Genomic DNA, 141203 nt, shown 5'->3' on the forward strand with positions numbered 1-141203 from the left:
TTTAGTTATTTATTAATATTTCTATTAAATTAAATAATTTTAATTTTACTTTTAATTTTAATTTATTAATTATTTATTAAATTAAAACTATATAAGCTTATTAATAACTTATTAATTAAAAAATTATTTAAATATTATATTATTCTAAAATGAAATTTTATAATTATATATTTAAATTAAATTATATTATATAATTAAATTTATAAGATAGCTGAATTTTAATTTAAATAAATAAATATTATAAGTTTTAATTATATATATTTAAAATAAACAATAATAATTAATTAATTTAATTTTATTATTTTATTTTATTTTAAAAAGTAATTATTTTTTAATTAATTATTATTTTTACTTTTTTATATATTACTTTTAAAACTCTATTAGATAAGTTTAATTTATATTTTAATTAAATTTATATTAAAAATATATTATCAAATTAATTTAATATAATACTATAATTTATATCTTAGTTTAAATATACTCTTAGATAAAATTTAAAAGTAAGTTAATTTTTTAAATTTTTAATTTTAATTAAAAAAATTTTACTTATATAAAAAGTAATAAAATCAAAAATATCAAAGTTTAATTTAATAATTTAATTATTAAAAAAATTTATAAATATAAAAGTATGAAAATTAGTAAAAGTAAAATATTTAAATTATTTTAAATATTTAATTTTTATATAATAAATTTTTTTATATATAAATTAAATAAACTTTTAAGATTAAATTTATATAATAAAAGTTTATTATAATATTTTACTCTTATATATTTATTTTATTTTCTTTTTACTCACTTTATAAATGAAGTATCTTTACTGATAGAAATATAATAAAAATAATTTATTATTTTATAAAAATTATAAATATAAAATGATTAAATATTTTATTTAGTCTATGATATTACAAGATATTTGAATTTTTTATCACTATTATTATTATAGAATTGAACAAGTTAATATTAATTAAGATAGTTAATCTATATTTCAATCAGATTTTTATTTCAATCACTTTATTCAAAGTAATCACTCTTTCTATTTGAGTAAATATTTAACTATAAATTCAATCTAATTATCATTTAAACATACAGGCTTTTAGACCTGCTATTAAAGCTGCTGCTACTGCTTTTTAATCTTAATTTCTGACTTCTGTAGTTATTTTCTAATTTCTCAAGCAGTAGCTTTCTTTTGAGCCTTCTTAATTCTTTCTATATTGATAAATCAAATATTTGAATTAAATTTCATCTTCTTTTCAGTTTTTAACTGATATAGAATCTCTAATTGATTATAAAGTTTAAAAATTATAGACTGATTGACTGTTTATAGAGCATTCAACTTATCAATCATCTTACTAGCTTTTCAAAGAAAAACTCACTGGTTTTTTGTAATAATTCTCTTATTATTCAACTGCTGCAGAGTCTTATATATATATCTAGAATCTCAAAGAGTTGTAAGTATAAAATCTTATAGTTTAGAAGATAGAAATATTGTAAATGTTATCAGTTTAGAGTTAGATTAACTCTAATCTTAAATTTGAAAGAAATCTAATCTCTTGAAAGAATTAAATAACACTAGACTAGCTATTTTCCACTCTTCATATATATTATAAAAATCTAAGATCTTTGAATGTGCTTGTTTATAGACTTGTATAAATCTTTTTTTATTCACAGAAGCTACATCATTCAAATAGTTTATGATAATAATCTCAGCTCTATAGTAGCTCTTTATGAATAAAATCACTTCAAAACTCAATGACTGAAGAACATAAGATGTATGAGCAGATAGAAACACTAAATGAATCAAATTTATATGATATTCTTATAGAAATTTGATAGTGATATGACTATTGTATAAGGGGTTGAACCCCTAGATTCGCTCTGGCTGGCTGACTCAGCCTAGCCATCGTTTGCACGTGCGCACGTGATCATGCTACGCGAGCTTGCTTAAGCTCGAGTTCTCGTCTCATTCTTTTCTTCCCTTTCTCAAGCAATTCGTCCTTGTTATATAGGAGGACTAGCCTCTAGTTCTTAGAGCTTAACCCTTTACATATTGTGATTATTCAGTACTAATAATCTATACTAATCTTTTTTAAACATTTGAGATAGAAAAATCATATATAATCAGTTGAGATATATATTATTCAATGTTTATTTATTATCTGATGTTGTATAGATTCAATTTAGTATATTCACATTTTCAAATCATTTAGATTGTGCATTTTGATTTTGAAAAATGACTAAAAAGTATATACAGCATTCATTAACACTAATAGCTTCAAGAATTGATACTTACTTATAATTGAAGGGAGATTTAACATAGATTTTGTCTTCTCTTTGCTCAGTAAGCACTCTGATATTTATATATACTTCTAAAGCAATGCTATGCTCATTTATATTTCATGTATTTTTAATAACTATCTCATAAGTCTGTTGTATCTTAGAAAAGTAGTTACAGAACTGCTGAAGTGTTTTCTGCTAAGTATTCTTTATTTTTTGAAACTCAATTCTTCAGTCAATCATAGATCTTATTATAGAATTTTGTTTTAAAAACTTTTTTATTCAATTCTTACCCAGCTAAGTGAGATCTCAATTCATTTATAAAATTTGAGTCACTATTTCTCATACACATGTGTGAGAGGGTGGAAATCCTTGTGAATCTTGCTCTTTTATCCATCAAACTAGAAAGATCTCTTGCTCTGAAGTCAATTTATGTTGACGCTGATGAGCAATTGCTTGTTGAATAATATCATTCTTTCTGCTCTTCAATGTGCTTTGTGAGATGTTATATGCTTTAGCAGCAGCTCATTCAGATTGAAAAAACACCATTTTTTAAATTCCCTATAGCAGCAGCTATAGCAGCTTCATTATTAGGCTTCATTTTAATAATGTGGTTGAGTAAACGCGTGGTAAAGGTGGTGAGTTAGGTTTGGATAGAGTGGTTGAAAAAGGGTCTGGTCAAAATATAGACCGGCTAGCTTACATGATATATGATAGTTAACCAACTAACCAATCAAGTAACTAGTTAATGCCAAGGCATCCATGACTTAGGTAATCATAACAGCTCCAAAAGTTAACTAGTTAGTTAATTACCTTAACTAGTTTGTAACTCAGTCAAACTTGTCCACTGAAGCTTGCTTCAACGTATACATTCATGTTGTCGGATATGGTCTGGTGAAAGAACCTCAACTGGCTAAACAGCTAAGCAGCTAATTGTGTAGCTGTCAGAGTTCCCCTTGACATTGCTACCCTTAAATTTCCATTCGTTCTCACCAGCGCCATGTTCTCCAGTAACGTGACTACGCACTCCATTCCAGCGTTGCGAAATCCCCGTCGGCGCCAGAGAAATAACTCAGATGAGTCTGTGAAGCCACCCAAAGCGAAACGACAGCGCTCGAATTTTCGGCAGGATGGCGGTGAGGCTGCTGCGGCTAAGCATAATGTCGATGAACGACAGCAACAACACGAGGAGCCTGTGCCAGAGGAGGTGATTGCAAATATATTGGGTGATCTTGCTCTCAGAGGACCTAGGAAACCAGAAAAGCGCAGAGACCATGCAGATGGGGCCATTACTCTTGTAAGAGACTGGTTTCTTCCCCCCCTCTCTCTTCTTTTTACATAAAGTTACATAAAGAACAACCTATTTGAAAACCGCAAATGCTGATGTTAAATCCTGCTCCCTAGTCAAGCAATGATTTCTACACGGTTGCCCATTTACCTTCGTTGCCTGAACATATCAGGGAAGACCCTGGTGGTGAGTTGGGAGTTTCAAAATAAAAGTAAAATCACATCGTGAACCACTATGTTCTGATGGAAATTTTTTCTAGCCCCATTAAGATATACAATCACCTCTTCAAATGGATACTGCCTTGCCCTTTCGCAACATGAAGCTATTGTCTGGCCATACGCCATCCCGCCGCAGTCACTTACTCCAAGCACGGTGCTTAAGTTCTCCATACCGACCCCATCGAAGTCCCCTGATGACCCTCTGCCTTTAGGGACATTCATATCCAAATCCGCAGAGGGCAATCCTGGCCTGATGGTCGTTGTTCCTTCAACTGGGAAAATTAGTCTTTGGGAAACAGTTTCAACTGCCGCTATACTTGGGCTGATGAAACAAAGGCAAAATGGAATTCAGGGTGAGATACCTGGAGTGTTATCGGGAGAAGTTGCCACGGAGATCATCAACGCTGAACCATCAGGAATCATTATTACTTTATCCACTGGTCGTCTTGCGCATGTGTCTATTCGTGATTCGCAAGGTAAACCGGGAATTTCAGTTCAATTACTTCGCGGGACATCTCGTGGAGGCGGAATTGGCTTTTTAAGTGGGATAAGGAGTGTGCTTTCAGGAAGCTCGTGGAAACGGAGAGTTGCAGCCACCAAAGCTGGCATGTCGTCTCAGCGTGGTCAGCGAGACATCATTATAGCTACCAGCGCGGGGGAATTTGAGCTGTGGGATATCCATTGGAATAACGGGAGCACTTTGAAATCGCAGGTGGATGCGAAACAATCCATAATAAACGCTCTGGGTAGTACGTCAAATATCTCTGAAGAGGAAGCCCAGAATACTTTCGAGGTTTTGGATTTCGTGTTCGCAAGTAGACACCCGATTGACTACGGTCCCGGCAATCTCGATGATGCTGCTACTGGTGCCATCTTGCTTTGGATTCTTGTCGCTGTCTCGCAAAACTCGTCCTTATCCTATTTTATTGTTGGTTTGAAGATAACCCATTCTGAGGTAACTGCTGATGCAGTTCACCCCATTAATCTCCGGAACCATTATGTGGAACCTAATTCTTCGTGGTCACCACATTTGTATGTCCCTAAGCCTGGAGACTCAGCCTTTGTGATATTCGACAAGGGAGTGGTTGTTTCATCTCTCGCACCGTTTGGGGACCCGACGTCAGTTCAACTTTTAGAAAACATTAACCCTCTCCCACCACCATTCCAAGATTATATCCGTTTCCGAGAAGGAAACGAATACATCGTACAGGGATGTGGTTCTGAGGATTGTGATGACGATTATATGTATCCGTCATGTGTTCTCATGATTCGCAACTTTGGTCTCATCCGTGTTTCTGCTCTGCCTCGACAATCTGCTGATGGTGTTGACGGGAACAAAATAACTGCCAAATCGCGGCTTGAACAGGCCGTCTTTTACGGTAGTATGAAAGTCAACCCCCTTGATTTTGTTGGCTATCACGAGCTTCGATCAGACCCAACCGAGCTTGAACACGCGGCTTTACAAATAAGCGACGAAATTCTCCGATGTCGCTCAAAATTCATTTCCACTACAACTCCATCAATAGGACAGCAATTGAAAATGCGAGCCATGGCACTTCATGATCTTGCGGTTTACCTAAAGCGGTTCCATGTGCATCTCTCTCCCTTGGCGCGGTGGGAGCTCCTGTGGGGAGCAGAGAAGATGGCTGCGCAGAGAGCCATTTGGAGGGTACAGCAAGGAAATGAGGAGAATCGCACCAGCAATCAGACGCATCTTGCCTTGATTCTTTCGAAAATGGGAGAAAATCATAGGACGAAAATTGAGTCTGGAAGTGGTGAAAGCGATGTTATTCGCCATTGGTTTATTTATGATACCTGGCGAATGGAATATATCATTCCATGGATTTTGAATGGCCTTAGAAAGGACGAGAGCCACATGGGTCGTACGGTTGATCGACAATTTGCGGAACAGGTTTGTGAAGCCTGTGACCTTTCGCTGGCCGCTCTGGAAACTGCCTTCCAATTCCGGGAAGATAATGCTACTCTATATGGAGTAGGTGACGAATTTGCCGATGATGATGCGGTCACCATGGTGCAGTATAGCGATTTGCCAGAATTTTGGACTTCGAAGCAGATTAATTACTCAGAAACGGAACAGCTTCTTGACCTGGAACTTAATATCTGTCGACGTCGTCCGGCAGCTACCGGATCCGATTCATCGAATACAAAAACTGCCAAAGTCCTCAACAAAATCAAAGAAAACATCCCTAGGCAATTCAGGGCATTTGCATTACTGCATAAGGAGCGAACTATGTGGTGCGCAGCGCAAGTTGACCCCCAGATACAAAAGAATGGGAAAATGCTTGAAAAATCGCACGTGGAAAATCGAAAGCCACAGTTGTTTAAACTGGCAGCAATCGGCTTGCTAGAAGAGTCAATTGCTCTCGCGGAAAATTTCCGAGACATGGACGCTTTGGTGGAACTGATGGTAGATCTGCACGAGCAGATAAAGGAACAAAGACCGCCCAGGCGACCAGAAGGTGATAGTTCAGGTCTTGATGAAGGGACGAAGTCCTGGAAACTCAGGATTGATAAATACTTCGAACGATTTGGCGAAGCCTGGGCAGATGCATTCTTCACTAGACATATCAATGTTGGTCAGCCGGAAACTTTACTCATTATGCATGAGTACCAGGAATACGTAACGAGATTCTTACGAAGTCATCCGGCCTATTCAAAGCTGAGCTGGATCAATGATATTGTCGGTGAGCATGATTATAGCGCCGCCTGTACGACCTTGAAGCAGATAGCTGTCGAACAGGAGTTCGACCTTTGGAGCAAACGGGTCGAAGTCGCTCTTGCAAAACTCACTAGGCTAGCTGTGTTTGAAGCGTCCGGTTCTTTTCCCTCAAATTTACAAACGCAATTACAGCCATTCGATGATTTGGTCCAGATTTGCAATATTCAAGACCTGACTTACGAACATATCCTCCCCGCTCTCCACGGTGCAATTGACGAAGGAGCCGCCCTCCAACTAGCAATGGAACAATTCGCTAATCACGGTGTCCGCGGCAAACCTGCGCACCGTGAACTTCTTCATCGCAGCTTTTCCAAACTCGTCGCCAGAACTCCGATGGGTGCTGAGGAACTCATCAACCTGCTGACACTTATGGATCCCGTCCAGTTCCTCGAAGGTGTAGAGTTTCAAGATAGTTTGGCAGGGCGTGAATTCTTCTTTGCATTCACTGCACTGAAGGCTGGCACTTTCCCGCATCCGGAGCAGCAGGGACATGAGTATCGCGAGGCGCTGCAAATGCTCATTTGGCGTCGGTGTATGCTTCGTGATAATTGGGAGATTATCAACCGGGCGGGGGAGAAGGGTGACAGGGAGGTTGAGTCTAACGTCTTTAATACAACGTTGGCGGAGACTGTGAGGCAGCTGGCTAATGGTATATGATCTTAATTATATTTTCGTTTCCTGGTGTATACCGCGTATATAGTGGTTAACTTATATCTCCCAAATAGGGCTTGATCGGAATGTCCGTCTATCGTTCCAATCATATACACCATCACGCATTCTCAAATCCAATATTTTGCCCTCATGGTCTCATGCCACACTGGCCCCAGACCAGCAAATTAGTCTCGTCCAGGAGCTGGATGCGGAAGCTGATTTGCTACGCACGTATATCGAGAAGGGCAGGCTTGACGATTGGTTCTCTTTGATTATTAACGAGACGAGGGGACGGCCTTCCACACCCGTTCGTGAAGAGTATAAAACGACTAGTGTTGGGGAAATATATTGATGGTAGTCCTTTTTTACAGTCCATCATTCACGTGGTTATGCTCCAATTTTTTTTTTTTTTTTTTTTTGCGCAGTCATTCTTTATCAACTCTTCATTTTGATATCTGGATGTTTGCTTATCGTTTATTAGCTGCAGCAAACTTCCTCTTTCTATTTCCTTTTTCATCGGTGGTATTTAAAATATCCACGGGATATGCTGGGAGTGTTGACGTAATACAATATTCTTGAACATATCATTCCCCTCTTTTTGCCTACCAATTTCTACATCGTAATGTTTTTGGAATGGCTGATAGTATTGATCTAAAGTAATAAATATATATGCTCTGTTAACTTGAATTTGTATTTCATCTAAGGTACTCATTGGTATCATGTATCATATCCTACATATGCATTTTCGTTCTACCTGCTTGTGAAAACAGTAGTAATGTAAAGAAATCTCAACAAGAATAGACATTATTTCATTAGATCAAGCCGATAGTTTGCTAATGGCAGCAAGAAGAAAATCTATCTGTCTAGGAATTCATCTCGAAGATTTGAATAGACGGAAAGAGCTATAATCGTCTAAAAATGTATACATATGCGAACTGCTTCATCTCCTCAACGTCGCTTGCCTCAACAACCTTCTCATCGTTGAAAAGAACCCACTGTGGCGTTTCCGATCCCGGAAGCAGCTTTCGTACAAAGGCAACATAGTGTCTGCGTTGTCTCGTTAGCAATCTGAACTATCGAATCAAAAAGCAGACAAACATGAAGTACTTACCCGGCATGAACTGAGGCTCCTTTATGGCAGATAATGGATTGTAACTGAAACTCAGCTGGCAAATATTTAGACCCCGGAGGTTCTTTGGAGGCTGCGTCACCAGGTGGGGTCTCAACCGCCCCAAAATCATCAGGGTGGCTGAAGACCCAATCGACAGCTCTCATAACATTCCCATCCGTTTCTCTAAGAGCCTTACGGGCCTTGGCAGAGTCAATTCCCATTTCATTTAGCTGAGCGATTTTGTCTGGGTCATCCATTGGGTGATCGACAGAGGTAGCATTGCCGGTGGTAAGTTCTACAGGAACATCAATATCTGGATCTTCCATATGGGCAAATAACCAAGTCATGGCGGCCTCTGCATCAGAGTTTCCCGTTGCATGAAGAGCCTTCTTGCACCGAACATCTGGGAAACCCATCGCTAGGAGCTGATTAAGTGCAGCTTGATTTGGAGCAAACGCCGTTGGCTCACTTGGAGGATTGTCTGGCAATTGTTCTTCACCTTCCTGAAACCCGGGGGACATGTACGGGCTTAAGTCAACCGGTTTATCATCAACCTCAACAGGGATATTAAGTTTTGTTGGCACCCAGTTAACTAGACTGAAACGGCGAACGTTAATAGCTAAATTCCTCGGAAAAGTCTTAAAGCGCGATCGTTTGAGGAAGCCATCATTGCTGCCACATGCCGGACATGTTAGTTCAACAATCTCTTCCCCTGTAAAAATGCCCAAGCACTCCTTCAGAGTAACCGTCTCGAACTCCGGTTTATCTGAGGAACTCCGATCTTCGGTTCCATCTACTGCACTATTGCTAGGTTTCACACGACGTGCGGGAACAGGGACTGATATATTATCCTGTTCATCTACTGTGTATCGGACCTTTTTGCATACTAGGCATTGTAAGCGCTGCTCAAGTGCAAATCGAAACGAGCCCACTGGATCTTGGAGGCCATCTGAGTGTTTTGAACGAGTAATGAGTTTGAAGAGATGCAGAAGAAATTCAAATGCATCTTGTTGGCGCATAGTTGAAAATTCCTCGTGATCACGGCCAACCAAATGTTTGAACATTGCAGGTGCAAGTCCTTTTTGATAGACAACGTCTGCAGAATGGGCCGAAATCGCAACATCTGGGTCGGGAAATGAATAGCGGCCAGAGTGAATACCATCACTGAGTTTTCGCAATTGAGTTTCTAGGTCTTCGGCAGGTGCAGCGGCAGGTGGTGGTTCTGTCATGGATTGGAAATACCGCTCCTTAAACTCAGGTAACGAGAAAAGACACTGAACAGCGCTGGAAATATAACAGCTGTTTCCTAAATTCTTGAGTCCAGTAAGTCCCTTTCCAAAAAGGGGTTTCGACTCATGCCCATCCTGACCAGTCATTGAAAAATCCCATTTAAGATTTTGTTCAATCTGCATTTCAACAAGGCTTTGCTCGGTTTTTTGTCGCTCAGCAATGTTTATCCCCCAGTGCGCAAGGTGTGTGGCAAGGTTTGGATCGATTATCTCGTCATTACATTTGTAACAGAAAACATCCGCAGAGCCTTCGGGTGTAATAGAACCAAGCTTTACAGCGACGCCATGGGAAGAACTATCCGCATGAGCAAGTCCGTGGGAATTACCACCCACACCGCCAAACTGGCTTCGGCCACATCCAAGATTACCACACTCGAGGCACAACCATAGGTTCTCTTTTAAGTTGCACGAGGCGCACTTAGAAAAATCTATCGCAGAAGGTTTTAGTCTAGTTCGTCCCCTTAATTAATATGCCACCTTTTTGAGATTACATACCATTGGAATTTTCCTGGATTGAGCCATGCTGCACCAGCGACAGCACATGCTGGCAAGGGGAATATTCCTGCTCCCACGCCTTCACTTCCTCCTGACGAGAAAATGTGAGTGCCTTCATTACACCGTCAACAACGGAAGGGAGATTTCCGGCAGACTTGTCAATATCACTAACTTGACAAGAATGACAGTTGACCGTTGTGGTGGTATCATAGCGATCTTCTTCTGTTTCCGCAGTGATCGCTAGCTTTGACATCTTAAGGGGAGGCTCATCTCGCTGAGTTTCGTATTAATACCATGTGAAGCAAAACGAGCTCTTGGTATATAAAGAAACGGCAAGAAATGAGGGCAATCAAGAAAAGCTAACCTGTACTATCTTCCTGGTTCTCTTTATATTCAATACCAATGGATGTCCGGACCGTTTATGGTGGATGCTAGAGTGATTTCTATCCCCAGTGCAACCCCCATTGAAACAGAAAAGACACACATCCAAGCCAGATGGGTCATCCTTCGTATGTTATTAGCATCTTCCGAAGGATGGGATATTTGGAACAGAGAGTGGCGTACAATTGAGTCAAAACACTGCGTGCAATCTTCTCGATAGACTGGTTGGTTGATCCGCGGGGCACGAAGCTCTAGAAGCATGTCAGCGCGGGAAGAGAAACAGAGGGCGGGCCAAGGCCGACATACCTGGGGAATCAAGATGAACGCAAGCCATGTGGTGCGTACTCAGAAAAATGACCCTCTTTAAACTGACTCCTGTATATCCGCGGACATGAGATACCTACCTACCACTTAGGTGCTAAGATAGCAGGGTAAAAGCTGAGCAGGATCTAGGCATAAATAAATACATAGGTTGTAACTTTAGAGGGGAGGTGAGGTCACCGTGCTTACGTAATTCCTTGTTCTCGCAGAAAGCATTCCCATCCAAACCTCTTTACGCGTGTTCAGCCTGACGCGACTTCGACGTCAAACTTATATTTCATTGTTCACCCCCGTCTGAACACCACAACGTCTATCCATCCTCCACACCAGCAGCCTGGCCGTTTGATACAGAACACCAGAGTAGTTTAGTTACTCTGTATTTTGCTACGTGAAGCTCTACTTTCAATCCAATCATGGCAGACCCTGCTTCTGAGATCACGATGGGGGCGCTCAGGTACTTATCATAAGCACCACATGCTTATCCTGCTTTTGAGAATCTATCAAGCTAATTGTATCCAGTGCAATTTTCGACGACTCAAAGCCCAAGGTAGCGGAACCTGTAGTTCAATGTGTTCAAGTTAAACCATTGCCTCCTCAGCCAAACAGCCCGGAAAGATTCAGGGCGGTTTTCAGTGACATCTCAAACTATGTGCAAACGATGCTTGCAACCCGTATGCCTGGCTCCTTTCTAGTGATAACGGAGCGCGTTGTTTTCTAACCTGGGTTTTTGATAGAGGCCAACCATTATGTCACAAGCGGACAATTAGTTCGCGGTTGCTTCGTTCGCTTGAAGTCATTTCAAGCTAATTTGGTTAAGGGGAAAAGGTCAGTTCTATATATTTGTCGAATAACTGCGATATCAGCACCAGAGCAACAACAAGCTGACTTTGAAAACCTGTTGTAGAATCTTGATTGTTCTTGACCTCGAAGTCTTGGACAGATTGGGTGTGTGTGAGAAAAAGATTGGTGAACCTCAGCCACTTGACATGAAGCAAGAGGAGCAGGATAAATCTCTTCCAACAACGATTTCCACCAACGGTTTCTATGGCTCCCGTGCGCCGCAGCAAGCACCACAACAGTCAGCACAGCGATCCTCAGCGAGCACCACCGCCTATGCCAATATATATCCCATTGAAGCACTGTCTCCCTATTCACATAAATGGACTATAAAAGCCCGCTGTACGAACAAATCAGAAATCAAAACCTGGCACAATAAAAATGGAGAGGGTAGACTTTTTAGCGTCAATCTATTAGATGATAGCGGAGAAATTCGTGCTACGGCTTTCAAGGACCAATGTGACGCACTCTATGGAGTTTTTGAGGAAGGCTCCGTATATTACATATCCAGCCCATGTCGTGTGCAAATAGCCAAGAAAGCGTTTACCAACCTCAATAACGAATATGAACTCACTTTTGAAAAGGATACGGTCGTTGAAAAGGTTAGTCTGACTAAGTTATGATTTGATATTAAACAATAGAAAACTCTAACAGACAAGGGACATCAGGCTGAAGAACAAAATGATGTTCCCCAAATTCGATTCAATTTCACCAATATTGCCAATTTACAGACGATTGAACCAGGCACCACTATCGATGTAATTGGCGTGCTGAAAGATGTTGGAGAAGCCTCTCAGATCCTTTCCAAGACAACTAGCAAGCCTTATGACAAGCGTGACCTTACCCTAGTTGATAACACGGGTTATTCAGTTCGCCTTACCGTGTGGGGCAACGCTGCAAAGGATTTTGACTCCATGCCTGAATCTGTGGTCGCATTCAAGGGTGTGAAAGTTTCCGATTTTGGTGGGAGATCTCTTAGTTTGCTGAGTTCCGGCTCCATGACAGTTGATCCCGACATTGAAGACGCTCATAAGTTAAAGGGCTGGTATGAGGCCCAAGGAAGGTCGGAAACCTTTGCATCCCATGAGTCAATAAGCGGCGCGGTCGGCGCCGGTGACCGACGGGCAAACTCATTCAAAACCATTGCGCAAGTTCAAGAAGAGAACTTGGGAATGTCAGAAAAGCCAGATTATTTCTCTTTGAAAGCCACCGTGGTTTATGTCAAGCAAGACACCATGGCTTACCCTGCTTGCCTCACTGACAAATGCAACAAGAAAGTCCTCCAGGATGAAACTGGCCGGTGGCGCTGTGAGCGATGCGACCAATCGTTCCCTCGGCCAGAATATCGTTATATCTTATCCGTGAATGTCTGCGATCATACAGGTGCCCTGTGGCTTAGTTGTTTCGACGAAGTTGGCAAAGCACTACTAGGAATATCTGCAAATGAAATCATGGAGCTTAAGGACAATGATGAGAGGGCTCATGAGGAACTTGTCCAGAAAGCCAACTGTCGCGCTTGGAATTTTAATTGCAGGGCCAAAATGGATAGCTTTCAGGAGCAGCAGCGGTAACTGAACCTTACTTTATCCAACCACAGAAGTGTATTATACGTTGTTACTAACAATATATAACTAGTGTCCGGTACCAAGTATCGTCTGTTAGTCCGATTGATTATACCACGGAATCTGTTCGCCTCGCAGAATTGATAAAATCATACCAGATTGGCTAAGGATTGACGTGAACAACGTTTGGGCCTTGTAAAATTGTTCCTTTACCCTTTGCAGAGTACATGTTTATTATTCATTATATATTATTGGGAAAACAGCGAAACGTATCTATCTTGACGTGACGATGCAAACCGGTGGTAATGCGAAAGCTATTGCACAGTCTCCACCGAGGGATTTATCGTCGGTTACTGAGCGGAGTGTTTTGCTGCTTAATAATTAGTTAGCTACCTAACTAGGTAGTTTCTCCGCCGCAGGCTTGCTAGGATCTGTGAATGTCTAAAAAGTCGCAAGATAAGCAAGACAACACAACTTCCAAGGTTCTACAACATATCTATTTACAAAAAACACGCTTTCTGTGATAATTGAGCTCCTGTAACAACCTTCTGTAAAAGAAGCTGCGTGTGATAAATCATACTTAATACATCTAAAATGGCCACGATGCGCGCAATAGGTTCGTTCTGCCACCTACAGTATGTTTGAGACCCTTATTAACACGAGTGCATCAGATATCAGGGGAGGAAAAGGCCCTGCCGCAAATCTTTTTGTTAATACAATCCCGAAGCCAGTACCAGCTGCTGGGGAAGCCCTAGTGAAAATAAAAGCGTTTGGTTTGAACCGGATGGATCTGCTTCAAAGAGAAGGGATGTATCCGGTCCCTCCTAAAGCCCCCAGCACACTTGGCGTGGAATTCTCCGGGGTTATTAAAAGCTTGGGTGGTGGGGATTGTCTCGACTTCAACGTCGGAGACGAGGTATTCGGATTAGCCTACGGCGGTGAGTTTATCACTCTTGGTTATGGGCATTTTAATGATTTCTATGTCATTTCTCACATATTATTGTTAAAAAGGGGCATATGCGGAGTATATTTCGTCATCAGTGCAGACGCTACTTCATAAGCCGGTTGAGCTCTCCTGGGTAGAAGCTGCAGGAATACCAGAGGTTCGCAACAATGACTCTTATCTACGGCAGCAAAAATACTAGTCCCTATGCTAATTGTCGATTTAACTATGATTTTACAGACATGGTTCACAGCAGCACAGGCCATGTATCTAGTGGCCCAGTTCGAACCTGGTAAATCAATTCTCTGGCATGCCGGGGCATCAGCCGTTTCCATATCTGGCATCCAGCTCTCAAAAGCAGATAACGCTAGTAGTATTTACATTACCGCTGGCTCCCAAGAAAAAATCGATTTCTGCGTCAGTACACTTGGTGCAACAGCTGGATTTAACTATAAGACTCAAGACTGGGCGGCGGAGGTAAAGAAGGCCACGGGTGGTCGCGGTGTCGATGTGATTATCGATTTCGTTGGCGCAAGCTATTTCCAAGGAAACCTCGACGCGGCCGCGCTGGATGGCCGCATTGCCAATCTTGCTTTCTTGGGGGGCACAAAATTGCCTGCCGGTGTCGATATCAGTGCATTTCTGAGGAAGAGGTTGAGGTACGAAGGCAGCTCTCTGCGAAGCAGGGACTCTGCCTACCAGAGACAGCTTCGCGATCTGTTGCTAAACCGCGCAATGCCTAAATTCAAAGATGGGACGTTCAAGGTATACATTGAGGAAGTTTTCCCTTTTGAGAAGGTTGTTGATGCCCATTTGCTTCTGGAAAGCAATCAGACCAAAGGGAAAATCATCTGTACCATCGGAGAGGATTGATGTCGGACTCTGGTTTCTGGGACACATGCGGACCTGAACAAGAATATGTGAGCAACGATTAAATAGTATAGTTTCTTGGAATTATTTTCCATCCACCTTGCACTAAAGTATACGAGGTCTGGAGTCCGGAGTACAGAGTAAATTTCATAAGAATTGCATCCGGCCCAGGATTAGAAAGGCGGTGACTGGGATGCGGCAGAAATCATCCCAAATAAATTTTTTATTTTCCTTTTTTTGTGAGAAAATATTTGACTGAATTCCACGAGCATTGTATTGTTTGAGAGAGATAGCCTCTCCTCCTCCCCAGCAATACCTGATTTTGGGGGCCTTGGTCTACTCTACTCTGAAGGTAGGTAGGTATTATTGCTTAGTTATTTTTTCGATGTGCACAACACCAAATTATCCGATCTCAAATCTGGTTCCACAGTCCGCTACAGCAAGTTTTTGCGAATTAGACAACACCCAGCTGACAATTAATCATGGCCAAACGGAATCGCAATACGGAATCCAATCCAGAACTCTCTTCTCGACCAACGAAAAGGTCTAAGGAGGATGCTAAGCCCAAAACACCTTCCTACATCCAATCTCCCGATCTGGATGCGGTCTCGCAATCCGAGATTGATGACTTCTTGAAATCCCACGCAATCCAGATTTTGGATCCCTTGACCAAAGCGACTTTGCGTCCTATTACTGAGTTTTCGTACCTGCCTTCAGATTCCAAGGAACTTTATGGCCCTCTAGAGAATTTTTCGAAGCCGACCTCAATCCAATCCGTTTCTTGGCCATTCTTATTCGCAGGCAGAGATGTCATCGGTGTCGCTGAGACTGGAAGCGGAAAAACATTAGCCTTTGGCGTCCCGTGTATTCGAAAAGTGCTGGAAATCAACGGTTCTCGTTCATCATCTCGAATTTCCGCTGTGATCATAACTCCTACAAGGGAGCTGGCTACGCAAATTTACGACCAGTTAATCAAGTTCACTCCAAACAACGTTGGCATCGCATGCATATACGGAGGCGCCTCGAAAGATGACCAGCGCCGTGCTCTGAAAAAGGCGTCTGTGGTTGTCGCAACAACGGGAAGGCTAAAGGATTTCCAAGGCGACGAGTCCTTGCGCTTGGATAAGGTGAAATATCTTGTCTTAGATGAAGCTGATAGGATGTTGGATAAAGGATTTGAACAGGATATCAAGGATATCGTGGACGCTATGCCTTCATCAAAAAAACGCCAGACTGTCATGTTCACTGCAACTTGGCCCATATCCGTACGGAAACTCGCCGCCACCTTTATGAAGGACCACGTGACGATTACTATAGGAGATCTTTCCTCCGATATCCGTGCCAACACAAGGATCAAGCAGATCGTGGAAGTTTTAAAACCAGAAGACAAGGAACATCGGCTTTTGTCGTTACTAAACCAATATCAGAGGGGAAAGAATGCCATGGATAAGGTTTTGGTGTTTTGTCTTTACAAAAAGGAGGCAACGCGTATTGAGCGCTTAATTCGCTCCAAGGGTTTCAAAGTGGCCGGTATTCATGGTGACATGAACCAGACCGAACGTTTCAAGAGTTTAGATGCATTCAAATCCGGTGCCGTACCGCTTCTGGTTGCTACCGATGTTGCCGCCCGTGGCCTTGACATTCCCGCCGTCAGGCTGGTCCTAAATGTTACATTTCCCTTGACGGTTGAGGACTACGTTCATCGGATTGGAAGGTAACAGCAGCACCCGTACAGCCAATAGCAAAGTCAACGAAGCTAACCTTAATATCAGAACGGGTCGTGCGGGTGCGGACGGGTTGGCGATTACGATGTTCACGGAAAATGACAAAGCACTATCTGGCGGGTGAGTTTGGTATCTTCTATATAACCCTCTAGTCACAGGCGAAAAAGCTAATGTCAAATAGATTGGTAAATATCCTGAAGAGAGCTAAACAGGAGGTTCCAGAGGCGCTCTTAAAATTTGGTACCACAGTGAAAAAGAAGCAACACGATTCTTATGGCGCCTTCTTCAGGGAGGCTAATACTATGAAGACGGCTACCAAAATAAAGTTTGATGACTAGATTTATAAATCTGGATTTGTCTTCGCTGTGCGATGTTTGGTATACAGCTCGATGAGGTACTTACTCTCAAGGAATAGGCTGTTTTTTGTGTTTCGTTGGTTAGTGTGAGAGAAGAATGGACGAATATTAAAATCAAGATGTTAGCATGGAACGTACATCAAAACTGAAAATATGCCTCCGACAACGATCATTTTTAATATGTCACTTAGCCCGGATTCGTAGGCAGGCTGCAAACCCCACAAGATAGCATGGGCCAAAACTCCAGTGGCAACGGATTCATACTTTGGCAGGGCTTCCGTAATGTTGAAACAATCTTTCCGATTTCGGAAATATTTCCTGATGAACCAGTAGCTCCAGACAATGCGTAGAATCAAGTTCATGAGATTCGCCCATATTATCCCGCTTGCGCCCAACTTCCATACCCTCAAAAATAAATACGCCGCAGCGACGAATCCGGCGGAGCATGCCCCCATCCAGCCCGCTTGTTGCCTCAACTCTGAATGCGTTGCCGTGGACGCAACAAATGCTTCCGTGATACCGTTGAATGCAAGCAACGGAATATAATAACAATAGTTTGAGAGAAGACCATGGATAGTAGGGGACGACCACTGAGAGCCTATTAGGATATTGAGAAGTTCCGGTACTATGGTGGGACCAAGAGCACAAATCATGATAGAAAGAATACCATAAGTGCGCAGAATATCATTGAGATATGACTTCGCCATTGCAACAGCCTCAGGTTTTGTCATTTCTGCTCCGTTACTTGCGAGGAGTTTTCCGAACATGTTGCGGGAACTCTCCTCAATGGGCTGGAGAAAAATTCTTGCAACAAGGCTGCCGTAATTAGAAGCCAGGGCGTAAAGGCCTTGATCTTCAAGAGTTGAGAATGCAGCGAGAGCCATTGAGTCGCCTTGCGTAAGGACATGCTTTACTACAGACTGGGCGTAGATATTGACGCTAAGGGATAGCAAAGGACGAGAGAAGAGGCTCAACAAATATTTCGTTTTATCTCTATAATATCGTTAGGACGCCATTACAGAAACAGGGGCAGAGGCACTAACTGGTAGCGGATGGGAAATGGAAAGACAGAAAAGCCATCACATTTTGCATGCGACCCGATAGTAATGAAGTAGGCGAAAAGAACAAGAACAGCATATGTTATTTGGCCCATGGCGAAAGGTAAAACTCCCACGTCGTTTGCGCTGCGAACTGCCCAGATACTGGTCCCACACGTAATCATGGCTTTCATCACTGCCGCAGATGTTTCAACCAACGCCCTCGTTTTATATAGCATTCTTTTTTGGACGATAGCAAAACAGGGTTCCCCCAACAATTCTAGAAAACATGCAAGCCCAAATAATTCGAGACTGCTGTTGAAGAAGGGTACATCGAGAACATCTCGGTTGGCAAATCTGACATAAAACTGACCAAGAATATATATCAGAGGACCACCTAATGCAGCCGCGAGGTAAGAAAAGTTCACAACGGCCTGAGAATCTTCCTGGTGGCTGGATGTTCCGGACCGTTCAGGGATATCCGGATGAAATTTGTCCATGACACTACCAGAGCTCACAATGTCATATCCAGCGGGCTGTCTTTGAAGAGCAACACGAATACTCTCGCGAGAGAAATAAAGCGCAGTGACGGCATAAAGTTCTAGCTGTGCTGCAACTCCCAAGATCCCTGGAGAGATATACCGGAGGAGGACCTGGTTTGCGAGAAATGTTAAGGCTCGAGAGACAACCTGGATTAATACTAGGTAGGTCGTCTCGCTCGCCGCAGAAGTCAGCCCCAAAGGAACAGAATCATTAGGTGCCATTGTTCAGGATATTGAACCCAGATTTATATAGAAAGTCTTAAGATCCGGTCGGGCGAAGCTGGGTATGCATGGCCTTTTTCAATTGAAGCAGACTGTTAGGGCTGTGATAGTGCACATTTTTTTTCCGTGCAGTTGGGATGTTTTTGGAGACCACGGGACCAGCACAGGTTGTTCAATAGCTCAACTATCTCAGTCAACTCTGGCATCTCTGTCAAATCAAGCCGGCTGTTGTTAAGTTACTGTTGGCACACGGATTAGCCGACCAGCACGTGACCAAGCGTGTAGCTAGAATAGCGAGTGGGATGGTAATCGTGCCGCTGCGCAACCTACACCTCGTGTGGGTGCGCCACACCAAAATGATAAAAACACTGAAATGATAAAAATCTTGCAATTTCATCATCTTCATCATCTTCATCAATTAATAACTCACCACAATGTCAAATAAGGATAAAAATATTGAAGACTGTATTCAAAAAGCTATCACTTATCATCAAAAAAACCTAAATTTCAAAATACTGCCTTTGTTATGAGAATTTAAGATTTCTTATTAATGTCTTTAAGTGTATATCAATGGAAGGAATCTGAATACTGCAAAGATTCCAGTTAACAAGAGATTAAATGAGAGTCAGAAGAATTTAATTAAACAATAAATCAAGCTGTTTGATAAAAAGAATTATCTTTCTATAGCTGAACATATTGAAGATTTTATAAATTTAATACTCAGACATCAGCACATAGATTCTACTACCTCTTCTTCAAAAGTCAGCAAGATGTAAACTTATAGATTCATTGAATGCCTACCTGACTATAAGCAAATGAAACAGAAGTCAATGAATTCAAAGAGAGTAGCAGTTGAATATATTAAATATATCAATACATGATTTAAATATCTTCAGATTCTATTTGAGCAGTATTAATTTCACATATGTGACATATACAACTTCAATGAGATTGAATTTCAAGAAGGATAAGAACATGAAGAATGAGTTATAACTGCTTTTAAAGAAGTTAATTTTATTATTTCTTCATTCTTTTCAAGAGATTTAATTATAGTCATTGAATATGTATTCATAAATAATCATGTCATTTCATCATTGATAATTTTAGCCTTTAAAATACACTTGAAGAATTAATATACATAGATAAATTTGTCCAGCAATTATATAAATGCTATATCAGATACTGAATTTACAAATGATGAGATTGAACTTGAATAACTCAAACATTTCAATACTACTACAGAAAAGAGATAGAAAGAAAGTCATTGATTGCTTTTAATGAATAATTATGAATCTCATATCACTGAGAAGTTCATATAATATACAGATGTTCATAAAATAATTCTATATGAATTTTCATCACATGTCACTCATTTGCTACAATCTCTAAATAGTCTATCATTTCAGCAATATAAGCATTATCATTCAAAAGCAGTCAACTATGCTGCATGTCATGATTTTATTAAGTATGAAAAACAGCAGTTTCTACAAGACCTCTTAGCTATGCAAAAGTAGATCTTTAAATCTGATATAATAGCTGCAGAATAGGCTCAACATGATATATATTCATGAAATTCTGACTGAGTTCTTGATACTTTTAAGCAGTGAATCTCATCACCTTCTCCACTGCAAATTTATAAAGATGAAAATGATTTAGATCACATATCTATCTCTTTCTCTCAGCTATTCTCATCAAAGACAATTCAAAAGTTGAAATACTATATTAATATTGCAGAAAATACCATATAAAGTATTAGAGATACTCTTGATTTGAAATCACTCATCTTGACATATCATTTGAACAAGATATTCAAAGCAAGTCTAATTAATATGAAACTTAATGAGCAATAGATTACTGAATTAGAGAACTTTCTCAACATCAGTAAATGCCACAGAGCTAAAACAATTCATCATTAGATTCAAGTAGAAGAAGTCCTCACTATTAAAGATGTCAATAGAAAAATCAAGTGGTGTAAGAATAATGAAGCTAAAAAAGAGCAGAATAAGAAGTGACAAAGACTTGGAGTTGATCTCATGAAAATTGACAATAACTCACTCACACCACTGACAAAAGAGGAATTAAATCAATTTAGAGATGATACACATACTGAGAGAATGATGTAGATAATCTTTTTATTATAGATTAGCTACTGGTTGTTGATATAGAGTGCAATAATGAGGATGTGATTCAAGATTTTTATCATTTTGATGTTTTTATCATTTTGGTGTGGCGCACCCACACGAGGTGTGGGTTGCGCAGCGGCACGATTACCAGCTAACTGATATACGCGAACGTCACGTGAGGTGGTGCGGCTACTGGGCGGTCATGCCCAACTGTGGGATGGTTGAATCTTGTGAGATACCTTCTATTCAGGGGAGCTAGCTAGGTTATTGCTATATTACATACAAGCGATCACGTGTGGGCGGGGCGGTCGCTAGGGCAACGCCACCCAGGTGGGCGCCGCTACACCCCCCCTCACATCGCCATGCGGGATCTTGAATGCCATATGTGAAAAAGAAAAACTAGCTATGCCATCCTCAAATCCATCCAAATCATGCTACATACATTAAGTTTTGGCATTCCTGCTTTTCCCACCTGTAAAATCAAGTAAATCAAGGAATTGTCAAAATGTCATTGTGCTCAGAGGTTTGGTCAATCTGTCTGCTGCTATTTCTTCAGTTGAGATGTATTCAATCAAGATGATGCCATTATTCAATTGGCTGCAGGCATAATGGAATCATGTGTTGATATGTTTGCTTCTAGCAGTGATTGCAGCTATAGTAGCAAGATTGATTGCATCTTTATTATCTGTCTTGATTGATAGAGGGTCTTTCACTTCAATAAAACTTAGATTCATCATTATACTTCTTAATCATGTTGCTTCATATACAGTGTCACTCAATGCCATGTATTCAGCCTCATTGAAGCTCAAAGATACACACAGTTGTTTGCTCAATCATCATGAAATAAATGCATCTATCAATTTGAAGATGTAATCTGATATAGATTTCTGATTATTATTCAACAGATCAGCTCAGTCAGAATCTGTGTATTCAACTGATGTATATGCCATGTTTGAGAACTCATTCTCAGATTTTTTATCATTCTTCACATAGAATATGCTGATATCATGTATTTCTTTTAAATATTAAATAATGTGTAACAGAGCTTTTCATGTCTTATAGATGGGAGCAGCATTCTTCTGAGTCAATAATAAGACTGTGCAAGTGATATTCAGTTATAGCTTAACTGTCAAATATTGCAAGCAATCAATGCTGTATTGAAATTATTGCTTAACTACTTTCTTTTTTGAAGCAGAGAACTTGTCTAAATGTAGACTTTCATTTATGAATGTTTGAACAGTAGTTGCATTATCTAGGTAGAAGTCTTCTATCAATCAATCAATATAACATCAGAGGGTCAATTTGGTGCTGCCATTTATACATTTTACTTTCATGTTTAGATATTTTGTGAGTTTATTCAAATCTTTGATCTTATGCTCTTGATGCAGAATATTTACTAGTCATTTAGCATTCTCAGAGGCATCCACAAAAATATAAAAATCATCAACATATATAGTCATATTTAGATGTTTCTGGGCTGAATGCTGTCAAAGAGTAAGGTTGTAAGAACTCAGAATAAAGTTGTTCTCTCACAGCAGAGCTGTAAGATAATCATATTATATTTTGATAGCTGAATTCAATCTGTATAGAAATTCTTCAACTGCACAGATGAGTGTACATTGATCTTCTTGTTCAAAGCTGATAGATTGTCTTATATAAACTGTTTTTTCTAATCTGTTATATAAGTACATCATCACTATATTCATCTGCTGTAAGGTTCAACTGTGTTTTGCAGTGATTGTAAACATTATTTGATTTGTGATATCTGTAACTACAGAGGTATAGATTTCTTGATATGTTCTCTTTTTAAGCTAGTTGTCATAAATCACTCATCTGAACTTTCACAATATACTATCTTCATCAGCATTGATGTCATTGAGGCAATTCTTTTCAATAAAGACCCAGCAGCTGGGTGCTACCAGCTCACTGTAGAGAATGTCAGAACATGAAATTAATATTCAAGTTTTCTGATGTTTAAGATTGTCAATTTCATATTGTATAGATTTCTTTCAATATGATCTCATCTGTAAACAGTTAATCATATTCTTAAAGTTTTTCAGCAAGCTGTGTGTAATTGAGGAAGATGTGTACATCATGAAGACTTTCACAGACCATATTCATGAAACATGTGGTTTTAAAAAATCAGAAATGTCAGAATCCTCCATCAAGTAGATGGTAGAGATTAAAGTGTTTTCATCTTCAATTGTCACAGTAGTGGTGAAATCCTTTGATGTTTCTTGCACTTTTGCAGGGAAAACTACATCATATGTATCAATAATCTTATCAGAGGTAGAACTCTACACATGATAGATTGACTGCTTATAGAATTCAATAAGTTTGCATAATTCAGTCTGAGTGAATAGCTTATCTGCTGGCTTCTGCAATTCATAAAAATGGACAAAAATATCAGATTCAAGCTCATAGAAATAAGTGATCTGCAGTAGCACATTCATTAATGCTGAAAAAAAAATTGTATGAGAACTGTGGACAAACTTCTTGCTGTTTGTAACTGCAGTAGATCAATACTTTTCATTATACAGAATTATAGATATAGATGTATTATTTGTGATTGATACAACTGTTTCTAGAACATCTGCTTAGAACTTCTTCAAAATTTTCTTTTCTATAAGAATTGCTCTGGTTTATGTCATTATGATGTGGATGCTACATTCAAATATGCTGTCTTGATGAGATGATTAAAAGATAGTTGATTCCTATATCATGCTGTCAGTAATTATTAATATTATTATTCTTTGCAATCAAAAAACTTCATCTACATCTATTCTTATATAGGCAGAGGTTGAAAAGGTGAGGTTCTTAATGAATTTAACTCAATAAGAATAATAATTAAATATTTAATTCTTACTACACAGGAAATAGATTCATCTGAATTGTATCATATCATCTGTAGTTAATATGAAGTATTTTGTGTCTTGGTGAGATTCTATAGAATAATTGTCTGTATTACTCAATGTATAGTCACCATCTACCAGATCAATATGAATTTATTCCATTGGCTTTATGGCCCGTAATATAGAGGTGATTGAGTATTTATGCATCATACTTATCTTAATGCAGGTATTGCAAAAGAAACTAGTTTTAAAACTCTTTATATAAATTTTTGATAGTGAATTCTTCATCAATGCAATAATAGCTTCAGTGTGTATATGCTTCAGGTCAACATGCTATTCAGTGAGCATTTTTGTGATTAATGATTCTTGAGATTGAGGTTGTTCCTCATTGGGATTGCTGTCACTAATTATGATCATGGTTTTGATATAATCTTTATCATATATGTATGATTTCACTGTAAAATAGATCACTTTTGATTCATGATGAATATCAACTTCCAACATTTGTTCAACTACTTTGTGAATTGAACTCTGAGATATGTGAATTGCAGAGAAACTAACACTATTTGAAGTCTTTGTGATAAAGTAGAATAGAGTATTTGAATTTAAAAGCTCATATTGAAAACTTTGATTCTTCAACTTAGCAAAAAATATTAAGTTGACAGTGAGATTTGAAATATAATGAACATCACAGATAGTTATATCTCCTTCATCAGATTCTAAAATGAGATTGTTAATCTTTTTGACATGATCATATTCATCATCTGCTGTATGAATCTTGAGATTGCTGTTATAGATTTTCTATTGAATAATAGGCTGCTTTTCCCCTATCATATGAAAACTTGCATATATGTTGAGAAATCAAGACTTGAAAATAGTGTCAGTGATTGCTGACAGAGTGATCACAGTATTGACAGCAGCAGATTGTGTTACTAGAAGATCAAAAGATTCATTTTTTTTTTTCATTCTTATTTTTCTTTTTATTCTTCTATTTATTGCAACTGCTGGTATTGCTATTTTTCATGAACTTGATAATTGTATTCTTATTTGTCTCCCTCCATCCTTCAGTGGCAAGTTCAGAGTATAACCACCAGCAAGTGTTCTTAATGTGTCAATTTGAGTGGCAGATCTTGCACTTAAAAACACTCAAATTCATGATGTCTGATGTGAAGGAGGTAGCCATATTGACTTGTGAAGATTTGAAACATTTATTGAACTTGCTTGTATAGTTCATTAACTGCTTCATAAGATCATCAATGTCAATATTTTCAATAGAGTCATGGCTGATTGTGTAGAAATCATTCAAATGCATCTTAACAAAGAACTTTTGATGTTCTTTCAAATCAATAAAAAAAAATCATGATAGAAGTCTTCTGAATCATTCATCAATTTCTTATGACATGCAACTAGATAGCAGAATCTTTTTTGAAATGTTAAATAATCATTATTGATGTGCAGGGTAATCAGCTCCTTCATGATATTGAGATGTTCTTTCATCAAAAACACAGCATATTTGACATTAATCTTTTCTCATAACACAGCAGCATTGTCAGATTTCAAGACTCCAATGATTGTACATACAGACCTCAATAAGAATTGCAACATATGTCAATAGAGAGCTTTGATTCAAATATTTCATTTTTCAGCATTCAACATATCTAATTCCTCTGAACAGACACATTGATTTTTCATAGAAATGTCAGAACCACTGATGACTTCAGCATTTACAAAAATTTCAATACATCAGATTCAATAGTTACTGTCATTGAATGTGATTACAGTCTTTGTGTTCATGACTTTTTGAGTATTCTTCTGATATTTGTGGATTTGCAATTTGATATCATCCACTGAGATATCATTAATAGGAGCATTATGACATGTCATTTGTTGACAAAAAGCCAACAAATCTGCTACACTCATTGAATATGATCATAAAGATTATTTTTTCTCTGTTAAAGGAGTAGGTAGTCCAGTCATTCAATCAAAGAGTGAACTCATCCAGACGTGTACGCAGCAGTTCTTAATGCGATTTTTATTAAAAACATGCTATCCGGGCTATAACCTGTGGGATGGTTGAACCTTCTATTCGGAGGAGCTAGGTTATTGCTATATTACATACAAGCGATCACGTGTGGGCGGGGCGGTCGCTAGGGCAACGGCTACAAATCTCTCATATTGGGAGGCCTAGCTAGCTATCTAATATACGCTATATCACGTGCAGCGTGGCGGCAGCCCGGGCCACATACGCCCAACACCCTCCACGCACCAACGTGCGAGATATTATATCCCCCACGATTCAAAATCTAGCTAGCTATACTATCCTAGATGTCAACTGAAACACACTACATACAAGTTTTTGCTAGAATGAACTAATTTCCTTGTGAAAGACCTAGTAAGCTGATAAAATGCTTAAATGTCACTGTGCTCAGAGGTTTTATAAGTCCATCAGCCGCCATATCTTCTATAGGAACATGGTTAATTGAAATCACCTCCTCATTCAATTGCATACAGGAATAGTGGAATCTAGTGTCAATATGCTTGCTATGTGCAGTAATTGCTGCCACAGTGGCAAGATCAATTGAGCCCTTATTATCTACCTTAATCTGCAGTGGGTTTTTTATAATAAATTCTATATTCAACATTATATTGTGAATCCACATAGCCTCATGTACAGCTTCACTAAGTGCCACATATTCAGCTTCATTAGAGCTCAAAGAGATGCAAGATTTCTTAGAGGATCATCATGAAATTGAGACTTCTGTCAGCAAGAAAATAAAATTTGATATAGATTTTTAATTGTCATTTAAAGATTCTGCCCAATCAGAATCTATATATTCATTGAGTATAAATGTAGTATTTGAGAACTGAGTGTGTTCACCATCAGGCCCTTCATATAAGATGCCTAGATTGCTCATTTCTTTTAAATATCATATGACATAAAGTAGAGCTTATCACACTTTAAGAGTAAGAGCAGCATTCTTCTGCACTAGAAAAAATGCTATATGAGTGATATCAGAACATAATTTGACTATAAGATATTGCAGGCAGTCAACACTATGTTGATAATGTTGCTTTGTAAAGCCAGCTTCTTTTTCAGAGACAGAGAAGTTATCAATTCAAAGTTCTTCTTTTATTGATGTACAGACAGTGACAGTGTCTTTCAGATGAAAATCTTGCATCAGATGATTAATATACTGTCTCAGTGTTAATTTGATTCCACCATTCTGTTGACATTTAATCTTCATACTCAAATACTTTGATGGCTCTTTGAGATCTTTGATATCTAGCTTGCTTGCTAACATATCTATCAATCAATTGATATTTGTGAGCTCTTTCACCATTATATGAAGATAATTAACATAGATTGTCATATAGAGATGTCTACAGATCATATATCATTATAGAGCAGAGTCATAAAGAGATAAAGCAAATTCATTCTCATGCAACAAAGCTGTCAAATAATCATATTAAATCTTTACTGCTGAACTTGATTTATATAAAAATTCTTCAACAGCATAAATTAATATCTGTGAAGCTTCTGCTTCAAATCTGATGAGTTGTCTCATATAAATTATTTGTTCAAGTCAGTCATGAAGATATATTATTACAATATCAATTTGACACAGTGTTTAATCTTTCTTTGCTAAGATCATAAATATTATTCAATTTATAGTTTCATTAATCACAAAGATATATATTTCTTTGTAAGATTTCTTCTTCAATCAATTACTGCAAGCTACTCAGTGAGATTTTTGTAATATTCCATCTGAAACAGCATTGAGATTATTCAGATAATTTTTTTCAACAAAGATTCAACAGTCTGATGTCATTGATTTATCTGTGAAAATATCAGATTTTGAAATCAGAGTTCAAGTTTTCTGCTGTTTAAGATCTATGATCTCATATTTCATTGATTTCTTTCAATAATCTTCTATCTTCTCAGATCTATTTATGATATTCTTGAATATCATCAGCAAAGATTCTGTGATAGAGAAAGAGATATATGTAGTAAATGATTTTGTGAGTTTGATTTATTCTGCATCTTCAATTTCAGAAACTTTGCCATTCTTAATCAAGTAGATTGTAGAATTAAAAAGTTCTTCTATCACAGAATTAGACATCAATTCTTCATTATTTATTTTATTTGTATACTTTTTTAAAAGGAAAATCACATCACTAGTGATCAATATTTTATCTATCACAGAACTTCACAATTGAAAGATTGACTTGTCATAAAACTAAATAAGTTTATACAATTCTACTCTAGCAGACAGCTTATCCACAGACTTCTGCAATTTGTGAAGATGAGTATAAATGTTTAATTCAAGCGTATAGAAGTGCAAAACTTCTAATAAAGTGTTTAAAAGTGCAGAGAATGAAATTGTATGAGAGTAGCATATAGATTATAATTTATCTATAGTAATTATAGATTAAAATTTTATATTGTATAGAACAGTGAATGTAGATATATTATTTGTGATCACTACTATTATCTTCAAGATATTCACTGAAAACTTTTTAGAGATATTCTTATCAATGAGGACTGCTCTAGCACACATCATAATTGTATGAATGTCATACTCTGATACATTATTTTAATAAAGAGATTGAAGAGTTATGAGCTTTCAAATCATTTTTTGACTGATCATTATTGTTGATATTTTATTGAAATAAAAAACACCGTTGATATTTATTTTAATATATATAAATGAGATGAAACTGAGATTTCTCATAAATTAAATTCAATGCTCATAAAAATCAATAACTTGATTCTTTATGTGCAAAAAATAGATTTATCTATAACAAATGACATCATCTATTATAAGCATATAATATTTTGTCCTCTGATGTGATTCAACAGAGTGGCCTTTCATCTCATTGAGTATTCTGCTGCCACTAGCAATATCAATATGAATATATTCTATCACTCTTAATATCTATGGCATTGAGATCTGTGAGAATCTCTGTATCATATCAGCTTTAATGCAGTTATCATAAAAGAAACCTGTTTTGAAACTCTTGATTTGTACATCAGATAGAAGATTTTTCATCAATGTGATTATTAATTCAATATGAATATGACTCAAATCAATATGTCATTTCATGAGAATTTTTGATATCTTATTTCTATTGTCAGATTCATCAACTATTGCCATCACATCTCTATATTCATAGAATTAAGTGGCAAAGTTGACTGCTTTAAACATATAATAAAAATCAACTTCTGATTCTCATTCAACAATTTTATATATGAAGCTCTGAGGCATTCAAATCACAGTAAAAATGATACTATTTGACACTCAAATAGTGAAATAAAATAAGATGAATAGAGATAACTTAAATTAAAAGTTCTGATCTTCTAGCTTTATGAATGACAACAGATTGACAGTTAGATTTGAGATTCAATGAACATCTCTTATCATGATATCTTTTTCATCTAATTCTAGAAGAATATTCTCTACTCTTTTAATCTATCTCTGATCTTCATTAGCTGTGCTAATCTTGAGATTATTTTCAAAGAACTTCATATGCATCATTGAATGCTTCTTGCCACTCATATTAAAGCTGAAACAGATGTCTAAATATCATGATTTAAATAATATCTCAGATGATACAGATAGTGTGATCATAGTATTGATATTAGATTATGAGGCAAGAAGATTCAGTGTCTTATTATTGTTTTTATCATTATTATTTATATTTTTACTTTTTTCTCTATTATTTTTTGATTTTCATCTGCCACTTTTCTCATCAGTATTCTCAGTGATTTTATTCTTATTCACTTCTCTTTATTGATTAGTTGTTAATTTCAGATATTAACACTAGCAGATCTTGTTTGTATGCTCTGCTCAGTTGCAGACATTGCACTTTGAGACAGAAGATGATATATTAAACTGTTTATTATCACCACTTGCAGTGACAGCATTTGTCTTAGAGACTTTCAAATAATTAGTCTTCTTTGTCTTGCTTGTACAATTGATTAGTTGTTTCATCAAATTATTTATCAATATTTATATTCACAATTGAATCTTGACTAGTTATGTAAAAGTTATTAAGATGAGTCTTTATAAATGCTTTCTGATAATTATATAAATCAATTAGGAAAAAATCATAATAAAAGTTATCATCCTGGGTAGCGCTAACTTCTTATGCTGTGCAACTGGATATTAAAATCTTCTTTGAAAGACAAGATAGTTATTTTTTGACAACAAGATTTGAGAGCTTCTTTATAACATTCATGTGTTCTTTCACTAAAGAAACAGCATATTCTTGACTAATCTTCTGTTACAAAGCAGCTGCATTATCCAGTTCTAAGATTTTAATTATTGTATATACAGATTCTAGTAGAGATTGTAACATTTAATAATATAAGATCTTTGTACATACTATTCAATGTTTCTTTTCCAACATGTCAGCATTCTAAGATGGTTTATACTGGTTTCTCATAAGGATATCAGTGGCTTCAATAACCTCTATGTCTGCCAGAATGTCAATTCTTCAGATCTGATAGTTGATTTCATCAAATGTTATCACAGTCTTTATATTCATCAAAGTTTGCACTTTCTTATGATATTTACATATCTTCTGTTTTAAAGTATACACAGAGATGGTTTCATTCATACAGTCATCATTTGTTGACAAAATGTGAGTAGATCAGCTGTAGTCATTGTGATTATATCATTGACATTGAGAGCAGAAATTGAAATAGAGCCAGGATTCAGACTAGAAGTTCTGTCATTCTCTAATAATTCATCATGTACAGATCTTTTCTCTATATCACAAATTGAACTGACTTCTTTCATTACTTCTTCTCTCAATGTGTATTCAATTTCTTCTTTGTCTGCAGAACTGAGCACTGTGTTCTCTACTTCTTCATAGAGTGTAAAAAATATTTCTAGAGTTTTTGAATGAAAATATAGAAATTTCTTCTATTCTGATTGAGAAGTAGATGGTAATCTACTCATCTAGTCACAAGACTTGAGTACTCTCAGATCAAAATTTTTTTAAAAAAAGAAAGAAAAATAGAAAAAAGAGAAAAATAATGTTTTTGTTTTGATTTCTTTGTAAATATGATAATCACTTTCTTATAGCAGACAGAATTCTCTTGAGAACTTCTGATTTTTAGTATAAAAAGAAGTGTTTTTAAAGAAAATCTAGTTGAACTCATTCAATATCGTGTTGATTGCAGCATATTCTAGTTAAAACATCTTGTTTTGCTTAAAAAACTGCTATCCAGGCCATAATCTGTGGGATGGTTGAATCTCTCATATTGGGAGGCCTAGCTAGCTATCTAATATACGCTATATCACGTGCGGCTGGGCGGTAGCCCGGGCCACATACGCCCAACACCCCCCACGCACCAACTTGCGAGATGACTAGCTATCCTATCCTAGAACCTATGCTATTTATAAAATGATTAAACACTCCTGTGCCTATCATCTCTTTCATGAATGCAGACATCATCAGCATTGAACTTTCAGAAAAGAAGAATATTGCTGAACACATTTTCTCTTTAAATAAGATGACAATCTCACTTGAGCCTCTGCAGCAGTAGGTAGGAGAGGAGAATAGCTTCTATACAATGAAAGATAATATGATACTTTACAATCCTGTTCGCCGCCATTTCCTCTGTGGGAATGCAGCTTGTTTGTTAAATTGAACATTAGATTCATTGACTATTGCTCATTACATCTCCATAATCATGGAATTAGATGATATGATTGATTACTTTGAATGTATGATAAATATTATTTTTCAAATCTCATTCAACAATCTTATAGATGGAGCTTTGTGATGTATGAATCATAGTAAATATGCCATCATTCAGAGCATAAATAATGAATATAATGAGATGAATGAGAATAGTTTAAATCTGAAGTTTTGATCTTCTAGCTTTGTGAATGAAATAAACTGACAATGAGATTCAGAATTCAATATATATTTTAGATCATGATATCTCTCTTTTCTGATTTAAAAGACTATTTTCTATCTTCTTAATCTATCTCTGATTTTTATCAGTCATACTTATTTTAATATTATTTTAAGTAACTTTAAATGTATCATTAAATGTCTTTTATTATTTTTATAAAAACTGATAATAGTGTTAATATATCATTAAGACTTTGATGATATTTCAGATGATGCAAATGAAACAACTGCTGAGTTGATACAAAATTGAGAAGTAAGAAGATTTATCAATATATTATTAGCTTTGTTTTTTATATTTTTATTATATGTAAAATAATATAAAGTCTTTTTTAAAACCTAGTCAATTTTTTTTATTTTGATTCAAGAAGAGTTCATTTAAAAGCTCTTAATGAAATTGATTAGTTTCTCAATTTTTATAATATTCAGATAAAATTTGAAAGATTGATTATTTAAAATATACTCTTCTTTAAAGAAGTGAACATTCATCAATAATTTTTATCATTAACTCACAACACTTGATTTAAAGAGTGTGAAAAATTGAATGACTAAGAGATTGATTAGGTCAAAACAATTCAGACAATTTTTAAAAGTTTTCATCAAGTCATTATTGAGAAAAGTGTTACAGTGCTATAATAGCACTGATAATATAAGATAAGATTGATCTACTTCAATTCTTAATAATATTCAGTTGCTTAGATTGATTTACTCTGATTCTTAATTATCTATATATATTTAGCTCCTTATCTTATTTCTATATTTTTAAATCTCTGTTTAATATACTCATTATAGCTATCTAGTTAGATAGATAAATTGAGCTTTTGTCTTATTATCATCATATTTATAGATTAAGTCATGATATAATACTAAACTTCTCTTTCTCATAAGTCATGGGCATTAAGAAGGCAGGTCTTACGTTCATGTCCATGTCCATGTCCATATCTATATCTATATTTATATCTAATTGAGCTTTTAAGTGATTGTAACTATGCTGAATATTTAAAAACTTTGTTAATTTTTATTCTTCTTTATTGTTCTTTACTCATTCTTATCTTTATAGGAGCTTCTCTTGCTGCTCTTTGTTAAAAATTTGAAAATACTATTTAGATGCTTTATAATCAAAATCAATAATTGCAAGCTAAATGCTAATCTTTGCAAGCTGAATGTCAGTTCTTGTAAATAGCTTTAAATAGCTTTCAATTCAATTTCAATCTCAATTTCATCTAAAATCCTCCCTGCCAGACTCGGAAAAATTCACTAGTCAAACTTTGAAATTTGATACCTAGCTCCTCTCAATTGAAGTCAAACTATACATTGGACAAACTTCTATTAGAGATTTGATCACTTAGTTCTACTACATCTACTTGAATTTAGATTTAAGAATATAAGTGATAGTTCTTCTCCAGCTAGCTCAAGCTGAAGAAGCAAGTAATTAAAACTACAAAGTTTAAACACATTTTCTATGAGATTAGAGCCCGTAAGTGGCTAGATTCTTCAAAGATATATCAATTCTGTCAAAGTCTCATTATGTTAATTCATAACTATTTAGCTCAGCAGTTGAATCTACTTCAAATTTATTAGGAATTTCTATATATTGTTTAAAAATTGGCCTTCAATTTCTTCTATTTATCTTTGCCACATACTTCTCAGCAATATGATTACTCAGCTTATTATGATTGCTCTGATTCTATGAATCTAAACCAGATTAATGCTTTTAACTTTTCAAATGATTCTTCATCATATGCCCTATCAATTTCATCTTCTCAACGGGAAAAATATTATCAATATTGTTAAACTGTTAAATAATCTTAGCCTCTAATCAAGAATCTAATGATGATGACTCAGATATTAGTGAAATATGAAAGAAGATATATAGGAATCTAATGAATGATAACTAAGATAATTAACCTACTGATAAGCTTAATGAATTTTATTTTACTCTTTTCTTATATCTAGCATAGCTGCTTGAGAGCAAGTACTCTTTTTAAACTGAGAATAATGTTATAGTTCTATTACTGATAATATAAAATAAAATTGATTCACTCTGATTTTCAATCATATTCAGTTGCTTAGATTGATTTACTTCAATTCTTAATCATCTATATATATATTCAGCTGTTTATATCATTTTTATATTTTAATTCTCAGTTTAGTATTCTCATCAATAGCTACCTAGTTAGATAGATAAATTAAACTTTTATTTTATTGTCATCATGTCTTTAGATTGAGCTATGACAAAAAGAGACATCTGAGCTCTTTGAAAACTCTGACAATTTTGATTTTCTTCTCATCATATTAAGTATCTCCTCATACTACTCTCATCAAAGTTTGTCTATATACAGCAGAAAAGATATCTGTGGAAAGTGAAGAGCATGTGATCTAATAATGTCTCTATATTTAACTTTATAAACTACAGACTAAAGGTCAGAACTAGCTGAGTGTAGCTGAGAATAGAGGTAAGCTAGAACTAACTATATACTTATAAGACATTTTATAGAATTGAGCTTTAACTAATTCTTTAACAAGCTTAACAGAGCCAAGTTAAGACTCAGTCAAAATCAATTGAAGCTTTAATTGAATCTGATAAAGCCCTAGTAGAGAAGATGTTTTAGTGAGATCTGCAAATTTCTCTTAGAATGTTAGTTTTTTCCTAATTTCTCTTCAAAAAATCAGAAAAATCTTGCTCAAATTTAGCATTTTGTTTGATAATAAAAAATCTAGTCTAGTTACCAAACTAGTAGTAAAATTAGAAATATTTCTATCAAAGCTTGTTAAATCAAACATACAAGAGCTATAGATTGAAGTTGAAATATGGAAAAAACACTCTATATCTGAAACAGAGAAAGAGACTCAGAAAGAAACTCATCAAAAACTCTCTGAATGAGAGATTAAAAAAGAAATAAAAGAGATAAATTGATAGATCAAGCTAAACAGCTTGATAATCTAGAGCTTGCAGCATCTATTTTGAAAAATGAACTAGATGAAAAGCAAATTCATAAGATTATTAAGTTCAAAGTGATTATGATCAGTTCAATCAGATATTTTCCACTTCAGTCTCAAACTAGTCAATCTAGATGGAAAATTCTCACTTAGAATCAATCAGAAGAAGGACAGAGTTCAGGTAAAAGATCTAGCTTTGCACAAGTAACTGCTACTTCTACTTCTACTCAGTCAGTGCCTCTGAAAGTCTCAAAATCCGAGAAAAAAAAGAGCTTAAAATCAGAGGAAAGAAAAGCTTTAAAACAAAAAAAAACTAAGTCAGTTAAAAAAACATCTCATTCTAAAGCTCTCAAATAGAGAAGCAATAAGTTAACTTTAAGGCTCAAAAATGATTTTTGAGTTAAAAAATGAGTTAAATCAATGTCTGTTCTCAATTCTAGCTATTATTGTTTTTTACCAGAGATAACTAAAGTCAAATCTAGAGTAATGATATACTATAAAAAGAGCTCAAGATTTCAATTCAATTTGAGATATGATATGGTTTCAGATTCTGATATTCTAGTTGGTGATACTACAGATAAATTCAATTAAATTGAATCTATCCAGCTGATTAATATCTATAATGAAAAATTTTTACAGGAAAATAATAGTAGCTGGACAGTGAATAGAGCTCTTCTTAACTTATCAGTAAACAAAGATTAATCATAAGTGGAGATTTCAATGCTCATTACTCATGGTGAAATGATGACTACACTCAGTCTACACGAGTAAATAAATTGATAGATTGACTGATCTTGAAAGAATTTGATTTAATTAATAAATCTGACAATGAAACATACTATAAACAAAATTTATTAAAAAAGTCAATTATAGATCTAATCTTTTTATCTAAAGAACTACAATGAGAAAAGGGTGTGGAATTGATTCATTAATTCAGAAAAAGCATTAGAATCAGATCATGAAGTCACTCAATTCAATATACAATTAGATGATAAATGATATAGTTGAGAATCCATTATTATCTAATCAATATAACTTTTGAAAAAGCTCAATGAATAAAGATCAATCATAAATCACATAAGAGTATTGAGGAAAATAAATCAAGAAAAGTTTTCATTAGATATTAGTACTGAATTATCAGAATTCATATTAGAGAATAAAACAGTGTTAATAACTAATATTATACTATCAAGTATCAAAGATAATATTCTCAAAAAGCATTAATCAAACTTCTCAAAACTCTGATGACTTGAAACTCTGATTGATAAACATAAAGAACTAGCTAGAGCTAGAAAAGATTGAAATGAAAATTTGACATCTGTGGACATATATAAAGATATCAAAAACAATTACTTTTCTATTATCAAAAGAGTAAAAACTAAATACTGGAATGATTTTCTTCAAAATGTAGAAAATAAAGATATTTTTAAAACTTTCAACTATGCTAAATCTAGAGAAATAGTATAGCTTTTTATATTAAAACATAAATATCAAAATCAAGATCATATTGCTAATACATTTCAAGAAAAATGTCAAGTATTTATGAGAGTTTTATTTTCAAAGTCAATAGAATCTGAGAAATACGAATGATTCCTATAAATGAATATCATGATGATAGAACAAAGTGGAAGTGGTCCGACTTAATGAAAGATGAGCTAGAAACAGCTATTTTCACTAATTATACCAAAACAGCTGCTGGACCTGATTCTATAAGTCATTTTATTATAATATGAAAAGTATACTGTGAGCTAAAAGAAGAACTTTTTATATTATTCTTCTCTTTGATGAAACATGAATTTCATTCAGTATGCTGAAGAGAGACAACAGATTATTCTATCAAAGTCTAATAGAAAATCATCAATTTCTAAATCCCAGAGTCATATCTCTATTAAATTGATTAGAAAAGATTTTAGAAAAAATTATTAGTTCTAAACTTTCTTTTCTAGTCACTACTACTACTGATTTACTGTATAATGATCAAATGGGTAGTAGAAAACAAAATTCAGCTATAGATACAGTTCTATCAGCTATTCATGATATTCAAATAGCTAAAAAGAAAGATTCATAGATTGGAATGAATACTCTAGTAATTCAAAGAAGATATTATCTTCTCGGCTGTTTAGAATATGTGCTATGATTAAAGATCAATTATCAAGCTTAAATGTGAAAAATATAAATCACAATGAGCTCTATCCTTGGAAGAAAAATCTAAGATCATTAATAGGTATTATTACTATTAGTGAACTGTCAAAAGATGAGAAAAAACTGCACATACTCAAAAACTTATAGAGATAAATAAGAACTCATTACTGATATACTCAGATGATTCAAAAAGTGAAAAAGAACAGTTGAAAGCTGGTATAGCAGTTAAATATTCTAAATCAGATTCGGAATATGAGATGTTTTAAAATCTAGAAAAAAAGTATGGAGTCTTTAACACTGAATTATTTGCAATTCAGAAGACTTTTATAATAGCTCACAAAATGATCTCTCAGATAGCAAATATTGATAATATTTGAATATTTTCAAATAGTCAAATAGCATTAAAAAGTTAAGAATATATTTTCAATATTACTTTCATTAAGATTTCTTTTGTATTAAGTGTGTTGTTTTGTATTGTTTTATTTTGTTTTATTTTGTTATTTGTTTTATTTAAGTTGAAAAGGAGACTGGATTAAAATTGGAACTATAAATATGTCTTTTGTTTAAAGATTGTGAAATGCTATATCATTCTGGGATAAAACTCTATAAGTGCATGAATTGATTGCTATTTATTAGTAATATTAATAAAATAGTTAAATCCTAGTTTAACTAAATAGATGTCATAGTTCCTGATTGAATACATCATAAATGAATAATAATAATAATAATAATAATAATAATAATAATAATATGACATCTATCTAGTTAAACTAGAAATTAACTATTTTACTAATCTAACTAATAAATAGCAATTAACTCATGCACTTATAGAGTTTCATTTCAAAATAATACAGCATTTAATAATCTTCTAACAATAGACACATTTATAGTTTCAATTTTAATCCAGTCTCTTTTTCAACTAAAAAAAATAAATATCTTCTCATATAACGAAACAAACAACTTGTCATGGCTCAACTAGAGGCATGATGATAACAAGACAAAAGCTCAATTCATCTATCTAACTAGGCAGCGGCAATGAGAATACTAAACTGGAAATTAGAATGTGGAATGAATGAGCAGTCAAATATATATACATAGTTGAGAATTGAAAGTGGAACAATTTTATCTCATATTATCAGTGACAGCATCATAACATTATTCTCTGATTTAAAAGAGTGCTTGATCTCAAGCAGCTATACTAGATACAAGAAAAGAGCAAAATAAAAATCATCAAGTTTATTAGTAGATTGATCATGTTAGCTATCATTCATCAGATTCTTATATGTTTTCTTTTATATCTCACTAACATCTGAGTCATCATCAGATTTTTAATTAAATTAAAGGCAGGAATTCATTTGGCAGTTTGATAGTAATAGAGCTTAGAAGAAGGAGAATAAAAATGTCAGTTTTCATCTCAATGATCATTAGATTTACAATGTACACAATAGTTTTCTTGGCAGTATTTCTCTCATTAAGAAAATGAAATTAATGAAGCATGTGATGAAGAATCATGTGAAAAGTTGAAAGCATTAATCTGATTCAGATTAATAGAATTAAAGTGATCATGATGAGCTGGGTAATCACACTGCTGAGAAGCATGAGATAAAAATGAATAGAAGAAGTTACTAGAAGCAAACTGCTGGATAACATGTAGAAATTTCTTGTAGATTCAAGATAGATTCAACTGCTAAGCTAGACAGTTGCAGATTGACATGCTGAGGTTCTGATGAAATTGAGAGATCAATCTTTATAGAATCTAATCATTTTTGAACTCTGATCTCATAGAAAATATGTTCAAACTTAGCAATATAAACTGTCAGAAATTCACTTGAGCTCTTCTTTAGAATGTGTAGTTTGTTTTCCATCTCAATTATCTTGTTTGAATTGTCATATATATGAGAAGGCTGATTAAGAATTGAATTGTAGTTTCAATCACTTGCTTCTTTAGCTTAGCTAGCTGGGGAAAAATCATTGCTTATATACTTGAATCTAGATTCAAGTAGATGTAGAAAAACTGAGCAATCAGATCTCTGATAGCAGCTTGATTAACAAATAGTTTGACTTTAATTAAGAGGAGTTAGATGTCAAATTTCAGAGTTTGACCAGTGAACTTTTCAGAATCTAGCAGAGCTTCTGAATAGCACTCTTAAATTCCTGACAAGGAGCAGCAAGAGAAGCTTCCATTGTGAAGATAAGAATAAGTAAAGAATAATAAAGAAGAATAAAAATTAACTAAAGTTTTTGAGCATTTAGTATGATCACAACAACTGAGGAGCTCAATCAGACACAGGTATAGACATAGATATGGACATAAGACCTGCCTATTCAATACCCCAGAGCTTATGAGAAAGAGAAGTTTAGTATTATATCATTACTTAACTAGAGTCATGATGATATAAAGACAAAAGCTTTAATTTAATTCATTTAACTATATAGCTACAATGAGAATACTAAACTGGGGATTGAAATGTGGGAATGAATGAGCAGCTGAATTTAAATAGATGATTAAGGATTGAAGTAAATCAATCTGAGCAACTGAATATGATTGAGGTTAGAGCAGATCAATCTTAATTCATATTATCAGTGACTGCGCTGTAACAATTCATGTTGATCTGCTCCACTTTGCTCTGAAGATTGATTCATTTCAATTTTTAATCATCTATTTAAATTTAACTGCTTTTTCATTTCATATTCTAATTCTCAGTCTAGTTGCAGCTGCCTAGTTAGATAGATGAATAGAAGAAGCTTTTATCTTGGTTCTAGTTTGAGCCATAACATCAAGAAAGCATCTTAATGATTGTATATTTGTCATGACTCAGTCTAGAGTCAAGATAATCACAAAACAAAAGCTTCAATTTATCTATCAAACTAGATAGCTTACAAGCAGCTGTGCTGTAACAATATTTAAAAACTACAAAGAGTTAACAATGAGTTTTATAACTGATATACTCAGATGATTCAAAAACCAACCAAGAATATTTAGTAGCTGATCAAGCCCTGATATATGTTAAATTGAACTCTGAATATAAATTATACTTCTGATATTTAAAAATGAAGATGTGAGATTTTTAATGCTTAGTTATTTGTAATTTTAAAAATTTCTATATTAACTAATAAAATTATCACTCAAGAGTAATATCAAAGATATTTGAATATTCTCAGATAGTCAAGATGCATTAAAAAGACTTCAAAAATATGAGATTCATTCAAAGTGATTAACTAAAACTTGAATTGATTTCAAAAAAATTAAAAAATAAGCTATAAGATAAGAAAAATATTCAAATTTATCTATTTTGACTCAAGGACATCCTATCTTTAGAAATGAAAAATCTAATTTAAGCAGTAAAATTGACTTTGAAATTTAAAAAGCAACTCAAAGAGTTATTTTTTGATCTTATAGAGAAGAGCATTAAAAAGTTATATCTTAATAAGTAAACAGGGCTTTGATATTGGTCAATATTGATATAAGATATGATGAAATAAAACTGAGGTGAAAATTTTCATCAATAAAGTGTTAAAAAACCTTTTTTCTCTATAATATATTTCTGTTTATTTTATTCTAAAATGAAATTTTATGTTAATTTGTACCTATAAATTAGATCTATAAAATAGTTAATTAAATCTTAGTTTAACTAGATAATAAGTGTATGAATTCATAGTCTTAAAATGAAGCAAAAGAAGAAGAAATAATTCATATTATATATATAAAAGACAGTTAGTTATTCAACTTCTTCTCTGAACCAAACTTTAAAAATATGTAAAATATTAAATTTTATGAATTATCTAACTCTATCATTCATTTAAATATCTTATTAATAAAAGAAAACAGATAATAAAATTTTTTGGTGATTTAGTTGATTTTACAATCAATAGTCAACATAAAATTACAGACCTTCTTCAGATTTCTCTATAAGAAAATTAATTGTGTGCCTGTGACAGAGTTACTAATCTATATTAATTTTTTGTTCATCATAAGACATAAATAATATATAGTGAGTTTCAGAAAGTTGTAAGATGTTTGTCATTCTCTTTTTTATTAATACAATCTTATGATTTATGTCAAAGTATCAGTATGAAAATAGCTTCTTAGCTGTTTATTTGTCAAATTTGAATACATCAGTAAAATCTTAATGTTGACTAGATGATTGTTTCTACAACTTCTTTGAATCTTGAGACTCAAGCTCCTCAAAAGCCCATTGAATATCAGCTATGATAGCAAAGATACTAATATTCTTCTTATGATTTTGATTAGCTAGAAGGAAATAAAAGTTTTCAGAGATCTGTGTAAGCTCTGTAATCTTGTTGATATATCACTTTTTTAAACACAATCTTATTCTGAGAATATAATATGAGTTAACTGATGATTCTAAATATCCACAGAAATATTAAGTTCAGTTAATCATGATAATCTGAGTTTCAGATTATATTTCTAAGCATATATATTTTTCTTTTTATCTTCTCTCATGTCAAATATCTAGCTTCATTAATAAAGTAAATTTTAAACTTTTTAAGATAATTAAATTCTTAGATTTAAAGTTCATGAAAAGAAATACATTTGAAGTCTATATTTTTGATTGGTCAACAGTTTATCATGGTTTTAATAATGAAGAGAATCATGACCTATTTTTGTTTGAACATTTACTAGACTATTTATAACAGTTGATATGAGAATAATATTTATCAAGATCTTTAATTCAAACTTTTGATAAATTACTTTACTTCTTCAGCTTTTATCTGCAATTTAGAGTAAGAGTACTTCTTTTCTCTGATTCACAATATCATGATCAGATAAGAAAGAATCTCTCAAATATAGTTTGAATTGTATAATAGATATTGACTGAGAGCTAGTATGCTTCAGTGCATTAGACTATGAAGTACTCAAACTCCATTAAATGCAAACATTTTATGTGATTCAGTTAGTCATAATTTTTCTATAGATGTTAAAAATCCTGAGTGATTGATCAGTGCTGATTTGACGAGTTCAATTCATGTGATTGTTGAAAGTGATGAATGATATGAATGAAACAGTTCAAATATAGTAAGTAGTCTTGTATCATACAAAATCAAGCAAGATAATTTCAGTTGATAAAGATCAGTGCAGTCAGCACCCCTCTGATCTTGATAATATCATTTTAACTCTCAAACTCTGAGAGATAGATAGTTTATGAGAATAGTGTTCTTTTGTCAGTTTATTTGGTCAACCTAGTGCTTTAACTTAATATATATGGTCTAGAAAGGGCACTATCAAGTTGATGAATACATTTTCAGATGATGTTATTCCTCAGTAAAAAAATGTATTTTTTATTAAAACTTTGCAAGAGCATCTCCATTCAGTCAGCTGTGAATATATCAAACTTAATTTAAGAAAGAATCAATAATGAAATCTTTAACACTAAGTTTGATCTTTTCTTTTGACTTTCAGACAAGATATAAGAAATTATCTTTATTTATTCAGAGACTTATCAGACAAAGAAGATGTAAGCACATTAAATGTTATGAGATTTAATTTATTCAGTCAGTGGTGTGTCTTAGTCATCTGTGCAGTCTGTTTCTATGTCAGTCTTCAGAAATCAGCATTATTATCTCTGAGAGAATTGATGTCAGTGAAGATTTCTGCTGAAAATAAATTCTCAAGAAAGAATTGTAATTCATAGAGAAAAAAAATCTCAGATGATCTTGGATATTATATACTGAATAAAGACACACTCGGGAAAAAATATACTGAATGATAAAGAGAGAGTATATTTATTCAACTGACTTATTTATAGGCTATTTTTCAGTTTCTTTTTGACATCATTTATTTAATGAGTAAGTTATTAATATATAATCTGAATTTTTTAATTGTTTTGTAGGAATCACATTAAAACTTTTATCATTTTTATTCCTTGCATGTGGAATTTAAAGTAGCTATATTCAAGCTTCAATTATATCATAAAAGAGTCTTCAAGATTATTAAGAAAGGATTTTACTTTGACTTTATATGTTGAATATTGACTGATTATTTTCCTTTTTGCCTTAATTAAAGCTTTTAAATAAATTATTTATTAAGACAAAATTGTTTCAATGATACTTAAATGTCTAAAAATATTTAAATGTTTTCTTTACTAGTGACAAGGTTATTAACTAAGCTTTTCCAAGTTATAAATAGCTCAGTATTAAAAGACCTTATATTTCTTTTTCACATTCTAAAATATAGCTTATTCTTAAATTTTCTCAGAAAGTAACTTATATTAATGGAATCTATTAAAATCTTTAAGATATCTTTATTTTAAATAAATGATCAGTTTGACAATTGTTGTATTTCTCAATTTTTAATTTTCAGACTAAATTTTTTTTTTTAAAAAAAAACTTTTCAGATTTAATGATATGATATCAAAATTACTATAATATGTATACTACTGAGTATAATTCTAATACTTTTTCTTATGGAACAAAAATTATAGATAAAATATGAAGATGAGTACAGAGTTTTTAATACAAATTAAAATCAAATTTTTTTTTTAATAAATAAATCAGATGTAGACTGGTTTGATTATGAAAAATTATCAATTAGATGCTAATCTATTATGTTATTTTCTATTCCTTAAAGGCTCTTCTGAGGTTATTTAGTAGGTTAATTACTGCAGCAGTAGTTGACAACTTACTATGTAATATTAAATTTTTTTCATTAAGAGTGTAGAGTTAAGTAATACTGTTAATTTTATTATCTTTTATTAAAATCATCAGAAAATATATTTTATTCTTGATAAGAAAATGCATCTGTTAATATATTATATAATCTCAAAATAAGAAATTCTAATCAGCATATCTAACACTGTAAGTTTTTATATTATCATAAAGTACTTCAAGTTCTTATGATCAGTAATGATCTCAAACTTCTCAAATATGAGTAAGCTTTAAGTTTCATTCTATAAGACAATAAATGATTAACAGAAGCTTTTTATTATAAATCTTTAATTATAATCTGAAGTTATCCTAATATTTTCTTAAATATGAAAACATTATGAGACTCTTTTATTATCATACCAGTAATATTAGTAATCTGCTCTATTAATGATATAGTTATTCAAAGAGGTTGATTTTAAGAATTATCTACTAATCAGAGTCATATAGAGGTAGAATAAATAAATGCAGTTATAAGCATTTATTTTTATAAAAATCTCTCAAAGACTATAATATAAATATTAATATATTATATTTATCTCATTTCATTAATATATAAAATTCTTTTAAGTTTATTATTATTGATTGATCATTTAATGTCTGAGAAGATCTTTATGAATTTACTACTGACAGAAATTAATGAATTCTAAAAAGCTTCAAATTTTATCTAGAGAGCTAGAATCTCCCATTAAAGAATGAGCTACTTTCTTGAAATATACAGTTATACATATTTTAGCATTATAATAAAGTCAAGATAGATTGTAAATTTTAAAGTTGCATTTATCTATATCAGTCTAACAGTCTAACTTCCAAAACTTATATGATGAATATTTGTTGAATATGCTTCTGATATTCTGTTTCAGACTCATCAGTGAAGATCAGAATATATATTCATATGTATTGAAATAGTATCATTAAGAAGATCTCTTATACAGCTCAGTTAATATTTATCTGAAATATAATTAAAGACATTTATAAGATCAAAGAGTCTCAGTTCATTGTATTTCATACCATTTATAAAAAATTATAATTATTTATCTTCTTCCCTGATTCAAAATTGTACATAATAGCTGAAATATCAAGTTTTATGAATTATTTGACTCTACCTACTGATGTATGTAATCAGTTATTTCATTAGTAACCGAAATTAAATATTAATTCATCTTAATTATTTGATTAAGCTTATGATAATCAGCACAAAACTATAATCCTTTTTCTGACTTTTATAAAGAGAATTAACTCATATCAATTCTTTATCAAGCAGATTAAGTATTTTTTTTAAAAAACAAGAAAATGATCACAGAATATGTGTAATGAGCTTCACAGAAGTTGTAAATCTTTAACATTTCTTTCTCTATCTACTTGATTTTATGATTTATATATGAGTCATGATGTAAGTGGCTTCTCAGCTACTTCTTCATCAAATAAATTAATTGACTGGAAAATTTCTTCTGCAGCTTCCTTAAAATTTAAAAACTTAAGATTCTAAAAAGCCCTCTGAATGTCAGTTCTGCTAGCTAGCAGTGATAATATATTTTTTTTATACTTTCAATGAGTTAAAAGACTAAGAATTTGTAGAAATATATAAAAGCTCTGTGATTTGATTATTATAAGTGTAAGTGTAAAAATTTTATAAGAATATAAGTGTATCAAGATAGTTTGAGTGAATATAAACACTCAATCTTATTATTATATTAAAACTATCCTTCAACTGCTCTGATTTACATAATCCTCATTAATTTTATCATCTTATTATTATTATTTTCTTTCTTTCTCATAAAATTATTCCTTATTCTATTTAACATGCTAAAGCTGTAACTCATTATAAATATAGACTATTAACGTTTTATTTAAACAAGAATTAAACATTGAAATATCTTTCTAGAGATAAATAAATGTTATTTAGAATCTTTATAGTTGAAGAAGATATTTTAGACTCTAATAAGAATTTTATATAATATGATGATGCAATAAAATAAGGTTTAGAGTCTAATAGTAGCTAACATAATTCTCAAGTGAGCAAGCATCTGTCATCAATTCAAAATATTTTCTCATTTAACTACTCATCCATTTTAATGCATAATTATGCCACCAATCAGCAATGAAAATGCTTCAAATTCTCTTGAGAGAGAGAAGAGGCTTGAACTTATGATAAATATTTTTAAAAAGTAAGATATATTCTCAATTTGTGAAGCTGTACATGTATTTAATATGTTATTCTCTGCTCTAAATTACAACTCAATAGCTGGACTACTTGAATGAACCTACATGCAAATTCAGTCTTATTAGCTAGCCCAGGCTGAAGAGAATAAACTAGTTGAATGAGTGCTGCTGGATCAAGCTAGACAAGGATTAAAATCCTCAGCTATCTGGCATTTATTGAGAATAAAATTAATTCTATCTTTTTACTATACAGAATTTCATCATCTTTGTTACTAGTCCTCTCTGTATTGGCAGGAACTGAATGTCAAATCTAATGTCACATTGTCCAGAGCTTCAAATCTACTACTCCAGAGACTATAATTATGACCAGGCCAAATATGAGGATATAAAAATTATTCTGATTTGATTTTAAGATCTTGAAGGCTGTAATTACTGAGCTCATGATGAAATTCTATCAGAGAATGTATTCAATTTTGATGAGATTGACTTTGCAATGAGACTCTTTGTCCTTCTTAAGATTATTACTAGCATGGAGTGCTATATAGCCAGGCAAAGCTTCTACAGTCTGGAAATTAGAAATGAATGACTGTATCCTCATGTATTTAATATAAATGACATAGAGAAGCAAAAAGCAGAATAGATCTAGATATCAAATTCAATATGCAGAAGATCTAACTAGAAATAAAGCTCAGAATCTTATTATTTCATCTGCTATATCTGTTGAACAGACAGTTATTCAACTCTGTAAGTCTCTGTCATCTGAGTCTCTGCATCACATAAATGAGCTCTATAATGTAGCAGCAATTGTGATACTTTTAGATATATAAAAATAAGATATCCTCAATCTAGTGTAAATTAAATTAAATTAAATTAGTATTATGATATTGAGATAGTTTGATTTAAAATCTAGTTGGTTGAGATATTTTGAATTGGTGATATACTTGCTCATTTGGAAATTACATTATAGCAAGAGTAATAGACTTTTATAATAATTTTCGAAGTTGAAAATTGTTCAAATCTATATCTAGTTTTTCAATTTCTAGATCTATTGTCATGGCTTAATCTAGAATCTTTATAAATAAGGCAAGAGCTGCAATTCATCTATCTAACTAGCCAGCTACTATGAGAATACTAAACTGAGAATTAGAATGTAGAATGAATAAGCACCTGAATATAAATAGGTGGTTGAGAATCAGAGTGAATCAATCTTTTAGAGTGTAGCGGAGTGAATCAATACAAGCAACTGAATATAATTGAGGATCAGAGCAGATCAATCTTAAATTTATATTACCAGTAGCTGTATTTGTAATATTCATTACTCTGATTTAAAGAGGTGCTTGCCCTCAAGAAGCTATATTAGTAGAAGTAGCAAAATGAAAATTCATCAAGCTTATCAGTAGACTAATCACATTCAAGATGAAAGCTATCAAAGATATATGATATATCCGAAACTGCTATGCTCAAATAGCTTTCTGATATCATCAAATCATACTTATAAACACACATAATATGATTACAAAATGATAAATACTAATGAGAAAAATAAATCTTTTTAAGCAATTATTAAATATAGTCAAATGAGACTTCTATTCAATCAGAGATTCTGTTGTGTGACATAATAATAACATGCTCTATTTATAATGTACATGATTCACCACTAAGCGGTGGATTCTCCCTGAATATCATCAATTATTCAACTTAACTATCTTCAACACATCATTTCTTCACACTTTTTCTTCAAAATCTTTATCTCAAGAATCTCACATACAGTTGATCATTGCTTCATATCAATTTCAAAATATATCAAAGATAAAAATTTCAATGATATATATATATATATGAGGTTCCTGAAACTACTCTGTGCAAATGACTTGCTGGCATCAAATTACACTCAGAAACACATGCAAATGACCACAAATTGACAGAGATTAAAGAGAAAACTCTTAAAAGTCAAGCAACTACTGAGTATAGTTAAGTGAGGCTTTTCAATTTGACAAGAGTTCACACATGAAATGACACAGATTCTACTTTATACATAAAATTTTTTTATTCTATCATCACTCTTGAAGTCAACTGAGCATCTAGATTAATTCACCATCATTCTCAACTTCATACATGCTATAAATATTGTAATATTCCATCAATGTCATGACTCAATCTAGAATCAAGATTAATAAGACAAAAGCTTCAATTCATCTATCTAATCAGGAAGATGTAATGAAAATACTAAACTGAGAATTAGAATGTTGAAATGAATGAACAGCTAAATTTAAATAGATGATTGAGGATCAAAGTGGGATCAATCTTTCAGAGCATAGCAAGAGTGAATCAATATGAGCAACTGAATATGATTGAGAATTGAAACAGATCAATATTAATTCATAATACCAGCAGCTGCGCCATAACAATCAACAGACAAAGCAGAAGAATTCAAAGATTATAAAATAATGATTAGAGATAATACACAAAGTTATTCAAGAATATGAAATTTATGAAGATGATATCTGAAACTTTGATGAGACTGACTTTGCAATAAGGCTTTGTACAGCTTCTAAAGTCAATACTGCAGCTAAGTGCAGTGAGAGATGACATACAGTTATCCAGAGAAATATCTTATCTTCTTCAATCATTAGATGTTAATGTTTTTGAGGTATTAAAGTACGTATATGAAAAGCTAGTTGAAGAGATGATGATTGAAGAAAACAATTATATTGATAAAGATGATTTTCTTTCTCTTTATTCATCTGCAGGTGATAAGGTCTTTTAAAGACAAAAGAAAAATATCTATGATGACTTTGCTGGAGCAGAGCTTAATTAAAATCTTAAGATATAGAGAGGGTTTTGTCAAAAATCACCTTTCAACTGTGTACATCAACACCACCACAATCATGATTAATTAATTAATAATGAGGGCTTAATATCTTCAGCGATTCAAACATCTCAAATCACTCACCAGCTTGATCATAAGAATCATCATTTTCAAAGAAGTCTTATTAAGAAGAGACAGCTATTTAGTAGCTAAATATCTCATCTTCAACATTTTGAGAAGGCTGAACAGATGGTTATGAATACAAATCTTCTTCTTCATCAAGAAATCAAGATTCTATAAGCAGAGAATGAGCAGAAGAGTGAAGCTATATCTCATCAGTGTGATCCACTGCACTACAGTGGCTTATTGGGACTATTGCACACACTATACACAGTTGCCCTAATAAAAATGGATATTAACTATTAGATAGTCTTGATTTAATAATATGCTAAATATTAAATTGTGTTGATTATTGAATACATTGAATATTTGGTGATTTTCACAGAGAATCTGCTGCTTGATGGTGAAGTATGTTATCTGAAGTCTGATCTGCTGAGTGAAATAGAATTTACTTTTCAATTAAGAAAGAGTTTAAATTTTTTTTTTTTTTTAGTGGCATCAGATCTTTATGGTTAAAAATATTATTAAAAATGTTGTGAATGAGAGAGATTTTTCTCATTTCTCATCTTTCTCTGGCTGTCAGTGATCTCTGTAGTTTTTCTTTTCTTTTTTCTTTTTTCTTTTTTCTTCTTTTTTTCAAGTAGAGATTTTCAATATTTTTTCTTTTTGAATGAAAAACTTGAAAGAAAATTCAGACAATGTAATAATAATCACTACAGAGATTTTCATAAAGAAGATATTGATATCAGAAAATCTTTTTATTCAGTTACTAAAAGATGACATTGATTCAATTTATTTCTTAGTTCAAAAATGAATTTTGAGCTCTGAAAATAGACTTAAGCTTCTCTATTTAAAAAGAGCTTTAGAATGAGATGTTTCTTTGACTGAGCTAACTTTTCTTATTTCAATGCTTTTCATTCTTTAGATTTTAAACTTTTTTTCTCAGATTTTTAAATCTTTGGATAAAACTATCTGAGCAAGAATAGAAGTAGTAACTACTTGTGCAAAAGTTAGCTTTTCAGCTAAATTGTTAGCTATATCTGGCTAATTTTGAGTAGATGCTTTCTGGCTGACATGATTATATTGAGATTAAAGTGAAATATATCAATACACTTTATTGAGCCAAATTATATATCTATTTTGAATTTAATAGTCTCATGAATTTGCATTTTAAAGTGTAATTAAAATATTAATTATTTCCTGATTTTCCTATTTATTTATTTATTTGATTTTTCAAAATAGATGCTCTAGATTATCAAATTTGCTCTTTAGCTTGATTTGTCAATTTGTATTTTTTATTTCTTTATCTCTCATTTAAATAGTTTTTGATGAAGAAGAGTCTTTCTCTGTTCCAGAGATACAATTTTTTTTTTCAATGTTTTAAGATCTTTCTTTAAGTAAAAACTACAGAGAGGAAAAAAGAAATCATTTTTTTTAATTTTGTACCAGTTCAGTAACTAGATTGGATTTTTCAAGAGAAATGAAGTAAACTAGCAATGGTTTTTCAAGATATACTGATGAAATCTTTACAAACTCTTCTTAATTATTATTATTATTATTCATTTAAGATATATTCAGTTATCAACTGTGGCATTTACCTAGTTAAATTAGGATTAATCTATCTTGTTAATCAAATAATTAAAAGAAAGCAACTTAAAAATATGCAATTATGAGATTTCATCCCAGGATAAATACAGCATTTAAAAACAAATTTATTAAAAGCAAGCTCATATTACTGTCTCATTTTATTTAGAAAATAATAATGATAAACAAAAAGAAAATCAAATTTAAAAAAATTTAAAAAAAAAATAAAATCAAAAAGACAATCAAAACTGAAGAGAAAGGAGAAATAAAGAAATGAATCAAAGAATATATAATATTCAACAAGAAATATTAAAAGAATGACATTGACAATTAAGATTGATGTCTGCCAGTTATATACTTCAGGAAGTATCAGTCTCATTTGAAATTGCACTTCATTCTCTAGAGATAACTTTTACTTTCTTTCTAATTCAGTATGAAAAAGAAAAGATGTAACTAGTTATATATTAGCATTAATTAAGTATTTCTCTTTTAATTTTCCTCTAGGATCATTATTTAATGACCAATTCATTAATATATGATTTGGATTTTCAACTAAATCAAGAAAATCACATCTGTCAGAGTTTGTATAGTTTTTGAAGTCTTTTCATATAAGATTTAAAATAATCATGTGGATCCATGCTTCAATTGTATGTATTATAGAAGAAAATGGTTTTTTCTTGCATTTTATTGATGTGGACTTTCACTTTGATTCATTTCATATCTTGCATATTGAATATTTTTCTTTCTTTTTCTCAAAACTTTGTTTATTTATTTTTCTTTTATATAAGATTAAGAGATAGTTTTTACATTTATTTTTTGAATTTCAGTATAATTTTTGCTGCTAAATCTGCTTTTTCATTTTCCAAATTTTCTAAAATACTCACATGAGCAGGAATTTAAGTAAGATAAATGAAATAGAATATTTTTATTCTTTAACTTGATTTTTTGAACTATTTCTTGAATTGAATCAAGATATATTTGATCACTTTGAATTTCATGTTTTTGAGGTCTTTTTAAATGCTGTTTGACTGTCTGAGAATATTTGAATATTTCTAATATTAGATTTCTGAGTGATAATTTTACTGACTATTGTAAAAGTCTTCTGAATTGTGAATAACTTAGTATTAAAAACACATTCATTTTTCTAAACTTCAGAAATATAACTTATTCTCAGAATTAATTAAGATATGTCAGAGCTATATACACTACTAGCTTCTAAATATTCTTGTTTACTTTTTGAATTATCTGAGTATATAAGTGAAGAATCTTTTCTTATTAATCTTTTGTAGCTTTTAAATATGTGCAGTTTTTTCTTCTTCCATAGAAAGTTCACTAATAGTAATATATATTAATGAGATTAGTTTTTTTTTTCAAGAATAAAGCTCATTATAATTTATATTTTCACATTGAAGCTTGATAGTAGATTTTTAATCATTGCACATGTTTTTTTTATAAAGCTGAGAAGGCTTACTGAGATCTTTCTTAAATCTTCAGAGTATTGATTTCAATCTAAAATTTTTTTTCCTTACTTAAATCTTTATCAAATATACCTGGTGAAATGAAGCAGATACCTATTTGAATTGAATGATTTGCATTCAATTTCATAATTCTTAAAGCTTATGATAATTCATACTGATCTTATCAAATCTAATAGCTGATGACGAAATTGATGCCTCTATTTCCATAGCTTTAACTGAAGATGTTTTAAAAGCTCCTAGAATTCTTCTTAAAGCTTTATTCTGTAACAGTTGAAATTAATTTATAAAGCTCATTTGCTCTTTCCATCAAATCTCTACTGCATAGTATGCCTTTGATTCTCCACCACGCGCTTCATTAATTTCATCTTCCCAATGGGTAAAATACCATTAAGAAGGCTGTTGTGTACATTATGATCTAATGATCATTGGGTTGAAAACTGCCATTACTATCCACATTCTTCTAAGCCCTATTGCTACTGTTAAACTGTCAAACAGGTCCCAGCCTCCAAACAAGAATCTAATAACAACTCTGACAGCTCTGATATCAGTGAAATATGAAAGAAAACATATAAGAATCTAGTAAATGATAGCTAAGGTTATTACTCTTTAATTTATATCCAGCAATGATCATTTGTATAAGAGATATTTTGAATAAAAATATAAAAATAATATATTAAAGATAGCTGAGTTGAATATTTGATGATTTTCAAAGAGAATTTATCATGTGATAATCAGTGATGATCATTAACATAATTATTATCAACATAATATTAATCTTGTAAAGTCAATGAATTAATTTGATCACTTGAAATTTCTTTATTAATGAAATTATTTAGTTTTACCTCTAAAAGTTATTATTATTTTATATGCAATAAAAAATATTTTTAAGAGAGTATTAAATCAGAGACATCTTGCTGTAAAGAATTGATATGAAATGTATTTTGAATTTTAAAGAAAATATCTAAGTAATAGTTGTAATAAGATTCTTAATAATTATGTATTTTATTTTAAACAGTTTATACAAATAAAAACAATCTTAAGATAACTAGTTATAGTTAATTTTATTATTAACTTAATATCAGTTGTAAAATTTCTTTAGATATTTTATTTAAGATCTTGCTAAGCATTGATTATGAAGATTAACAATCTATATATCATTTATCATAAGATTTATCAGTAATATTATCAGTGATCTCTATCAAACTATAAGTTAAAATAATTATATATAAAGCTTTTATGAAACTATGTGTAATGTAAGAAAAACAATAATATTTTTTTGATAAGAGATATTTTTTACAGCAGTTATTAAGTTCAGTTTCAGTGTATGATAATAATAAATTGTGCCAGTCATCTTATACATAGTTATAGCAATGATGACAGTTCTTTACTGTTTGTATTATACATTTATTTACATTTGATAACTCTATCAGTCTTTAAGTGATAGACTATTAGGAGATATTATTAAATTTTTAGGTGTTAACATATATATGCAATACACTCTTATACATAACTGATGAACCAGCAAATGTCAATTCATAATTGAAAATAATATATTCTCTTTTAGATTTTTATTCCACTTTAAAAAAAATGTTAATTTGTTGTTATTATATATTATTATTATATTTGTTGATTGTTTTTTATATTATAATCTTAACCATTTTATAAAAAAATTCCCTAAGTTATACTGATATTATTTAATTTGATAGTGACTGAATGAAATAAACTATCCATTTCACAGCCTAATTAATAGTCTATAATACTGTTAATATATTATAAATATAACATATATTTAAAAAAGTTGTTCATTATTAAATTTTCACTCCTATAACAGAAGTTAAATCTTCAAAACCTGCTTTATGTTGACATAAAAATGCTGTCTTGATGATCTATAGAAGAAAGAAATACATACTACTGTATTGCTTTCAGAGTCACTATCACCACAAAACAATTATTAGTATAGATATTTGCAAACTTGATGCTATAGATTTCAATCAAGGTTGAAGATGATAATGCTGCAGATAGAATAATTATTCATTCTATCTTCTTCTGTGATTTTACAATCTGATATTAATTTCTTCTGATTCAAATTGAGTGAATATTTGACTGCTCCTGCTTACAAAGTATTAATCTGCATGTATTCTTAATTAGCTAGTGTAACTGTTACAGAGCTATATATTTATTTTCACTATATATTCACTAAAATAAGTTTGAAAGATATCAGCTTATCTTGAATTACACTGCAAGATCATAATTAAATATCAGATCAGTTAGAGCTGTTGTAGCTCTACAGAGATAATTTTTTAGGTATTCTCAAGTATGTTATACAGTCACTGCTGATAAGAATTAAATTTTAAGATGATAACTTTAAATAATTATTTTGTACAGCAAGATATTATTAATAAGTAAATATACTATCAATTCATCAAAAAGATATTTTTAATCTTTTCAAACTATCATTGTGATAAATGCAGTAAAGATATCATTTAAAGAATTTCACAAGATTTTTATGTATGTAGTTCATTAACGGTTTTTTTCTATGATTATGAAATTTCAGAAGAATATCTGCAATTACAACTCAGCACTCACTTTCTCATATATGTAGACTTATATTTTCTATTTCTTTTTAGATTTGAGATAAACTCTATTATTTACATGATTTATTATGATTAAAAAGTTTATATATGAAGATGAATTTATGATACTGAGTTTAATTATAAATTCAATTATGATATTTAGAATTAATTTAACTAGCTATTATTATCTATATATATATATTATGTAATTGACTATTTCTTCATATTTTTATATCAGCTACTGATCTTTTATAAATTAAAAAATTTTATAGTTCTCCATATTAAACTTCATTTGAAATATTATATAAAAATTCAAGAAATTGGCCGCTAATTTATAGTTGAGAGGTAGATAAATATTGAAGATAAGAATTTATCATTGTTCTCTAAGACTTGCATTGAACTTTGTGATTATTTATTTAGTAGCAGTTCAAAATTTTAAATACACTAGTTTTTTATATTATCTATTGCATAATATTTATTTTATTAACATAATAATTATAATTAATGCTTAATAATTAGTATGAATGAGAATAAAATTATCAATAATATCAATGAGAATAATGAGAATTATAAAAGACATCATCTTACTCTGCATGACATAGCTCAGTCTAGAGTCAAGATGATAACAAGCAGAATCTTAGTTAAATTTTGTTCTTCTTTATTGTTCTTACCTTCATTATGAAAAGTTCTTTTGATGCTCTTCACCAGGAATTTGAGAGTGCTATTCAGAGGCTTCACAATCAAAATCAACAACTTCTGATCTCAGTTCTATCTGAAGTCCTGGGGCACTGCCAAACCTCAAACAAATAAATCTCTAGCAGTCTGTCTATTGCTAAGTTGAACACATTCTCTGAGGCCAGAGCCCAGGATTGGTCAAATATTCTCCTGCTAGTTGTCCAGCAGTTAGCTTCTAATTCTTCTCTCATTTATTCTCATGATACATTTCTCAGTCCTGCTCAATCCAATCACTCTGCTTACCATGATTCTATGAATCTAAAACAGATTTAACTTATATTATATGATACAGAAGCTGTACAAGCTATATATAATTGTCTCATAGCTTGAAAAGATAAACCTCTTTCTGTGTTAGAAAGTCTAATAATACTACTCAAAATTCTCTCAGTCTGAGCAATTCTTTTTTGAACATGAACTTTAAAGTTGAGCTTTGAGTTTAATCATACTCCCAGCTATCTCACAGAAGTAAATCAGGTTCAGAATATGAGATGTTTTCATAAAATCTAGAAAAAAAGTATGAAGTCTTTAATACTAAATTATTTGCAATTCAGAAGACTTTTATAATAGCTCACAAAATGATCTCTCAGATAGCAAATATTGATAATATTTGAATATTTTCAAATAGTCAAACAGCATTAAAAAGACTACAGAAATATGAAATTCAAAATGATCAGATAAATTTTAAATTAATTCAAAGAATAGTGAAAAGAATTAAGATTAAGAATGAAAATATTCAAATTCATTTATCTTGAATATCTGCTCATGTTGATATTTTGAAAAATGAAAAAGCTGATTTTGCAGCAAAGATTGGAACTGAAACTCAGAAAGTGACTCAGAGAATTATATTCTGATCATATATTAAAAGAAGATTAAAGAATCATATCTTGATAAATGGATAAAAATCAGAGAAAAGAAGAAGAAAAGCACTCAAGATATGAAATGAAATCAAAGTGAAAGTTTTCATTAATAAAATGTAGAAAGAAAATAATTTTCTTCTATAATAATACAATTAAAACTTGAACATGGCTACTTTAAATCATATTTGAAAAGATTTAGAGATTCTTTGAACTCTGGTAGATGTGATTTCTGTCATATAGTTGAAAATTCAGATCATATACTGATGAATTGCTCATTAAACAATGAGATATGAAAGAAATTAAAAGAAAAACACTCAATTAATCAATTAGATATGATCTTTCTGTTTAACACTGAATTAGAAAGAAAGTTTTTAATTGAGTTTATAGAGAAAACAAAAATTATCTCTAAAGAATAAACTTTAATCTCAAATGAATTTGACTTTTGATTTATAAAAGTTAAGAATATATTTTCAATATTACTTTCATTAAGATTTCTTTTATATTAAGTTTGTCGTTTTGTATTGTTTTATTTTGTTTTATTTTGTTATTTGTTTTATTTAAGTTGAAAAGGAGACTGATTAAAATTGAAACTATAAATATGTCTTTTGTTAAAAGATTGTGAAATGCTATATCATTCTGGGATAAAACTCTATAAGTGCATGAATTGATTGCTATTTATTAGTTATATTAATAAAATAGTTAAATCCTAGTTTAACTAGATAGATGTCATAATTCCTGACTGAATACATCATAAATGAATAATAATAATAATAATAATAATAAATAATCATGAAACTGATTTAGAATATTTTACTACTATACCAGCTTTCAACTATTTTTGTTCACTTTTTGAATCATCTGAGTATATTAATAATTGTTAGGGAGCGAATGCGAGCTGCATAAGGAGGAAACACTCTGCGTTGCTAACTGCTATATAACGAAATACTAAGCTTGATGGGATGAAAGGGGGCGCTGGGGCCTGCCTGGATTATAACCACCCGCATGGTCGCGTCGTCACGTGACATGGATTAGGCCTAATCGGGCGCCGAGTTTAATCCGACGTCGAGTCTAACCAGGCGCCGGGCCTCGGTCGGGCTCGGTCGGGCGCTGAGCCTAACAATAATGAGTTCTTCTCATTTATCTCTAAAAGTTTTTTAAGTATGTGCGGTTTTTTCCTCTTCTTTTTACAGTTCACTAATCGTGCCGCTGCGCAACCCACACCTCGTGTGGGTGCGCCACATCAAAACAATAAAAACACCAAAACAATAAAAATCTTGCAATTTCATCATCTTCATCATCTTCATCAATTAATAACTTACCACAATGTCAAATAAGGATAAAAATATTGAAGACTGTATTTAAAAAGCTGTCACTTATCATTAAAAAAACTCAAATTTCAAAATATTGCCTCTGTCATAAGAATTTAAGATTTCTTATCAATGTCTCTAAGTGTGTATAAATGGAAGAAATTTGAATACTGCAAAGATTCCAGTTAACAAGAGATTAAATGAGAGTCAGAAGAATGTGATTAAACAATGAGTTAAGCTGCTTGATGAAAAGAATTATCCTCCTACAGCTAAATACATTGAAGATTTCTCAAATTCAATGCTTAGATATTATAAGGGGTTGAACCCCTAGATTTGCTCTGGCTGGCTGACTCAGCCTAGCCATTGTTTGCACGTGCGCACGTGATCATGCTACGCGAGCTTGCTTAAGCTCGAGTTCTCGTCTCATTCTTTTCTTCCCTTTCTCAAGCAATTCGTCCTTGTTATATAGGAGGACTAGCCTCTAGTTCTTAGAGCTTAACCCTTTACAGATATCAGCATATAGATTCTACTACCTCTTTTTCAAAAGTCAGCAAAATGTAGACTTATAGATTCATTAAACATCTATCTGAGTATAAGAGAGTGAAATAGAAGTCAATGAATTCAAAGAAAGTGACAGTTGAAGATATTGAATATATCAATACATGATTTGAATGTCTTCAGATTTTATTTGAGTTCATATAATATGCAGATCTTCATAAGATAATTCTATATAAATTTCCATTGCATGCTATTTATTTGCTACAATTTTTGAATAATCTATCATTTTAGCAATATAAGCATTATTATTTAAAAGCAGTCAACTATGCTGCATGCCATGATCTTGTTAAGTATGAAAAACAGCAGTATCTACAAGACCTCTCAGCTATATGAAAGCAGACCTTCAAATCTGATACAATAGCTGCAGAATGGGCTTAATGTAGTATATATCCATGGAATTCTGACTGAGTTCTTGACACTTTTAAGCATTGAATCTCATCACCTCTTTCACTGTAGATTTATGAAGATGAAAATAATTCAGATCACATATCTACTTCTTTTTCTCAGATATTCTCATCAAAGATAATTTAAAAGTTAAAATATTATATTAATATTATAGAAAATACTATATAAAGTATTAGAAATACTCTTGATTTGAAATCACTCATCTTGACATGTTATTTGAACAAGATATTCAAAGCAAGTCTAATTTACATAAAATTTAATGAGCAATAGATTACTAAATTAGAGAACTTTCTCAATGTCAACAAACATTGCAGAGCTAAAACAATCTATCATCAGATTCAAGTAGAGGAAGTCTTCACTATTAAAGATGTCAATAGAAAAATCAAGTGATATAAGAATAATGAAGCTGAAAAAGAGCAGAATAAGAAGTGATAAAGACTTGAAGTTGATTCTATGAAAATTGACAATAATCCACTCACACTATTGATAAAAAAGGAATTAAATCAATTTAGAAATGATATACATATTGAGAATAATGTTGATAATTTTTTTTTATTATAGATTAGCTACTGGTTGTTGATATAGAATGCAATAATGAGAATGTGATTCAAGATTTTTATTATTTTAATGTTTTTATCATTTTGATGTGGTGCATCTATACAAGGTATAAGTTGCACAGCGGCACGATTAATAGATTATTAATATCTATTAATGATCTTAGATTTTTCTTTCAAAGATAAAGCTCATTATGATTTATAATTTCTATATTTAAGTTTAATAATTAATCTTTAATCACAGCACATATTCTATACAGCTGAAAAGATAATATCTTGTTTTGAGTTACTAAAGTATTCATTCTAATCTAGAAATCATTTTCTATTTAAGTCTTTTCTAGATATATCTGAAGAATATGACATAGATACTCTCATTTAAATTGAATGATTTGCATTTATTTTCATGATTCTTAGAGTATAATTCATACAACTTTTATCAAATCTAATAGCTGATGGTGAAATTGATGTCTCTTTTTCCTTAGCTCTAATAGAAAATATTTTACAAGCATCTAAAATTCTTTTTAAAGCATTATTTTATAATAATTGAAAATAGTTTATAAAGCTCTTTTGCTCTTTTCACCAAATCTCTACTGCATAATCTAATATAGTGTCATAGCTCAACTAGAGGCATGATGATAAAAAGATAAAAGCTTCAATTCATCTATTTAACTAGGCAGCTGCGACGAGAATACTAAACTGGGGATTAGAATGTGGAATGAACAAATAGCTAAATATATATAGGTGGTTGAGGATTGGAGCGGATCAACCTAAGCAACTGAATATGGTTGGGGATCGGAACGGATTAATCTCTAGGGTGGAGCGAATAAATGAGAGCAACTAAATATCATTGAGGTAAGAACAGATCAACCTTATCCCATATTACCAGCGACTGCGCCGTAACATTACCCCCCGGTTTAAAAAGAGTGCTTGCCCTCAAACAGCTGTGCTATATACAAGAAAAGAGCAAAATATAAAATCCACCAAGCTTATTAGTAGATTGGTCGCCTTAGTTATCATTCACCAGATCCTTATAGATTTCCTTCCATATCTCCCTAACATCTGAGTCATCGTCGTCAGATCCTTATATAGAGGCTGGGATTCATTTGGCAGTTTGACGGTGATAAGGCTTAGGAGAATGTGGACAGAATTGGCAGTTTCAACCCAATGATCATTAGATTCAAGGGCATCAGGTTGAATCTGATTTAGATTTATAGGATCATGGTGAGAAGGGCGATTGAAGCGGATCGATCGAAGCAGGACGACCGAAGCGGAGCGATCAAAGCAAGCAGGGTGATCAACTGAGACTGCTGAGAGGCATGTGGCAAGGATGAATAGAAGAAAGAGCTAGAAGCTAACTGCTGGAACAACGCGCAGGAATTCCTTGTAGGTCCAAAGGAGGTTTAACTGCTGAGCTAGACTGTTGCAAACTGACATACAGCCTGGGCTCTGGTGTCATAGAGAGTGCGTTTAACTTAGCAATATAGTCTGCCAGAGATTCATTCGAGGTCTGGCAGTAGGGTCTTTGGACGGGATTGAGATCAGGAGTTGTTCAGAGCTGCCTGGAACTATTGATTGTGAGGCTCCTGAATAGCACTCCCAAATTCCTGTCAAAGAGCAGCAAGAGAAGCTTCCATGATGAAGAGAAGGACAGTAAAGAAGAACAAAATAAACTCAGATTTGAGCACTCAGCACGGTTGCAATCACTGAGAAGCTCACAAAGACATGGACGTGGACATAGATATAGACATAGACATAGACATAGGGTTTGAGCACTCAGCACGATCGCAACCACTGAGGAGCTCACATGGACATAGACATATAGGCCTGCTACTCGATCTCCAGGGCTTTTGAGAAAGATGAGTTTAGTATTATGTCATGGCTCAGTCTAGAGACATGATGATAATAAGACAAAAGCTCAATTCATCTATCTAACTAGGTAGCTGCAACAAGAATACTAAACTGAGAATTAGAATGTGGGAATGAACGAGCAGTCGAATATAAGTAGGTGGTTGAGGATCAGAGCGGATATGGTTGGGGTCGGAGCGGATCAACCTTAATTCATATTACCAGCCACTGCGCCGTAACAGGAGTGACTGACTGATGTAACTCACTGATAAACTAGTTATATTGTAATTCTTTAATAAAATAAGATATTGATAAATAATCATATATCTAAAAGAACACCTAATTACAAAGAAATAATCAAACCGGCCAACATTTTTTTATTGATTTCACAAATTATATCTGTCCTTTAAAAGGGAGGGAGGGAGAACGGATACTCAACACTTTTCGTTCTGAATACACTCAACAGAAAACTGTATATCACAAATGTAATCAGTTCCCAGATAACCACGCTGATCTGCTGTAATTTAGGATTTGAAATACGAGGTATTTTTATTGCAAGGGCTATCGTAGCAAATGAAAGAGAAGCATCTGCGTAGTAGAGAAAGGTTAGAAAATCCAAATATGAATAGGTCTTCTGGACGCGTATTGTGAGGGTAAACCTACAAATTGCAGCAACTATTTGTGTTTCAACGCCTAGTTGAGATAAAAAGCCAGGGGCAAAATAGCTGATACCACCTTTTCCATCCCCAGTTACGTATGGTACTTTTCTTATGTGGTTGAACATATGTCCACTGGTGAAAAGGAGAATTGCAATCAGACTTATGGCAGTCCACAGGTTTCGACTTTGAATGACAGGCAAAATATACTTTGACAACGCTGTGAAAAGGGTTACGGCACCCAGCAATAATGTCGTCATTGTTGCGATTCGGCCATAGTTTATCGGACGAACGATTGAGGGCTTATGCCCATCTGGTAGGTAGCGGTTCATCCAATTATTAATCTGGTCTGCGGAAAGTGGCCTTATTATCGTAGAGTTAGAAAATGGCTGGAAAATTAGAGTGGGAATGTAATTTCTTACCCGTTGAAATTATATTGGATGGGAGATGCGTCAGCTTTTGCTGCGGGGCCAGCAGTGGGTGGAAAGAGTATCAGAGCGGGTGCAGTTTTAAGCATGAGCTACCAAATGCAATTGTCAATTATTGGAAATAAGTAGATGGTAGGGCATAACGTTTACATACCTTCTGGAAGGTATCCTTCCCCTTTGAGAAATCAAGAGTGCCAAATAGTAATTTGGGAGTATCCTGCCTGGCTCCCTTAATCCAGCTCCGAGCGAGAAGCTCCCACTCCGGCTGAATTTCACGGCAAAGCTGACACCCATACCTCATGTCTCCAGCAGTTAGAAGTACAGCGACATGGTAATCGCGTGGGTTCGAGGTCAAATCATTATAAGTCGAATCATTAAGCACAATTGGTTTGACCGATTTTGCCCGATTTTGGTAGGTTTTGTATCGGTCGGTAGTAGATTTGGCAGCAGATAAAGATATTATCAAGGAAAAAAAGGTCGCAAATATTGGCAATATCCTCATGTTGACTCCTTTTATTCTTCACCCTCTTCGTCGTTTAGAGAGAAACTCGCAAAGTTGGTCGCAAAGTTTGGTTAGAAACTGCTCAACTGAGGTTGAAGTTACATCGACTTAAGTGTCTCTTTATTGCTTGTTCGGGTTAAAACCGGATCTCGGATCACGGTAAAACTAATGTCCGGGATTTGTTTACTCTCCCTGCTCAGCATTCTTAAAGGAACTTCCAATACTTAATATACTAACCCCAAACATCGCGCTCATACCACCTATACGCAACTGAAGGATAAAGACTCAACGCTGATGTCATTGTCCAAGCAAAATAATTCATCAGCTCGACATGAGGTGGGCCAGTTCCGCGGTATCTTCTATCGTCTTCTCTTGCTTACAAAGACCTTTTTATTAGTCGCTCCCAATTCGCACTTCGCAGCTTGAGACAGAATATGAAAAAGCTCTTTGGCAGACCGAATTAATAGTTGGGAGTGAGCAAAACCGGATCCTACACGTTTATTTCTTGCTCGCGAATCATGATAGAGATTTCCTTTATTCTGAACTGGAGGAAACGAAAGGCCATCTGGAGAGAGCAGAGAAAATTGGCTGCGAAGCGCAGGAGCAGTTGAGTCAAATTCAGAATGATGTTGACTACCTTCGAAATTCGCTCCAGGTCCGGTTACGAGAAATCGATGATTTAAAGGGAAGCATTCAGAACATCTACTTTGATATTAAAGCTAATATCCAGTAGTCGAACATACAGGAACTCAAAGCCACGTCGGCCGACTCAGCCAAACTACTAGCCGAAAAGCGTTCAATGTTGCGAGAATTATCGAATTTAAATCACGAAATCGAGCGCCTAAAATCCCAAAACTTGTCTCATCAAAGTTTGGTTTCGGAGAAATTGTTGCTTCAACGACAGCTGAGCTCGCTAGAAGTTGAGCTTCAAAGTGAAAAACGTGCTTTGGAAAAGGTACGACTGAAAGGGTTGAAACAGAGCGAAGAGGATAACAAAAAAAGTATCCGGCTGGAGGAATTAACTAAGGAGATCGCTAGAGAGCGGCGGGAGCGGGAAAAAATTGAAAAAGACATGAAAGCTGAAGCTGTTGAGTGGACTCGCCAACGAGCGGTGTTCGAAAACAAGTTAACTACACTCCGAAATAGGTTGCGTGAATCAGAGAATGCACTAAGGCAATTTAAAGACAAGAGCAACTTAGATGACACTCCGCTACTGGAGGATGCTGGAACATCTCATAGAGAAAATGACCAGAGACGCAAGCGGAGCGCTTCTAAGTATGAGCCAGACATAACAATCGACACACCCAGAGCAGCTGCGCATCCTCAGAAAATTACCAGAGTTCCGACGATACCTGGCGAAAAATCAACGTTCTCCACAACACCATTTTTGAACAGAACTAGCACAACAGCAGAATCTTCGGACACGTCCAAGAGCGATGCTGATGAGAAGCCCGCCTGTAGGCTGCCCAAACGGATCGAAAACGATATCGATATGCATGACCCTCCAAAGTCTCTCAAATCTTTCAATCCGAAGGCCGCGAAGACAACGAACCGCAGACGTCCAACAAAGCCACAAGAAGAATGCGCTAAGGTAGTTTCAGATGATGACGGTGCAGTTGATCAACCGGGACAATCACAGGTTGACTCTTCAATCTTGACGACGCATAGAGTGGCTGGAAGGAAACGGATATTACTTCCAAAGAAACCTGAAAGAACGCTGTTTGATGATGACGACGGCTTTGAAGATTCCAACAAGGAGAGACGGCGTGTTCCGGGAGGGTTCCGAGCTCTCGGGGGAGGTCAGTTTGGGTTAGGTCGACGGCTTGGGAGTATAAGAGGATTGGGTGCTTATACAGGGATCTCTCCTTTGCGGCAGAATATTCGCGCTGCAAAAGATTAAATACGTTGCGTATATGTGCTATTTACTTTCTAATGTCCTTGACACATACCCTTAGCCACGTCTGCTTGAACTATTCCAACCTGAAGAAGCTTGTTAGCATCCATTTTATCCGACTAGAATGATCGTTTCGCGATTTCCTAGAGAACACAAATACAATCTTTCTCTTTAATAGCCAAAGAGCGGGCTTGTTGTTCAAGGTCCCACACATACTAAATTATTGGTGTAACCGATATATTAGACTGATTCTTATGTCCGCAGGCTCAACCGCAGGTCTGGATGCTTTTGCCTCACGTGATATCATGACTGCGACCTTCGAAAGTGAGATCGGTCTTACATTTATCATTGTCAATTTGAACGAACGCGGGTACTGCAAACATTGAAACGAGAGCAATTCAACCAATACTAGGTAACCTGTATCTGATATAACCTAAGTCCCTATGAAACTGTGCGGTGTCCGCACACTCTACCGTGCATGGTTGCCAACTGGCGAAAATCTGTGGGTCCAACCTAACCAAATATATGAGTTATCTATACGGCATTCCTCTTCGAAGAGATGGCAGGCCCGGCAGGCCAAGGATAGATATTCGAGAGAAGCAATAGTAAAGGGATTGAAAAGCCGTGCTGCGTTTAAGCTCCTCCAGGTTTCTAACCCTTTTAATGTTATCGTTCTTGGAAGTCGGACTGACTAACAAAGAACCTTAATAGATCAATGACAAACATAAAATATTCAAACTGGGGCAGAGTGTCGTGGATCTGGTATGAATCAAAGTACCCCCTTTTACAACACGCTTGCATATTAACAGTGACGCAAGGGTTATGCCCCTGGGTCTTGGTCACAGGTACGTTATCCTTGCCCCTTCTCTCTTTCAAGCTTGAAATACTACTAATTATCTTCTTCTAGGTCGCTGTCGAGCTCACACAACCCAACGGACGTGTGGTAGGGGTAGATATTATTCCTGCTCAGCCCCCGAAAGGTGTCTCCACAATCCAAGGAAACTTCCTTTCACCGCAGGTGCAAGCTTACGTGCAAGAATTCCTTCGGAATCCTAATCGGGGAAGAGTGCAACGTCTCAATCACTTCGAAAACACCGATCCTGATTCCCAATCAATAACCGGTTACCAGATCGAGGAAAGCGAGGGTTATATTGATCGAGAACGGAGTGCAAGCTCGCACATAACCCAGGTTGGCGGGGACGCGGAACATGTCTCCGATACTGCAATGGGAGATAAGACGGTTGATGTGGTTCTAAGCGACATGTCTGCCCCCTGGGATCAAACAACTGGTTTCTGGAAGAAAAGCCTTAGTGACCCATATCATAGGATGATGAACACGAGCGGAATGAGTTTTCGAGATCACGCCGGGAGCATGGTATGATTTAGACACCCTACCGCTGAAATTCCTTTCCCCTTTTGTTGTATTTTAATTATTAATTTAGAAACAGGATCTCTGTAGGGCGGCACTGGAATTCAGTTTCAACGTCCTGAAAACAGGAGGCCATTTCGTTTGCAAGTTTTATCAAGGCGCAGAAGATAAAGCACTCGAAAGGCAGTTGAAAGAACTTTTTCAGACTGTCCATCGAGAAAAGCCCGAATCTTCTCGCAGCGTATGTTTTCAGAATACTTTATAATCTTTGGTTGCTCTCTGACAAGATTTTCTATCAGGAATCAAAGGAAGCATATTTTATTGGTCTAAGGCGGAAACATAACGCTGTTAGAGACGCCGTTCTCCCCCATAACTAGGATCTCCCTTCAATTGTACCCGAGTTTACTCTTAATATCTGGCCACTTATCGGAGATGATCATGAACAGAATTTGCATGGTCGTTTCATTTCTAATATCCTATATTATCTCCCCATCACCTTCTTCAAAATCGCTCTCGTCGAAGTCGATTGAAGCCGAGGCTTCTTCTGCTGCACGTTGGATCTATGGAATTTAGTTACGATTCTGATGTGCCTCCTGAACTGAAAACTTACCTCCTTAAGCCCGCTTAGCTCTTCAACATAGCCACTTTCATTCACGGCTTTTTTGACGAATTCCCACTCATGTTGCCTGTACGCGTTAATTATATTACCTGAACAAGCACTGCAGCAATTATAGCTCTTCCCTGATACGACCACGTTAGAAAAATTAGACAGGAATCCCCTAATTTGGTGAGGTATGATCCCAAGAGGATGATAAGAGGGGTTCTCGTTAGAGGAAGAGGATGCAGGAGCAGCTGGTCCGTTTGGATGCTGCAATACAGAGACAAATAATTCAACCAACAAGGCTGATGCGATCGCAGCGATACCAGGACGTGTCACTGTACACTGTTGGTCCAGCGTCTGATCCTTGATAGACTTATAGATGAATTAGCACACACACTCCCTCTACGAGGCTAAGGTTGACGACCTACATCAGCGGGAGCCACAACGTCATTGCAAAAGTAGCATCCCAGTTCAGTTTCCGGTGCCTCACTGTTTTCGACGCCGTGACGCATTACAACGTATGTGTCAAAACCTAGCGCTGCATTCATCACTATTTTCCCCGTCGCTTTTCCCATAACCGTCGGTAACCAACGAGATTCTCGAGTATCCAATAGCACGAATATTGCGTCGTGCTCGTGAATGAGCCTCCGAAGTTCCTCGAATTCACGTTCTGCTTTCGAAGCGTCTGTTATCGGATGGCCTGGCATCGGCACTGACAGCACATGACCGGAAGCATCAACACCTGGGTAAATTTCCGCAAGCGCGGCGGCAGCACGATGCGCTTTCTTGGCGCCTCCTTCCAGGCAATCCTTAAATTCGAAAAGAGGTTGTCTCACTGGGTTGGAGAAAGACACGGTTCCGTTGTCTACAAATGTGATCTTTCGAACACCCCATCCCTATGGTTTTTGGATTAATCTTTGATATAGACCCAATAAATTTAGTCATACTCACAAGCAAATTCCGCGCAACGTAGCTTCCAAGAGTTCCTGCACCTAGCAAAAGGCACTTTGTATTCTTTATCTTCTTGAGGTTGAGGTTGGGGCTGATCCTCCACTTCATAAGTTTCAAATTTAGATCGACGGATTGATCAGCCAATCTATTACATGTATTAGCAGCGGTGTATGTGAGTGCTCCAATAACAATATAAAAGCTTCAAACCAACCTTTTCGGGTCCATGTATTCTGTGAGATCAATGATTCGTCCAGTAAGTTTGCCTGCGGCGTTTCGCTCCCACCCGGTGACTTTAGGCATAGTGCTCTCAGATCCAAGCTGGGTTTCCTCATGTTCAGTTTGGGCAGCATCTGATCTCAATTTTATGACGATACTTCTACCTTGATCCCTTTTTGATTGAACATCACGATATCTGAGAATTTGGACTTGACCAAGCTTCCAGCGCTGGCGTACCAGAACCAACAAATTCCTTAACATCCAACCTGGCGCGTCCGGGTAGTTCGAGGGATCAGCGAAACAAACAAAGCAATCCTCAGCCAAAACATTGCGGAAAAATCCTGTTTCGAAACCTGAAAGGGATGAAATTTCCCATGAAAACCCAACTTCTTTAGCAATTGGAGAAAGTGGCTTTTGATTTGTTCCAAGTTCTCTGCCAGAACGAGTGTCGCTTGGGAGATCGTTGTCAGGATGTCTATACTTCCGAGCAAGAAAGAAGCCGTGTTGACGGGCATCCACCCCGTATCGCCATGTTTGAACAGCGTCAACTAGGGTGGAACTTTCGTTGCCTGCCAAATGTTTAGGTTCTGCAACAGGGTTCCACGCTGAATGGATTGCTGGGAAAGCAAACCAATACAGAAATTTGTATTTCTTTAAATCTGCGAAGGAAAGCACAACAAATGAGACTAGCAACGATGGGCAAGAATAAATCGTTCCATCATTAATAGCATCCCAGATCTATCCCGGATATAGACAGTCAGCAACAAAGGAGGATGCTTTAGATGCTGTGAGTCCGGAAGGGGTTGCATACCGTCTTCCCCGTTTGTAGTAAAAGAGCATTCTTGTCTGTATTGCGGTATTCTTCAATGGTGTTAACATTTTTTATCATCCCTTCTCCTCTATAGAGCCCCGCGGGCACCCTGCAAAATCATGAGTATGAGTTTACATACTCCGTAGTTGATAAACGTTAGCCAGAAATGCTCCAACTTACTCATCTCGGGTCAATGCGGTCCCATGGATTTGCATGCGACAAGAAGACTCCGGAGGATCGGTAGATTTGATCTCGTAAAGACCTAGAAGCTTACGAGCGGAGTCATCAAGTTTGTCATGGTTTATTTTCAACGAGGCCAGGGATGTGTAGAAGGGAAGCTCTATATTAGAGATGAATGGTGAATACTGCATGTTGGCGACAGATTGTAGTTGAAGGTTGATGGAATGGAGATTTCGCTTATGATAAATAAGCAGCCAAGGATTGTTCGATTCCCAATCTCAGTTCTCGGCAGGTGATCGATAGTGGCCTCATGGGAATATCAGCTGATGGATGGTTGAGAAACAGAGCAGTGATCCCATAACAGAATTACTTTCCATAACGTATACGTACTGTGCATAGATCTCCATATGGATTGTCAGACGATTCAAACTGAAGTATGGAACTCCGCAAACAAGAGAATCATATAAAGCCAATAAATCTGGCTGGTAAGGCTCTCACCAGAAGGTTGTGGGTTGTTTAAAACCCCAGAAGCTGCAAATGCCCCCGGAACGCAGCAAGCCTCCCTGATAAGTAGTTACTGTAATTAACTTTTGCTGCATTTGCGGAGTAACTAAGTTACGTCACGCCCGGAATCCCACCCAACAACACACCGCCGGGGGTTAGTCAGTTCTGTCGGTACGTACTGCAATGTATATATACAGTACAAGTACCGTACGTTCTTCCCTTGAAGTTACAGATGTTTGTTTGGCTCGCGAGCTTTCTCCCGCAGTCACCTGACCCGTTTACACTTCAAGCAACTTGGTCCCCAAAGAAACCCATCCTGGAATGTGTTTTGGCAGGGAGGGACAGCTGTTGAAGTTTTTTCATCAGTCTACATCAATGATATAAAGTATTCGTTTCCTAACTAAAGCTGGGGGACCCCTGTGCATCTAAGTGTCTCCTTGATAAACACTATTTTGAGAACTATTTCTTCCTCACGTTAGATTCCATGAACAAACCAACCTTGGAAGAGTAGTTTCTTAAGCATAGGTATATATATTCACCCAATTTTCTACTCAGGGATTATCCTGTTGGTCTGTGACAATGCTGCTTGGTCTATGTGGAGGTCTGTTGCCAGAATCCTGTTATTTATACATCTTGTTTTCACGCAGAGCAGAGGAAGACTGATGTAGCAGTTAGGAATATGTTCCGGAAAACACTCTGTTTCTGAATACTTGATCCAGAAGCATGGATTCCGGCAACTGCAGCTCGCCCGTAAACCTGATCTTCTGGATGAAAAGGAACTTGCCCTATCCTTCGGAAATCATTCGGTTAAAAGCGGATCTCAGATGTTTCAGACGGTCGACGAGCTTCTCAGTTTCGTGACTAAAAATTGGCGGGAACGATGGGTTACTACCGATATCTGGGATGAGACAACTTTGGAGAGGCTCCTGATGAGACCATATTTTCTTCTGGTCAGCATCGATGCCCCGGTTAGCCTCCGTTGGAGCCGCTTCACTGAACGGTACTCCAGATCCACCATTCCTTGCATAATACACCCGTCAATGCTAACAACATCAGGTCTTGGCGTCGACAATTGGATCCCCCTGATCTGGAAAAGTTCGTCCTCTGGAACGACAAGCACCTGTACGACAGGGATATTGGCATAGTTTACATGACACACCGTGCCCAAGTTCGATTGTTTAACTCGTCGTCTTCATTGCATGAATTGCATGCAGCCCTGGATGAACTAGATTTAGTTAGTGAACATCGCCTGCGCCCTGGCTGGGATCAATATTTTATGCAGCTTGCTTCCCTAGCAGCTCAAAGGAGTAACTGCATGAAGCGACGAGTAGGATGCGTCATCGTCCGAGAAAAACGAGTCATCAGTACGGGATATAATGGAACTCCTCGAAATACAAAAAACTGCAACGAAGGCGGATGTAAGATTTGCTCTGATTTAGAAGCCATATTGAGTCCCTGCTAATCACTAACAGGTCCTCGTTGCAACTGCGGCGAAGGTGGTGGTGCGGCGCTGTCTACCTGTCTTTGCATCCACGCAGAAGAAAATGCCCTATTGGAAGCAGGGCGTGAGAGAATAGGCGAAGCGGCCATTCTATATTGCAATACGTTAGTTCCCCCAAGTTTTATCTCTACATACACGAGAAGAGGACTCTGACTCTCTTTCCTACAGTTGCCCTTGCCTGACGTGTAGTGTGAAAATTGCGCAGCTCGGTATCTCTGAAGTGGTCTACTCTCAAAGCTATAACATGGATAAAGAAGTTTGTATCCATTCCCTTTAGCATACCTGTGCAATGAGTGACTAACGCATCTCAGACCGCATCAATTTTGGAGGAAGCTGGAGTGAAACTTCGACAATTTTCTCCTGTACGTCATGTCTCCCCTGAAGTCAAACTTTCTATATCTTCTAACAAAATCCCTAGCCACGAAATGGGTTAATTTACCTTCAAAGGTCAGACATCACTACCTCTGATCATGAGGTGTTGAATTCTGAGCCTATTATATGATAGTGGTGAACTTGTTGGTTTGATTTGTTCCTTTCAGCTCAGTTTCAGGAGTTTCTCTCACAATCATTCAGTGCCTTGAATATATCAAACTTAGATCGCAGAATATACTATTATACCTTTCTCCATTCGACAAACGATACCTAGTACGTACTTAGGCTAAGTTCGGCGGGAGATACTAGTGAAAAGCTTGGAGTAGAATAAATTACAGGTCGTAATCTTAAAACACACAATTATTGGTTGGTCATGTGTTAACTGACTAAAACTAGCTAGGTGATCGTTTTTAAGTTTCTCCACGTCTGACTCATCCGTGACCTCACGGTAAATTTCAAGGATGTTTACGCCGATTATATGCTTTGGAATCTCTTGACAAACACCCACCAAGCCAACTCCCTAGTAGTGCCATGCGGTTTTTTTTAAGAAAATTTTCTTAAATTTTATATATTTTTATTTTCCCATACACAATGCCTGTTGTTCATCTGCTGGATTATGTAGCGGGAAATATTCGATCCCTCGTTAACGCCATTGAGAAGGTTGGTTATCAAGTTGAATGGGTGAAGTCTCCAGATGACGTGCAGAATGCGGAGGTCAGTAAAGTAATCCTTAGGCTGAGGAGGAGGTCTCTCTAACATGGGCTCTTTTTAAGAAACTTATTTTGCCTGGTGTTGGCCACTTTGGGTACTGTTTAACCCAACTCTCAAAGGGGGGATTTCTTGGGCCAATAAGAAACCATATAGCTTCTGGAAAGCCATTTATGGGCATCTGCGTTGGCTTGCAGGTTCTCTGCGAAGGCTCTGCAGAGGATCCAACAGAATCGGGTTTGGGGTTAATACCTGTCCGTCTAGCGAGGTTTGACTCTACCGGTAAGAGTGTCCCGCACATCGGATGGAACTCAGCCAAATGTCCCAGCAAAAGTCCAGAGAAATATACCAGTTTCTATGGGCTTCATCCACAAAGCAAATACTACTATGTTCATTCATATGCGGCTCCCTACAATGAAAAGGTGCTTGCGGACCAAGGATGGGCAGTTGCAACCGCAACGTATGGGGATGAAACATTTATTGGTGCCATCGGCCGTGATAACATTTTTGCGACGCAATTTCATCCTGAGAAAAGCGGCAAAGCCGGCCTCCGCACGCTTGAGGCTTTCCTGAATGGGAAAAGTATCCAAAGTTTGGACGCCCCTTCAAATTCTACACTTGTTAGTGGTCTGACAAGGCGAGTCATTGCATGTTTGGATGTCCGCGCCAATGACAATGGGGACCTAGTAGTAACGAAGGGCGATCAATATGACGTCCGGGAGAAGAGCGGGTATGAGAGTGGAGGGCAAGTCAGAAATTTAGGGAAACCTGTTGAGATGGCGAAACGTTATTATGAACAAGGCGCGGACGAGATTACTTTCTTGAATATTACTTCTTTCCGAAATTGCCCTGTGGCAGATGTTCCAATGCTGGAAATTCTTCGGCGAACGTCAGAAACCGTTTTCGTACCCCTGACAATCGGAGGCGGCATTAGGGATACTGTGGACACCGATGGCACTAAAATTTCAGCGTTGGACATCGCGACGATGTACTTCAAGTCTGGGGCTGATAAGGTCAGCATTGGATCAGATGCAGTTACCGCTGCTGAGCTCTACTATGAAAACAACTGCACACTCAGCGGTGGCACCGCAATCGAGACCATATCGAAGGCCTACGGCAATCAAGCGGTTGTTGTCAGTGTCGATCCTAAAAGGATTTATGTTAGTAAGGCGGAAGATACAACCCATCGGACAATTCGAACCCAATATCCGAATGAGGCCGGCCAAGAATATTGCTGGTATCAATGTACCATTAAAGGAGGCAGGGAAGCCCGGGATGTGGATGTTTACCAGCTTATTAATGCAGTAGAGGCCATGGGGGCAGGAGAAATCCTTCTTAACTGCATTGATAAGGATGGGAGCAATAGCGGGTTTGATATCGAGCTCATCAATGATGTGAAATCTTTTACAACCATTCCGGTTATTGCATCGAGCGGTGCGGGTAGCCCCAGTCACTTCGAGGAAGTTTTTAGGAAAACCACTACCGACGCAGCTTTGGGAGCTGGCATGGTTAGTATATCATTCTGAAATTGCATTCTATATATATATATATATATATATATATACTAACGTGTTCTACCAGTTCCACCGAAATGAGTACACTGTGAAAGACGTTAAGGAATACTTGACATCTAAAGGGCTTCTCGTCCGTGAGAATGAATAATAAACTCAGGTGAGATGGACCACGAAAAGGATGTTCACTGTGACTGCGGCTTGGCGGATCTAGGGAATTATCGAATCTTATACTACCTTCTGCGTATCTACGCATGAAGCTGTTCAAGATTTGATTCAGGTTGTTCAATAGATCCAATAGAAACACTCTTGCTGCAAGCCAAAACTGCAGGGAAATTCAATTGGGATTGAAATAGTTATAACGAGTAGTTAATTAGCATGCCATACACGGGCTCACGGAAACAGAACCCAGGTACACCCATAGCCATAGCCCAACATGATACAGGGCAGGGTTGATCAATAGCGATCTGAAGGGGATCAACCTTAGATAACCTATGGGTAGCCTAGTTTGGCATCAATCCATTCAATAAGGTTTAGTCGTGTGGAAACCCAAGTTTATGTCTGTACTGTCTGTACTGTATGTACTGTACAATACGTAAGACATCCATACTCTAAAAGGAAAGGTTCTGATTCAAAAGACTCAAAAGCCTGCTGCTGACTCACCGATGCGGCTGAGCCCTTGGTTTCCCTGGAAGTTCGCCTCTTTGCTGATTAATACTGTTAAAATCCTTCCAACCTCAACTCCCTTCGCAAACTCTCAAAACTCCCAACTCTCCCCCCCTTCTTCATCAACAACAACAGCTCCATCCAGTCGTCTTCATCTTCATCTCCATACTCCTTCGTCGTGTTTTGAGAGTGCCGTCCTGTCCCGGGTCAACGTCCCTATTTGAAGTCAAATTCTATCTGCTAGCGATTGGGTGTCGTCGCTCGACGGTTAAATGTACAGTAGTCCCGCCGGTCGTTGACATAACAGTGTTCATTTGCCTCTCGAATAGACACACCACCTTTCCTTGTCATTATTTGATATCCCGAATCGCCGTGTTGCTTTTTCATTGCATCAAGAATCTCAAGTTATTCTCGAGGGCATTTTGGTAAGGAGACAGAAAACATCGGTTGGTTAAAATAGGTGTTGGGAACCGGCTGGCTTCAAGTTTATACTTGTTATTGTGTTGCTAGGTTGTGAAAGACAATTGAAAACTTCTTATTGTCCTTCCCCTTTACTTCGCAGAACCCGAATACAATTTATGTACAGACCCGCTGCTTAATTTTCTTCCTTGGGGGTATATCAGTCCACCTTCACTAGCCTACTTGTCTCTCTTTAATCGCAAGGCAGTCCCATCCAGTTATCGATACAACAATAACCCAGTTGAGGGTATTCCTAATCTCGTTCTGGCATTCAAAAAATTACCTCTCTGTCCTTGCTCAATATATCGATCGTCAAAACTTCTAAAAAAAAAAAAAAATCAAATCAAAAACCCGTCTGTGGTAGTTGGCAAGGTTGAGACGACTCGGAACATTGCAGTATTTTCTATCTTTGTTTAGACACATCCTACCTGATCGCAGTTCCCAAATCCAAATTATTGTCAATTGTTAACTCCTCCCATCAATTATCATGACTTCTTCTGTTCATTTCAAGTTCAAATCTCAGAAGGAGCCCTCGAGGGTAACGTTTGATGGTACGGGTATATCGGTTTTTGAGCTGAAAAGAGAAATCATCAATCAAAATCGACTAGGCGACGGAAGTGATTTTGAGCTTGCGATATATAATGAAGATACTAACGAAGGTAAGTCCCAGCTGTTTATCCAGGCTGGAAGTAGGACCTTGGAGACCTGACTTTGTTCGCATAGAGTATGACGATGATACCACCATTATCCCACGATCCACATCTGTCATCGCCCGCAGACTTCCTGCTGCCAGACCTGGCAAGGGCGGTGCTGCACGTTATGTCTCCGGTAAGATGCCAGTGAACGCTCGTAGCTCATCTAGGATTGAGCCCCCTGCCGCTGGCCGAACGATAGGTGGTGGAGGTGCGGTTATAAACAATATTTCCGATTTGAATAGCGCACAGTCCGAAGATGAGAAGATCAAAGCATTATTTAGTTTGCAAGAAACTCAGTGGAAGGAACAGCAAAACGAAATGGCCAAGTAAGATGAGCGATATTCCATCCTATATCGTAGTCACCCATTATATACTGTGTTGCTAACGGAAATCCGTTTAGTGCCACTCCAGTCCCGTTTCATCGGGGAAGGGGAAAACCTGTTAATATTCCTGACCATCCGCCCCCACCAGGCTACCTATGCTACCGTTGCCGAGAGAAAGGTATGTCTCTATAAGCCCACACAGGATATTTTTATAAATTTAACAAGCTTCTAGGGCATTGGATCCAGGCATGTCCTACTAACAATGACCCAAAATTCGACGGCCGTTATCGAGTTAAGCGATCGACGGGAATACCCCGCTCTCTCCAGAAACAGGTTGAAAAGCCCGATTCCCTGGCATTAGATGGTTCAAACGAAGATTCAAAACTTTCCGGGGTCATGGTAAACGCTGATGGTGATTTTGTGGTTGCCCAACCAGACAAGGCGTCGTGGGAACTGTACCAGGAAAAGGCCAAAGCTTCTGCAGCAGCCGCAGCTGAATTTGCGGCGGCTGAGGGGAGCAAAGAGATACAAGCGCGTGGTCTACAGTGTCCAATTGATAAACGCTTACTACTAGAGCCAACGAAAACTCCATGCTGCAGCAAGACATATTGCAACGATTGTATCACAAATGCATTGATCGAAAGTGATTTCGTTTGCCCCAATTGCTCCACTGAAGGCGTATTACTAGACAATTTAGCAGTGGACGAAGAGGCTATTACTAAGCTAAAGGATTATGAAAAAGAAAAATCAGAGAAAAGGGATAAAGAAAAAGAAGAAGGATCAGTTAGTGAGGAAAGTACCAGATCCCCTCGACCAAAAGTGGCTTCGGAATCCGCCAACCACAAACCCACCTCTGCATTGTCTCCAGAAACTCTGACGCAACCCAATTCAACATATCCAAAGAAGCGGCCCGCAGGTGAAGGTGACGAAAACAATAATGAGGAACCAATCGCTGCACCAGCAATGAAAAAGCAAAAATCGAACGATAGCCAGTCCCAGGTTAACAATCAACATAACTCAAGATTTAAACCCATGAACAGATTCTCCCCAACCCCATTCAATCAGCAACTATCGTCCGGAAATTTTAACTCACCATCACCTCAAAATTTCCCGTTTATGGGGTTCCCTCCAAATAATATCATGTCAATGACTGGGTTTGTTGGGGGTGTAAACCATTCTCCTATGTCTAACGGATATCCGCATGGCGAAAGTGGATGGAATCAAATGGCTAACAACAATATGAGTTTCGGGCCACCAAACCTTTCCTATATGACTGGATTCAACCAAACAATGATGCCAGTTGGCGGATATGGGCCCCCCAATTTCGGCCCTGCTGCGGGTGGGATGCCGATGAATATGAATTTCATGAGCCAACAACTTAGTCATTTGCCGCAAAGACCACCTTTCCAGCAAAATCCAGGAATCACCACCTTCTCGAACCAACAGCGAACCAGTTTCGGTAGACCATTCGCGAAGGAGGAAGACAATGCATACTTACGCCAGCCCGTAAACCCTCATCGGCATCAGGCGAGGCAAAAACGAATTAGGCCTAGTGACTATCGGGAACTGTAGGTGTAACGCTAGGGAATGGATATCTTATCTCAGCATGACAATTTATAATCACATCATTGTACAGTACTTGTTTCGGAATATCTTGATATTTTCAGCATGGAGTTCATCGGCGGTGAGTGCTCAGCCAGTGATGGTAGAGGAAAATGTGGATACAGTATATTTTAACAGCATTTCTGATAATTGTCAAAGAGTTGATTTGAAGTTTATTGTGCTCTTCCCGCAATTGTCATCAACTACCTTTATAATTAGGCCATTACTTACAGTCTTCAATCATGACTAACGATGGATCAGAAACCGTATAGAGGTTGAATAGTAATGTCAAACGCATATGTAGTTAAAACGATAAATATCATAATTCCTGCCAATCCATTTTATCAGTAGGAACAAAAACTTGATCGAATTGAATTCATTTCTGTATTAGTGTCTTCCCTCGCAACCCGGTGCACAAGTTTTAATAACCCAAGACATCATCATGAAGGGAAGGGCTGGGAATGAATAATAAGCAACTCAACCGTTAACGTCAACGTGAAAATTATATGGCAGTGATACGAGAATAATACGGGCGTATCCATGGATGGGATGTTGACCATTCAAATTCCTAACTACGAGATAATGTATTAAATATTAACCCTCCTGCTCCCTTCCTTCCAACTTATCAGCCAAAACTTTAGCATCCCGCTTCCCTCGGTCTACGTCGACAAGCAACATGAGTGGTAATGGGACCAAAATGACGACGGCCAAAAATCCAAATGCAGGACGAATCTCTCCGTATGCATCTGTAATCATTCCGACGATCGCGGGACCAAAAATACTCGACCCCTTATCGGTGATGGCATACAATGAGTAGAAGGATGCCTCGAACCCTGGTGGTATTAACTCGCCAAAAAAGCTTCGACAATAGGATGACAATCCTCCCATTACAACGCCATAAAACGCCCCTAGCATGTACATTTCCCAAGGTTGCTGAAGCCCAAAGACTCCCAGCTTTTTAATTGATGGGATGAATCCGAGAAGTCCGTAAAAAGGTATGAGCTCAAAAACGCAAATACAGGCGATGATAGTTTGCGAAGCTTGCAAGTTCAACCGACGAGACAGATAGTTCCAAAAAAACGCACCACACACTCCGGAAACCATTGCTATTACGTTGATTAGTCCAAGGGCGGCAAGCTTCATACCCAGCTGGGTTTTGGCAAATAACACAGCAGTGCCGCTCACCGTGGCAATACCATCGGAAAGGAGAAACCACGCAGCTAAAAAGATAAGCACATCTTTGAGATGACGGACTTGAAGAGCTGTGCGACCGAGAGACTGCCATGCATACACAATATAATTTACCCACTGCCACGTATGGGCTCCTCGAACCGAGCTGGAAAGCGGGGGTCCGGGGCGTGGACGGAGCCACATAGCTGCAGGTATCGTAAAGAGTAACCACCACAGCCCAATTCCGAAGAGAACGAGCCGTAGGGAGAATGTTGTTGAGCCCGTGACGGCCACGACAAAGATGGATATAATTTGGAGAATAACAGCCCCAATATAACCAATGCCAATCCCGTAGGAAGATATCCTCGTCGATAACTGGAGCTCCGCCGACGTTTGGGGAGATTTTAATAAAGAGTCGTGTGTAGACAGATTAGGGTTGTTCTGAAGTAGAGCCGATGTGACTGACGACAGACTACTAGACCGGCGTCTCTGGCTAGATCTAAGCTGCTGAGGTGCAGCAGCGGATTGTCCATCATCGTGCGTAGGGTCAGCCGGAGTCGATTGAATGGAAGGATGATGACGAACAAGCAAAGGTAGAAATGAATTGAGTAATACAAAAGAGGCGCCAAAGCAGGTATTCGCTACAATTGCTAATAAAGCGCCAAGGAGATAAACCTGCGGAACAACTGCCAGGAAGAGCATGGTTGAGACCGCACCGACGACAGCGAAGACCAAGAGATATGTCTTTCGGTAGACTCCATGATCCGCCGCTCCAGACATGGAGATGATTAATAGTGACTGGACTAAGACACTGACTGAGAATGTGTACATCGCAAAGCTGGCTGTGTTTATTTGAAACCCTAAGATATATACTACACACTGCGTAGTCTCGGGAGAGTGTGGGCTGCTCGGAGAAGACAAGGCCAGACTAGGTACAACAGGAGTCGTTCTCCAGGTCGCACTGCATGGTGTCGCTTTATTTGAAAGAAGGACTCCTCGATCCCTTGCCATCTGCTCGAGGGTGATCGGGAGGAAGGATCCTACGTGCAAGCTAGGATTTAGTGAAGAGTTCCAGCAGAGAAGTGGTGGGTTCTGGCACTGTACAGAAAACAGGCAAGTCGGTTTTCAATACCAGCTCTCTAATGCTCTCTCGATGCATTCTCATCATAGATGCAGGGAAAAGAAAGAAGCTGGATAACATACCCATAGCACAAGCTGTGAACACCTCCGCTGCCCAGCCATAGCAATACCATCCTGCCAGCTCCTTTTTGCTTGTTGGACGAGAATCATCCCCAGGATACCTACCGTCTACTTGCTCATCCATCATCAACCAAGAGACGGTACATAGCCTCAGGAGGCAACAGGTTAGAGAAGTGAAGATGTCATTCAGCTGGAAAGTCAGCCTTATATACAGAGCCAAGGTCCAATCACATGATGTAGATAAAATAATTGAGAAAATGAAGCTAGAGACAGCTTCTAGTGTAGTTTACTATTAACAAGACTATATAGAATGTAATAATGATATTCAAATAACAGCTGTTTACCTAACTACGTAGTTAACTAACTAGTTAGCCGCGGTGCACTTATATAAATACAGAATGCCTGAGGCATCAGAGCAGTTTAGGGCTGGAGACCCTGGGATTCCTCTTCCGGACTAGCGCCCCGCATCAATATCAAACGACTCCCGCTCTTCTTTACTACTCAAATTATCATTGAATACCTGGTCGTTGAAGATGGCTTCCACCCTATGTTACAGCTGCAAATCCTCCCGCGCCCTCATAATCAGACCCAAGAACAGACACAAGCTTTGCAAACTGTGCTTCCTGGAACTTTTCGAACAGGAGATTCATGATACCATCGTCTCCAAAGCCCTTTTTTACCCCGGTGAAAGGGTTGCCATCGGCGCAAGTGGTGGCAAGGACAGCACGGTTCTTGCCTCTGTGCTCAAAACGCTGAATGAGCGCCACAACTATGGACTGCATCTCACACTGCTCTCCATTGACGAGGGAATCAAAGGATACCGAGATGACAGCTTGGAAACGGTCAAGCGCAACGCGGCGCAATATTCTATGCCATTAGAAATAGTGGGGTACGATGAATTGTATGGATGGACAATGGATCAAGTGGTTGCAGAGGTTGGGAAGAAGGGAAACTGCACGTACTGCGGGGTGTTTAGACGACAAGCGCTCGACCGTGGAGCCGCGAAGCTCGGAATTAAGCATGTCGTTACAGGACACAATGCGGATGATGTCGCTGAGACAGTGATGATGAATCTATTGCGCGGTGATCTTCCACGACTATCTCGGGCAACGAGCATCGTGACGGAGTCGTCGGCGAGTGACATCAAGCGGAGTAAGCCACTCAAATATGCCTACGAAAAGGAAATTGTTTTGTACGCCCATCATAAGAAATTGGATTATTTTAGTACGGAGTGTATCTATTCGCCGGAGGCGTTTAGAGGGAGTGCGAGGACGTTGATTAAAGATCTGGAGAAAGTGCGCCCAAGTTCTATACTGGATATCGTTCGAAGCGGAGAGGACATGGCAAGGCTCGTGCCTCCAGAAATAAGTAGTTCAGGCAAACATATTCCTCATACATCTGTTGCTGCGCTTGAGGGAGATGCAGAAGATTATTCTACCGGAGGCTGTGGAAGCCAAAATGGACCGCCGAATGGCAGAGAATTGGTGGATATAGAAAAGGATCTATCAGAAGATCAAACAACGGCCACTCATGAAATCCAGATTTTACCAACTAAAAAACCTCACGGTGTTAGAGGGCCCGGCCAAAAGCCGCTGAAATTACAAACCATGGGGCGTTGCGTACAGTGTGGGTATCTTGCTAGCCAGAGGATATGCAAAGCCTGCATGCTACTCGCGGGATTGAATAAGGGGCGGCCGAAGACTTCGATCGAAGTAGCCGTGGGGGAGAAAGCAGCACAACACTTGTGAGGTAGATGACATCCAAGTAACCAGCAGGAAGAATAATGTGGGAGAATTCGATATTTTCCCTCGCTTGAACGCTATTCCACCCAATAGTTAACAGGCCAACCACGAACTGACGACCTGACGGCTTCATTCTATTACGAGGGGTTTCATGCCGGGATATTTTTCTGTGTTTGCCTCAGGCAAGGAAACAGAATGTGATATTCGTCTCAGGAGGATTTCCCATCAAAGAATCCGCTTCTGGATTCTTTGAGCTTTCGCCAGATGGGTATATACCCAGTAGACTAGGGACAGGGAGGCAAATTTTCCTGAATGTTAACCGAGTCATCTATAAATTCTCGCAAATCCTCACATACAAACTTTATTCTATCTTCGAATTCATCAAGTATCGATGACCAATCAATCTCCTCGACTAAGTTACTCAACCTCGAGATCACTTTGGCTAGTGAACGAGCCCTCTTTTGCATGTAGCGAAACCATAATTGATCGGACGAAAAACTTTCTCGATATATTTTATACCATGAAGTTTTGATTTCAGATATACTCCACTACCGTTTTCTTTCACCCCAACTCCATCATATGTGGTATTTAAGTGGTGGGTCAAGTTGAATCAAAGTCTTCATTATTCATATAAAACATGTCGAAATGATAGACACATTTCTTCTCGTCAAGACTCAATGCTGGACATCAATTGGCAACATATGCATGTCTGCGCATAGGGTTCTCATAACTCACAATGTATGTGAAAAAACCTTTATGTAAATACTTTATAGTTAATGTCTATGAAACATGAGATACTCAGCCCTTCATTCTAGCTGCAACAACAACTACAAAGACACTTCATAATAATGAACTATAAACAGAGAAAAATTAAATATTATCTGAAAAATATGATTCAAAAACTCAAACTTAATGATCTTTATAATGTCAGGCCTATCCGCCTTCTTACGTAATCCGCACCGTATATAACTTCCGCGTAGCTAGCGATCGCTTCATAATCAATCAAGCAATCTATCCTTCACAGGTTATGAGACCCGTTTTGCGCAAATAACTGCCAATTCAGGGGAATTCTTGCCAAATATAGCGTATATTAATCGCTACTCGCTTCATTCAATATAATATTGTCTTATTTTATGTCAATTGATCGATTTGGTGCGCTCTTATATTATTTTTTTTCCGTGTTCAATCCGTTCGCTTAGCGGGTGAAAAAATCTGCAACTCGCTAATTTTTCAGCGACTGATCGCACAAGAACGTGCCAATCCGCTCAATCAAGCTTATAGGCAAGAATCTCGCCGAATAAGATTACTCCGTTATAAAGAAGATTAATACGACATGGCGGAACGTATGATGACTCGCTCGCGGTCGCGATCGAGCCAATCCAGCCAGTCTGACCGATCTGAAAATGACCAGGGGGGCCTGAGCTCACCGACCCCCCCAGGGGCATTCAAGAGTTCCAATATTGGACCCCCCGAAACGCCCAATCGGCAAGCCGGGCTGATTACAGCCCCTACCACGGTGAGGCCGGTCCGCCTACGTCGTGTCGAATATGCCGATCCGACTCCTTCAGAAGATGGGGTGGAGACGCCTGCGGTGACCCCTAACCTGCCGCCGGCAACTGACTCCGAAGAATTGCAACTGAGGAGATTGGATCTCGAACGTCAAAAGATTGATTTAGAACTTCAAAAAGAGAGGCGCAAAGAATTGCAGCTTCAACTTCAATTGGAGGGGCTCCGCGCTCAGAATGACAGGGCCGCGATGCCCGCAAATCCGCCGTCGGGTCGACCGTCAGCATGGGATCCGAACTTGAGGTCCCGAATGCAATATAACCTCTACGACCCAGATAGCCGCGTCGGCAAGGCGATCAGCCAGTTCAAACAGGACACTAAGTATGCCACCAAGCCGAACGCTCTGGTCGGATCTTCGAATTACCTCTCCTGGCATGCGAATATGAAGGCCAAGCTAATTGACGCTCAATGCTGGGTTATATTGGAGGACAAGCAAGTCAAAAGCCCTGATGGAGACCCCGAATGGGCTCCTTTTTGGGAGGCCAAAAATCGCTGGCTTTACGCATTCATTTCGAACGCGTTGGCAGCCAGCATTAGGCCCCGTTTTAATAAGTATGATGAGGGCAGGATCGCTTATTCCCTTTGGCACGCGGTTGAGGAGGAGTTCTCCATCCCGAGAACGCAGCTCTGCAGGGAAGCAGTCCTGGCATTTACATCAATGGGTGGTGTCCAAGTCACTGACGTACACACGTTTTTCGATAAGTTCAATGACGTTATTATGAAATTGGAAATACTCGATATTTTACTGCCAAATGACGTGGTATTCCACGTGTTCTATTCTGCACTTCCCAATATATGGCGAAACTACGTGCAAAAGAAAATCGAGGAGGTACAAGAGTCCAAATCGAAGTCTGTCGTGTTGGACGTTCATTCGATCATGGAGGAAATACGCTCTCGATTGAACCCCCCCAAAGAGGCAAAGAAGGCCGCCCAGGCGGCTAATTCTTCGGCCAACGTGGCTCAGGCTGAAAATGCGGCTGCGGGTTCCAATAACAGCAGCAACGTCCAAAATAATTCAGCCCGTGGGGGCCGACCCGGGGGACGCGGAGGCTATCGAATGGGCGGACGTTCAAATTTCGACCTCCCAATCTGCCCGGAATGCGAGCATCGTCATGGCGGGCTCTGCTGGGCAGCCAATCCGGATAGCGCCCCCGAAGAATGGAGGACCGCCAACGCGGCGAGAATAGGAAAATATAATAATAAGAAGAGTAGTGGGGGCAAAAAGGCCCCGCCAACTGCAAATGGCAGCTCCGAGACGTTCCAAATGGCGAATCTAGTGCAGGTCATTGGGGTGCCTGCGTACTCTGCTGAACCAATCGCCAACCCGCTCACCATATGGGATAGCGGGGCCGGATGTCATATTGCGTGTGATCGATCGCGATTTTCCCAAATAACAGAGGTTAGTGGCCCTACGATTCAAGTGGCCAATAAGGCTACTTTGAAGGTTCAAGGGATCGGGGTCGCCTCCATCCCAGTCGGGGAAAGATTAATCGAATTCGACCACGTCTATTTGGTGCCAGGCTTATCCGCCAACCTCATATCCGCTGGCCTATTGGAGCGCCAGGGCTATATTCGCCGTGATCTGCAGGTGGACGCCGGAAATTACTTTGAGATAATAGCACCTACAGGAAACGACATCTTCTACGCGAATTTGAATTCCAATAATATATATGTTCTATCCGACACCCCCCCTATGTTCGGGGGTATTATGAATGATCTGGAGCTTGGACCACTGGCATACTTGGCGGTCCCGAAGCCCAGGGCGATTTCAACGGATTATGATCCGAACGCTGCATCACTGGGTCTTTTCAACCGCGATGACGTGGAGCAGCTAATTAACCCGAAGGATCCGGATACCGATACCTTCATTTTGTCCCCACCAACCCGACTACCCGCCATTATGCCGAAGCAGCTACCGATTGACGAGTGGCACCGGCGATTGGGCCATATTGGCGAGGAGAATCTAATTAAAATGTCGCGGGAGCCCCGTTTCGGAATCGCCATCATCGGCCCGAAGAAGCTCTCGTTCTGCGCCACGTGCGTTAAAGCCAAGCATAAACGTGCAAGTTATAAAAACGCCCCGCTACGCCGTGCCACCCGCAAAGGTCTTAAGATCTGGGTGGACCTATTTGGGGGTGGAGAAACGCTTGGTAATGAAGAAGATACACCATCTTATTCAGGTAAGAAGCTCGCGATGGTGATCACTGATGATGCCACACGAATGCGGTGGACCTTCCTATTGGAGCGCCGCAATGAGGCTCTAAAATATATACGGACCTTCAACCAATTTATGAAGAATCTGCTCAATCGCGGTGTTGCGATTATCCACTCTGACCGCGGCGAGTTGAATTCAAACGCCGCAGCCGCCTATATGATGAGTGAGGGTATTAAATGGGAACCAACCCCGCCCCACACTCCGCAGCAAGATGGTGTGTCCGAACGTTCTATTGGCCTGATTATCGAAAAAGCCCGAACGTTATTAATAGATTCCTCCTCCCCCCCCCAGATGTGGGGCGAGGCGGTAATTGCGGCGACCGAAATGCTTAACCTTATGCCAACGTCAGCCAAGCTCTATAACGGTGTAGAGGATCCGGATCCGAAGCCGGTTACTCCATATGAAGCTTGGCTCGGGGCCCTGCCCTCCGCACGCGGGATTCGCCGATGGGGGTGCAAGGCTTATTTAAAAATAGTGCCCAAGCCGAATATGAAGATGGCCTCGCGATCGCAGGAGCTTATATTTACGGGCTATGATGGCTTTACTAATTATAGATTGGTCGATCCTTCTAACGGTCGCCTTTACACGTCGAAAGACGTGATATTTCAAGAAGATCTCCATTTGGCGGATCCTCTGGCCCCGCCTGAGCGAGGTGCCAAGAACCTGCCTTCCGCCGCCCGCGTGGCCGCGGTTGCGATCCCCTCCACCCAACGCGATTTATCAACAGACGATTTCATGGTGGACGGGGAGTTTCTATCTGCCCCTCCGGTATTTCTACACCCTACAAATAATTGGTGGATAGACTATGAGATTACTGCGCGTATTCCGACATTTTTGGTGCGGAACACTACTGCCCTCCCAGGGTCCGCTTTAGAGACGGAGGATCCTCCAATGCCCACTGAGAATATTACTTCAGTGGGGGAGGCCTCAGTGGGGGATTTCACCGACAATTCGACTGACGTCCCCGCAGACCCCGAGATCGCCGGTTTGCCAGTTCCGAAGAACCTCACCCGGGCTCGGGCGTCTGCAGATTGGAAATATTACTTCCATGCCTGCGTTAAGGAGATTAACCGCCTCAAGCAGATTGGTGCATGGCGGCTAGTTGAAAGGACCCCAGATATGGCGATTCTACGTGGCCAATGGGTGTTCGACAAAAAGATTAATAATGCGGGTAGAATCGACCGATATAAGGCCCGCTGGGTAGTCTGCGGCAATTATCAAGAAAAGGGTGTCAACTATTCGAAGACATTCGCACCAGTTGTATCGGCCTCCACCTCCCGAGCACTTATGGCGATCTCGGTATCCCGAGGATGGCACGTTCTGCAGATCGACATGGTTACGGCATTCTTAAATGCCCGGCTTCCCGCCAATGAACGTATATATATGCACCAACCCGCCGGGTTCCGCGAGGGACGCGGCGATCTGGTATGCGAATTGATGCAGGGACTGTATGGCCTGAAGCAAGCAGCACTATTATGGTATGAGGAGCTGCGAAAAATGCTATTGGAAACAGGCTTCCGCGTCAGTCCTCATGACGCCGGTTTTTTCATAAATGACGTCCGCAAGGTCTATATAACCATCTATGTGGACGATGTTCGCCTATACGGCCCGAATATATCGGATATTGAATGGACAAAAGCCCAGATCGCCGCTAATTATGAGATCAAGGATGTGGGCGATTCGAACCGGTATTTGGGTATGAAGATTGATCGGGATGCCGAATCATTATCGCTGTCCCAGCCACTGTTCATAAAGAACCTGCTTGAGGAATTTTCAATGGATGACTGCCACCCAAAATCCTCCCCTATGGAGGAGAATGTTGATTTCATGAGCGATAACGAAGAACCAATTGCTTATACAGCGGAATTTACATTACGTTCCTACCAATCGGGGGTTGGCTCTCTGCAATATCTCGCTGCCAACACACGCCCCGATATAAGCTTCGCCGCTGGCTTCCTAGGGAGATTCAGCTCCCGCCCTACCTCGAAGAATTGGGCGGCATTCAAACGAATTCTTAGATATCTACAAGGCACTCCCGACATAGGTGTGTCCTACCGAAAAGACGCGGATATAGAACCTGTGGCGTTCGCTGATGCTGATTGGGCGGGCCGCGATCCGGGTTCCCGCTCCACCACCGGATATGTCATTTATATGGCAGGGGGTCCCGTTGCTTGGCGAAGCAGCAAGCAGACGGGCGTTTCGAAATCATCTACCGAGGCCGAATATATCGCATCCTCGGAGGCCGCCTATGAGCTTGTCTGCCTCCGGGAATTGCTGGAGGATGCCGGCTTCGTGCCGTCCCGGCTCAATAATCTCGATGATAATGACGGCCCGATCGAATCACCGGCCAATAAGCTAGCGTATACGATTCGGGCGGATAATAAATCGGCGATTGAACTGGCCAAGAGTGAGGCTATTCCGCGCCGATCTAAGCATATAGAGGTCCGCTTCCATACTCTTCGGGATCTCGTCCGCAAGAACGAGATCTCGATTGATTACGTCCCGTCCGCCGAGAACGCGGCAGACGGGCTGACCAAGCCGCTTGGGGCGACTAGATACGCCCTATGGCGGCGGACATTAGGAGGCGCGGTAAGCGGGCGGAAATGATTATATGGAGGAAATGACTGGTTTTTCAACGATATGGGTTTTCCAGTCAAATTATGTACCGATACCTAGCTACAGGCTATTTTTTGTATGTAATCTCGCGTACAGTTACATCGGTGAGTGGGGGTGTCAGGCCTATCCGCCTTCTTACGTAATCCGCACCGTATATAACTTCCGCGTAGCTAGCGATCGCTTCATAATCAATCAAGCAATCTATCCTTCACATATAATTCATAAGGTCTGCTATGCATTTAATTGAAAGCTGTCATTCATCATGAGCAGGGAGACTGCATAAGAATTATCTTGATTCAATAATTACTCACTGCTGTAGGGTAGGAGGGTAGGGCTGCACAACCAAGAGGATGAATTTAAAGGAGAAATAGAGGGGAGATATTATCTAATGCTTTTCAGAATATTTAAGGGAATCATAAGTAAGGTGTTTAGTCTGGTAGAGTTGTGCATCAGCCGTGCACAGACTTTATATATCACTCTTGAGCTGTTCACAAAATGAGCAACTGGAATCCACGCCGGGCTCTAGAATGAAGTGCACCCTTTAGGTAAAATTTCCAACGGTCTCCTGTGGCATGACACCTACCAACAGGCACACGTATAATTATTCGTCTACGATTTTCTTACCGGTGGGCGTCTAGAGGTTGGAAAAGCGAGAACCGCTATAAAACCGGGGCCTCCCAGTTTTCGCGCCTAATTCTCATCAGAGCCGATTGTTTGTGGGGAAATGTAACTTCACCATCCTTGCCAAAGCCTACGTCCTGGAGGTAGGAGATAAGTCTGCTCTCAAATGAAATTAACAAGGGAATTAACAAGGGAATCGGAGGAGGCACCATGACTGGTCACTGATAATGTCGGTTTGATCCAGAAAGGATAGATTCGACTTACTTTGTGTTATCGACCCTTGGCTCCATCATTACAGTTTCCGTCCTGCTATCGGCCAGCCAGCAGAAATGAACCAAGGATGAGAGCCAAACTGGCACCCGGTGCGGCCCTCTGAAGCTTTCCTCACCTACAAGACAGTGGATACCCCGATCATAGTTGCCAACCGGCCCAGGTACCAATCTTCCCAAGAGATCTTCCTTTACCCAGTATATTTCAAAATACCCAAACGGCTGGCCATCCCAGCAACCAAAAGCAGGGAAGGAATGTCGAGAGTTGAGCTGATCACGGAGAAAGTTTTCTTGAACGGATTGGGGCCCGGCAACACCCCAGGCTTTGCTCACTCGAGGATTATTCATCCATTTGGACAAGAGTTCGATATCAGAGGGGTACTCCTTTGGAGATGCATCACCAGAACTCGTGGTTGAAAGTGAGGCAACGCTCCTGGATTTTGTGTGGTAATATTTTAGGCTGTCTAAGACGGTTGGGAGCTTGGGAGGTAAGAGTGGAACCCGGAATGACAGTGTCTGGCCTAAACTAGGGATATAGCGGGTGTAAAACACTTCACCTTGTCGTGGGGGTTTCTGGCGGACAGGATGTCGGATTCCGTTTGTGAAGATAAATTCCGAAGGCGGCGGTGGAAAAAAGGTAGGTAAACAACTCCCGGAAGTAAATGGATCCCCGTGTCTAGTGGGGACACCGTAGTACATACTTTCTGTTGGACTGATCAGTCCTGAACCGCTGATGTTTCCGGCAATTTCCGTGGCCAATGGGCCAGAACTCGGGCGTGGGGTGATGGGAAACTCGACCGTATGTGGCACGGTCGTCTGGGGACACAACTTGAAGAGAAAAATGCGAGGATCAATTTGCCAAAAGGTACGATGGCTTATAAACATGGTCGTCCATCCTGTGGCATCGTGTACATCAAAAGGCTGGCAGCCCACAAAGGATTCTTCGCTTCTAACCAAACCCATCCGTTCCAGCTTCTGCATGAGATGTTTCCCTGTGAAGATGCCCTGCCGCTTGATATAAACGCGCCATTCCCCCTTCGGCTTTGCAGGGTCAGGGGTTGATTTGGACTCTTCGGTGGAGACAAACCGGCTTGGAGCAGGTTGGTGGAAATACCACCAAAGAGTCGCATAAAGCAACATGGCAATTTGACGAGTTGGAGAAGTGGCGGGCTTGAAATCGCTGGTAGAGGGAAGGGATATCGAGGAAATGAATAGGTAGTCGCTGTTCAGAGTGGGCTTTGTGAACGGGCCATGATGGTGCTTGTCCTCCGTTGGTGTCCCAGGTGGAGTGGACGATAACGACGCTTCCCCGGAATGGATTGCGCCGGATCCAACGGAATGCGGGGGTGAGAGATGCTCTTGTTTAGGATTCGAGTCGCGTTTCTCTGTTCGAATGACAATAGTCCAGCCCGGAGGCAGGACGGAGGTGCCTACGGCCATTTCATTCAACTTGAAGGTAATACCTCCGAACACGGGGGTGATGGAGAGGGATAGGTCATTGGGGAGATGGACAACGGAGGGAGAGGACATGTCAGAGGCTGGGGAAGCTGATCAGGCATCCAAGTATATCTCGATAAGACGACGGTCAGCGTACTATATATACACATTCGGAATTCTCAGGGTTTCAAAACGCCCTCAAAAAGAACAAAGAGAGAAGAGGGGAGGGCGCAAATGACAGTGAGTAACTGATGGACTTGGTAGTTATACGAGCAGGATATCTAGTTAAAAACGTGAGCACAGCAAGGTATTGAAGACAGAGGAGGAATAAAGAGTCCTCAGGAGTCTGAAAGTCTTTCTCGAGCCTGCGGGATAGCAGAATGACATCAATTCAACGAACAGCGATCATTAACTGCCGGCTATGCCCCAGTCACGTGCCTCTCTGCCGTATTTAGTTTAGAACCGCTTTAACGATGAGATTTCACCAAACTTATGTGACTGGTTAGTTATATTCTGAACAAATCACTTATAACTATTATTAATTAATAGTCAATAACTAGTTATCAGGGGTTCCTCTTTTGCCCCTCATCTCACACCGGAAGTTTAAAAAAGGCCCACTTTATTGGCTCAACAGTTAGGAAAAGTCCTAGGTTTCTTATCTTCTAGCTCAGATCATTTGAGGCCAAGATTGAAGGCATTGTGCCTTAAAGCCATTGGTTGTGCTTGGGCCTAAGAGCCCCTATAAGCATGCCTATAATTCTAGGCATGAATAACCACGCCATTCCAATTTGTATCTTTAGTGCCAGAACTTTTGATAGCAACCTCCGTGGAAGTCGACAGCGAAAGGAAACTGGTTTGCAGGACCATCATGGGAAGCTGCTGCTGGAATTTGGCTCTCTAATCTTTTTAAGTAAACAAAAATGGTATTCCTAAGGACAAATATTCTCAAAAAGTAAATACGTACAAGTATGTAAATACATACATGTAAGTATATATATAGCAAGCCTCAATTGGCAGGGGTCAGGCTTGTTGACGATGAGGACAGCTGAGGCAGCTCGAACATCAATCAAACACTGATTTTTCTTCAAAAGCAGTGGCATTCAGATAAGTAAGTATTTATCCTTTGGATTGTGAAGAGGTTCTCGCTCTAGAAATGTGCATGCGTGATCTTTGTTTACAATCCTGTCTTTTGTAGAAAGTCGAAAGGCAATGTGGGAATATGTAAATATGCAATCCAATGATTGTCTGCAATAAATAGATAATTGTTTTATCATTTTTTCTGAGCTGGACAAAATTGATGCATTAGCCCCTCAAGAAGTATTATAAGTTTATCCCGCTTGGTGCTCCAACTGACACTGAGAAGGTGAGAAGGCGGAATCCCCGAATAAGACCTCTTGCAATGGGTCGACATCGCACCCTGGAAAATTAATGATGATGCGGGTCAAAGACGAGATCATGCTATTTGACGGGGGATCTCGTTTTCTCCTTCGCCATGTCGGGCAAGCAGAGGAGCAGATATACCGGGCGGGTAGCCATAAAGAGCCAGGTTTTAAATGTCCATGCGCGTCAAGTAAATAGATGATGAGAAGCGTTATGTTGCTGGCGAATTGAGGATATATATCCATTGACCGTATATACAACCCCCTCGTCCGTAAGTTCTTGCTCAATTAGCATGGTTTCAATTAGTGTATGGGATTTCGCACCGGCGCCATTCAGTAACCAATAAGATCCCATCTAAGTTTTTATGGATGATAATTGGTCATTTAGATTGAGCTGAACAGACGCGTATGGAATTCAACGTGTTTTGAAGCTGTCAATGCCTCCTGGTTCCTTCTCTCCAACCATGAAATCCACCAAAAAATCTACCAAACCTAGTGGTAATACTCCATATAAAATTAAATCTTATGGGCCAGCTAATTAATTTATTCTCCAGGTCATACAAAAATCCCTAAGAAATAGCAAGCAATGAGTCTCTTTATTGACCACTCTACCGAGTCAGTCATCAAATCCTTCATCAAATCACCCACAGAGCTGCCTGCTGAGCCCGCCGTCAAATCCTCCATAAGCAATGAAATTCCTGTCATTCAGCAAGTAACTTCTTACTCAGTTTATCCTGACAACTACTTTACCTCCATTGCTTTATTCAAATTTCTATGGGAGAAGGGATGTGGTGTTTTGTGGAACTACTTGATCAAATCAGACTCCATCTCTTCTATCTGAACTTAGAAAGCATACAGCAGCTATTCCATTGAATACTCTGCATGTCATTGAGAATGAGAACATTCTCTGTCTTGCCTGGCAAGATAATAATATAATTTAGCACTGACTACAATTCATTCATTGAATATCTCTAATTGAGTGTACTTGAAAGTAGTTTGAATAGCTCTCAACAAATACTAAAATTGTATGGAAGATCTTTGAAGGTCAGCCACAAAAGATATTGAAAATACCTGCTATTATAGATGATTACAATCAAAATATGAATGGGGTGGACCTAGCAAATCAGTACTGCACAGCATATACCAGCCATAGAATCACCTATCGAACCTGGCTCCCTATTTTCTACTGGCTTATTGACTCTGTAGCAGTTAATGCCTATAGGCTTCAATATATATAAGAAGCAGCAGGGTAGGACCTTGCCTTCTCATATAAGCATTCATGAGCGGCTTTACCAACAAATTTTTGAATTCACACCTAAGATCCATGACTACCTTCCACCTCAATGATCGAATCCTGCTCTAAATCATCAACGGATTGCTTTACCAAAGCAATCAGTTTGTGTCTGGTGTCAGTATAAACGAAAGCTAGGTCGGCAACAACATAAACAGACACCAAGATCATATTCTGGTTGCTCAGCATGTCAAAATATGTCTCTCTGTTTGAGAACTCGATGTTGGGAGGAATTCCATGAGATCACCCAATCTAGTAGTTGACAACAACCCAAATCCTCAATTAGAGCTTTATAAACTATATTAATACACGCTTACACCAAAGTTACCTTGATGATTCAATGAGAAACTGTATAATATACGCTAATTGAAACCGCGCTAATTGAGCAAGAACTTACGGACAAGGGGAATAGCTTGGATATTTACTGCGTCGCCGATCTGTTGTACTGATATTTCTGTCTTTGGGACGCCCACCGCCGAAACTGCGAGAGTAACTAGTTAAGTATACAAAGGATGATATCAGACAAAAGGGTGGAATGAATCAGCCCCATGGAGAAAGCAATGAAATAGGAAATAAATGGAACAAGATAAATATAAAATTAACTGCCTGGATATCTACCGAAATTGCAACGGAGGTGAGGTTCGCTGTCAATATAGTAAAGATACTTAAGGACAAGTCCCTCCTGGAGACTTATCAACATTATTAAAGAAACCAGCGAGTTTGAGAGAGAGAAGTGATATGGGAGTAGAGGTGGGGGGTGAAAACAACCACCCAGTTGTAACAATACATGGATGGATTGAGGCGTTCTCTACACCTATGTTCCCCAAATATCCTCATCGCTCATCACAAGGTCTTCTTCTTGCTGTACTCGTAGTCCATTCTCCTTCTTTTGTTGCCTCCATTCTCTCCTCGTAACTATGTGGCTCGGTGTAAAGGGGGTGATTGGGGTGAAGGGCATGTAAGGGGAATATGGCGTTTGCGGGATACCGGTCCGAGGGCCCCCTGCTCTCAACATACTCTCACGACGTTCGACAAAAGTAGTTTTCGTTGGCGCAGCGCTGGCAGGTGATGCGAATGAGCGGAACGGCAATGTAGAGTTGCTGCTACCGGATCGGATGTGGAGAGGAGTGGGAAAATTCCTGTGGGGAGGTTCAAGAGATTTTTGGTTTGGATTGGGTGGGGGAGGTCCCGGGGTATATATGCGTGGTGACAATGGTAGGCTTTCGGAATAGTTGTTCGCTGTAAGATCAGGAGAACCCATGGGGGGTGAAATTGGAAGATTTCGCACTGACGTTCGACGGGATTTTCTACCGCTCGAACCTTCGCGGGATCGGGAACTGAGGAAAGAGAGGTTGGAAAGTCTCGATAATCTTTGAGTTATTGGAGAAAGGGGCGACGTTGGCAGCATCTGCTGCTGCTGTATCGCTGAAGGATCTCTCGGTGGTGGGAACGTGGGCTGCTGTTTCACTCGAGGCTGTTGTGGTTGTGATGGTCGTCCGTTATGTCTGAGATGTCGAAACTCTGGGGGGCCTTCGAAAGGCTCGGGGGATGATGACGAGGGCTGATGCACGGACGAAACAATTCCGTCTTCGTTTGCATCATTCACAGCACGAGACTGCTTTGCATCATGCTCCATGACAGCAGCGTAGAGCCGCTCCATCTCATCCTGTGCTCTTACTCGGTCTGCCTGGACTACGGTCTCGTCGAAGGTGGCCATACTTCCATTCTGAGAGACAGGGGAGGTTGGGCTCCGGGGTGTGGTAGACCAAGGCATGCTGAAGGTGGGTTTCCCTTTCTTTTGGCTTGGCCAAAGTTGACTCTCTGTTCCGCTCTCTGGGGTTGGAGAAAATCTGTTGGGCGATACTGGACTTATTGTGGTATCGAGTGCTGGTCTTTGCGGCTTGACCATTTCCATGTCAAGCGTCCTGTTGGATTGCTGTGCGCTTCGACGCAGTCTTCTCCCGGTCGTCAGAAGACACCCTAGGAATACGACCACCGTGCCCACGTATGCACCTACTATGGCGACAATATCTCGCCAGAGCAGGTTAAGGTCGCGGTTTGCAGAAGCCGAAAATGGAGGTTGTTCCTCGGGAGCAGGGGCAGGGCCGTTGAAGATATTGATAGCCCGAATCGAGGCGGTATGAACGAGGCTCACCTGGATCAGAAGTAGCAGAAAGCAAGAAATGACGGGGAAATATGTCGAGTGTGAAGCGGACATGTCGCAGTCTCCCGTTGTTATACTGCATCCGACATATTACTAGCAATCAAAATCACAAACAATCCAGGATTCCCTTCACAGCTCTGTAACAAAAGAAAGTTGCATTTACCACTGTGGTGGTGGGGTCATGCGAGATATAATATCCATGCGAGAAAGAGCAGGTCTAAAACCTGCGTTCTCACTTGAGGAATTGAATCAGAAAGCATACAAGCACAGCGGTTGGGTGATGTGATCGACATCGAACTTTCTCAAATCCATCGTTGCAGCATGTTAAAAGGGTAAAAGAGCAGCATGATGGACCTGATAGGAGGCCGACCTCAAGGTCACGGGCTAATTCCCGGATAACAGGAGCCACTGCATTGAACTCCCTTCATTTTTCTCTGATTGTTGGGTTCTTCAGGTCAAGGGAGTTAACCGCCCGACTCGCATTGGCTGGCAGGTTTTTCGACAACCATCAGAGATTGATGTGGTTGGCCATTTACGTAAATTGGATGCCCAAGGAAGAGGGGTTCTCCAGCAGCAAAGACTGATTTGCTGCGGTTAAGCGCCGGGGCCAAGGAGGAGATCCATATTTGATCAAGTTGGCTGTAGCCAGTCGCTGGCGAGACCGCTGCACAAATCCCAGATCCCCGGTCTGCGCTGACCGGCGCGACCCCTTCGATGGATGTGATTTCGGACGCATGATTGGACAGGAAACCAGAGAAGCCACCAAAACGAGGAACGATTCCTCATAGGTTGAAAGGTCCTTAGCTCCTCGTCTTGCTGCATGAAAGCCATGGCGATCACACCAGAATTTCGGCCATCACATCAGTCACATTTCACGGGCTGTTGTCTGAGATGTCCGAGAGAGTTACCGGTGCTCAAAACTTATTAATAGAATGGCTGGATTCCACAGCATTGTGATGCTGGATGATGCGTTTTTTGCGCCGCTTCTTGTGAAGCCAGGGACGGGTTCAAAAAAGATCTTCGAATATTTATCTAGTTACGGAGGAGTGACTCCGTATGTATGGAGCAGGAGTCAAGAGAAACCCTCAAAATTTCCTCCCCTTGGCATATAGTTATATACATATATATATGGAGTAGCTACTCGTCCGTCCTTCTCTGTACACTTTCTGTTGGTTGGATTGATAGCTTCCGTCATGTCAATGATGCTACCATTGCTGTGTTGTCCAAACTCACCACAGCCTTTGTACACTCAGTTGTCGACCAGTGCGACGACAAATTAGAGAACTCATTGATGGGAGACGACCCGATATACTTGTGATATCGGTGATAGAGTTACCACCTGTCCCTCTCGACTCTCCGTGACTCTCCGTTTATGTAACTCAACACTTTCGTTTGTTGTTCCTCGGTATTTTCACACCATGCCGTTCCACAGAAGAACGGCAGTGCGAGGGACTATCCCGGTTGAACAGAAATGCCTATTAATGATTCGTTTCAGTAGGGTAAGAGACCTGTGATGGTCTCGATCTAATGGACAGCCCATGAGGAAGAACCAACCTCTTTACTGTTTGACCGAAGTTAGATGCAGCTTGACGTTGGCTCGACTTGATGCTTGATTGTGACTCTCCTGCCCGGACAAGGGAGAGTGGGCTGTGCGGTGCTACAAACATCATGTTACATCCAATACATCTCATCTCCTCTCTCCTTTTACTCCATTTCGGCTATTCATACCCCTCGAACCGTCCAGAGACAGGGAAACTATATGTTTGTCCAGCTTCAAGCTGCTTGGGCCGTGTGCTTGCAAACACCCTCCGACGGCGCTCAAGGACGGAGAAGTACCTGTAGGTAGATCTGCCGGCAAGTCTGGTGGTATGCTACTTTGTCCTGCACATTTTTTGAACTCCACCGTTGATCAGGGGGGAGATGTCAGTTGGCGACTCAGCGCCACGGGCGTCGAATAGCTGCATGCTGGAAACTGCTCCAGATCGAGCACACCGGGACATACAAGTCGCACCGCCACCAGGGCAGTAACAGGCATTGTTGTCTATCTCACAGGGGGAGGATTGCCCAACCCGGCGACTTTCCTCACTCTCACTCTCTCTCACTCACTCACTCACACACTCTCTCTATCTCTCTCTCTTCCTTCTGTCTCGCAAAAAGTGCTCTGAATACATTACAGTCCCTGCCTGCTGCTTCTGGGTCGGCTGGGACCTGCTCTGCACGCCCGCGGTCCTGAATGATGCCTTCCGCAAGGGAGGGCTGGCTACGACTGGCTACGACATCCTGACAGCTTCGACTTCTGCTGTTTGGTATTTTCCATGGGGATGATCAAGTTCTGCATCTTCAACGTCCGACAGAGTAATGATTTTTTAACCTCTTGCCTGCGGGGAGGAGCTTTTTCCCCCGGCACACTGGCATGGACGGTTTACTTCTACATTCGCTCCCCTCTCTATAGTTAAACAGACGCCGACGCTTCTTGATTTACATTTACTCCTTTTGTTCTTCTCCTCGAAACATCCTCTTATCTCCTTTCCAAGATGGGAAACAAAGTTTCTGCAGTAACAGGAGTCCGCTCTTCTAACTTCTTCGAGCCAGGGAACGCTGTAAACGAAATTTGGGTTGGCGATTTAGAGGTGGTATCGCGCCTCCCTTTTGGCGATTCAGACATGGCACAGGCTGCTTGGCCCAAAAACGACTACCCTAAGATTCCATGGCGTCCATTCATCATCCCCCTTCGTGCTCTCTTCTCAACGGCTTTGAAACCCCGATCTCTCTCCGCGATGGCGAGCCCTGAGTTCGGGTGGTTGGCTTCTTTGCGCACGTTCGCAGATACTAAAATGCTCTTGGTGTGCTGGGTTGTGATGCAAATTTTTGCCATCCCCCTACTTATGGTGCCGATTGCTCTGCACCTTGCTCCCAGTGATATCTCGTCGTGCATTGATGATGATGATGATGATGATGTTGTTGTTGTTGATGATACGTCGTCATCTTTGCCTATTCGACCCGTGGGTCGTGATACAAGATCGTTGGACGATTCTCCACGGAACAGGAGAGAAACAACTTATGTCCGTGCTTTGTTGGGTTCTGTTTTCCTAGTATCCGGTGTCCTCGTAGCTTACGGGTTCGATCATCGACTTGTCATGGATTCTCTTCGCCCTTCTGAACCTTCGTCTGACCCATCCGAGTTTGGTGCTTTTACTCCCGATGATCCTGACGGACTGGACGCTTTTGCCGTATATGCTGCAGTGTCAATGGCTTTAATTCTGAACTCAGCCTACTCAGTGTTCCGTCTGTGGTGGAAGTTCTTTAGATCGAACCATGACCCTGAGAATGGAGAGCAATATATGGGCAAAATGGACCTGGCCATTTTCCCTCCGCCCCCGGACTATACAGATGAGCAAGTAATAACTCTCCTCTTGTGATCGCGACCCTGAAGTCATCTCACCATCGGCACCATACAGTCGAAGGTTCTAAAAAGCGTCATTTTTGAGTCGATCCTATTATTTCTCGTGACACAATGACGAAAACCAGGAGATAGTTTAAGGGATTTAAACATTTTCCGTTCGGCATGAGCCCCGGGACGTTTGGAGCAGATGATCTTTAGCCAGCCTTACCACATGTACCTTCTCTAAGCTCACCATTTGGGGTCCCTAAAAGACAGTAGCACCTCGAATTTCATTACAAATTTCGCCTAAGAGCCGAGTCCGGCAGCAATAGATATCATTCTTCACTTTACCTTCCTTGATCACCACATATATATCATTTTTATCTGTTGCTTTCTCGACATCACCTCGACAGACAGAGAGACGACAGAGGAATGGCCAATGATATCATCGCTCATGATTCGTTATAGAAGACGTCCGTCCTGCATTGGAGATTGCACTGGAAATTCACTTCCCTATTATGTACAGTCCTAAAATTACATCTATCATGCTTTATAAATTTCTTCACAGGTTACCTCTTTTGAGTGAATACATCATCCATGTGAGAGCTTAGCTGGCTGCTGTATTATTCCGATTCCACAGATCCCGCCAGAACTGCTTAAATCCGTACCGCTTGGAGGGATCCTCCTCATGAAGGCGTAAATTTTTCTTTGAGGTTAGCATATTGAGGAAGCCACCTTCACTTCCCTTTTCAGGGATTTTATGTATAGAATCGTGAGACCTCTCCGTTGCTCTCCGTCGTACCTCGGCGGAAAGAGTGGGCGCGACGTCAGCGTAACAGGAGAGTAATTCCCGCTCGAGTTTCAGGTACGGCTTTTGGGCGACTGCGGGAGCCATGAGGTTATAGGATCTGATGAGAGAATTGATATTTTTGATTGTTAGTTCATGGTATTGTCGTTCGGTTTTTAGATATTCAGGATCCCGGAGCGGCGCGACACTTGGGAGAGGTTCTGAATGAGTATTGATGGAGTCATTAGGTTTGGGTTGGGGATCTTTTGTCACGGTTTCTACCGGCGTTGCATTTCTGGGATGGGATAATTCTTGGGCTGATTTGGGTCGAGATTGCGAGTAAGGAGTACCACATAATCTCCCGTCCAGACTAATTTGAGACATGTACTCGATTTCGGTGCCCAAGACCTTAGAAGAAGATGCATCATCACCTTCACTTCCGTTCATGCCAGTATTGCCCAATCGTGATTCCGCAACAGCATAAGCTCTCGCTCGCCGCATCTGAGCATCCAGGGAGCCACCATGGCTTACAATCAATCGTGCAGCATGCCCCCTCCAGTCACTACGTAGCCGTCTCCGAAACCGCTCGATCTCCTTCGCCAATTCCTGCTGCTTCTCAATCCAAGGCGGCGTGATGTCCTGTTTCTGAATTATCTTATTCAGCAGATATTCCGTCGTGTCGATATATGGGCTGCTAGCATTATGATCACGCTCGATATTAATACCCTTGCCGCGCTTGATATTCCTAAACTGGCCGCGGGCAATAGCGTCTTCGATTCGCTCGTTGGCAAGCGAGCTGAGTCCCTGCGGCGTAATTGCACGAGCCACAGGCATAAATCGCTCCTGCAGCTCTCTGCGAATAGCTTCGCGTTCCTGATCGGACATGTTGGCATTTTGGCTTTGGGCATAAGTTGACGTGCCATCACGGGCAGCCGCCAGTCGTTCAGCTGGTGACTGTGACCGGGAATTTCTGAGAGTGGGCTGTAGGTTCTTTGGACCGGGTTGGGGTGGTCTAAAGGGGACGCGCATTGGCTTGCTTGCATCGTTTAGCATACGGAGAGAGACGTCGTGAATGGATTCGGTCCCCGTCCATGGAGTTGCGGCGGCAATATCTTGGGTTCCTCTACTGGCATTGGCCTGAGGGAGTTATTTGTTAACCATTTTAGTACCTGGTGCAGGTAAGAGGCCACAGAACTGTATCTTTCAACCAAAAAGCATCAATTGATATATATATATATATATATATATATATATTGGATTTCATACCGGCAAATTCGCAAGAGAAAATGCTGCAGCGTTCTCACTTCGAAAAGTGCTTTCTGCGATCCTTTCTTCCAGTTTTTTCTTCAAGTCTTCCGAGAAGCTTGCTTCTTGCAAGTTCTTGCGTACAGATTTACCACCTTCTAGCATTGCTTCGTCGGCCATTTCAGATAATCTTCTGGACATGGCGCCCTCTTCCGCTGAACTAGGAGTTCCATTTTGCTTTTCTTGCCCGGTCCCTGTGTCGTTTGGAGCATGTTCATGTTGCGAGTGGGCTCTGGGCAGGCTGAAGAAGTGCCTTGTTGGGATGACACAGGAGTCATGAGCCAGAGGAGTCCTTAGTCGTTGGGTCCGAGTGCACGCAGCACATATGTGGGAGGTAATAAGCCGCTGCTGACACCTCATTATTCCATTCCTCCGTGCAGTTCAGATAAGAATATAGTCTTCTCATCGTTCCGAATTGTAATTAGTTTGGTGGCGAGTCGCCGCAACTACGGAGTTGATGGACCCCCAAATCTGCATACCCGCGCGCCTATTTAAATAAAACTACCTAGAAACTGTTGGGCAATGGTTTGCCCGGGGTAGCCGCCCCCTCGCACGTGATATAGACGTATCTGTTAGAGGAAGGAATCAACCCACAGTTTCTGGACTCTCCCATGCGTATGATACCAGTGCCCAGAGGATTTACGAGGCGAGCAGATCCGACGACAACCTCTCTGAAGATTTCAGAGGCATCATCAATATTCTATATGAACTGTAATGGTGAAAGTTGTATGTACCTTGACTATTACTCATCTTAAATCTATTAGTTTCTAATCGTCTATTCTATAACAATGAAGATTTTACATATGCTGATAATGTGATCCATGACTTGAATTACGTTTACTATGGGAAATTCAGACTTGTTGCAGTCTCAAGCAATCTGATATATATAATAGGGTATAAATATATCAATAGTCTTATAGATATATATTATTCTTAAGCTCAACTGCTCTTACATCTTGTCTGAATATCTTTAAGCATAATATTGATTTCACAGGTAAAAATTTAATAAAACATCTATTAAATCTTGTAATAATTAACTAACCTATAGCAGAAATAAATGATCAAAATAGTTAACCGCATTTAGCAAATACATTTAAAAAATAAGTACAATAATCTTTATTTTCAGACATATTGTAACTAAATATTTCTGATGACGCAAAAACAGGTGTGTAAAATAGATTTTAATATTTCAATCACTTATTCGGATAGCAGCTACATTGGAGACAGAGAATATGGCGTAATGAAGATTCAACCAGGCATATCAAGAAGTGTTGAGGTGAAGCTTGTTGATGCCTTAACACAATGTTTGCTCCCTGTTTCCTTATCAGAAAACACGGGTCTGCTGCAGAACACCAAATATTTCTAGGACGGAGGTTCGTTCATGCGCGCAGCACCTGAACAAGCAAGGCTCTCAAACAAGTCGACAATTGAGTGAACAAGACCTCCTCACAATCTCCCTCTATATGAATGCCCAAGCCTGGGAAGGTGGAGGTATTGATCGCATTAGAATTGAGATCGAATTTCAACACCTGCGCGAAGCAACCACGAGGTGGTAGTTTGTTATTTGAGGTGGCTTGTCCCATGGAAAATTGTTCCCATTTTTCTAGATGTAACCTGTCAATTGTTGAATTCTAGGTCAAGCCTTATGAAGACCAAGCAATTCATGTATCAATATATACACTTTTCGCACCTGTCATCTCTACAATCTTTCCATTCCAGTTTGTACCAACCCAAATGATCGTCAACGCCTAGTAACTAGTCAGGATAGCGTTGCTCTGTGCAGTGGACGTTCTACATGCTGAAGTAAAGTCCCATAAAGCTGCGTAATGTGGGCGTAGGTAAATTCAGACCATTGACCAACGCTGTTGACCTGCTTCCAACTTATATATGGCCTAAATAACTGGTCGTTTGCTGTTGTGTTGGGCGTTTTGCTCGTTTCTTCCAACCCCCACTCTGCGGAAGGTTCGGTCTTGGCATCAGCGATATCAGAAAAGGCGGCTCTGATCCGTTTCGACCAACCGATTCGTTGCTTCAAGGGCATAAAAACGCAAACGATTCGCAATACATCTGCCATAGCTTTCAACCGCCGCGCTTCAACTCCTCAAGGACTTTTGCAAATTTGCATCTAACCAAAGAAGACGGTCTTCTTGGCCTCTTACCTACGTCCCCAGGCTTCTCGTCTCACCAACCATGCCTAAAAAGGGAGCCCCAACGCGCATGAAGCCATTACGCCTCCAGACAATACAAAAGCTACGAGTGAAAAGTCCGAATACTCACCAAGCGAACCCGTGTCTTGCAGTCATGACGAGTGTGTTAAGTCAGTCTCCTGTTTCCCTTTCCGCAGTCTCTGCTCGTGGCATTGCCACCTCTTTTATATATATATATATATACCGCTACAGTTCTCTCAACAAAAAAAAAAAAAAAAAAAAAATTCACAGTACAAGCGTGGAAGAAGAGCTTGCATGAATAATGTTTGCTAATGAATTTCTTCTGTTGTATCTTATAGGTTGCTGGGCCTCGAGCCGATCGGGTAGCGGTGGGTGTTTCTCGCTGGAGCAACAACTAAAAGCTTGTATGGATACAAATGTGCGTGCGATCCGTCTTTTCCCGTTTGTCAATTGTGCTGCAAAGTGCACGTTTCTTCTTCACTGCCCAGAAGCCATGTCAACTAACTCGATATTGTTGTATAGAAATCACAACGAGCAGGCAAGAGCACGATCAATTACCATCTTATGCGAATGTTTCCGAAAATATCAGGACCGAGAAAGAAGGAGGGGGTGTTTCATTAAGGAGACATTATCTTTGTTTGATTCATCTCTTATTTCTGTCCTGCTTTCGATGCGGGATATTCTATTTTTACCTTTTCATATTTCAGCATATATCGGTTCTATAGATTCTGTGTAGAGCTTTCTTCGGTTTTTCTTAAACGAAAATGAAGACGTTGATGAGGTTGGTGTCTGGGATTCTGTGATAATGACTATATCCGTTGACTTGTCACGGATGACTCACGAAAGTGGACGGTGACAGTCGCTGTTGTCTCATGCACGGCGCTACAAAAGAGCTGGAGTTTGGGATATTTTCGCCTGATGCATCTCTTATAAAACGGACATCCGCCATGTGACCCCACACAAAGAAAGAAAGGAGTTAGGTGCTATTCCTCGCCTGTGTATATTTCAAATTTAAAAGGTTGTGATTTATGTTCTGTTCCCAATAAAAATACGCTATTTTACAGGGTAAAAATTCAGGCTGAATGTCGTGCTCGGAGGGAAACTTAAAACAGTTGGAGGGGCAAGGGTGCACAAACCAAACCCGCAGGAATAATCCTGGTGCTTTGAAGATGTTATCGAAATCCTGAATTTCGTGCCCTCTCAACATATAAAAGGGTCGGGAGTGAGGGACGGACGGCGGCTTATGACGTCGAGAGAACTTCCTAGTGTGGTACAGCTTCGAACTTCAAAACTAACTTGTTGCTAGTTGGTCGGACGGTGTACGCATCGATAGCCTCGATTCCCTCGTCGTCAACGATTTTGGTGGTGAAATTCGAATAGATTATGGCCGCCACGAGTTTAATTTCTGTTTTGGTCCGGAAGGAGGTTTTGTTTCCCTTGATCAGTTGTCACGGCCTCACACGTCTGATTGGACGGTTTTCAAGGGGCTCACTCAATGAACGGGGAAGGAAAACAGGAAAGATTCCGCATCTTACCCTGGAGGGCCAAGTTGCTACCAACACACATTCGTCCTCCACTCCCGAATGCCCAAAACCATCGCCCCATAACCTCCAGGTCAGCCGAATCTTCTGCTTTGAACCATCGGCGGGGGACGAATGATGCTGGGGCAGGGAAAACGTCGGGATTCAAATGCAGCGAATATGCTTGTGCGTTTACTCGAATGTTTGGTGGGATATTATGGTATCCTGCTAGCGATGTAGGTGTTGCTGGTGTTATTCGAGGTTGTCCACCTGGTATTGGAGAGTGAAGCCGTAGTGTCTCCAAAACGATGGCATTCAAGAGCGGCAATGCATCGATGGATTTTGGATGAGGTAGTTCAGTGGGAGGCTCAGCACCCAAGGGGGCTGATATCCTTGGTGAAAGGGTTTCCAATTCCTGGCGAAGTTCTGTTTGTAATTCCGGGTGTCTTGAGAGTTCCCAGTACAGATATGTGAGGGCAACTGCACTGGTTTCATGGCCGGCGGTGAGATGGTCATACATCTCACAGGCTATCTCAAGGCGCTGCTGTTCCAATATTCCCTTCATCGCCTCATGGTCGGCCTCAGGAAGCTTTTTTAGCATTGCTTGCTTTATCTGTTTGTATACAACCGGTTCGCAGGCGGGGTCCGTCGATGAAAGGAACTTTTCTGCATTATCGCACATCACCAAACCCCAGGCTTCCATTTCCCGGTTTGCCTTGTCGCACCATTTGGGAATTAAGGGGATCTTCAAAATTTTGGCCAAAGCAGTTATATTGGGAACTTCCTGATGGTAAAACTCAAAGGGTTTGCGTGATTGATAAACCCGGAGCCATTCCCTCGCAGCAGCAACATCCTCCAAGAAATTTGTGCCAGATTTTAGGCCAAAGATATAAGCGCAAACGAAGTCCATCGTTATTGCGTTGTTCAGCTCATGGACTTCAACGTCGGACTGAGACATCGCATTCTGCTGCAGTATGGGCAACAGTCGCCGGAGGATGACTTCTCGGGATATGGTAGCTATATGAGGGGACGCTTGCAGATAGGATTTAGAGTATATATTTGACATCATCCGTTTACGTGTTGAATGGGCTTTGCTTCCTACCATCGAAAACATGCTAATGGTCCTTCAACGCGAGTTAGCACGACAGACACGCCCAAGCGCTAACTACCCCCACGACTTCGATGTGTAAGCTATGCTGTATACCTACCCATAAGCACCAAACACACGAGGATACCAGTCATGTTTCTCAAATCCACCAGCATAGACGGTTCGAATGCCATTGTCTACGCAGTTTATGGATATCTCTGAAGGGCCCAATCGGACAATGGGGCCGTATTTTTGATGTGCGTCATGTATAGTTCTATTCCCCCGCATCCTGAAGCGATTCCACAGTATCCATGCGGGGGAGAAGGGAGAAGAGAAATGGGCATTTGGTATTTTAGAGAGCGGCGACAGAAAGGCAGGATATAAAAAGAACCTGTACAAGCAGAGAAGTGAGATGGCAATGACAAGTACTGCCGGCGAAAGGAATACCGTGGAAATCATTTGTGGAATGAGGACTTCGTTGGAAACGGCTATAAGGTATTGTCATTGGACCCCGGTAGAAAAGCCCATTATTTAAAAATATGGTGTACTTTATCCGTTCCTCTGGGGCATATATCAAAAGATTCCTGGCCAACATCTCCTGTTGTATAAAAACCCAGGATATTACGGTTATTACTTCATTGCCGGCTTTGTCTCATGCGTTGGGATTTGATTGCCGAAGCTGACTATCAGATTATCTAATCCGCGCGGAATCTTGATAATTAGTTATTTGGTTATCACGTGGGGAAGCGCGTCGCCCGACCCGATGACGTTAGTTAAACCTCACTTTTGTCGCCTGAAATTTTAGCCTTGAACATGTCAAGCCCAAACAAACAACGTTCGGGCGATTACTATTTTGAATTTATCCAAAACATATAAAGAGCCAGAAGCATCCATAAATTTGCTGGCTCTTGATCTCCCTCACACCGAGAAAAAATACATATTACATTAAAATTCTTCTCCACTTAGGCCTGGGAATGTTACCTGACATACCAGCGGATATCATCTACCATATTGTCAGTTTTCTGCCTACAGCCAGCTGCGTAAAGAACCTGAGCCAAACCTGTCGGCGCCTGCATGAGCTGATCTCTGCAAACGATTATCGCGTCTTTCAGGCCTTCGTGCAAAGCCGTTTTGCATCCATTGACACCCCGCCCTTCTGGGTCGACGCTGCTCGCGCCCTGACCTCGCGGTCGAGAGCATTTGAACGCAAAGCCATCATTGGTCGTTTCGTGCTCCCCCCTCAAAATGCCAGGCGAATCGGCCATCCAAGGACAGTCAGGACTGACCATCCCACTCTAGGATACAGGCCGGTGATTGATAGCTATGAAGTATGGTGTGGCAGCAGTTGGAATGATAGAAAAGAAGTCCTCGTCTGGGGTGCTGGTGCAGATTTAAATATCCGCGTTACGGATTTGAGTCTCTACGGGAAAAGCCGTGCAAGGGACACTCATACCGGTTTTGCGGGACGGGGTCACAGTGTTGGACAGCCTTATGAAGGAGTTACGTGGGCCGTTTTTAATAACCTTCATGGGGTAAATAGCTGGGATGATATTTCTGGAGTCCATGCTTTACCTTCAGCGGACGGACCATCCGGCATAGGAAACGAAGATATCATATTTGGGCGGCGTAATGGGAGCCTCGTTCGGATGTCTATTTCACCTAGAACCGGGCGCTGTGAACTGAAGAAGCGTTATGTTACAGGAAACTCCAACAATCTTGAGAAGACAGATCTTAGCACAGGTTCTCAGAGAGTGCTGGCCGCCACTTTGGTAAGACGTTCGATTTTGTTCTTTAGTGTTGATGCTGAAGAAGATGAAGTAAAACCCTTGGATGAACTTAAGAACCCTGCGAATGAGTTTGCAAGACATCATTGCTCGCGGCTTTTGTGCGATGACCGCATCGCCGTTGGATCTGACGGTGTCATTAATAACATATCTGTCTTCAACCTAACAACCACAGGAGCTACCAAAACTCGTGAGATCAACATGGATGGCTTATATGACAGTTGTTTAACAACGAAGTCTCAAGTGCATACAATTGAACCGCTGCTAGTGACTTCACATACTGGAGGAAGGGCAGGTGATCTTTTCCTTGCAGGGTGGGGAGATAGCCAAGTCCGGTATGCGCATTTCCTCCCAGGGTGGAAAACGGACTGCTTCCCGAAATGGGCTCATCGTTTCTGTTCAGATCTCCTTACTTTTGCTGAAAATTTGGTTACAGGCTCCATGATCTGCGCTCCTCCAAACCATACGTATCCTCGTTCATAGATACGGTGGACAACAGTCCGATATACACCATCCAACCAATAGGCCGCGAATGCTTCCTCGTCGGCAGTGGTGTCAACGCAACCGTCAAATTTTTCGACATGCGCATGGCTAACAAATATTCCTATCTCGAGGCATGTCGTAGTCCCATACAACCCCCCCTGCAGCGCCACCAACATCACAACCATCAATTGCATGGAAAGAACAGCCACAACAACCTTCACCAGCAAAACTCATTAATCACCCCCGTAGACTCAGGTCTGAAAGACCCCCTTACGTACAGACGTCGCGATATTTCCGTTTTCCTCTCCAGCCGGGCTCCTTCTCACCCTTTAAGCCGCGCACCATTGCTGCGCGACAGCCTCCGCTACCGAGGTCCCATATACACCATGTCTCTACCCTCCCCGTCCTCATCGACTCTCTACGTGGGCGTGGAAGCGAACGTCATCCGGCTCGACTTCGCCTCGACAGATGACATAACCGGACGGCATCGGAAATGGTACGAGCAGAATCTTGGCCTTGGCCTTGACCTTGAAGCCGCCGCAAGTGCGGATACAAGTGTCGGTCCGGGTCCAGGCCTAGGGTTAAATTACCCGCTGGTACATGACGCTACGTTACGGCCCTTTGATCTGTCATGTTATGAGCGACCCTTGCCAGAGGATATGTGTAAAGGGGTTAGACTGATGATGCAACGTCCGTTTTATAAGGCAGTGGGAAATGGGGAGGGGGAGAGTGATATGTTTGATGAGGGGAGGGTTTGGGGCTGGGATCAGCGGTGGTGGCAGCCGCTGATTAAGGGGAAGAAGAAGATACGGGGGAGGTGGACGCGGGATAATAGACGCACGAACGCGGGGATGAGTGAGTAGGTTAGGAGTTGGTTTTTATAACATTTAGGTGTTGCGGTGTTGGATCTTTTTTCATTTGCCTCTGGGTTATATCTTCTTCTCTTTGAAATACGCTGATTACTACCCTTCCTCTACTGTTGGTTGCTAGAGTATGGATTGGTGTTTTCCGTCCCTTGAATTTCCCTGCAGGCACTTTTACCATTATCCATAAAGAAGTCACAGCACATAATCTATTTTATATCAAGGAATTTGGAAAATATCAATAGGATATACTGTAAGGAAACAACAGCAACAGGATGAGGGTGCTGAAGGTTAATCAAACTCTCTTAGTTGTGTCATTAAAAGCATAGCTGGGTGACACTGCAGATTTAACAAGAGAATTATATTGCATTTTCTAAAACAACATAAGTTGGCCAATTCACGCATTAAATCTTTCCAAAATTAAGGTATGTATGGCGAGGAATTATTGTTATTATTGTTATTCTCTTTATTTACTTTATTTCATTTAAATTAATTTATTTATTTTAAAAGGAGAAGACATTGAACCGGTAAGCAACGTAAGATTTAAATAGGAGCTAGCAACTGACAAATGGGGTAATGTTGATCTTAGGTGTGAGACATGAAGAATATTTTATGTGCCCGCTGGCAAATCAAGGATTTAATCTGATCGTGACTCTAATCTTCAAACTTAAAGGACTTCCCTGGACCAATGTCGATAGGTCCACCACGGTAAGAACCGCGCTTCTTCTTGTTCTTCTCCTTTGTGAACCCCTTGCCTCGAGTGACCGAGAGGTCCTTATGTGCTCGTTCAGCATATGCATACGGGACATATGCGTTAGAGGGATGGTGATCGTGAGGTTTCATGCTGGCTAGTGCCAATGGAGTGGGTTTAGCACCTGAATGTTTAACTGGGGGGGTAGATACTGCTGGGGTAGAGAGGGGCGTTGACTTTGCATTGGATGTGGAGGTACTGGAGGGGGGATTCTTGAGGGCGCTGGGGCTGGAGAATTTGGATTTGGATTTGGCATTGGAATTTGTCTGTTTCTTGGCTTCCTTGGGTTTTTTCTTGCCTACGGAAGATTTGGAAGATGACGAGCTGGACGAGGAGGAGAAGTCAGAGGAATCGCTGGATGAGGAGTTGCCGCCAAGCGTCGCACTTGAATCGGCCGAGGGCTTGCGGTCCGCACTCATATCCTCACCATCGGATGAACCTGAAGAGGAGAATGATGATGATGAGGATGACGAAGAGTTGGCTGAATCGCTCTCTTCGGACTCGGGAAGCGGGATTTTGGCCGCAATCGCGGCAACGTCAGCGGCGGTAGCTGATTTTGGAATTGACTTCTTTTTCGACTTCTTCTTGTCAGACACAGATGAAGAGTCGGAATCGGAATCGGAATCGGAGTCTGAGGAGGAGCCAGAGGATGATTCTGACGTGGACTCCGAGGATGAATCTGAACTGGACGATTTATCTGATGCGTTTGACTTTAATTTCCCTTTCCCGTTAGTCGGCAGCTTTGTCCGCTTTGCCGGAGGACGGCCCTCATCCGAGTCAGAACCCGAAGATGAAGAACTTGATGCGTCATCCTGTTTGCGCTTTAGTGTTTTTGATTTGGGAGCAGTTGCCTTGTTGTCCTCCTGCCCTTTCTCCCCCTCCTCCTCCTCCTCATCACTGCTATCATCATCTGAAGACGACGAGGAAGAGGTTGAAGACGAAGATGCATCCTCCATGGAGACATCAGAGTCACTAGAAGCAGAAGAGCTTGAATCGGAATCGCTGTAATTGCTTCCATCACTGTCTTCCTCACTGGATTGCTTTGCGACAACCTTTTGTTCCGGACCTTGTTTTCTAAGGTTACGGTTCCAATTCTCAAAAAGCTCCACTAGCAACGGCCTATTGGCGGTTGTTGAATCGCTGTACTTGTTTCCCGCCTTTCTAATCATTTTGCTCTCCTTTAGTTCTTCACCGAAAACATTGCTGGTCTTGTCAAACCCATAGGCGGTGAGGAAGCTGGTGATCATCGCTAGGAGAGCGGGCGACAACGCCGGTCTTTCAGAGGCAGATGTATCTTTCACATTCTTCCCCTGTTTGCGCAAAGCATCTCTTAGAATGAGGGCCTACTAATGTACAACGCAAGAAAAGAGGTTGCATGAATTGACCTACCTTTCCGGTGGTTGATTTTATGCCTGTGGAGTTTGAGGCGGGAGACGCGCTTGACTTTGCAGTCTTCGAGGGTTTCTTCTTCACGTCTTTGAAGACTGCCATCTTAGCTGCCCCGCAGTGTGTCTGAATACACTCTCAACCTGATAGCTAAATTTGGGAGCGGATTGACCTGTTGGCGTGCGCGAACCTGTCGTCGCAAGATCACGGCAAGACCCAAACATTCCACCAGGAAAAAAAAAAAGATGCGAGAATATAAGGTTGGGCCCAACACCAATGACAGGCTTTCGATTGGCTCGGAAAACGCTAGGCAAAACACGGTAACAGAGCTAGTCCATAATAGGCATGGCGCTCGCTGGTACCGGCTTATGTAATTTTTACGAGTCACTTGACTAGTTAGTTAACTCACTAACCAGTTATTGACTAGTCAGCTGGTAACTAACTAGCTGGTGGTAATTACATAACATATCGTCATACGGAGATACACAAAAGTACAGCCCAACTAAGTATCTGGAACCTATATCCAGTACAACGATGCAAAAGAGGAAAAACAAAGAATATATAAAAAGGAATTGTAACTGCGGACAGAGAAGACTGTGTAGATTATAGCCACCTGGCTATCCTTTCTGGGTATTCACGTTTCAGTTTCCACTCTTTTTTCCCAACTGGCGGTGCTTTCTGCCATCCGTGGACAGTATATATCTGGAGACACCGTTCAAAGTACCAGGTACCATTTGGTGCCTGAGCTGCCAAGTCACGTACGCCCTCTTCCCACGGCAACAAGCAACCTCCTTAAATTAACTCTTATTTATGCGCCCTCATATCAACCAACCATCCACGGTCAAACAATCACCTATCAACCACCAACTGCTCCCTGCTGAGCAGCGGCTATCTAACTACTGCTAATTTTAACGTCGCATATATTCTCTTATTCTACATTTTGGACTACTTTACCTCCTTGCAATGTTTAAACTATGCCCGGTGTATCGATGAGCCTCCCGAAGGGTCTCTTTTGGGCGAGCCTGCGAATATGAACGATCGCGAACGCCCTTGGGGCCTGCCTTCCAATGGCCCCGGCCCCAAGGAACGGTGGCCCTTGGTGGATGCATGCAACGGCAGCGGCACAAACCCCGGAGCAGCTGGGATGTCAAGAGCAGAGAAATTCGAACATGAGAAGCGGAGGCTCATTCAGAGCTGCTTTGCCAAACAGGACGCAGATGGCTCCAGTAGGTCCTTATAAAATTGTCCTGTTCCGCTCTCAATTGAATATCCCATATCCGGTGCATCGTTAGCAATTTTTCGGGCAGTTAATACTTCTATATAATTGACACGGCCTCCCGCAAGTCCTATCCCGCAGACTGTTTATCATCGGAATCATTTACCACCCCAATTATGCCCATTTCAATACTGATATGAACTCTCTTGGATAGTTATTGAATCCTATATCACACACATACGAATTACGGAAGATGCGGCCTATCCTTCAAGCCCTCCCCCGCCAGACTCTCCCCCTGAAAATAAAAAACCCCGTTTAGTAATAGTCTCTGTGAGGAAATCCGGAAGGGTTCGCCTCCATAAGGCAAGGGAGAATAGCGACGGTTCATTTTCAGTTGGGAAAACTTGGATGCTGGATGATTTGACGCGTATTCAAATTTACGAACACATGCCTGCATCGAACCCCTCGGAGCAGCAGCAGAAAATGTGGGCATCCAATCTTGGGTTCGTGGTGACCGTATCGAAGCCCTACTATTGGCAGGCTGCCTCGCCAAAGGAAAGGGACTTCTTCATTGGAAGTTTGGTGAAGATATATAAGAAGTATACTGGAGGGAAGGTACCGGAACTACTTGGTTTTGATCCTCGTGATCGAGACGTTATAACCGGCGCTGCATCTCCTGGCCAGCAAGCTGGTCCTCTCATGGGACCTCGCGATTCTCCCATGGGACCTCGTGATCCTCCCCCAGGCCGTTCAGGTGGTTTGGGGCAGCAATCCATATCCCCGCAAACTCAATCCAATCTCTCGCAACCTCCATATGCAGCTGGTCGCCTTCCTGGCCGTGATGGTCTAAGAGAGCTGGGCTGGCAGCCATCCAGGGAACAGTTCCCAAGCAACCCCCCTGGCCAGGATGAAGGACAGCGACTTCGTCCTCAATTTCCTCCGTCTAACCATCCTCAACCAAGGGGCTTTCGTGGTGAGCTGCGTGGTGAGCCGCCTTTGAAGCCAGTCGAACACACTATTCCCAATGATCCTTCAACCCTATCACCACTCCACGCTGGCCCGGCGCCGCGAATGCCACCCGTTGGCGTAGCTCCTTCGCCAAATCCGCTATCAACTTCAATGGGCAACCAACACAGAACGAAGTTTAACAATGAAAATGGCATTCGTCCGGCAAGAGCGCCTGCGCCAAGTGGCAAAGTTTCACCCATCGAATCCAGCAAACAAGCCGCCCCAGATTCTGAACTCAATTTCGATTTGGAGGGCCCCGTTAAACATACTATAGAGGCCGCTAGAAACTCTCCCCTAGAGGAAGATGAGAGCCCTATCGTGCCTGAACCATTAGATTTGCCTAAAATACTTTCATCTTCAATAACCCCCGCTACACCTGCTGAGCCAACTGCAGCGTCCTCGACCGAAGCAGAAGCAGAAACGCATCGTCCAGGCCTTGGCCCAATGGTAAAGAAGAAGCAAACAAAAGACGTGGCCTCTTCACTTCGGAGGGCCGCTAATGCTTACGGCGCGTTTTTTCCTAGAGCCGGAGGAGCGGCAGACAGATTACTGGCAAAAGAGAAGAGCGGGGCTGAGCCAGATAATGTTACCGGTGTGATTTCGGCGCCCCTATCCAGAACTATGACAGATGAGTCCACTAAAACTGCCGCTACTTCAACGGAGTCATCAATTAAAGATGCAGAACCAATCGTGACACCCAAGGAAATGGCTACCGTGCAGGAAGCACCGAGGATTCATGAAGTAGCCAAGGTTCAGGTTTCTGAGCCTGCGTCCTACAACCCACCCCAGCCATCAAACAAGAGTGCTGCTTCAGCAAATGATAATCCGGGAGTTGCTCCCTCAAAAACGGCGCCGTCGCAAGCAGAACGCCGACGCCAACGTCGTAAGGATAATACAGCACAATATTGTACCGCTCTTGCCATCGACCCCAGTATTTTGGAAGGCAGAGGAGGATACTTCGATGATATATTAAGTGATCTCGGATGGGATGGGAAGTTGAGCGAGGACAAACGGATTGAGGACCTTGAAGCAGATGTTCGGCGAGAGATTGGACGGGTACAGGCAAGCAGTTGGCTGGGTCACCTCGAGCTTCAGGAGGGCAAAGTGGACCAGCTCGCAAAGCTGTTTGACAAAACAATTGCTGAGTGCGATGAACTAGATGGTCTCTTGATGTTATATGCACATGAACTAAACGTAAGCCCGCATGTGTTTAATCCCCCTTAATTGTTTGCGTTCTGACAGTCTTTAGACCTTGGCGGACGACGTTGCCTATATCGAAGCTCAATCTCAAGGTTTGCAGGTCCAAACCGCAAACCAAAAGCTTCTGCAAAATGAACTACAAAATCTCCTTAAGACGATTTCCATTTCCTCAACTGACCTCAGCGCCCTTCGGGAAGCATCCCTCAGCAACCCGGATGGCATTCAAGAAACAGAATCTTCCCTTGCTATCTTGTACAAAGCGATGGCGACGATTGATCCTGATATTGGAATAAACAAAAAGAGGCTTGCTGACGCTGCTGGTGATCGGGGTGTCCTTGGCGTGTATGCTGATACTGAAATTGGACAGATGCGCGCAGTGAAGGAGAAAACGGTTGACTACCGTAATGAAGTCCAGCTCTTTCTACAACGTTTGAAGCAATATATGAGCCTTGCTTTTAGAATCGCAGAGCAAAAAATGATGGATTCGATTGCAAACTCCAAATCAGAGAAACTTATTTTGGGTGCCCATGACCACGCCCGGCAAGAACTCTGGATGTATAGCTCGTTGATGCTTTTTGCACGTGAAGTCAGCCCACCGGATTGGAGCGCCATTACCACGCAATATGAGCAACAGATGAAAAAACCATATCAGAACGAGTTTAGGGACAATATACTGGCATGGAAGCGTGAGGCACGGCAACCTACCGGCGATGAGCAGGAATTGTTATTCACTCACCAGGAGAAGGAACGGGATGGAGATGGCATCACAACTGCCGCTCGGAAATTGACAGTGAGGCGAGGCAAAACGGTCCGCGTTGCCGGAAACCCGCGAGCTCCAGGACCAGATAATAATGGGAAAATTGAGCCTTATGAGGTGTTTGGCGGTTCATTGGAAGACACAACGAAGATCATTGCGGAAGAACAAAACTTCGTGGTGAAATTCTTTCATCTCAACTCACTGTCAAACATTGAGTTCCCAGATCTGGTCGCTGCTGCTCGACCAGAGGATAGAAGACCGCCAATATTCAGCGTCAATGAGTTATATGATCCGGACCGTGACATGGCTAAGAAAGTCGAGCAGATTATGGATGAAATATTTTCTCCCTGGACTTCTGATATGCAGAGTTTAGCGGGGTGGGCCTCTAGAGCTGAACCTCTGTAAGTTTATTTCCCAAACATGCTGAACTCATCTATTACGACTGACACGATACGTAGGCAAGGAGTTGGTGTATTATTTGCTTTAGAGAGGAAGATATCTGCTTTTGATGAAACGAGCCAGGAATTCATCGTTCGCAATCTCCAGAAAATACATTCTCATTTTATGGGGCTCTTCAATCGGTTTGTCGAAGAGCAAATCCGTGCTATCGAAGAGACAAAGGTCAAAGTCAAGAAACGTAAAGGGGTTATCTCGTTCATGCGAACTTTCCCTAATTTCTCTGCAACGATCGAAAATATGATCTCATTATCCACCCAAGAGACGCTCGACATACGGCTCTGTGTAAATGAAGCCTACGAGAAAATAATCCGCGCCATGTGGGACAGTTTGAAATTTATCGCCAAAGAAGCGCCCGGTCAGCAAACCGTCTCATCAGGAGGTGCTCAAGACCCAGAAGACAAAGAAGCGCTTAATTATCACATTCTCTTGATTGAGAATATGAATCATTACCTCGAAGAGGTTGACTGCCGCGATAACCTCGTTCTGACCGAATGGAAGGATCGTGCAACACACGACTTACAAGAGCACTTACGGCTGTATATTGATGCAGTAATTCGCCGACCCCTCGGTAAACTGCTTGACTTCATCGAATCGACAGAATCCCTCCTTCAGACCGCAGCCACACCAACCGATATCGCCCTCCGCACCAGCCATTCGCGCATCCTCGTTAAGAAACTTCTCACTTCGTTTGACGCCAAGGAGTTGCGAAGGGGCATCGATGCTCTGAAGAAGCGTATCGAGAAGCATTTCGGAGACGCGGATGATCCGGGCGTTTCGCGCAGTTTGGTGGTAAAGGTGTTGAAGGAATGTGAATCGCGGTATTCCGATGTACATGATCGTTCGAGACGGATTATTGAGCTGGTTTATGAAGGGCAGGTGGAATTGGAGTGGCGGAAAGAGGAGGCTGCATCGATGTTCAAGAGATGATATACATTGAGCCTTTTCATACGTTTGTCACGCTAGATTATTTTCTCTTTTATTGCGATTTTTTGGATGTGGTATTATTGGCGTTCCTCCTGTAAGGGGTTGAACCCGAGTTTGGCCCTTGATTGTGTTTTAACCTTTGTTTAATTTTTGGTACTCATTCTCATTCTCCCTCTACCTGCGGTTTATTTGTCAATTCGTCATATCCTCCCACAATTTTTTTTCCCATCATCTATATTCCCTTACAAATACGATTTCCATCTTCTGGTTACTTCCTTTTTGATCGGACTTGCCCTTTCTTAACCTACACCTTTTACCCCCTTTTTTTGATCTATTTTCTACATCGAATTCCTTTGACGAAACTCATTGTGAAACTACGACCTATTAATGCTTGCTTGCTCTTACAAAGTTTACTCGATAAGTATCAACTAGGTTGTCGAGTGCTAATATTCCAGGGGGCAAATTCAGAGGATATCAGGAATAAGCATAAATAATGTTTAGAACTGTCAGGGGAAAGTTAGAATACGGATACTCTCCACACCATCTCCAAGAGAACGGGGATACGGGATTGAAGATGAGCAAAATTGAGAAGGTCTCTGAGCCAATAAAAAATGAGTTAACAATCTGAGACGTCATCATCCAAATTGTTTTATATATGTCCAAGAAGCAACCGATAAATGACCGACTATGAATATATTTCAATACTCCTTTTAATCCTAGCACAAGGCTGTCAGTTAAACAGTTAATCCTAGCGGTCTCAGGCCCGATTCCCCCCGAGGGCAAGTTTAGAGTTGTCGGGGGGGGGTAGCCGGATGATAACGTTTAAATATAGTTAACTGCACCGTAAATATTTACGAATTCAGAAACAGAGTTTGTTGCAGACTCGAGTCCATTATTGGTATACGCAAATGCGGTTCCAAGGATCAGACACATGCCTTTCTTTATTTACATGCACCTCCCAACCTCCACCTGCACCAACGACGGTTCGTTGCTCTCAACCCCTCAACGTAGCAATGCATGCAGCTGGTTATGCTGCTATCCATCTCCACCGCCCATTGTCGAATTCGTGCTCTTCCCCATCAATCCCACCTTAAATAACTAACTAAGAACCAACTAAACTCTGCCACCGGGTCATCCGATGTCCAAAAGAGATTCGAATAGAGGGAGGGAAAGAAAAGGAAAAACCAGTTAAGCTCCGGACTAACGCAACATCCCTCACTCCTCCAGACCCAAGTGGGAAGAATTGAGGGCACAGAAATCAACGGCGGCTGAAATATCAAGAACAAACCTTGGAAACCTGCAGGGTTTTCGATCAAATTTATTAATTGACTGACGACGGAGTAAATAAATCTTGTGTCCTTCCAACATCTAGCGCCTGTTGACAACAACCAATTGACCAACAAGCAGGCAAGCTTGGAAGTTTTTTGACCAAGATATCTCCCCCGTCTGGTCAGCACAGAAAAAAGAAAAGAAAAGAAAAGAAAAGAACGAAAAATTCTACTGGCATTCACATCCATCTTCTTGTTTTGGGGGACCCTTAAATGTCTGTGCGCCTCAGGGGCGTTGATCTAGCGAGGTTCTTCCACCGATCTCAACCCATCTATTGTCCGTCCTTCTCCCTCGCTAGCATCGATCGAACCCGTGCAGTGGGCTTGATCCTCTCCGTCCGTCTGGTATGTATCATTATTCATTGCTATCTGAGCTTTCTACCGAGGGTTTTCTTGCAAATTGATGCGATTGCTGATGTGACTCTCTCTATTTCTCCGTAGTGGTTTCAAGTCGCGGGTGCATTTGCCCTTCAGTTATCCGGAGACCGAGCCATTGCTTCTGAATGTAACAGCCTTACCAACCGGACAAAGGCTTCGTTGCGCTGCCGACCGTGCTCTCTCTCCTCTTCTATCCTGTCTTTTGCCTATAACACTTGGCTTCTTCTTCTTCTTCTACTTCTTCTTTCTCACCTTTAATTTTTAATTAACGTTTCCATATCCGCATTCCATTCCCTCATTACATACACAATGCCCTGGCGACCACTTCCACGAATCGCCTTTGCAGTCGCTATCTACCCTTTCCAACCTTCCTCTCCTGCAGACCTTCCATTAGAACTGGGCGATGAACTTTACATAATTGAACAGGGTGGGATAAATGGCTCGTGGTATCGGGGTTATCTTGTTGCGCCTCCTTCGCTGCTTGCCGGCCTGACTAGCGTCAAAGGCCGTACACTTGAGGCACGCGTGTTTTCAGGAATCTTCCCCAAGAATTGCGTAGAAGTGCGGGAAGTCTTGGGTGATTCAGATGGGTCAAAGGATGGCAGATTAAGCACTGAGCCTGTCCCGAGGAGATATGCTGGCTCAACAACGAGCGCCGGGTCTCTGGAGGACAGCTTTTCTGCCGTGGATAGCAAGACGCTTCACAACGGTGAAGGGGATCTGAAAGCGTCGCAGAAAAAGATGTCCCAAATTACGATTATCAAACTAGAGGAGGATGGAACCAGACGGCGGTCTGTGTCTCCATCTTTACCATTGACGCCAATATCCCTAGGCCCTCGCGACCCAAACACTACAAAACCACCTGCTCCAGTGCCCATGCTTAAAATCGGTGACGAGACCCCCACATCGGTTTCGGAACCTCTCGTTGATGAGATCGCTTCGTGTTTGCGCGAATGGCATTCCACAAACATCCACCAACTGCTCCTGGCTCGCCAATACACAACGCTGGAGAGCTTGTCGAATATTGTCTTGGAACTAGATCTTGCGCGACGACAGCTGCTGCACAATATCCTAACAGCTCAAGAGCTTGCAACTTTGCGTGAGGAGACAGTTTGGAATCTTGTGCGGGGAAATAAAATGCTTAGCGGAGAAGTGGTTGTGCGCGACCCGAAGCAACGAGGGCGCCTACTTACCGGAGATGATTCAGCCACGGAACTCACCAAGCTGCAGTCTGAGATGAGCATGCTCGACAGTGGACTCACTCCTCAAGTCGACAATATCTCGCTTCACCACGTTCTTTTCGAAGTGAACGCTGTTTCTGGAACCGATGCGAATTCGGTAATCCTTGGTATCAGCTTATGGTTGAAACAAGCCAATGGTGATACTAGACAACTTTCAGAAACTTACACTTTAGATCTCCCAGCCGTAGAAACCTTCTCAAACCTGGTTGACAATACAAAGATGAAGACGCTCTTTACAGAATTGAGTGCATCGGATATTGGCGAAGGTTCCAACTCCGATTCCAAGCTTTACCTTGTCATCAAGGCCATGGGACCTGAATCACCAAGAATTGACGCGCCACCAAAGACTCGATCATCAAGTTCCCGCGATGGATCGTTCTCAAATAAAGTTTCTTCTAGTCTCAACAGTGCAGGTAAGGGCAGCTTAAAGGGTAGACGGAGTATGATGTGGGGCCATAAATCTAGGGGTTCAGGTCTCGAGGTGGGCAAAGAACCGTCAAGATCTCTATCACAATCAAGTGACTCCGTTACAGCTAAGCCCAACAAGCCCGACACCCCAGGAAAAGAACCTACAGTTATTCGGACAGTGGGAGTTGGCGCTCTGGAAATCGGGTCGCTGCTCAAGCAAAACAAGGAGGTCGAGCAGGTCATCAACTTTTGGTCTCCCGTTGGTGAAAATGATGAAGAGGGTAACTATTCTGAGGGCTTCGATGAGGTCATACAGTCCCTTCTTTATAGCCCAACTGGTCAATATGTGAGATCCCATCGCATCTCGAGAGTGCATTCACACCTCCACCCATTCACCAGCAACGATGCTGAGACGCTTGTACGAAACAACCCTACATCGCTGCATAACGTTGCGCAAACAAAGCGAATAGGATTTACCGGTGCGCCCACTAAACCAAGATCCGATATCTATATCACGATAAATCGTGCAACCATTTCACAAGACGCATTGCTTTCTCATCCGATTAACGGCCAGCTTCCTGTTCCACAGATGACCGGTCTACGAAACCTCCAGTTGACCGTTGAAGTCCGCAATGCGGCAGGTGTACGTCTTGAACATTGTATTTACCCTTCTTCTAACGGGCCAGGTCAAACTGCGTGGAGAACTACGGTTACACAAAGAGGCTCACCCTGGAATCAATCGATTCGATTAAACATTCCTGCTGATGAAGTTCCCGGTTCCCATCTTATAATGAGCGTAGCTGACGCTCCCGAGTTTCCATTTGCTCTAAGCTGGATGCCATTGTGGGATCAACAGGCATTTATTCGTGATGGTCCTCACTCTCTGTTATTGTATGCCTATGACAAATCTACCTCGAGCATTGAAAATGGGCGTGGAGCCTACCTCTCCCTTCCCTGGAGTGCACTTGGGAAAAACGAATCTGCTAAAGATGAAGCTGTTACTGGTCCCCTAGCAACATTATCCATAGAAACTGACCTCTGCAGTACGGAGTACTCCCAGGATCAAGTTATTCTGGGCCTTATCGGCTGGCGAGAACGGTCCGCAACGGAAGTTCTAGCACTTTTGAAAAGGATCGTTTTCGTCCCAGAAATAGAAATAGTGAAGCAGTTGCGGGATGTGTTCGATGCGCTGTTTGGGATTATTGTGGAGAATGCTGGGAATGAGGAGTATGAAGATCTCGTTTTCAATGACTTGGTTACTGTCCTTGGCATCGTACATGATCGTCGATTTAACCTTGGTCCCTTGGTCGACCATTACGCTGAAAAGCAGTTCAACTTTCCCTTTGCTACATCCTGTCTAATCCGGAGCTATTGCCGCCTTCTCCAAGCTACTCCTGATTCTCAACAGTCTCGTAACCTCCGTGCAGCTTTCAAGGTTGGCCGACATCTGCTAAAATTTATAATCAACGCCAGGGAGCAGCAAAAGGTAAAGGAGGAAGGTATTGGTATCACCAAAGTTCAGTCGACCTTCAACCGTGATTTGCATTTTATTTTCCAGTCTGTGGAATCCCTCATGCAAAATCCTTCTCCGATCCTAGTCGGGAGTAAGACTTTGGTAGTTCAGCATTTCCATACCTGGCTGCCCGAACTTTCAAATGCCTTGACCAAGGAAGAAATCATGAATATTGCCTTGAGCTTTATGGATGCCTGCAAAGATGTGAAGAGCATGCTTATCCTTTACAAGCTGGTTCTGATTCTTAATTATATCCAACTTCCACTTTTCGAGTCCGTGAAAGATAGGCAGACTCTATATACCTGCTGTATCGGTTGGCTTGCTCCGTACTGGGGACGAACCAGTGATGCCAATGACCAGTATCGAGACCAAGTTCGGCTCTGTTCGTCAATTGTTGCAGAGCAGCTGAAGCACCCCTCTCCTGAACTGTATGCATACATGCCGAAGGCTGTAGCATCGTACTGCGCTCTCGTTGGGGATGGTGTTGAAGAAACAAATTGGTTGTCAATGCTGTTCAGTAAATCTTTCCCTTTCCAGCTCAAGCAGTCAAAAATAAAGCAGAAATTCGAAGAAAGTCTCGTTGAACTTGCAGCCATTATTGCCTCTCTTGCGAAAATACCGAACCCGACACCGCTTTTGCTCAAGGATGAAGATCTCGCCTTGTTTTTGACACAGTCTCTCCAAACCCACAAATCTATTCTTAGCTGTGAGGCTTATCCCTCTACATGGCTGAGTGTACACATCTATCATCACCGATCGACCATGAAGAGCTTGGAATACCTGTCAACAATGCTCATCAGCTCATTCCTTCCCCCTCCCGATGATGCGGATAATTTCGACATGGAACTGTGGAAATTATTCTTTGACACATTGTTGAAGCTTGTATCAAGTGATGCCCTCGCACTCGAAACATTCCCCGAGCAGAAACGCCGGGCAGTATGGAAGATTGCTGGTGATGTGCGAGAGCACGGCGCTGATTTGTTACAGAGGACCTGGGAGTCTATTGGTTGGGATACCACTGCGGACGAACAAGAGCGCTATGGTTTGAAGAAGCTGGGCGGATATCAGGTTCAATATGTTCCTACCCTTGTCTCTCCGATTATCGAACTCTGCCTCAGCATACACGAAGGCCTTCGACACGTTGCAGTGCGAATTCTGCAGACCATGATAGTTAGCGAATGGCAATTGAATGAAGACCTTTCTATAGTGGAAGCAGAAATAATATCCAGTTTGGATCTCCTGTTCAAAACTAAGAACATTAGCGAGAGTGGGACGCAGAAATTGTTTATCAGCGAGTTACTAGACCTTTTTGAAACAAGCACCTCAAATCCTGATGCTGAGCTTCTTGTTGCGTTGAAGGAACTTGTTGCTACTGTCGATGAGTTGCTAGATCTTTTGGTTGCATCTCATAATGGAAACATTACGGAGAGTCTCAACACCTTGAAGCTGATGGAGTTTATGAAAGACATGGACAAGGAAGATATATTTATACGATACGTGCATGAACTCGCCCGTGGACAGGTTGCGGCACGTAATTATACCGAAGCTGGTCTTGCCCTTCAGCTCCATGCTGATCTTTATGATTGGGACCTTTCCAAGCTGGTACCTACTCTCACGAACCCCGCTTTCCCCGAACAGACATCCTTTGAGCGAAAAGAGGCGCTCTATTTTGAAATAATTCAACACTTTGAAGACGGTAAGGCCTGGGCACATGCCCTATCCTGCTATAGGAAACTTGCCCATTATTACGAGCACATGACACTTGATTTCTCAAAACTGTCAAGAACTAAGGCATCGATGGCCAAAATTTATGATCAGATTGTGAAAGATACCAATCCACCTCAGAGATATTTCCGCGTCACGTTCAAAGGTCTTGGATTCCCAACTAGTCTACGGGATAAGCAGTATATCTTCGAAGGGTCTCCGACTGATCGGATGGCTACTTTTACAGATCGTATGCAAAAGGAATATCCAGCAGCTCAGATCATATCATCGGATGAGCCTGAGGACGTTGAGGGGCAATTCTTGCAGATATCTGCCGTCAGTGTACACAGGGATATGAATCACACTGTCTACCAGCGGTCCAAGGTGCCTCATTCAGTTCGAGAGCATCTATTGACCTCCCTACCCTCTCAATTTTCCGTCACATCAAAACGACATACTAGTGGAGATAATGTAAAAGAACAATGGGTCGCAAAAACGATTTACACGACTGCGGAACCTTTTCCGAATATCCTCAGGAGAAGTGAAATTGTATCTACGGATGAAATTGTCCTGACTCCTCTCCAAACGGCTATTGAGCGGACTTGGCGTAAAACAAACGAGCTCCTGCTTTTAGAGAGACGAGCTTCCTCTGAGAATGACTTGAATCTGACGGGTCTAACTGATGTGTTAACCAATCTGCTTGATCTCGAATCATCGCATTCAGGCTGCGTTGCTCTTTACAGACAGTTTTTGCTAGATGAAAGTCAGGCGGCCATGAATTTGCATGATGGTGAGGATGACGAGGGCCAAATTGCACACCCCATCGATCCTTTAAACAACGCTCTGGCTGTTGCACTCATCGATCACGCTCTTGCAATAAAGCGCTGCTTAGCATTGTACAGTCGCCCCGCTTACCAGGCTACCCAGGCGGAACTCACACGTCGTTTCGAGTTTGCCTTTGCCCCTGAAGTTGCCTCTCTCACACCTGTCTGCAACACACCAGAAACGGAAGAACCGCCCAATCTCCCCGGGGACCATTCCGAACCTTTAATCTCCTCTCGACCACAACCCATCACAAACGCCCGCTCCATCAGTCCCGAGCAGGACCTCATTCGCGCCGCTCGCCAGCAGGACAATCCTTCCCACACCAAACATAACCACGAGAAATCCATCAGCACGCATCGAATCAGTTTGAATCCCTTCAAACGCTCCAATCATACCGCCAACAACTCAACCTCCACCATTACAGCTACTGCCAACGATGCGCGCCAGCAATCTGAATCTAAGCTCAACGGAACACACACATCGCGTCCCTCAACCGCGAAAACAGACGGCGCGGACGCCGTCTCTGTCACCCCTAGCCGTGCAGCGAGTCGACGGTCACGTACACGAGGCGGTGACACCCCCTCTAAAAGACGTAGCTGGTTTGGAGGGGGTGGCGGAAATGATACACACAAAAATAGCTCACCCATCTCTGCCCCTGCCACATCCACAGAGGATATTCGTACAACGCAGCAGCGGATCATGAAACGGGCACGATCATCTCGATCACATAAAGGGAGGAATGAGAACAATGTTTCCTCCCCCTACAACACGGAAAAGAGTACTGGCGGTGTCGTCATCAGCAGCATCAGCAATGCCGCAGCGAAGATGAGCCAGATTACACGGACGGTGTCTGGTGGGACACATGGGAACAATGGCAATAATAATGTTACGAGTGCAAGCAACGCTCACCCCGTGACATCGGAGCGGCTTGGGGCGAAAACTGCGATGGGGGGGACGGCCACCAGTTCCCAGAATAATCATGGAAAGAATCACATTTACGAGGACAATAGTGTGATTAATAGTAGTAGTATTACGGCAAGTAGGGCACCTGTCGATGGCTCTGCTAACGCTAATACCGGGGGTGGTGGAGGTGGAGTTCGAGACTCTGTGATGAAGCGATTGAGCATGCTGAAGGCTGGGAGGAAGGCAACTAGACTTAATGTTCGGGACGGGGGCAGGACTGGGGGAACGTTGAAGGAGGAGTGAGAGGTTATTATTATTATTATTATTATTATATTGGGTACATACTTCGGTTCTCTCACCAGAGAATCTTTTAAGATTCTCTTTTTCTGGTCTTTTTTTGTTCAGATTTCATTTCATTCTGCTCCTTTCTCACTTATTCTCTTCTTATTGTCCTTGCTTTCCTGCTAATATTCTCCTCAGCCTCCATTTCCATTTCTATATTCACATATATTTTATCCTGTTTTATTAGATTTATACCTGTTTTGTATGGAGGCAGCAGAATCGCATCATGAAGGAAGTGATAAACATTTAAAAGACGGATCAGGACCAGGGGTATATTTATATTTACCTCTTTCTCTTCCCCTCTATTGTCATACTCTCTCGTTTCTTCTTCTCCGGCTCGTGTTGTGTTTATATTCCATTCGTCATGGTCTTTCCCTTGCCATAGATTCCTAGGCAAATCAGACTCTCAAAGAGAATGCATACCAATTTTCGTGCCACATACGTGGAAAGTGATGATGGATTTGCAGAGTTTGAAATAACTATGATTGGCTTCTTGGCTTGTTTTATTACATCCCTCTTTCTTCACAAGGGTTTGTTTTTTGCTACAGATACTGTTTCTTTTCCGTCCTCTACATTTCGTTGAGTGAGTAGTTTCTTTTTATTATTGTTGTTTTTCGTAATTACCTCAATTTCTAATTTTATGATTTGATATTATCCCACTTTGCTTTTTTATTACTCGTTTATATAGCTACTCTTTTCTCCAAAATACAAGGTCATGCTTCATATTGCATTCGTTTGTGGTATTCATCAATTTATTTATCTGACTTTGAGGAATTATAAAAGCCAACTAGTAACTACTCCGTATTTTCATTACTTAAGGATTTTTCTCTCCATTCTTCAAGTAACATCGCACACCTTAAGACACATTGCGAAGCTCATTTATAATTCCAATATTTATTCTCGTTGCTACCTAACGTTACCTGCAGCATTGGCAAAAACAAGGAGACAATTAACAATTCAATGACTAATGAGTTGAATATGGCATCACATATGCCCATGAGTAGAAGTAAAAATGAGTCAAACTAAGACCAAAGAGAATATCTAAAAATATGTTATGTCCATGAAAAGAAAAAATGGGAGAAAAGACTGTCACTATCAGGTAGACCACCTAAAACACTCTCGCCCTCATGTAATAACTGACTGGTTATAGTTCAAATCACATGCGTGCGGATGCTGCAAGCAATACTTGGGCTGCAGCGGTGCAGCCTGAACCTTATTCGCCAACAAATACTCTCGGAAATTCAGAATGCGCGCCGTCATCTCAGTCGTTCTCTTGTGGCCCGTAGCATTGACATTGCCAGACCAAGCGAGTTCACCCAACGCAGCGGCACGTGGCCAAAACTTGGATGAAATCACCACATCGTCGACCTGCTCAGACCACAGCGGTGCGGTAACGCCAATAACATGCTTCTTTTCATCCTCAGTCAGGCCGTCGGTGAAGTCGTAGTCATAGATACGCTGCCAGGTCTTATAAGGGGCGCACCAAGAGCCACCAGGACCGAGGTAGTTGAAGCTGGGGGTGCCTTCGTTAGGGTTGGACATTACATTGTAGCGGTGGTCATTGCCAACCCAGCCACCGTGGCCGCAGTCGAGATAGAAGAAGACCGCAGAAGAGACAATGACATCGTGGCCCATGCTAGTTAACTTTTTGATGTTGGTGAGGCCGTTGTTCCAGCTCTGCATGATGACATCTTTGGGGATGTTGTCAGCGTGCATGCCGGCAAGTACCATGTCTTCCCACATGATGAGGCGGCGAGCTTTGTGGTCCTGGAAGATTGGCATGGATTTCTCAACCCATAGCGCGAGGAGGTCGTTGAAGTTGCGCGATTTGTCCTCAGCGAACCATTCGCGGATATTGCTGCTGAAGTTGAAGCAGTTGGGGTGCACTTCGTCGCCGCCAACATGGAAGAAGTTATCAGGGAAATAGCTGGTAAGTTCCTTGTAGACATTTCCCACTACTTCGTAGGTTTTGTCGTAAACCATGTCGAGTTGACCCGGGTTAGGCTCGACAGCTGTATGCAGTTCCCAGACGTCGTTTGACCACCAGGAATCCGCACAGGTGACCATCTTGGGATCGACTTGTTGCCAGCCCGATGCTGAATGGCCTGGCAGGTCTGCTTCGGGGATGACGCGAATGGCACGTGCGCGGGCATACTCGACAATTCTTTTGATGTCTTGCGCAGTGTAAACTTCCCGAGGTGAATAGGCGTCATTGGTCATCTCTGGGTAGGAGTTCATTTTGATTGGCCAAGACTGGGAGTCGTAGAGATGCCAATGGAGAACGTTGAGTTTTGCCAATGCCATGCCGTCGATCTGCTCTTTGATTTTATCGACGCTGATGTAGTTGCGGCCGGTATCAATCATGATTCCCCGATATGGATACAGAGGCTTGTCTTTGATTGAGACTGCCTGTTCGACAATGAGGCCTCCTTTCTCGCAGGCAATAACAAGCTGTTGCAAAGTTGTAAAGGCATGAATAGCTCCCCAGATAGTGTTGGCTAAGATCTCAATAGCACCCGAGCCTTTTTTAATATCCAGAGTGTAAGATTCGTCGACGCCGTGCTGTAATTCCGACTTATGATCTTTGATTGTAACATTGATATGTCTAAGAGTTGGGCCCGGTGAGCCGTCACGTTTGCTCTTTGGGAATGGAACAAATGTCGGAATCTGTTTTTCGAGAGCAGCGGGAACCCATTTGATAGTTGTAATGGCACTGAGCGTACGGTTCCATGCGTCCCTGACAAGAGGGTGGTCGCATCCTCTGCACCAGATAGCTCTAGAAAATGGAATTGGCCCCGATTTGCTCCACGTTATTTCAGCGGGGGCCGGCAAAGGGTTGACCTTGACACGGTCTTCAGCAGATCCCACCGCTGTGGCCAAGAGGGTAGCTGTGACCACAGCCTGAAACAGCCCGTGGGCGTGCATATTTCAACCGGTTGAAAAGATCAACTGAAGTGAAGGCTGAAGGCTTATTGAGTTCCCTTCTTTGATCGTACATTTTGTTTTTCAATGTTGGAGACGGGATGCAGTACCCTTTATATGGTTGCTGGGGTTGGAGATGGAGATCGGCACTCATGGTTCTCAGCTACCAGCCATCCCGGAAAATAGAGAAGTTGGTCCCTTGAAATGCGCGAGAGAGAAAAAAAAAAAACAAATGAAAAGGCGCCGCAAAAGCTAGGTAGGACTGATCCTTTCCCATGCAACCTCGTCCTTGAATTAAAACGAGGAGAGGCGCGGATGCGTGGGGAGACATGCAGTGTGACATGGCAAGCAGTAAATGTTTACAGTGCATGTAACTCACTGCTCTTTCTCCACAGTGCAAAAATGATTGCATTTGCGTCAAGAAGCCTTCATTGTTGGTTGAATGGATGAGTCGTTGTTGATTCTCTGAATCTCCATCAACAGTCCTCCGTGGCCGGAACAAATGCTAGGCAGGTTGCTAAGCTGTTGGATGCAACGTAAAGTTTGCAGGCTGAGCCCCCCTGTTGGCCGCCACTGCAACTGTGAAGAATATCATCTAATTAGTGGAACATATAGTTAGGGGGAAGGTTGGCTGCCCTATAATAATAACCAGTGCTAATACTAATAGTGTATTAGCTGAATGTGGTTTTAAAAGGTTGAACACGGTTGAAAATCTCGACTGAAAAAAGTCTTTGACATGATCTAAACTTCCAGATCATGACATTTCTCTGTCATTAAAACCAATTATATTCAACATACATCCCACACAAATCTTTATATGATTTTAATGATAGTTAGTGGTTTTGTTATTATATTTCATAGTTGGATTAGACTTTTAACTTTATTCTAATTTTTAATTTTAATCTTAATTTTAATCTAACTTTAGTTTATTTTAACTCTGGTAGTTGAATTGCTAAAATTAATCTATGAATCAGATGAATGGATAAATGTTGGATATTATAAGAAAATTATGTTTCAACTGAAATATTATAGCAACATGACAATATCAACGAACACTGAGACAATTTGTCTATATATAATAGCGAGATTATCAGTGATTAGTTTGAATTATAAAAAATTATTAACTTTGCAATATTACCTATATACTTTTTTTTACTTATTATTCTCTATTTAACTATGTTTATTTAGTCTATTAGTCATCTCATATGATCCAAGACTTTAATGTTTAAGATGATAAGATTAAATGAATAAAGTAATAATATATAAAATATATTGAAAATAAATACAATCAGTTATTCATCATATATATTAATTTTTATAGGAATTTCAGGGATTTTTTTTTTTTTTCAAAATTTATATATATTCAATAATCAGCTTTTAAAATATACGCACCTTTTTAATTTAAAAAACAAAAAGTAGTAGCTAGCCAGTAAGTTGATTTATTTTATTAAATTTCATAATGAATTTATAAGTTACAGAGAATATATAATTGAAAACTATCTATCTATATAAAATTAATAATTTCTCTTATCTTCACAATCATTAATTTAAATCTTTAAAAATTGTATGATAGTTTTATCTAACTACGTATATGCCGTGTACCATTTAATTTCAATTTAGACTGTTCCCGATCATTTTCTGTCGGTGGTCAGTCGGTTTATTATCAGGCGGACTCTGGTAGTCAGCTCCTTAGCACAGCTTGGGGGCGCCGGCCCTGACATCCTGCAACATTTGAGCACTTGCGCTGGGAACCAGCCAGAATGCATCCAGGCTCCAACGGCTGTTTTTAGTTCGGAGTAAGGAGAGTCCAGTTAGGCTGCGAATCGATTGTTCAACTGTACGTGGTGTATCCATTCTCGCGGACAATTTGTGGTCAACAGGTAAGTAACTCTTTGGTTTCGATGAAACACGCGAATAGTGCTGGAGAACATTAGAATTTCCGCGCCAAGTTGCTGCAGATTCTGAACTTTGATAGGCTTGAATACTAGTAAACATGCAAGAATCAGTATTGCAGAGATACCTCCGCTCTGCTCTATATATCTCCAAAGTCTCAGAAGGGACACTTGATCAGTATACCTTTATCAAGGTAATTAGCTGCTGCATCTACCTGTTTTGAAGTTAAGCTATCTGACCAACCAACAAACAGCGTCAGTTTAAACCCCGACATTCTCTCGCAAACTGAGCGCTTGAACTGCTTAATTCAAACACGAAGGAGAGAGGCTGCGTCCACAACTTGGCAGAGAACGAGCATAAATTCTTGCCAGATTTCTAAGCTACAGAGATCAAATAACTAGTTATTGTCGTTCCTGGCAGCAGAGTCGCTAAAGATTAGGTATCGATGCTTCAGTCTGTCAACCCCAGTTAATTCCCCCAACCAGCAAACCCACGCCAAGTTACTCAACCCCCGCATAATGCAATGGCAGGTCTCTTCAGCTAATTTACGTGACTGGCAGGAGGGGATTTACCCCTGACCAGAGAGGGCTATTTCCCCATGTTTCGCGGCATTTCTCAGTTGAACCCCCACGACATGTCCAGTGATGGTATCGTCGTCTCGTCGCATTCCTTAGGCCACCATCTTGCAGTGAAACGACTTTTCTAGGCGGTCGTCGTTTATACGGCAAATGCAGCAGTTTTAATGCGGGCACTTCGTGGACATACATGTATAATATAAAACTGCATACTCCACTTCACAACTAGTTGCATGCTCTGACGTCGGTAAACTGCCGATGCGGATCGCGCTTTCATTCTTCCTCTTTACTTCTATTTGGCTGCTCTGGGGATAATCTGCATCTCGTGTCTGGGACCCGACTATCCGACCATCACTAGATTTCTTACCGAGGTAAGTAGTTATATGTGCCTAGCAGCTGAGGTAGCTTTCCATCTATCCAAGATTCCGCGTTCGACTTTCGTGGGAAAAATGTTGACATTTCAACACATCAATGTATTATTATTGGGATCAATACTGTTCTAGGGTTCCCTGTATTTGATTGCCACTTATACTCCGGATAACCCAATTTCAAATGGCTGTCAGTGACGAATTGACAACAATACCCCTTTCCATCCTCTCATCAACCCATAGGCTCATACTTACCCTCTCTGAGGCTCTTTGGGAAGAAAGAGAAGAAATCCGGGGGCGGGATAATCTGCAGCAAAGATTTTGAGTTAATTTTACCAGGAACTTCTAGCTTTGAAGCCAAGCCAGAACTGTGGAGGCTTACGGCTGCTTTCTGGGTTACCGTTATTTAAAATACCTTTTCTTTGGCACTAAAAAATCATTTATGATTCTGCCAACGGAGTTGAACATTTGTGACTGCACATACCAAACGCCCAAGGAGTTGAGTAGATGGGTTATCTGAAGTGACCACTCTCAACCGATTCATGAAGATATATCCTTGGCCCATGTGTGGAGGATTCAGTGGCGTTCGAGAGTCTCCCCACCAGCTCGAAAAACGTATCAGTTTTAACTTATGCATGATTCTAGAGCTCTCTTTATGTTAACCCCGTCCCATTCAAACAACACGGACAATGCTGGGCACCCTCGAATATTTCGAGAATCACCCCCTGTTTGTTGGCGGGCGAATTTAGCCTTTTCGGAAAGTTAAGCAATGGGACAAAACTCAAACACAGAAAAACGGGGGATTTTAAAAGCCTAACTACACCTATCTGTGTTGGGTATCATACAGTACAAGGTCATGTCATATCGTATCGTATCTGATCTAGGGTGAAACATGAAACATATCCACACCTTGTTAACTTGACGTGATATCACGGGGGAGATATATAACACAAAGAGTAGTGTGTAGATGAGAAAATTGGCTGGAGCTCCTCTTCCAGGATAGTGTAAATAGCAATAGGAGCAATACGAGGATCGCGAGTGAATCCCCGTTTCCTCAATCCTAGTCCTCTCAGAAATGACAGTATGTGGGTGTGGTGGCTGCGTGGTCGTTCACCGAAATTTGTAAATTGCAGGGGGAAGACAAAATGACGGAAGCTCTCTTTGCCCAAAAAAAAAAAAATTTATGAAAAGAAAGCAAAAATCACAGACCAAAGCGCCCGTTACAGATCGCAGCTGGGCTCGAGATGGATGGAGTGGTCTGACGGGGGCCTCCAAAATGAGCAGAATGGACTAGTTTGGGGAATGTGGGGATTTGCACCTGTGGGATAGGAATGGGGATTGGATGGGACATGGGACATGGGACATGGTTGGGATCCATCGGGGCTTGAGCTGGTTATAAGGTTGCTGGAAGGGTTGTAGTGGAGGTAAAGGAAGTAAGTGCTGGTGTCACTATCATTGCTGATGACAATGCTGATGTCGTGTTTGTGCCAGAGTCTGTCAAGGCATCCATATCAATGCTTGGACAACTTCTGCTTCTGACCTTGCAGTTCTGTTTTCTCATCATGGACATTTTGGACAATTGAGATGGCTCTACACTTAACTTTCACAAGCTGGACAGTACATGTTGCAAGCTCCTGAATATAAGCAATGCGTTTCGCTTTCTCCCCGATGCAATTGCGTGTATTGATGTCGACTCGATTGCAAACATCCTGTTGATCCCCAACGGGAAACCTATCCGGATGCATCTTGATATCCTGCCATTTCATATGCAGCTGACACCGCTCTGCATAGAGGTCACGCAGCACAATGTCCGATTTGAAGAAGATATTAAAAGCCTCGAAATATGAACGGCGATGGAGTGCCAGTTCCTCAAATGCGGCCATGGTCCCCTGAGAAAGTCTCCCCTTATTGGATTTGACAAATCGGGATACGCTACCATAGTCGATGGTCGGATTGGGCTCCCCAGATTCCAGATTGGGTGGATTCGCAGACAGGACGGGGCATTGGGAGCCACAGGTTTCGACATAGTTGCAAATCGCCACGATGCGACTGCCGTCGTCTGATATTGCTTCATCGAGGATGTTTGTGGTGTGCAACATGCCGTTTTTCAACTCATTATTCCAGGAGATCTCCTCGCCCGGCTTGATGGCTTCTTTGTTGATTATGTCGAGGCTTGCCATTCCGAATTGCTGGACTGAACCCTGTCAATAACGGGAAGTTTGTGACGGAGGTGAGAAGAGGAGATTATGATACGAAGATGGAAACGAGCTCGGTGAAGAAAGCAGAGGTAATGAGGGGTAGCATGGAAATAAACAGTATGGAGGTAAAGTCTGTAAGTAGCTAGCATTAAGGTATAAAACAGGGACACAAAATTGTATGGTTGTGTGTGTGTGTGTGTGTGTGTGTGTGTGTGTGTATGTATGAGCCTTGGGAGATGCAAAAGGTGGGTAATTCCGGAACCGAGAATTGTTGGAGAGAGGATATACAACGGCGTATGTGCCATATACGGGTAGAGATATGGAGAGAGAAGAGGGGGCTGGAGGCAAGAGGTAGGATAGCACGGCCCGACATTGACCATGTAAACATATATATTTACGCCGGTCAATACAATGACTGCGGAATACCTAGAAAATTTCGTCGGCATCTCCGGTTTCTCAAAGGAGCATGCATACCAGGCACTCTAAGGGGGAAAAAAACCGGGCATCTTCATTTCTTGTCAGCTGCATAGGCAACTACTTGCATATAACACACACCTTTGCCACATACGTCAACGGGTGAAGTGCCGCCAACCTGACAGGTCCCTCCTCCTCCTGTCGGGATCCCGATTAGCACAGGATCATAGATATACCAAGAACCTAAGAAGGCACATTTATTGGGGGCATATAGTCATCCACGCCTCCGCCTCATGCCTCCGTTGAACAGGGCAGATCAATATCAATAACCCACGGAGCATGGACCGGGTCATATTGAACAGTGACAATACTGGCATTGACAAACAAAGTCTCCTCTCCAACCCTCAACGGACTGTCCCCATCACGACTGACATTAATATACGAAGCCCGATCCCTCAGCACCGTTGTCTGATCCAGCTTTATATCCGTCGCCTTCTCGCCCGCCCACTCCATCCGCTGTGCTCCATAGCCTTCATGGATGTGTCCAAAACAGTGCAATCGCGGTTTGGCGCGGGTGACCGCCCGTCGAAGATGGTCGCAGCCGACCGCCTCGCAGCTAATCGTCTCATCCATAACGCCCCTGGGCGGGCCATGGGTCAACATGACATCCACAGCAGGGAAGTCCGGGATAGGATTTTGCGCGACGAACTGCGTGCCTTCTTGCGGCGGGTTGAATCGGTCCTGGGGCCGTTTGTACGCAAACGCCCACCGGCAGAACTCCGGCTGATACGGCGAGGCGTAGACGGTGAACTGAGCACCGTTTTTCAACCTGAACGTCCTCACCCCTTCATCCATGTAGACAATCCCATGCCGCCGGGCCTCCTCGCCGCAGTACATGTCGCGAATTTTCACCAGGTCTTCCCGAGCCTGGTGTCGCCGGTGGCCGAAGCTGTTATAGTAGTCTTCGTCAAGGGTGATGTCATGGTTTCCCGCAATGACGATTTTCAGCTCTGCCTCCGCGCTCTTTAGCATGCCTATGGTCGCACGGTGCTCGTTCTCTTTCCCGACCATGGTGAGGTCGCCAGCGTGGAGGAGAACGTCTGCGGCGGGGAAGGGGTGTCGGAATGGAGACCAATTGTCCGGTGGTAAGGGCGTGTATGTATGCGTATCGGATATGAGACAGAAGCGGGTTTTCACCTCACCTGAGGAGCTGGTCGCCGCCATGCCTTGCGGGGTAAGGGGGGGGGGCCTTTTTCTCGTGTTCCGTCTATGAGCGACGTTTGTTAAACAGTCGTTTGGGGGCGGGTCTAGAGGGTGCTTTATCAACCTAAACCCTGGGAAGAAACCGGGAAAATGAAAAAAGACGTGTCAAAGGGGTTGGACATGCAAGCTTAGCGAAGGTGATCGATAAATTATCTTAGCGGAGACAGTAGTTTATTATACATGACTTTGTGCCAAGAGGGAGCATCAACTAATATGAGCCAACTCCTTACGGGGGTTTCTAAGTGGATGGAATTTATGGCGACAGTTCTTCATGTTCATCGAGGTAACAAGGGCAGAATTTCAAGTCCGTTCAAGCTGAATAAATGGATGAAAACATGCCCAAAAGAAAGAAGAAGAAGAGGAAAAAAAAAAAAAAAAAAAAAAAAAAAAAAAAAAAAAAAACCAAAACAAAACATCACGAATTAATAAAAAAAAAAAGGATAAAATTCCATTCCGATAGGGTAAAATAAAAAAAAAAGTTCAGAGCTCTACAGGGCCTCCGTTTTAACAGAGCGCTGCATCAGTTATCACATAATTTTGTTTCTTGAAAAAATTTGCTGAACTCCAATCAGACCCATCAATCATCATCACAGCCGCACCCTCCCCTTGCACCCAGGCCCGCTCTACTTCCTGATCGCACGCTGGTAGAACGCCAGCTCCTCCCCTTCCAGGATATATCCGTCAACACGACCACTCTGGCCCGGCCGCGAGGAAATCACGGCATACAGCCGACCGGCCTCGAATTGCTTCTCAAGAGCTGGGTCAACCTTTCCTTGGGCGGCAAATCTCACAGCCTGCTTCTTCTCAACGCTCTTGCTCTTCTTCTCCTCGGTGTTTTCCGTGCCGAGCTTTTGCTGGCGTCTTCGGCCAAGGGTCTGGCCGTAATGGGCCTCGTACCATTGTCGGAATGGGGCAGCGTCAACTTGGACAACGGCGGATTTGGTGAGGGTGTTGGTGCGGACGAGTTCGTTGTTTGAGGGATGGTAGGAGACAACGATCACACGGACTTTGCGGGAGATTCCCTCAGAGCCCCAGGAGAAGTTACCGGATTCGAGACGGAGGGCACGGAATTTCTGGTTGCCGCCACGGGTACGAACGAGATGGATTCTCTTGGGTCCAATACGGGTGTTGGCTGGTTGGCGACCCTTCTCGAAGGCTCTGTGCAAAAGTTGCGAACTGTGAGAAACTAGGTACAAAGATAGATGGAGGGACGATTTTCAGCATTATCGCCATACCTCTTCTTGCGATAATGAGCTCTTTTCGCACCGGTGGCCGAACGCTTGTGACGGGAATCTCGTGAGATACCCATGATTGCGGCTGATGGACGGCACTACAGATAGGAACCCCCCCCCAAGATCGTCAGTTCCCCGGGTTGATCAAAAAACCGAGAGCAAAAATTATAGATTCCCCGCAATAAAAATTTTTTAAAAAAATGGTAATGGTGAGGTTGCTGCTGGGTAGTTACTGGTAACGCACAGCGCACACAATCGTTGAACGTGGGAGAGGGGAGTGAGAAAGGAACGCTTTTCCTGGCCAAAAAAAAGGGAACGAAACTGGATTGCTCGAAGACACAGCAACATAGAACAGCAAAAAGGGCAGATACTCACCTCGTACCGTGTACTCCTTGACCGAAAATGTCACGGGGTGGTCGGCGGTGGAGAGTTGGGTGCAGGGAGAAGCGTGTCGTTGTTGTCGTTGTTGTTGTTGTTGTTGTTGTTGTCGTTGTTGTCGTCGTTGTCGTTGTCGTTGTCGTTCGCCGTCTCGTCGTTCGTTCCGTCGAGGATGAATTTCGCACAGTGCCCAGACTCTCGCTTGTCGAAAAGGCCATGCCCTAATGGGCGGGGCTAGCCCTGATGGGACTAGCGTGCCAAGTCACACTCAGTGGCAGGAGAAGAAGTCTTGGCATTCGCTTATTCATCAGGAACGTTTTGTTAAGAAGAAGAAGAAGAAGAAGAAGAAGAAGAAGAAGAAGAAGAAGAAGAAGAAGAAGAAGAAGAGATGTCCCACCTCTGGTCGAGTTGGAATCCCTATTATGATTATATTTATGTCGTTTCAGCATTGCCGTTGCAATATCAAATGATACATGTCAAGGGCAATCTGCGGGAAATGGAATTGAAACTATACGAATTCTAGTTTACTCCCTAATATGACAGTATGGAAACACAGGCACAGGAGATTCCACATGGATAATTTCTCGGGCTTCACGGTGGAGAAGCTTTTCAAAAGACGGTTGAAACAATTTTGCAGGAAAGACAGTAGGCGTTACAAATACAAAGACATGGATGGGATATGGATATGCGAGAGTAAATAAACAGAGATGCTACTAACACAACAGAAGAAAGAAAAGAAAGCAGAAGGGAAAACAGGAGACAAAATATAAAAAAAAACCCTCCGATGTTTCCTCGTGAATATCATGGTGGATTGACCCAAGGTGGTGTTTATCCATCTCCTCAAAGTCCCATTACGAAACCTGAATTCCACCAGCTGAAGAGAATCGATCGACCCCAAACAACGCCAGAATATCCACCACCGAAACACAACAACACAAACTCACAAATTCCAGACGTGGTGGTGCTCAGAAAGACAGACGAAAAGAAAAGTGAACTGGTGGAGCCATTTAGGCTCTATGCACTGCGTAATAATCAGGATCTTAAGGATTAACGCAAGGCTCAGCAACTCTTCAAACGTATTGATTCAACGAGTTTCTGTTTATAACGAAGGCGGAAAAGGGAAGGGCAAGGGTAAGGGGAAGAAAGGGGAAGAAAGGGGAAGAAGAAAGGGGAAATCGGAAATGGGAACATCCAAATACACAACTACTAACGACATAGGATTCCACTTACAAGAGAGCCAAGGTCAAGTCGCCATGTATGACCGCCTTCAATTCCACCTCTACATCCAAGTTGATCTCCAGCTTCAATCTCAGGCCATCCTGTTCCTCCTCCTTCGGCTTCTCGGCAGTCTTGAGCCTCTGGTTCGGGTTTCCAGGCCGCATGGGAATCTCTCCCCGTTGGGCACGGGCATAGGTGACAGGCCCGTCCATGGACGTCTCTGGGGGTCCGATGTATTCAAACGGCTGCATCGCCGTGTCCGCTGAGTGTTTGGAGGAGGTTTTCATGGGTCTTTTTCGCTGGTGTTGTTGTTGTTGTTGTTGCGGTGGTTGTTGTGTTTGCTGCTGGGTTTGCTGCTGGGTTTGCTGCTGAAGCTGGTTCTTTCCTGTGGCCACGTTTTCTTCTCCATAATAGCCGTCGTCGTCGGAGAAGGAGTCGTAGTCGTAATCATCATCTTCGCTGTATTGAGGCGTTGGAGGCTGCCGCTGCGGTTGCGGGGCGTTTTCCTTTGGGGTTGCTGTACTCATCGTGCTTGATTTGGGGGGTGTGCACCTCCCGTTCGATGATTATGCTTGTGCGAGAAGACAGAAGAAGGGCGGTATAAGAAGCAGTGTGGTATATGTGTCTTAAGTTTTTAGGGTATGGAAGGAAAGGACGCCTCTTAAAGAGACAAGAGATATATAAAAAGAAGACTCGGGAGAACCGCAAGCCTACGACACCACGAACATGGAATTGGCCGTTCTATTCAGCCAAAAACCAACAACCATTCGATATAGGTCATATATGACTACTACTACCTCTTCCTGCACCCTCTCGCCGCGTCATGTCATCGCTGTAACATCGACGATGACGTTGAGGCACAGGGTGCTGCAGGGAATCCGCTAGTGTGGAACCGGGTTTCCATATGGTCCACGAGCAAAATACCATCATCGCCCCAGCATAACTTTGTTTGATATATCCGCTTTTTAAAGCAAGCTGGGGATTCAATCTGCACGTCCCAGCCACTATGATTCATCCTTCTGCCGACGCTGTTTCGGTGCAAAGTCACCTCCACAAATCACACTCTGCAGCACCACAGCGAAGCACGAACGCTATATCATCTTACTTTTACTTTTCGGGAAGAATTCTTGTTTTCTGGTATAAAGTTATGCATTGAGTACAGTTAACAGAAGTAGCTTACATTACGTACAGTACATTACATACATTACAATATATATATATATATATATATATAATTTCTTCTCTTTTGGCCGTTTGATATCTGCAAGATCAAAGGGCCTATAAATGATAGATGATGACCCCGACTTCGCCCTTAAGACCAACCGGACCCAGAACCACACTTGGAATTTTGAAGGCTCAATTATCAAAGCGACCGCCGACCACTCTTCATAGGCAGTCAGCCCCTCTCTCTGGCAAGGAGGCAGGCAGAATCCGTTGAGGCTGCCCATACAGTAGTACATGTACCCCTTTTGATGACATCACAGCCTGAGAAAAAATGACGATCCAAGAGATAAATAGTTAACTCTCTAACTTTACCCGCTTGGCCTGACACTTCCCCTCCCTCCCTCCCTCCCTCCCAGATTAAAACTCCGCATCGGACCTCGTCATTAGTCCCACCTCATTCATCACCCGCTTAGAAATATTCAAGACAAGGTTATTATTTTCCAAAAATAAAAATAAAAAAAAAAAAACGGTGCGGTTCTACAGGAGGCAAGTCATGATGGGCCCCACCGGAATGAACCCTCAGCAACCAACTCCTTTGTTACAAGTGGGAAAGACAATTGATCAAAATACCAAACTTCGGGACCTTGTTTTATTCAGGCCATGCCCTATTTGTGACTGAAATGATGCCGCACCGAATCTCTTTAGCTGTCGCTTGAGGGGAGCAGAAAGGGAGGGCAACTGTTTAAAGCTGGATTGGATGATCGAATGAGATGCAAAACCTACTTGAATTCGTCGCACACAGACCAAATGGATAATATTTATCTAGATGACGTTTCATGCATATTGCCTAGACGTCAATAATGCAGCTGGTTACTACCGTGGTCTTTATCTACAGGCGTTTCTCGAGTTAGCCAGAGAGAGTAGAAGCCAACAACTATCAGACAGCTCTATCATTGTGATTTTCATACTCTGTACACCATTATTAGACACTCCCTCGCCCATTTTTCAGTATACATGTATACAAGTACCGCGTCTAAGTTGGTAAATGTGAGCCATATGACGCATGCGCCGCCACGTTTTCTAGTTATAGCGTTTTATCACAGCCGGGATATATCTTGTTTGGACAACCCACTACCGCTCCAAGTTGTCAGTTCTGATCAATGTGACTTTGGGCTTGCTGGAACTGTGTTTTGTTAGTTCGTGTCATGGATCCCAGATCATTTCTGATGACAACCTTCCATCATGTTGACATATGGCTAGGCCCAATGACGTCGACAGATGGGAGGTTGAACCCGTCTGTATGTACCAAATGTGAAAAGGCATGCTTTATATATATAGTGTATTGGGATCGTGCCGGTTTGCGAACTTAGTTATCCTCCCTCCAATTCTATACCTCCAAGACCTTAACGAAGCAATCGTTCCAAAGATACATATTTTCCCCTATCATCCCCAACCCAAAAACTAAATCCCAGTCTTACCCCACGAATATCAAACATAAGCTAAAACATCCAACATGGACAACAACGATCAAAAACGGCCTCAAGATAACCCCGAGCAAGACACGGAAGAAAACCAAAGCGATCAACAACCCTCAGAAGAACAACAATCCGATGTTGACCAGGGCCAACAGCCAGATCCAGCACCAGAGCCCCGACCGCAGCGAATCCGTCGCCGACGACCACGTTTCCAAGACCCCGAACCTGAAGATATTCCCCAGGACGATTTCGAGCCAGCCGGAGGGCGCAGACGACGCCGACCTAGACAATCAAGCGGCGCCCTGTCTAACATGAATAACCAAGTAGGCAATGCCGTTGGAGGCTCTCAGGATCTCGTTCAGAATACCGCTGGCCAAGCGGTGGACGCTGTGGGCAACACTGCCGGCAAAGCCGTTGGCGCTGTCAGCGGCGGAGGAGGGAAGGAGAAAGACGAGCAACTTCGGCTGCGTCTGGACTTGAATCTCGATATCGAGGTTCAGCTCAAGGCGAAGATTCACGGTGATCTGACGCTGGGACTGCTGTACGTATATTCCTTCATTGCCGGCACACCCACCCCCCCCCCCCCCCCCCCGGGGGGGTGGGGGGTCATTCATCCCTTTTGTTGGACTTCCTGTTGTATACCATCCCCTGAACATCCCCTGACACAACGCACCTCCCCGCGTTGAAGTTGGGTGGTATTTGTGTATTCGCGTGAAACAGGACACTGTATCCGTTTGATAAGGAGCTCATAATAATGATAGCTCATAGGAATTAAACGATCTCCCGACCTCGTGTCGGAACGTGATGCTTCCACGGCCAGTGGAACATTGGTCTCGACTTAACTAGAATGATGTGCATACACACCCAAAGATATAAAGAACTCACGTTTTCTACCAGTCGTCCCGTCGAGCCCGCTGTGGGTACGCCTTCACCCACGACATTTTTCGTATGCATTCCAAAAATTGTGAACTGTATTCCCCCGAATCTTCTGAGTCGTTCAGGATTGGCGGTTGTTTTGTGCTCTCCCGTTTATTTCCCGTTCATTTCCTAATGATCAGCACGTTTATGAGATGTTCATCTGTCTTTCGCTGTATTCCATAGTCAAGATGTTCACCCTTTCCTTACTCTATTTTCCTCGTTCATATAGCGCTCAAATATGATGGCTGAATGGATTTTTTTATTTTATTTTATTTTATTTTATTTTTTTTAACTCTGCTCTTTTCGTGGCGCAATTAATGATTGTTAGATTTAGAATAATGATAATCAGCCCCTGCTCTAAATCAAGAAGGTCTTGTTCTCAAATTGAGGAAATATGTTGCATGAATAGGTACAAGTACCACCACCCGTAGGAATGGAAGTAACCCTCGATTGCCTTCCAGCCATCAACAACACTAATATCGCTCAGCGGTATGCGATATGCAAGATAGAATATGAAGAAATCCTTTGAGAGAGATAGGAGATACTGGGTGAAGAATTACTCACCAGCGCCAGAAGAGTAGTGGTTCTTAGAAAAAAATGAGGGATAATCTGGCCCACTTATCTGTGCCCCCATGGTGCGTTTATCCAACCGGTTCTTTGATACCCTTCATTTAGCATCAAAGCTATAACCCTCATTCAATTGCAACGCCCGGAAATTTCCCTTGCCGGAATTCCTTTGACATACCTCCAAATGTCATCCATTCTACCCCCTCATGCTTATTTACATTCTCGATAATGCTGAATACCAAAAGGTGAGTAGCGCTGTTTAAATACTCGTAATCACATCTCTAGAAGCTTCTTCCATCAAGCAAACCGGAGTCATAAGACAATATATCTTATATTATACGTACAGCTCATGCATCAAAATAACATGGGGCTTCCCGCTAACCTGTGGATGTATAGACGTCGGAATATAAATGTATTGTATTCCCTGTAAGCGTAATCAAACTGTTCCTTCCACAGTCTTTCGACAACTTCAGTATCCGCAAAACCCTGCTGTTCAAGTAAACTCTGTTAGTATAATCTTGTTGTACTTGGGAAAAGGAATCGGAAAATACATGGCATATTGCATACCGCAAGGTGACCAGGATTAGGTCTATAGACCTAATCCTGGTCACAAGCTTCCTTTTCCGACTGTAGTTACAATATAGATGGAATGTACAGGGGAGCCAGAGCGACATGCGAGAGAGTATCTTGTCAGGTCAGATTTTACAATTCTGAAAGAGAGGTGTTGTTCAACGGTGTATCGAAGAAGGGCCTCTCGGGCGTCTTTAATCGTGGGAAACGTA

General features: G+C 40.5%; 30 protein-coding genes across 30 annotated transcripts; 15 read left to right on the plus strand and 15 right to left on the minus strand.

Annotated features, from left to right (window-relative positions):
• Positions 1–3274: 3274 nt before the first annotated feature.
• PADG_07833 (uncharacterized protein) lies at positions 3275–7523 on the plus strand (the record flags this gene model as incomplete). The annotated part of the gene is made up of 4 exons (XM_010764903.1): positions 3275–3571; positions 3679–3748; positions 3822–7169; positions 7246–7523. The coding sequence occupies 4 exons, from the start codon at positions 3275–3277 to the stop codon at positions 7521–7523; spliced, it is 3993 nt and encodes a 1330-aa protein (XP_010763205.1).
• Positions 7524–8073: 550 nt separating this feature from the next.
• Positions 8074–10781, minus strand: PADG_07834 (ubiquitin-specific protease UBP14; the record flags this gene model as incomplete). The annotated part of the gene is made up of 6 exons (XM_010764904.1): positions 8074–8218; positions 8283–9999; positions 10067–10340; positions 10431–10571; positions 10631–10698; positions 10754–10781. 6 exons carry the CDS (start codon positions 10779–10781, stop codon positions 8074–8076), a joined length of 2373 nt encoding a protein of 790 aa, XP_010763206.1.
• Positions 10782–11181: 400 nt separating this feature from the next.
• On the plus strand, positions 11182–13334 carry PADG_07835 (replication factor A subunit protein RFA1; the record flags this gene model as incomplete). The annotated part of the gene is made up of 6 exons (XM_010764999.1): positions 11182–11222; positions 11288–11439; positions 11503–11593; positions 11673–12207; positions 12274–13172; positions 13241–13334. The coding sequence occupies 6 exons, from the start codon at positions 11182–11184 to the stop codon at positions 13332–13334; spliced, it is 1812 nt and encodes a 603-aa protein (XP_010763301.1).
• A 470-nt stretch (positions 13335–13804) lies between these two features.
• On the plus strand, positions 13805–14983 carry PADG_07836 (uncharacterized protein; the record flags this gene model as incomplete). The annotated part of the gene is made up of 3 exons (XM_010764905.1): positions 13805–14105; positions 14179–14270; positions 14351–14983. The coding sequence occupies 3 exons, from the start codon at positions 13805–13807 to the stop codon at positions 14981–14983; spliced, it is 1026 nt and encodes a 341-aa protein (XP_010763207.1).
• Positions 14984–15462: 479 nt separating this feature from the next.
• On the plus strand, positions 15463–17042 carry PADG_07837 (ATP-dependent RNA helicase DBP3; the record flags this gene model as incomplete). The annotated part of the gene is made up of 3 exons (XM_010765000.1): positions 15463–16694; positions 16753–16824; positions 16886–17042. The coding sequence occupies 3 exons, from the start codon at positions 15463–15465 to the stop codon at positions 17040–17042; spliced, it is 1461 nt and encodes a 486-aa protein (XP_010763302.1).
• A 2-nt stretch (positions 17043–17044) lies between these two features.
• PADG_07838 (uncharacterized protein) lies at positions 17045–18861 on the minus strand (the record flags this gene model as incomplete). The annotated part of the gene is made up of 3 exons (XM_010764906.1): positions 17045–17120; positions 17199–18053; positions 18104–18861. 3 exons carry the CDS (start codon positions 18859–18861, stop codon positions 17045–17047), a joined length of 1689 nt encoding a protein of 562 aa, XP_010763208.1.
• A 42040-nt stretch (positions 18862–60901) lies between these two features.
• PADG_07841 (uncharacterized protein) lies at positions 60902–62081 on the minus strand (the record flags this gene model as incomplete). The annotated part of the gene is made up of 4 exons (XM_010765001.1): positions 60902–61083; positions 61159–61514; positions 61574–61671; positions 61734–62081. 4 exons carry the CDS (start codon positions 62079–62081, stop codon positions 60902–60904), a joined length of 984 nt encoding a protein of 327 aa, XP_010763303.1.
• Positions 62082–62375: 294 nt separating this feature from the next.
• PADG_07842 (uncharacterized protein) lies at positions 62376–65721 on the plus strand (the record flags this gene model as incomplete). Its single annotated transcript, XM_010764907.1, has 10 exons — positions 62376–62417; positions 62479–62736; positions 62815–63880; positions 64240–64299; positions 64414–64622; positions 64687–64737; positions 64794–64820; positions 64883–65350; positions 65424–65585; positions 65644–65721. The coding sequence occupies 10 exons, from the start codon at positions 62376–62378 to the stop codon at positions 65719–65721; spliced, it is 2421 nt and encodes an 806-aa protein (XP_010763209.1).
• Positions 65722–65820: 99 nt separating this feature from the next.
• Positions 65821–68294, minus strand: PADG_07843 (ubiquitin-like modifier-activating enzyme ATG7; the record flags this gene model as incomplete). The annotated part of the gene is made up of 7 exons (XM_010765002.1): positions 65821–65904; positions 65955–66317; positions 66374–66841; positions 66897–67041; positions 67108–67850; positions 67924–68032; positions 68104–68294. 7 exons carry the CDS (start codon positions 68292–68294, stop codon positions 65821–65823), a joined length of 2103 nt encoding a protein of 700 aa, XP_010763304.1.
• An 892-nt stretch (positions 68295–69186) lies between these two features.
• Positions 69187–70610, plus strand: PADG_07844 (deoxycytidine monophosphate deaminase; the record flags this gene model as incomplete). The annotated part of the gene is made up of 7 exons (XM_010764908.1): positions 69187–69208; positions 69283–69607; positions 69664–70025; positions 70080–70212; positions 70277–70364; positions 70420–70470; positions 70527–70610. The coding sequence occupies 7 exons, from the start codon at positions 69187–69189 to the stop codon at positions 70608–70610; spliced, it is 1065 nt and encodes a 354-aa protein (XP_010763210.1).
• A 461-nt stretch (positions 70611–71071) lies between these two features.
• PADG_07845 (imidazole glycerol phosphate synthase hisHF) lies at positions 71072–72850 on the plus strand (the record flags this gene model as incomplete). The annotated part of the gene is made up of 3 exons (XM_010765003.1): positions 71072–71194; positions 71254–72696; positions 72770–72850. The coding sequence occupies 3 exons, from the start codon at positions 71072–71074 to the stop codon at positions 72848–72850; spliced, it is 1647 nt and encodes a 548-aa protein (XP_010763305.1).
• A 1461-nt stretch (positions 72851–74311) lies between these two features.
• PADG_07846 (cleavage polyadenylation factor subunit MPE1) lies at positions 74312–76414 on the plus strand (the record flags this gene model as incomplete). The annotated part of the gene is made up of 4 exons (XM_010764909.1): positions 74312–74483; positions 74548–74845; positions 74920–75020; positions 75075–76414. The coding sequence occupies 4 exons, from the start codon at positions 74312–74314 to the stop codon at positions 76412–76414; spliced, it is 1911 nt and encodes a 636-aa protein (XP_010763211.1).
• Positions 76415–77038: 624 nt separating this feature from the next.
• Positions 77039–78938, minus strand: PADG_07847 (uncharacterized protein; the record flags this gene model as incomplete). Its single annotated transcript, XM_010765004.1, has 2 exons — positions 77039–78654; positions 78818–78938. 2 exons carry the CDS (start codon positions 78936–78938, stop codon positions 77039–77041), a joined length of 1737 nt encoding a protein of 578 aa, XP_010763306.1.
• Positions 78939–79347: 409 nt separating this feature from the next.
• On the plus strand, positions 79348–80562 carry PADG_07848 (cytoplasmic tRNA 2-thiolation protein 1; the record flags this gene model as incomplete). Its single annotated transcript, XM_010765005.1, has 1 exon — positions 79348–80562. The coding sequence occupies one exon, from the start codon at positions 79348–79350 to the stop codon at positions 80560–80562; it is 1215 nt and encodes a 404-aa protein (XP_010763307.1).
• A 7050-nt stretch (positions 80563–87612) lies between these two features.
• Positions 87613–89373, minus strand: PADG_07849 (uncharacterized protein; the record flags this gene model as incomplete). The annotated part of the gene is made up of 2 exons (XM_010764910.1): positions 87613–87730; positions 87839–89373. 2 exons carry the CDS (start codon positions 89371–89373, stop codon positions 87613–87615), a joined length of 1653 nt encoding a protein of 550 aa, XP_010763212.1.
• A 3391-nt stretch (positions 89374–92764) lies between these two features.
• PADG_07850 (uncharacterized protein) lies at positions 92765–94168 on the minus strand (the record flags this gene model as incomplete). Its single annotated transcript, XM_010765006.1, has 1 exon — positions 92765–94168. One exon carries the CDS (start codon positions 94166–94168, stop codon positions 92765–92767), a length of 1404 nt encoding a protein of 467 aa, XP_010763308.1.
• Positions 94169–94646: 478 nt separating this feature from the next.
• Positions 94647–94850, minus strand: PADG_12363 (uncharacterized protein; the record flags this gene model as incomplete). Its single annotated transcript, XM_010765078.1, has 1 exon — positions 94647–94850. The coding sequence occupies one exon, from the start codon at positions 94848–94850 to the stop codon at positions 94647–94649; it is 204 nt and encodes a 67-aa protein (XP_010763380.1).
• A 1798-nt stretch (positions 94851–96648) lies between these two features.
• Positions 96649–97533, plus strand: PADG_07851 (uncharacterized protein; the record flags this gene model as incomplete). Its single annotated transcript, XM_010765007.1, has 1 exon — positions 96649–97533. The coding sequence occupies one exon, from the start codon at positions 96649–96651 to the stop codon at positions 97531–97533; it is 885 nt and encodes a 294-aa protein (XP_010763309.1).
• A 570-nt stretch (positions 97534–98103) lies between these two features.
• PADG_07852 (uncharacterized protein) lies at positions 98104–99948 on the minus strand (the record flags this gene model as incomplete). The annotated part of the gene is made up of 2 exons (XM_010765008.1): positions 98104–99420; positions 99550–99948. 2 exons carry the CDS (start codon positions 99946–99948, stop codon positions 98104–98106), a joined length of 1716 nt encoding a protein of 571 aa, XP_010763310.1.
• Positions 99949–101778: 1830 nt separating this feature from the next.
• On the plus strand, positions 101779–102377 carry PADG_07853 (mitochondrial 37S ribosomal protein YmS-T; the record flags this gene model as incomplete). The annotated part of the gene is made up of 3 exons (XM_010765009.1): positions 101779–101896; positions 102095–102174; positions 102279–102377. The coding sequence occupies 3 exons, from the start codon at positions 101779–101781 to the stop codon at positions 102375–102377; spliced, it is 297 nt and encodes a 98-aa protein (XP_010763311.1).
• Positions 102378–103018: 641 nt separating this feature from the next.
• On the minus strand, positions 103019–104651 carry PADG_07854 (uncharacterized protein; the record flags this gene model as incomplete). The annotated part of the gene is made up of 3 exons (XM_010764911.1): positions 103019–103161; positions 103292–104400; positions 104485–104651. The coding sequence occupies 3 exons, from the start codon at positions 104649–104651 to the stop codon at positions 103019–103021; spliced, it is 1419 nt and encodes a 472-aa protein (XP_010763213.1).
• Positions 104652–105337: 686 nt separating this feature from the next.
• PADG_07855 (uncharacterized protein) lies at positions 105338–107493 on the plus strand (the record flags this gene model as incomplete). The annotated part of the gene is made up of 2 exons (XM_010765010.1): positions 105338–106482; positions 106584–107493. 2 exons carry the CDS (start codon positions 105338–105340, stop codon positions 107491–107493), a joined length of 2055 nt encoding a protein of 684 aa, XP_010763312.1.
• A 654-nt stretch (positions 107494–108147) lies between these two features.
• Positions 108148–109735, minus strand: PADG_07856 (uncharacterized protein; the record flags this gene model as incomplete). The annotated part of the gene is made up of 2 exons (XM_010765011.1): positions 108148–109554; positions 109634–109735. 2 exons carry the CDS (start codon positions 109733–109735, stop codon positions 108148–108150), a joined length of 1509 nt encoding a protein of 502 aa, XP_010763313.1.
• A 925-nt stretch (positions 109736–110660) lies between these two features.
• On the plus strand, positions 110661–115197 carry PADG_07857 (GTP-Rho binding exocyst subunit SEC3; the record flags this gene model as incomplete). The annotated part of the gene is made up of 4 exons (XM_010765012.1): positions 110661–110856; positions 111061–113048; positions 113104–114212; positions 114270–115197. 4 exons carry the CDS (start codon positions 110661–110663, stop codon positions 115195–115197), a joined length of 4221 nt encoding a protein of 1406 aa, XP_010763314.1.
• A 2012-nt stretch (positions 115198–117209) lies between these two features.
• Positions 117210–123797, plus strand: PADG_07859 (uncharacterized protein; the record flags this gene model as incomplete). Its single annotated transcript, XM_010765013.1, has 1 exon — positions 117210–123797. The coding sequence occupies one exon, from the start codon at positions 117210–117212 to the stop codon at positions 123795–123797; it is 6588 nt and encodes a 2195-aa protein (XP_010763315.1).
• A 1164-nt stretch (positions 123798–124961) lies between these two features.
• PADG_07860 (uncharacterized protein) lies at positions 124962–126761 on the minus strand (the record flags this gene model as incomplete). Its single annotated transcript, XM_010765014.1, has 1 exon — positions 124962–126761. One exon carries the CDS (start codon positions 126759–126761, stop codon positions 124962–124964), a length of 1800 nt encoding a protein of 599 aa, XP_010763316.1.
• A 4344-nt stretch (positions 126762–131105) lies between these two features.
• PADG_12364 (uncharacterized protein) lies at positions 131106–131774 on the minus strand (the record flags this gene model as incomplete). Its single annotated transcript, XM_010765079.1, has 1 exon — positions 131106–131774. One exon carries the CDS (start codon positions 131772–131774, stop codon positions 131106–131108), a length of 669 nt encoding a protein of 222 aa, XP_010763381.1.
• Positions 131775–132497: 723 nt separating this feature from the next.
• On the minus strand, positions 132498–133430 carry PADG_07862 (uncharacterized protein; the record flags this gene model as incomplete). Its single annotated transcript, XM_010764912.1, has 1 exon — positions 132498–133430. One exon carries the CDS (start codon positions 133428–133430, stop codon positions 132498–132500), a length of 933 nt encoding a protein of 310 aa, XP_010763214.1.
• A 662-nt stretch (positions 133431–134092) lies between these two features.
• On the minus strand, positions 134093–136824 carry PADG_12365 (40S ribosomal protein S8-A; the record flags this gene model as incomplete). Its single annotated transcript, XM_010765080.1, has 4 exons — positions 134093–134627; positions 134705–134786; positions 135077–135300; positions 136310–136824. The coding sequence occupies 4 exons, from the start codon at positions 136822–136824 to the stop codon at positions 134093–134095; spliced, it is 1356 nt and encodes a 451-aa protein (XP_010763382.1).
• Positions 136825–138974: 2150 nt separating this feature from the next.
• PADG_07865 (uncharacterized protein) lies at positions 138975–139778 on the plus strand (the record flags this gene model as incomplete). Its single annotated transcript, XM_010764913.1, has 2 exons — positions 138975–139481; positions 139698–139778. 2 exons carry the CDS (start codon positions 138975–138977, stop codon positions 139776–139778), a joined length of 588 nt encoding a protein of 195 aa, XP_010763215.1.
• Positions 139779–141203: the final 1425 nt, after the last annotated feature.

This window comes from Paracoccidioides brasiliensis (assembly GCF_000150735.1).
Source record: "Paracoccidioides brasiliensis Pb18 unplaced genomic scaffold supercont2.13, whole genome shotgun sequence".
In the NCBI taxonomy this organism is placed as follows: domain Eukaryota; kingdom Fungi; phylum Ascomycota; class Eurotiomycetes; order Onygenales; family Ajellomycetaceae; genus Paracoccidioides; species Paracoccidioides brasiliensis.